The sequence below is a fragment of the Coregonus clupeaformis genome, chromosome 31 (assembly GCF_020615455.1).
Source record: "Coregonus clupeaformis isolate EN_2021a chromosome 31, ASM2061545v1, whole genome shotgun sequence".
In the NCBI taxonomy this organism is placed as follows: Eukaryota; Metazoa; Chordata; class Actinopteri; order Salmoniformes; family Salmonidae; genus Coregonus; species Coregonus clupeaformis.
The window spans coordinates 18404826-18549004 of NC_059222.1; the positions used below are offsets into that span (position 1 = coordinate 18404826).

The window sequence follows — 144179 nt, forward strand, 5'->3', positions numbered from 1 at the left end:
CAAATGCTCACCTTCGATGGCTACTGGCACGCTGGAGAAGTGTGCCTTCACGGATGAATCCCGGTTTCAACTGTTCCCGGGCAGATGGCAGACAGCGTGTATGGTGTCGTGTGGGAGAGCGGTTTGCTGATGTCAACGTTGTGAACAGAGTGACCCATGGTGGGGTTATGGTATGGGCAGGCAAACGCTACGGACAACGAACACAATTGCATTTTATCAATGGCAATTTGAATGCACAGAGATACCATGACGAGATCCTGAGGCCTGTTGTGCCGTTCATCCGCCGCCATCACCTCATGTTTCAGCATGATAATGCATGACCCCATGTCTTAAGGATCTGTACACAATTCCTGGAAGCTAAAAATAGCCCAGTTCTTCCATGGCCTGCATACTCACCAGACATGTCACCAATTGAGCATGTTTGGGATGCTCTGGATCAACGTGTATGACAGCGTGTTCCATTTCCCGCCAATATCCAGCAACTTCGCACAGCCATTGAAGAGGAGTGGGACAACATTCCACAGGCCACAATCAACAGCCTTATCAAGTCTATGTGAAGGAGATGTGTCGCGCTGCATGAGGCAAATAGTGGTCACACCAAATACTGACTGGTTTTGTGATACACACCCCTACCTTTGTCTTTAAGGTATCTGTGACCAACAGATGCATATCTGTATTCCCAGTCATGTGAAATCCATAGATTAAGGCCTAATGAATTTATTTCAATTGACTGATTTCCTTATATAAACTGTAACTCAGTAAAATATTTAAAATTGTTGCATGTTGCGTTTATATTTTTGTTCAGTAAATATAAATGTGTATATAAAAATGGACAATTGCAAAGCATGCTGAGTATTATTCTAATGAGCTCTGCCCAAAACAAGGTTTTGTCTAGAAGGGATACAGCTTTTGTCAAAATTGACTTTTCGTAACAGGTTTAGGAGAACTTACACAGAAGGTTAGGTGAATTAACGCAGCAGCTAGACATGACCCCGAAACAAGGCCAATAATAATACCCAGTGTGCTTTGCAGTTCATTTTGGTATGTTCAATTTCACATATACATGTACATTTTTGTCATTTAGCAAACACTCTTATCTAGAGTGACTTACAGTCAGTGCATTCAACTAAGGTAGATAAACACATATCACAGTCATAGCAAGTAAAACGTTTTGTAACTGTTACTGAGAATGTTGTTGCTGTTCGGCAGACTACTAGCAAATGTATTTTTATATTTAAACATTTTATTAAAGCTGCAAAATGTAACATTTTGGGAAACCCTACCAAATTCACATAGAAATGTGAGTTATATGTCTGTCATTATCATTGAAAGCAAGTCTATGAAGCAGTAGATCTGTTCTATGTGCACTATTTCTGTGCTTCCCGTGCTAACGTTTAGTTTTTGCATCTTTTACTTTCGGTTTTGTACACCAGCTTCAAACAGCTGAAAATACAATATTTATGGTTATTGGAAATATATTTCACAGAGGTTTAGATGGTACAATGATTCACTACATTGCTTGTTTTGTCACAAACTGAAATAAGGCAAACTATTAGAATGTTAGCAACCAGGAAATGGTGGAGTGATTTCTGCATATTGCACCTTTAAGTATTTAATTAAATACATTTCAAAATACAATAATTTTGTAGTTTATTTTGATACATTGATCTTTATGGTATTTTGTAATTGTATTTTGTGTAATTGAATTTTATAATTTTTGCCCATCCCTGACTACTGTATATTTATGCTGCTTTCTTTCCAGGGCTCACTTGTAAAATATATGTACATCTCAATGTGACCTCTGGTTAAATAAAGGATAAAGGATTATATGTAGTTACATGTTGTTATAGTTTCCCTTTACATCATCTTCGAACACTTTGCAGAAAGACCTGGAACTATACCAGCGCATGTTACACTTTTTGAACACAGTAAAAGTCCGAGCTTTTCGTTCAAACTCACCTGATTTGTATTCTAGGGACTCCAGTGAGAAGACTAGACCCTGGTTTTATGGACACACAATTGATAGTTTTTCCTGTACGGTGCTACAGTGGGGAGAACAAGTATTTGATACACTGCCGATTTTGCAGGTTTTCCTACTTACAAAACATGTAGAGGTCTGTAATTTTGATCATAGGTACACTTCAACTGTGAGAGACGGAATCTAAAACAAAAATCCAGAAAATCACATTGTATGATTTTTAAGTAATTAATTTGCATTTTATTGCATGACATAAGTATTTGATCACCTACCAACCAGTAAGAATTCCGGCTCTCACAGACCTGTTAGTTTTTCTTTAAGAAGCCCTCCTGTTCTCCACTCATTACCTGTATTAACTGCACCTGTTTGAACTCGTTACCTGTATAAAAGACACCTGTCCACACACTCAATCAAACAGACTCCAACCTCTCCACAATGGCCAAGACCAGAGAGCTGTGTAAGGACATCAGGGATAAAATTGTAGACCTGCACAAGGCTGGGATGGGCTACAGGACAATAGGCAAGCAGCTTGGTGAGAAGGCAACAACTGTTGGCGCAATTATTAGAAAATGGAAGAAGTTCAAGATGACGGTCAATCACCCTCGGTCTGGGGCTCCATGCAAGATCTCACCTCGTGGGGCATCAATGATCATGAGGAAGGTGAGGGATCAGCCCAGAACTACACGGCAGGACCTGGTCAATGACCTGAAGAGAGCTGGGACCACAGTCTCAAAGAAAACCATTAGTAACACACTACGCCGTCATGGATTAAAATCCTGCAGCGCACGCAAGGTCCCCCCTGCTCAAGCCAGCGCATGTCCAGGCCCCGTCTGAAGTTTGCCAATGACCATCTGGATGATCCAGAGGAGGAATGGGGAGAAGGTCATGTGGTCTGATGAGACAAAAATATAGCTTTTTGGTCTAAACTCCACTCGCCGTGTTTGGAGGAAGAAGAAGGATGAGTACAACCCCAAGAACACCATCCCAACCGTGAAGCATGGAGGTGGAAACATAATTATTTGGGGATGCTTTTCTGCAAAGGGGACAGGACGACTGCACTGTATTGAGGGGAGGATGGATGGGGCCATGTATCGCGAGATCTTGGCCAACAACCTCCTTCCCTCAGTAAGAGCATTGAAGATGGGTCGTGGCTGGGTCTTCCAGCATGACAACGACCCGAAACACACAGCCAGGGCAACTAAGGGGTGGCTCCGTAAGAAGCATCTCAAGGTCCTGGAGTGGCCTAGCCAGTTTCCAGACCTGAACCCAATAGAAAATCTTTGGAGGGAGCTGAAAGTCCGTATTGCCCAGCGACAGCTCCGAAACCTGAAGGATCTGGAGAAGGTCTGTATGGAGGAGTGGGCCAAAATCCCTGCTGCAGTGTGTGCAAACCTGGTCAAGACCTACAGGAAACGTATGATCTCTGTAATTGCAAACAAAGGTTTCTGTACCAAATATTAAGTTCTGCTTTTCTGATGTATCAAATACTTATGTCATGCAATAAAATGCAAATTAATTACTTAAAAATCATACAATGTGATTTTCTGGATTTTTGTTTTAGATTCCGTCTCTCACAGTTGAAGTGTACCTATGATACAAATTACAGACCTCTACATGCTTTGTAAGTAGGAAAACCTGCAAAATCGTCATTGTATCAAATACTTGTTCTCCCCACTGTATATGTGTATACTGTATACAGAAATGTGTTATTCTTTATTTGACCTAGAAACATGTTTTCAAAACCCCAATGTGATGCAAATATCACTTAAACAATAACAAATATGAGTCATTGTTAAGTTATACACAATTATTTTTCAGATCATGAAAAATACAGTTGATGGACACTTTTCTACTATTACGTGGAGGACTTTTATTTGGAAAATTCACTGACCCGGAAGAGCTTTTGCATTGCTGCTGATGAGACGTTAGCTTGCGAGATCGCTGAATAACATCCGGCTTTACCACTCAATCAAATAGATTAGCTAGCCTCCCTTTCTTACATGGCATGAGACAGTTTATCCGTCACATGCACCAACTGTCATTCAGATAAAGAAACGAAACGGCAAGCTAACTAGCTAGCTAGTCAGTGTACCTGCGCTACAGTAACTAGCCAGTTTATCTTCTCGCGTTAGCTAGCTATTCGTTTACATATTGGTTATCCAGCAAACTAGCTTTATTTTTTCCCAAAGCAATGGCTGCAGACCTGCAAGCGAAATACACCAAATTGGCCCAGGAGTATTCAAAGGTAAGCAGTTCTTTGTTGCTCTATCTTTAGCCACAATTCTTGGCTATTTAATCCGATTGCTGATTCATTCTAACTAGCTGCAATGGATTGCAAGGTACTCTACATGACCAAAAGTATGTGGACACCTGCTCGTCGACCATCTCATTCCAAAATCATGGGGATTAATATGGAGTTGGTCCCCCCCTTTGCTGCTATAACAGCCTCCACTCTTCTGGGAAGGCTTTCCACTAGATGTTGGAACATTGCTGCGGGGACTTGCTTCCATTCGGCCACAAGAGCATTAGTGTGGTCGGGCACTGATGTTGGGTGATTAGGCCTGCTTTGCAGTCAGCGTTCCAATTCATCCCAAAGGTGTTTGATGGGGTTGAGGTCAGGGCTCTGTGCAGGCCAGTCAAGTTCTTCCACACCAATCTCGAAAAAAAACTATTTATTTATGGACCTCGCTTTGTGCACAGGGGCATTGTCATGCTGAAACAAGAAAGGGCATTCCCCAAACTGTTGCCACAAAGTTGGAAGCACAGAATCGTCTAGAATGTCATTGTATGCAGTAGCGTTTAGATTTCCCTTCACTGCAACTAAGGGGCCTAGCCCGTACCATGAAAAACAGCCCCAGACCATTATTCCTCCTCCACCAAAGAACGGCAAACTTTACACCACTCCAGCCGACCCTTGGCATTGTGTGTGGTGATCTTAAGCTTGTCTGCGGCTGCTCAGCCATGGAAACCCATTTCATGAAGCTCCCGACGAACAGTTATTGTGCTGACGTTGCTTCCAGAGGCAGTTTGGAACTCGGTACTGAGTGTTGCAACATAGGACAGACCATTTTTACGCGCTGCGTGCTTCAGCATTCGGCGGTCCTGTTCTGTGATCTTATTTGGCCTACCACTAAGTGGCTGAGCCATTGTTGCGCCTAGATGTTTCCATTTCACTAAACATCACTTACAGTTGACCGGGACAGCTCTAGCAGGGCAGACATTTTACAAACTTGTTGAAAAGTCATTGAGCTCTTAAGTAAGGCCATTCTACTGCCAATGTTTGTCTATAGAGATAGCATGGCTGTGTGCTCGATTTTATACACCTGTCAACAACAGGTGTGGCTGAAATAACCGAATCCACTAATTTGAAGGGGTGTCCACAAACTTTTGTGTGTGTATATACACTACCGGTGAAACGTTTTAGAACACCTACTCATTCAAGGGTTTTTCTTTAATTTTACTATTTTCTACATTGTAGAATAATAGTGATGACATCAAAACTATGAAATAACACATATGGAATCATGTAGTAACCAAAAAAGTCTTAAACAAATCAAAATATATTTCAGATTTTAGATTCTTCAAATAGCCACCCTTTGCCTTGATGACAGCTTTGCACACTCTTGGCATTCTCTCAACCAGCTTCATGAGGTAGTCACCTGGAATGCATTTCAATTAACAGGTGTGCCGCCTTAAAAGTTAATTTGTAGAATTTCTTTCCTTAATGCGTTTGAGCCAATCAGTTGTTTTGTGACAAGGTAGGGTGGGTATACAGAAGATAGCCCTATTTGGTAAAAGGCCAAGTCCATATTATGGCAAGAACAGCTCAAATAAGCAAAGAGAAACGACAGTCCATCATAACTTTAAGACATGAAGGTCAGTCTATACGAAACATTTCAAGAACTTTGAAAGTTTCTTCAAGTGCAGTCTCAGAAACCATCAAGCGCTATGATGAAACTGGCTCAACATCAACTGTTCAGAGGAGACTGTGTGAATCAGGCCTTCATGGTCGAATTGCTGTAAAGAAACCACTACTAAAGGACACCAATAAGAAGAAGAGACTTGCTTGGGCCAAGAAACACGAGCAATGGACATTAGACCGGTGGAAATGTGTCCTTTGGTCTGGAGTCCAAATGGGAGATTTTTGGTTCCAACCGCCGTGTCTTTGTGAGATGCAGTGTGGGTGAACGGATGATCTCCGCATGTGTATTTCCCACCGTAAAGCATGGAGGGAGGGCGTGTTATGGTGTGGGGGTGCTTTGCTGTTGACACTGTGATTTATTTAGAATTCAAGGCACACTTAACCAGCATGGCTACCTCAGCATTCTGCAGCGATACGCCATCCCATCTGGTTTGGGCTTAGTGGGACTATCATTTGTTTTTCAACAGGACAATGACCCAATACACCTCCAGGCTGTGTAAAGGCTATTTTACCAAGAAGGAGAGTGATGGAGTGCTGCATCAGATGACCTGTCCTCCAATCCCTGACCTCAATCAAATTGAGATGGTTTGGGATGAGTCGGACGGCAGAGTGAAGGAAAAGCAGCCAACAAGTGCTCAGCATTCCAGGTGAAGCTGGTTGAGAGAATGCCAAGAGTGTGCAAAGCTGTCATCAAGGCAAAGGGTGGCTATTTGAAGAATCTCAAATATAAAATATATTTTGATTTATTGCATTTTTTGGTTACTACATGATTCCAAATGTGTTATTTCATAGTTTTGATGTCATCACTATTATTCTACAATGTAGAAAATAGTAAATTTTTAAAGAAAAACCCTTGAATGAGTAGGTGTTCTAAAACTTTTGACCGGTTGTGTATAGTGTATAACTAGCTAGGTAGCTAATGTTAGTTGACCTAAAAACTAAAAGGTACTAGTCAAAGTATCTAGTTACGTAGCTCAATCTGTTTCCAATCAAGTTCCTTTTCAGGGTGTCACTACTCACTAGTGTGTCAATCTCCTGGGTGTATTGTCAGGTATAGAGAGAGCATCCCATTAATAGGTTGATTGGTGTTTGTGATAATCAAAGACAATATTTGGTGATTTCTTTACTGCACTGTTTACTATGAACGTGAACTGTGTACAGCAAAGGATGTAGCAAACTGCTGTCAGTCAATCAAAGCAACCTCATAGCTAACGTTATTTTGGATGGTTTCTTCACTCTTTGATTTAGCCTAGGTCACTGCATGATATGTCAGCTGACACTCACAATGTGTGTCAGTCTTTTATGACAGAGGGAGGAGGGGAGGCCAGGACAGAAGCCACCCTTCTCTAAACAACACAATGTTACACAGCCGGAGTAAAACATGGGCAGCCATGTTCTTCAAACCCGCTGTCATGTGTTAGGTAGAAAATGGATTGGTAGCCATGTCAATAGTACCCATCCTAAAAGCCCTTTGTAGGCATTATTAAAATAAATGTCAGTTAAAGACAGACTAGCTTTGGTTAATATAAAAACCATCCTCCTGACCCACACTGTGTCAGTTGACAGGCAGCGAAGGGAATGCATGGTGTTTCCTGTCTGACTGTTGTAAAATCACAGCCCCCCACTGGCCAATATCCTATTCATTGTATTTTCCCATATAATATGTGGTGTGTAGTTGCCCAATAAGCAGCAAAATTCACCCAACCTTAAGAAATGTTAGTGCAGTCATGCATTGCAGTGGAGGTCTATTGTTAAATCATCAAATATGGATGTCTCACACAAAATAAATCCATAAAATAGCTATGTTGCTTTGCTTAGAAGCCAAATGCCTAGGCTATACTGTAAAATTGGCCAGTTTGGTCTTTAGAGCTAGTGTGTGTGTCTACAGCAGACCTACGTCTCAGTGTCTACTCCCATGTCTCCATAGCTCCGGGCCCAGAACCAGGTCTTGAAGAAAGGCGTGGTAGATGAGCAGGCCAGCTCCACCTCTCTAAAGGTACAGAACCATTCAGAGCCCTCTGGAATAGGGTTGCAAAATTCCAATTTCCAATCCTGGTTGGAAGAAATAAGCAGGAAGGGAGTCCTCCAACCAGGATTTCTGAAAAACCTAGGAATTTGGGGTAATTTACTTGAAAGTCACTGAGTGTCTTCTCCTCCACCCCGACATTACAGGATCAGGTGAAGCAGCGAGAACAGAGCCTGAGGAAGGTGGAGCAGGAGATGGATAGTCTCACCTTCAGGAACCAGCAGCTGGCTAAGAGAGTAGAGCTGCTGCAAGAGGAGCTGGCTGCTAGTGAGGCCAAGGGCAAGAAGAGCAAGGTAGAGACATACAGTGGTCCCGGCACCACCCAATGCGTAAAATGTGCGCACGCATGACTATAGCTTTGGATAAAGGCGACTGCTAAAATGGCATATATTAGACAGGGAAGAGGGGGCACCCCACAATCATACATAATGTCATTGTTCCAGACAGGCTTACCTTGCTCTCCTTCTACCTTTGATCATGTTTGAGGAGATACGTTTAAGTAGATTCACTAATCTCCAGTGGTGGAAAAAGTACCCAATTGTCATACTTGAGTAAAAGTAAAGATACGTTATTAGGAAATTACTGAAGTATAAGTCACACAGTAAAATACTACTTGAGTAAAAGTATTTGGATATATATATATATATATATACACACACACAGTGGGGAAAAAAAGTATTTAGTCAGCCACCAATTGTGCAAGTTCTCCCACTTAAAAAGATGAGAGGCCTGTAATTTTCATCATAGGTACACGTCAACTATGACAGACAAAATGAGAAAAAAAATTCCTGAAAATCACATTGTAGGATTTTTAATGAATTTATATGCAAATTATGGTGGAAAATAAGTATTTGGTCAATAACAAAAGTTTCTCAATACTTTGTTATATACCCTTTGTTGGCAATGACACAGGTAAAACGTTTTCTGTAAGTCTTCACAAGGTTTTCACACACTGTTGCTGGTATTTTGGCCCATTCCTCCATGCAGATCTCCTCTAGAGCAGTGATGTTTTGGGGCTGTCGCTGGGCAACAAGGACTTTCAACTCCCTCCAAAGATTTTCTATGGGGTTGAGATCTGGAGACTGGCTAGGCCACTCCAGGACCTTGAAATGCTTCTTACGAAGCCACTCCTTCTTTGCCCGGGCGGTGTGTTTGGGATCATTGTCATGCTGAAAGACCCAGCCACGTTTCATCTTCAATGCCCTTGCTGATGGAAGGAGGTTTTCACTCAAAATCTCACGATACATGGCCCCATTCATTCTTTCCTTTACACGGATCAGTCGTCCTGGTCCCTTTGCAGAAAAACAGCCCCAAAGGATGATGTTTCCACCCCCATACTTCACAGTAGGTATGGTGTTCTTTGGATGCAACTCAGCATTCTTTGTCATCCAAACACGACGAGTTGAGTTTTTACCAAACATTTCTATTTTGGTTTCATCTGACCATATGACATTCTCCCAATCCTCTTCTGGATCATCCAAATGCACTCTAGCAAACTTCAGACGGGCCTGGACATGTACTGGCTTAAGCAGGGGGACACGTCTGGCACTGCAGGATTTGAGTCCCTGGCGGCGTAGTGTGTTACTGATGGTAGGCTTTGTTACTTTGGTCCCAGCTCTCTGCAGGTCATTCACTAGGTCCACCCGTGTGGTTCTGGGATTTTTGCTCACCGTTCTTGTGATCATTTTGACCCCACGGGGTGAGATCTTGCGTGGAGCCCCAGATCGAGGGAGATTATCAGTGGTCTTGTATGTCTTCCATTTCCAAATAATTGCTCCGTCAGTTGATTTCTTCAAACCAAGCTGCTTACCTATTGCAGATTCAGTCTTCCCAGCCTGGTGCAGGTCTACAATTTTGTTTCTGGTGTCCTTTGACAGCTCTTTGGTCTTGGCCATAGTGGAGTTTGGAGTTTGACTGTTTGAGGTTGTGGACAGGTGTCTTTTTATACTGATAACAAGTTCAAACAGGTGCCATTAATACAGGTAACGAGTGGAGGACAGAGGAGCCTCTTAAAGAAGTTGTTACATGTCTGTGAGAGCCAGAAATCTTGCTTGTTTGTAGGTTACCAAATACTTATTTTCCACCATAATTTGCAAATAAATTCATTAAAAATCCTACAATGTGATTTTCTGGATTTTTTTTCTCTCATTTTGTCTGTCATAGTTGACGTGTACCTATGATGAAAATTACAGGCCTCTCATCTTTTTAAGTGGGAGAACTTGCACAATTGGTGGCTGACTAAATACTTTCCCCCCCCACTGTATATATATGTGTGTGTGTGTATATATATATATATATATATATAATATATATTGCTAAAATATACTTAAGTATAAAAAATGTCAAATTCCTTATATAAAGCAATCCAGACGCCATCATATGTTTTATTTACGGCTAGCCAGGGGCATGCTCCAACGCTGACATCATTTACAAACAAAGCATGTGTTTAGTGAGTCTGCCAGATCAGGGGCCGTAGGGATGACCAGGAATGTTCTCTTGATAAGTGTGTGAATTAGGCAATTTTCCTGTCCTGCTAAACATTCAAAATTTAACGAGTACTTTTGGGTGTAAGGGAAAACGTATGGAGTAAAAAGTACAAAATGTTCTTTAGGAATGTAGTGAAGTCAAAGTAAAAGTTGTCAAAAATATAAATAGTAAAGTACAGATACCCCAAAAAACTAGTAGTAAGTAGTACTTTCAAGTATTTTTACTTAAGTACTTTACACCACTGCTCATCTCATCACATAATGAGTAGTAATTTGGGATGCAAGGTGATTTGTCGATCAGAGATTCTGTGCAGTCCGACTGCAATGTAGTCGATCTCAGACACTTTCTCTTCACCAGAACAAAGGGGACTCCCCCTCACGGCAGGGTTCGCAGCAAACCCAGAGTGTGTTTGATGAGGACCTGCAGAAGAAGATCCAGGAGAACGAGAGGCTTCACATCCAGGTATGTCGGTCTCTGAGACATGGGAGTTATCTGTATGGGTGAGTGTGTACCAAGAGACTACTGGCTTGAATATGTGCACATCATCATGTATTTTACCAGTTATTTTTGTGTTCTGGAATGTGTGTCTGAGGATGATGATGTTTTTAGAATTCTTGTAAGGTGATGCCCAAAGAAATGTTGAATCCTTGGTTGGACAATGAAGTTATATTATTTTCTATGTTCTACTCTAAGTTCTATGAGGCTGATGAGCAGCACAGGCAGCAGGAGGCTCAGCTGAAGGGCCGGTTGGAGGAGCTGGAGATAGACCATGAACAACACCAGGCCAGAGTTGACGGACTTGCCTCCAAATACATGGACACTATCGAGAGACTGCAGAGTGACAAGGCCAGACTAGAGGTGAGAGAGGGGGATGACGGGAGGGAGGGAGGGAGGGAGGGAGGGGGAGGAGAGAGTAGTGGACGTCTCACCAACAAATACATGGACACCATTGAAAGACTGACAAGGTCCGAGTTGAGATTGAGGGAGGGAGGGAGGGAGGGGGAGGGAAGGAAGGAGGATGAGAGAGTAAGAAAGCGACTGAACAAAGGCAAAACTCATGCTTTTGTTATTGCTGATGATACAACAGTAATACATGATGCTATTTGTGAATACATGATGCTACAGGTGAAATCCCAGACTCTGGAGAGGGAAGCTAAAGACTGCAGAGTTTGGACAGAGGAATGGTAAGTAACTTGTTTTAATCTACACATGTACCGGTTAGATACACACATGCTATATACACTGAGTGTACAAAACATTAGGAACACCTTCCAAATATTGAGTTGCACCCCCTTCTGCCCTCAGAACAGCCTCAATTTGTCGGGCATGGACTCTACAAGGTGTCGAAAGCATTCCACATGGATGCTGGCCCATGTTGACCTCTTTGTGAGGCATTGGAAAACCTCCCTGGTCTTTGTGGTTGAAGCTGTGTTTGAAATTCACTGCCAGATTGAGGGACCTTACAGATAATTGTATGTGTGGGGTAAAGAGCGGTAGTCATTCAAAAATCATGTTAAACACTATTATTGCGCACAGAGTGAGACCATGCAAAGTATGTGACTTGTTAAGCACATTTTTACTCCTGAATGTATTTTAGGCTTGCCATAACAAAGGGGTTGAATACTTTTTGACTCAAGACATTTCAGCTTTTCATTTTTAATTAATTTGTGAACATTTCGACTTTGGAAATTCTAGTTTGACATTATGGGGTATTGTGTGTAGGCCAGTGACAAATCAAAATGTAATCCATTTTAAATTCAGGCTGTAACACAACAAAATGTGGAAAAAGTCATTGGTGTGAATACTTTCTGAAGGCACTGTAGATAATCTTTGATTAACATCAGCCTACTGTCGTCACCTAGTGAGTTACACTGAGTGTAAAAAAAATATTAGGAACACTTTCCTTATATTGAGTTGCACCCCCCTCCCCTTCCCTCCCCTTTTTTCCCTCAGAACAGCCTCAATTCGTCGGGGGATGGATTCTACAAGGTGTCGAAAGCATTCCACAGGGATGCTGGCCCATGTTGACTCCAACGCTTCCCACAGTTGTCAAGTTGGCTGGATGTCCTTTGGGTGGTGGACCATTCTTTATACACACGGGAAACTGTTGAGCGTGAAAAACCCAGCAGCATTGCAGTTCTTGACACACTCAAACCGGTGCGCCTGGCACCTACAACCATACCCCGTTCAAATGCACTTTAATATTTTATCCTCTAAATGGCACACATACACAATCCATGTCTCAATTGTCTCAAGGCTTAAAAATCCTTATTTAACCTGTCTTCACCCCTTCATCTACACTGATTTGAAGTGGATTTAACAGTTGACATCAATAAGGGATCATAGCTTTCACCTGGATGCACATGCTCAGTCTGTCATGGAAAGAGCAGGTGATCCTAATGTTTTGTACACTCAGTGTAGATGGAGAATGATTGTATGTATGTGGTAGATGGCTTGTGGTTAACATGAAGGAATAATGAGGGTTGTAATAATGCATATGTGGATAGGGAGGTATTTATTATGGTCACTGAGTGGTCATTTACTATCTCCTCACTCCTCTACCCTCTCTCTCCATCATCCCTCTCTCTCTCATCATCCCTCTCTCTCTCTCCATCATCCCTCTCTCTCCAGTCAGCAGCAGTTGAGGAAGTGTCAGTCAGAGCTCAACAGACAGGTGAAAAAGAGCAGTAGTGTCATCCAGGAGAAAGTGCCCTTCAACGACACCAGTGAGTACTAGTTCACTATGCAACATTTCACGGTTTCCGGACCGTGTTAATTAGGAAGAAAACAGACTGAAAGAGTGATGGACTACCTGGATTTGTCAAATAAGAACTGCTCAGACAAGACACCCACACATGTACACTACCAGTCAAAAGTTTTAGAACACCTACTCATTCAAGGGTTTTTCTTTATTTTTACTATTTTCTACATTGTAGAATAATAGTGAAGACATCAAAACAATGAACTAACACATATGGAATCATGTAGTAACCAAAACGGTACGTTAAACAAATCAAAATATATGTTATATTTGAGATTCTTCAAATAGCCACCCTTTGCCTTGATGACAGCTTTGCACACTCTTGGCATTCTCTCAACCAGCTTCATGAGGTAGTCACCTGGAATGCATTTCAATTAACAGGTGTGCCGCCTTAAAAGTTAATTTGTAGAATTTCTTTCCTTAATGCGTTTGAGCCAATCAGTTGTTTTGTGACAAGGTAGGGTGGGTATACAGAAGATAGCCCTATTTGGTAAAAGGCCAAGTCCATATTATGGCAAGAACAGCTCAAATAAGCAAAGAGAAATGACAGTCCATCATTACTTTAAGACATGAAGGTCAGTCTATACGAAACATTTCAAGAACTTTGAAAGTTTCTTCAAGTGCAGTCGCAAAAACCATCAAGCGCTATGATAACTGGCTTTCATGAGGACCGTCACAGAAATGAACGACCCAGAGTTACCTCTGCTGCAGAGGATAAGTTCATTAGAGTTACCAGCCTCAGAAATTGCAGCCCAAATATATGCTGCATAGAGTTCAAGTAACACACATCTCAACATCCTGTTCAGAGGAGACTCTGTGAATCAGCCCTTCATGGTCAAATTGCTGCATGGAAACCACTACTAAAGGACACCAATAAGAAGAAGAGACTTGCTTGGGCCAAGAAACACGAGCAATGGACATTAGACCAGTGGAAATGTGTCCTTTGGTCTGGAGTCCAAATTGGAGATTGTTGGTTCCAACCGCCGTGTCTTTGTGAGACGCGGTGTGGGTGAATGGATGATCTCCGCATGTGTATTTCCCACCGTAAAGAATGGAGGGAGGGCGTGTTATGGTGTAGGGGTGCTTTGCTGGTGACGCTGTGATTTATTTAGAATTCAAGGCACACTTAACCAGCATGGCTACCACAGCATTCTGCAGCGACGCGCCATCCCATCTGGTTTGGGCTTAGTGGGACTATCATTTGTTTTTCAACAGTACAATGACCCTACTCCAGGCTGTGTAAGGGCTATTTTACCAAGAAGGAAAGTGATGGAGTGCTGCATCAGATGACCTGGCCTCCACAATCCACCGACCTCAGCCAAATTGAGATGGTTTGGGATGAGTCGGACGGCAGAGTGAAGGAAAAGCAGCCAACAAGTGCTCAGCATATGTGTGGGAACTCAAGACTGTTGGAAAAGCATTTCAGGTGAAGCTGGTTGAGAGAATGCCAAGAGTGTGCAAAGCTGTCATCAAGGCAAAGGGTGGCACTGCGCCTCCCGAGTGGCGCAGTGGTCTAAGGCACTGCATCGCAGTGCTAGCTGTGCCACTAGAGATCCTGGTTCGAATCCAGGCTCTGTCGTAGCCGGCCGCGACCGGGAGACCCATGGGGCGGTGCACAATTGGCCCAGCGTCGTCCAGGGTAGGGGAGGGAATGGCTGGCAGGGATGTAGCTCAGTTGGTAGAGCATTGCGTTTGCAACGCCAGGGTTGTGGGTTCGATTCCCACATGGGGCCAGTATGAAAAAATAAAAAAAGAATGTATGCACTCTGGATAAGAGCGTCTGCTAAATGACAAAAAAAATAAAAATAAAATATATATATATATATTTGAAGAATCTCAAATATAAAATATATTTTGATTTGTTTAATACTTTTTTGGTTACTACATGATTCCATATGTGTTATTTCATAGTTTTGATGTCTTAACTATTATTCTGCAATGTAGAAAATTGTAAAAATAAAGAAAAACCCTTGAATGAGTAGGTGTGTCCAAACTTTGGACCGGTAGTGTATCTGTATGCACTACTAACTACTAATGATATTGAATTATGTATTTTTGCAAATAATGCTGTATAATACTAAACATATCTCGCTGATGCTGTAAGAGGCAAACTGAAGCACTGTGTAATGTGTCATGACACTAGAGCCCTGTTCTTCTCTCTGCTCACTTAGTACTCACAAAAGTGCCTTTCTTAGATGGTTTTCATGCTATATGAAGGACAGAGCTATGACATGCCATCATTCCGCGCATTAAAGAAATAGTGCGACATTTTGGCAATTAAGCACCCTTTTTTACTTACCCAGAGTAAGATGAACTCATGGATACCATTTGTATGTCTCTGCGTGCGTTTTGAAGTTGAAGGTAGTTTCGCGAGCCATTGCTCGCAACCTCTACTTTTAATTTCCCTCCCCTTTGCTCCAGAATTCAGTGACTACAACAGTCTCAACGTTCCACCACACAACAGAAGACACCAGGTGAGAGGAAACCCTATAGCAGGGATCATCAACTAGATTCAGCCGCTGACTATTTTGTTCTTGAGTGGATGGTCAGGGGGCCAGAACATAATTACAAATAATTTGCAAATTGACAGCAAGAAGCCGAAACTGATATAATGTAAAAAATAAATATAATAATAATCATTTCAAACCTTGCTTACTATTATTCTACAATGTAGAAAATAGTAAAAATAAAGAAAAACCCTTGAATGAGTAGGTGTCTCCAAACTTTTGACTGGTACTGTATATATATATATATATACACACTACCAGTCAAAAGTTTGGGGACACCTACTCATTCAAGGGTTTTTCTTTATTTTTACAATTTTTTACATTGTAGAATAATAGTGAAGACCTCAAAACAATGAAATAAAACATGGAATCATGTAGTAAACAAAGTGTTAAACAAATCAAGTATATTTGAGAATGTTCAAATAGCCACCCTTTGCCTTGATGACAGCTTTGCACACTCTTGGCATTCTCTCAACCAGCTTCACCTGGAATGCTTTTCCAACAGTCTTGAAGGAGTTCCCACATATGCTGAGCACTTGTTGGCTGCTTTTCCTTCACTCTGCGGTTCGACTCATCCCAAACCATCTCCATTGGGTTGAGGTTTGGGGATTGTGGAGGCCAGGTCATCTGATGCAGCACTCCATCACTCTCCTTCTTGGTAAAATAGCCCTTACACAGCCTGGAGGTGTGTTGGGTCATTGTCTTGTTGAAAAACAAATAGTAGTCCCACTAAACCCAAACCAGATGGGATGGTGTATTGCTGTAGAATGCTGTGGTAGCCATGCTGGTTAAGTGTGCCTTGAATTCTAAATAAACCACGGACAGTGTCACCAGCAAAGCACCATAACACCACCTCCTCCTCCATGCTTTACGGTGGGAAATACACATGCAGAGATCATCCGTTCACCCAGCCCGCGTCTCACAAAGACACGGAGGTTGGAACCAAAAATCTCAAATTTGGACTCCAGACCAAAGGACAAATTTCCACCGGTCAAATTCCATTGCTCGTGTTTCTTGGCCCAAGCAGGTCTCTTCTTATTGGTGTCCTTTAGTAGCGGTTTCTTTGCAGCAATTCGACCATGAAGTCCTGATTCACACAGTCCCCTCAGAACAGTTGATGTTGAGATGTCTGTTACTTCAACTCTGAAGCATTTATTTGGGCTGCAATTTCGGAGGCTGGTAACTTATCCTCTGCAGCAGAGTTAACTCTGGGTCTTCCATTCCTGTCGCGGTCCTCATGAGAGCCAGTTTCATCATAGCGCTTGATGATTTTTGCCACTGCACTTGAAGAAACTTTCAAAGTTCTTGAAATGTTCCGTATTTTCTGACCTTCCTGTCTTAAAGTAATGATGGACTGTCGTTTCTCTTTGCTTATTTGAGCTGTTCTTGCCATAATATGTTCTTGGTCTTTTACCAAATAGGGCTATCTTCTGTATACCCTCCCCTACCTTGTCACAACACAACTGATTGGCTCAAACGCATTAAGAAGGAAAGAAATTCCACAAATTAACTTTTAAGAAGGCACACCTGTTACATTTACATTTTAGTCATTTAGCAGACGCTCTTATCCAGAGCGACTTACAGTTAGTGAGTGCATACATTATTTTTACTGGCCCCACGTGGGAATCAAACCCACAACCAACTGAGCTACATCCCATTCCCTCCCCTACCCTGGACGACGCTGGGCCAATTGTGCGCCGCCCCATGGGTCTCCCGGTCACTGCCGAATTGTATTCCAGGTGACTACCTCATGAAGCTGGTTGAGAGAATGCCAAGTGTGCAAAGCTGTCATCAAGGCAAAGGGTGGCTATTTGAATAATCTATATTTTGATTTGTTTAACACTTTTCTGGTTACTACATGATTCCATGTGTTATTTCATAGTTTTGATGTCTTCACTATTATTCTACAATGTAGAAATTAGTAAAAATAAATAAAAACCCTTGAATGAGTAGGTGTGTCCAAACTTTTGACTGGTACTGTATATATTTTATTGTTTTGTAAAAAAATCAAATAATAATAATCTACCTGCCACAGTGGCTGGTGGACCAAAAAGTTAGTTTCAGTCTCTGACCACATATCTCTCTATTGTGTGTAGGAATACTTTGGAACATATTTCCCAAATTAAAATCAATTGGAGCTGATTTGCAGGTGTTTTTAGTATTTTATGTCCCAAAATGTTTTTGCTCAGAACTTGGGTGGCCAAATAAAATCACAGGCCACGAGTTGGGAAACCCTGCCCTATAGCATGATCCTGTATTTTATACAACAGTCAGGGCTCAATCCTCCGTTGTCAGGGTAGGTATGTGGTCCAGAGTTTTGGTACAAGTCTCCTCCCTCTCTCCCGCTCCTCTCCTCCAGTTGAAGGCCCGAGACGTGGCTGGTCAGGCCTTAGGCTTCGTCCAGGACCTAGTGGCTGCTCTGTTAAACTTCCACTCCTACACAGAGCAGAGGGTACACATCTACCCCCTGGATTCCTCTATCGAACCCATCTCACCACTCAACCAGAAGGTCAGGAAATACAGGGACACACAGTCTATGCCCTGCCATCCTGTTTTAGTCATTTAGCAGATGTTCTTATCCACACGTGTCAAACTCATTCCACGGAGGGCCGAGTGTCTGTAGGTTTTCGCTCCTCCCTTGTACTTGATTGATGAATTAAGGTCACTAATTAGTTCAATATACTAGGCGGTGTCAGAGAAAGGCAAAGAAATGTGTCAGTCTCCAGTCACCCAAGTCATAGACTGTTCTCTCTGCTACCGCATGGCAAGCGGTACCGGAGCGCCAAGTCTAGGTCCAAAAGACTCCTTAATAGCTTCTACCCCCAAGCCATAAGAGTGCTGAAATATTTAATCAAATGGCCACCTGGACTATTTACATTGACACCCCCCTCGCTGTTTATTATTTATGCAGTCACTTTACCCCTACCTACATGTACAAATTATCTCGACTAACCGGTACCCAAGCACATTGACTCGGTACCGGTACCCCCGGTATATAGCCTCGGTATTGTTATTTTATTGTGTTACTTTTTATTTTTTTTATTTTTTACTTTAGTTTATTTAAGAAAATATTTACTAACTCTATTTCTTGAACTGCATTGTTGGTTAAGGGCTTGTAAGTAAGCATTTCACGGTAAGGTAATACCTGTTGTATTCGGCGCATGTGACAAAGTTTGATTTTATAATTAGTAAGGAACTCGCCTCTGGTTGTCTAGGGCTTAATTGAAAGGAAAACCAAAAACCTGCAGACACTCGGCCCTCCGTGGAATGAGTTTGACACCCCTCCTCTTATCCATAGTGACTTACAATAAGTGCTTTTGGCTGAAGTAGGTAAGATGAACTCTCAACTGCCATCTTCTCCCCAGTTCTCCCAGTATCTACATGAGAATGCAGCCTATGTGCGCCCCCTGGAGGAAGGACTAGTGCAACTACACCAGAGCATCACAGAGGACACAGTAACAGTGCTAGAGACTGTGGGGAAACTCAAGAACTTTGCCGATCACTTCACCTCCTACACCCACTTTCTGCAGAAGATTCTACCATACCAGCTCAAAAGGTCAGTACTCATTACATTAGGTGTGTACTGTACACATGCGTTCCCCCGTATCCCCCTCTTCTTCTTCTCCTTCCCAACCTGGAGGAGGAGTGCGGCCGCTCTCTGTACCTCAGCCCTCACCTCTAAGAGCGTGTGTGTGTGTCTATGGCTGCGTTTACACAGGCAGCCCAATTCTGCTATTTTTTCCACTAATTGGTCTTTGACCTATCAGATAATTGGTCAAAAATTAGTGGAAAAAATATTAGAATTGGGCTGCCTGTGGAAACGCAGCCTATGTGTCTCACCCTCTCCTCCGCTCTTCTCTTCACCAGTCTGGAGGAAGAGTGCGGGACTCCGCTGTGTACCTCCTCTCTCACCTCTAAGAACCAGGAGCTGCAGAGTGACATGAAGAGAATCACCTCTGTGTTCGACAAACTACACAGCTACATCAGCCTACTGGCCTTACCTAGTGAGTTAACACAGAGAGCTGACTCCACGCCAGTCAGTCCGCTTGAGAATAAAGCGTGAAGCAGACCAAGTGGGGATTTTTTTTGTATGGAGGGTGTTAGGGTTGGGTTGTATCCAGATTTCCATACCTTCATACCATTCCTGTACCATACCAGGGTATACGGTATTAATGGCAGTGCATATAAGGGCTGCTATTTCTTTCCGAATGAAAAAATAAATAAATATATATATATATATATTACACACAGTGGGGAAAAAAAGTATTTAGTCAGCCACCAATTGTGCAAGTTCTCCCACTTAAAAAGATGAGAGGCCTGTAATTTTCATCATAGGTACACGTCAACTATGACAGACAAATTGAGGAAAAAAAATCCAGAAAATCACATTGTAGGATTTTTTATGAATTTATTTGCAAATTATGGTGGAAAATAAGTATTTGGTCACCTACAAACAAGCAAGATTTCTGGCTCTCACAGACCTGTAACTTCTTCTTTAAGAGGCTCCTCTGTCTTCCACTCGTTACCTGTATTAATGGCACCTGTTTGAACTTGTTATCAGTATAAAAGACACCTGTCCACAACCTCCGTCACACTCCAAACTCCACTATGGCCAAGACCAAAGAGCTGTCAAAGGACACCAGAAACAAAATTGTAGACCTTGCACCAGGCTGGGAAGACTGAATCTGCAATAGGTAAGCAGCTTGGTTTGAAGAAATCAACTGTGGGAGCAATTATTAGGAAATGGAAGACATACAAGACCACTGATAATCTCCCTCGATCTGGGGCTCCACGCAAGATCTCACCCCGTGGGGTCAAAATGATCACAAGAACGGTGAGCAAAAATCCCAGAACCACACGGGGGGACCTAGTGAATGACCTGCAGAGAGCTGGGACCAAAGTAACAAAGCCTACCATCAGTAACACAACACGCCGCCAGGGACTCAAATCCTGCAGTGCCAGACGTGTCCCCCTGCTTAAGCCAGTACATGTCCAGGCCCGTCTGAAGTTTGCTAGAGTGCATTTGGATGATCCAGAAGAGGATTGGGAGAATGTCATATGGTCAGATGAAACCAAAATAGAACTTTTTGGTAAAAACTAAACTCGTCGTGTTTGGAGGACAAAGAATGCTGAGTTGCATCCAAAGAACACCATACCTACTGTGAAGCATGGGGGTGGAAACATCATGCTTTGGGGCTGTTTTTCTGCAAAGGGACCAGGACGACTGATCCGTGTAAAGGAAAGAATGAATGGGGCCATGTATCGTGAGATTTTGAGTGAAAACCTCCTTCCATCAGCAAGGGCATTGAAGATGAAATGTGGCTTGGTCTTTCAGCATGACAATGATCCCAAACACACCGCCCGGGCAACGAAGGAGTGGCTTCGTAAGAAGCATTTCAAGGTCCTGGAGTGGCCTAGCCAGTCTCCAGATCTCAACCCCATAGAAAATCTTTGGAGGGAGTTGAAAGTCCGTGTTGCCCAGCGACAGCCCCAAAACATCACTGCTCTAGAGGAGATCTGCATGGAGGAATGGGCCAAAATACCAGCAACAGTGTGTGAAAACCTTGTGAAGACTTACAGAAAACATTTGACCTGTGTCATTGCCAACAAAGGGTATATAACAAAGTATTGAGAAACTTTTGTTATTGACCAAATACTTATTTTCCACCATAATTTGCAAATAAATTCATTAAAAATCGTACAATGTGATTTTCTGATTTATTTTTCTCATTTTGTCTGTCACAGTTGACGTGTTACAGGCCTCTCTCATCTTTTTAAGTGGGAGAACTTGCACAATTGGTGGCTGACTAAATACATTTTTTCCCCACTGTGTGTGTGTATATGTGTGTGTGTGTATATATATATATATATATATATATATATATATATATATATATATATATATATATATATATATATATATATATATATATATATATATATATATATATATATATATATATATAGTGAGGGAAAAAAGTATTTGATCCCTTGCTGATTTTGTACGTTTGCCCACTGACTAAGAAATGATCTAATTTTAATGGTATGTTTATTTGAACAGTGAGAGACAGAATAACAACAAAAAAATCCAGAAAAACGCATGTCAAAAATGATATAAATTGATTTGCATTTAATGAGGGAAATAAGTATTTGACCCCTCTGCAAAACATGACTTAGTACTTGGTGGAAAAACCCTATTTGGCAATCACAGAGGTCAGACGTTTCTTGTAGTTGGCCACCAGGTTTGAACACATCTCAGGAGGGATTTTGTCCCACTCCTCTTTGCAGATCTTCTCCAAGTCATTAAGGTTTCGAGGCTGACGTTTGGCAACTCGAACCTTCAGCTCCCTCCACAGATTTTCTATGGGATTAAGGTCTGGAGACTGGCTAGGCCACTCCAGGACCTTAATGTGCTTCTTCTTGAGCCACTCCTTTGTTGCCTTGGCCGTGTGTTTTGGGTCATTGTCATGCTGGAATACCCATCCACGAGTGGTTGAAAAACAAGTTTTAATGACTCCAACCTAAGTGTATGTAAACTTCCGACTTCAACTGTATATACCTACATACATATACACATGCATACACACATCCTTTAAAAAATATATATTTGCCTTTTACTTTCTAACCCTACCACACTCAAACCGGTGCGCCTGGCACCTACTACCATACCCCTTTCAAAGGCACTTAAATATTTTGTTTTGCCCATTCACACTCTAAATGGCACACATACACAATCCATGTCTCAAGCCTAAAAAATCCTTCTTTAACCGGTGTCCTCCCCATCTACACTTATTCGGAGTGGATTGAACAAGTGACATCAATAAGGGATCATAGCTTTCACCTGGATTCACCTGGTCAGTCTGTCATGGAAAGAGCAATGTTTTGCACACTCTGTGTATATCAGCCTACTGGCCTTACTAGTGAGTAGTGTGGGACTGGAGGAAAATCAAGTGTGCAATTGTTTTCCAGGTGTTCGACAGGACTCCATGCCCCAGAGCAGTTCCTCTGCTGTCTTCACCCAGCTGGCTGCCTGTCTACACAGCCTTCACGACGCGGTCAAAGGTGAAACCTTTTTTTACTAGAAAAGGTTATTTTGTCTGTTTTTGTAGACTAATGTTCAAGCCACTCTGTCCTTCCTCTGTGTTCTGTAGAGATGTCTAAGCTTAACTGTTATATAGCAATATACCTGCAGGCTTCAAGTAAAATGGAACCAATAACAGTGTAAGCCCCCTGTACCATCCTTTTAACTGTTGGTCTCCTTCCTGTCTCTGTGTGTGTGTGTGTGTGTGTGTGTAGAGATGTATTTTGTATGTATAAGCTAAGTCCCTCTCTATCTGTCTCTACAGAGATGTCTACGCATTACAGCCAGAAGGCCAGTCTGGAACAGGAGTTGTCTACAATCACTCAGAAGCTCCGCACTACTAACGAGTGTCTGCTGGCTTCCCTGGGCTCTCTCACCAGCAGCACCGGCAAGGTAGGACCATTTACCGCTATTTGAACACTGGGTATGTATTAGTGATGGGGGGAAAAAATAGATACAGTTACATATCACAATATTATTTTGGGATATTATATCGATTCTTTGAAGAAAAAAAAAGTAGCTTTAGCTAGCACTAGTCGGCTGTACCTGCGGCAAAAGTTTTTTTTCTCCAATCCTATAGCTTGTTCGCCATCTTCTTTTTAAATACTGAGCCAACATGTTTTCAGCACTTATTTCCATGACTGATCAAAACAAATGTTCTCATGCGTTCTCTTGTCTCGCTGCAGCAGACGTATAATGAGCAATATGTTTGGAACATCAAATCGCAGTATCCAATCGTAATACATATAGAATCGTGAGAATCGCAATACATATCATATCGGCACCTAAGTATGGTGATAATATCGTATCGTGAGGTCCCTGGCAGTTCCTGGCCACATCTATTACCACACCATCTGTGTCTAAATCAAGACAACTGGCCTCAGTAAACAAGCACACTGACAGTCGGTGTTGTTTTTGGTTGGCATTCTCACATTAGCACAGTTTAATTGGTTGGGTAACATGAAAAAATATTGATTGATTTTATTTGTCCGAATGTTGTTTTTTATTTTTAAGACATACAGTGGGGGAAAAAAGTATTTAGTCAGCCACCAATTGTGCAAGTTCTCCCACTTAAAAAGATGAGACAGGCCTGTAATTTTCATCATAGGTACACGTCAACTATGACAGACAAAATGAGAAAAAAAAATCCAGAAAATCACATTGTAGGATTTTAATTAATTTATTTGCAAATTATGGTGGAAAATAAGTATTTGGTCAATAACAAAAGTTTCTCAATACGTTGTTATATACCCTTTGTTGGCAATGACACAGGTCAAACGTTTTCTGTAAGTCTTCACAAGGTTTTCACACACTGTTGCTGGTATTTTGGCCCATTCCTCCATGCAGATCTCCTCTAGAGCAGTGATGTTTTGGGGCTGTCGCTGGGCAACACGGACTTTCAACTCCCTCCAAAGATTTTCTATGGGGTTGAGATCTGGAGACTGGCTAGGCCACTCCAGGACCTTGAAATGCTTCTTACGAAGCCACTCCTTCGTTGCCCGGGCGGTGTGTTTGGGATCATTGTCATGCTAAAAGACCCAGCCACGTTTCATCTTCAATGCCCTTGCTGATGGAAGGAGGTTTTCACTCAAAATCTCACGATACATGGCCCCATTCATTCTTTCCTTTACACGGATCAGTCGTCCTGGTCCCTTTGCAGAAAAACAGCCCCAAAGCATGATGTTTCCAACCCCATGCTTCAGAGTAGGTATGGTGTTCTTTGGATGCAACTCAGCATTCTTTGTCCTCCAAACACGACGAGTTGAGTTATCTGACCATATGACATTCTCCCAATCCTCTTCTGGATCATCCAAATGCACTCTAGCAAACTTCAGACGGGCCTGGACATGTACTGGCTTAAGCAGGGGAACACGTCTGGCACTGCAGGATTTGAGTCCCTGGCGGCGTAGTGTGTTACTGATGGTAGGCTTTGTTACTTTGGTCCCAGCTCTCTGCAGGTCATTCACTAGGTCCCCCCGTGTGGTTCTGGGATTTTTGCTCACCGTTCTCGTGATCATTTTGACCCCACGGGTGAGATCTTGCGTGGAGCCCCAGATCGAGGGAGATTATCAGTGGTCTTGTATGTCTTCCATTTCCTAATAATTGCTCCCACAGTTGATTTCTTCAAACCAAGCTGCTTACCTATTGCAGATTCAGTCTTCCCAGCCTGGTGCAGGTCTACAATTTTGTTTCTGGTGTCCTTTGACAGCTCTTTGGTCTTGGCCATAGTGGAGTTTGGAGTGTGACTGTTTGAGGTTGTGGACAGGTGTCTTTTATACTGATAACCAGTTCAAACAGGTGCCATTAATACAGGTAACGAGTGGAGGACAGAGGAGCCTCTTAAAGAAGAAGTTACAGGTCTGTGAGAGCCAGAAATCTTGCTTGTTTGTAGGTGACCAAATACTTATTTTCCACCATAATTTGCAAATAAATTCATTAAAAATCCTACAATGTGATTTTCTGGAATTTCTTTAGTGTACCTATGATGAAAATGACAGGCCTCTCTCATCTTTAAGTGGGAGAACTTGCACAATTGGTGGCTGACTAAATACTTTTTTTCCCCCCACTGTACAGTACCAGTCAAAGGTTTGGACACACCTACTCATTCAAGGGTTTTTCTTTATTTTTACTATTTTCTACATTGTAGAATAATAGTGAAGACATCAAAACTATTATATAACACATATGGAATCATGTAGTAACCAAAAAGTGTTAAACAAATCAAAATATATTTTATCTTTTGAGATTCTTCAAAGTAGCCACCCTTTGCCTTGATGACAGCTTTGCACACTCTTGGCATTCTCTCAACCAGCTTCATGAGGTAGTCACCTGGAATGCATTTCAATTAACAGGTGTGCCGCCTTAAAAGTTAATTTGTGTAATTTCTTTCCTTCTTTATGCGTTTATGCCAGTTAGTTGTGTTGTGACAAGGTGGGTGGGGGGTGGGGGGGGGCGTATACAGAAGATAGCCCTATTTGGTAAAAGACCAAGTCCATATTATGGCAAGAACAGCTCAGATACGCAAAGAGAAACAACAGTCCATCATTACTTTAAGACATGAAGGTCAGTCAATGCAGAACATTTCAAGAACTTTGAATGTTTCTTCAAGTGCAGTTGCAAAAACCATCAACTGCTATGATGAAACTGGCTCGCATGAGGACCGCCACAGGAATGGAAGACCCAGAGTTACCTCTGCTGCAGAGGATAAGTTCATTAGAGTTACCAGCCTCATAAATTGCAGCCCAAATAAATGCTTCACAGAGTTCAAGTCACAGACACATCTCAACATCAACTGTTCTGAGGAGACTGCGTGAATCAGGCCTTCATGGTCGAATTGCTGCAAAGAAACAACTACTAAAGGACACCAATAAGAAGAAGAGACTTGCTTGGGCCAAGAAACACGAGCAATGGACATTAGACTGGTGGACATTTGTCTTTTGGTCTGAAGTCCAAATTTGACAGTTTTGGTTCCAACCGCCGTGGCTTTGTGAGACGTGGTGTGGGTGAACGGATGATCTCCGCATGTGTATTTCCCACCGTAAAGCATGGAGGAGGAGGTGTTATGGTGTGGGGGTGCTTTGCTGGTGACACTGTCTGTGATTTATTTAGAATTCAAGGCACACTTAACCAGCATGGCTACCACAGCATTCTGCAGCAATATGCCATACCATCTGGTTTGGGCTTAGTGGGACTATCATTTGTTTTTCAACAGGACAATGACCCAACACACCTCCAGGCTGTGTAAGGGCTTTTTTACCAAGAAGAAGAGTGATGGAGTGCTGCATCAGATGACCTGGCCTCCACAATCCCACGACCTCAACCCAATTGAGATGGTTTGGGATGAGTCGGACGGCAGAGTGAAGGAAAAGCAGCCAACAAGTGCTCAGCATATGTGGGAACTCCTTCAAGACAGTTGGAAAAGCATTCCAGGTGAAGCTGGTTGAGAGAATGCCAAGAGTGTGCAAAGCTGTCATCAAGGCAAAGGGTGGCTATTTGAAGAATCTCAAATATAAAATAGATTTTGATTTGTTTAACACTTTTTTGTTTACTACATGATTCCATATGTGTTATTTCATAGTTTTGATGTCTTCACTATTATTCTACAAGGTAGAAAATAGTAAAAATAAAGAAAAAGCCTTGAATGAGTATGTGTTCTAAAACTTTTGACCGGTAGTGTACATAAAAATCCAAAAACCGTGACCGGGAATGCACAATGACAGACTTATTTCCATTGTGGTCCCTATTTTTTTAATTTTTTGTTGCTGTTTTGTTTACATATGATGACTTTAAGCAGCAGTAGCAACTGCCTTGGTATGTGGCTCATCGACCGTGCAGATTGGTCATTTACAATACATGACCACTAATAAGAAGGGAGGGTTTAGTTGGGGCAGAAGGGCTATTTTCACAGATCCGCACCATATCATAGCATCTACAGCTGTGTACCCCAGATAAAAGGGGTGGGGGGGATGGGGGGGCTTTGAAACAGAGTACAGTGAGTGCATACGTTTGTACTATACGGATGAGAACCCTGCGGGAATTGAAGCCACGACCTTACCAACTGATGGTATGTAGAGGAGGTAGAGAAATTTTACTGTTATTACTGTAATAACGATACTGTTATTTTTTGGTATTATAGTTATATAGTCTCTACTATTGCCTGGCTGATGAATGCACCAGACACAGACCGACTGTGTTTGTTTGAGGTATGAGAGATGGGACTGCTGTTTTGTGTTGTTGTGGAGGAACAGGGATGGAATGCTCTGGGCTGGCTGGTTGCAGAGTTCCACGTCTGTGTTCCAGAGTTCTGTAAGAAGGATGTTTACTATGAGGTGATCTGAGACCGGGGCTCAATTCGTCTTTCTCAATGTCCCTCCCCATGGTCCTTCTTCTCCAATGTATTTTGTAAAGGAGGCAAGGAGATAGGATGGGGGGGAGACGATGAAAGAATGGGCGAGTTGTTTTGAATGGCCCGGTGCCCCAGGTGGGGGGAGATTTCACTTCAGGAACAATGGATAGGTCTAAAATGTGCGAACTTCACCCATCCAGGGCACCTGGCCATGTAAAACTAACTCTCCCATTAATTGAGAAATAAACTGGGTTGACAGTAATGGGAGTGTAAAAAAACTAAACAAGGAGGACCAAGGCACTCTTCATATAATTAAAAGTAGTAGTGGGAGTGTGTATTAGAAATCTGTGTCTGTATTCTGTCAACTCATCCTTGACTTCACCCACTGACCTCCTTAAAGGAACAGTGACATAGTTCTGTAGGATAAGCGTGTTTAGGAAAGTTTGACTTGGTGTTATGGGGTTGTTGAAGTGTGTAGTATAGTGAAGTTATCATGACTCAAATTATTTTATAAACTCCTTTCACATTAGTTTTTGTATTTAAGTGCACCTGTTTCACCCTCATATTTAAGCGTATACAACATTGATAGATTGAAAACGTATATTCTATGACATTGTTGTACAGTGATATTCAAATGGCGGTCTGGACTACAACATACAGTGCATTCGGAAGGTATTCAGACCCCTTTACTTTTTCCACTTTTTGTTACGTTACAGCCTTATTCTGAAATTGATTAAATAGTTTTTTTTCCCTCGTCAATCTACACACAATACCCCATAATGACAAAGCAAAAACAGGTTTTTAGAAATGTTTGCACATTTATTAAATAAACTGACAGCACATTTACCTAAGTATTCAGACTCTTTACTCTGTACTTTGTTGAAGCACCTTTGGCAGCGATTACAGCATCAAGTCTTCTTTGGTATGATGCTACAAGCTTGGCACACATGTATTTCGGGAGTTTCTCCCATTCTTATTTGCAGATCCTCTAAAACTCTGTCAGGTTGGATGGGGAGCGTCGCTGCACAGCTATTTTCAGGTCTCTCCAAAGATGTTTGATCGGGTTCAAGTCTGGGCTCTGGCTGGGCCACTCAAGGACATTCAGAGACTTGTCCAGAAGCCACTCCTGCGTTGTCTTGGCTGTGTGCTTAGGGTTGTTGTTCTGTTGGAAGGTGAACCTTCGCCCAGGTATGAGGTCCTGAGCGCTCAGGAGCAGGTTTTCATCAAGGATTTCTCTGTATTTTGCTCCGTTCATTGTTCCCTCAATCCTGACTAGTCCCCCAGTACCTGCCACTGAAAAACATCCCACAGCATGACACTGCCACCACCATGCTTCACCGTAGGGTTGGTGCCAGGCTTCTTCCAGACGTGACGCTAAGAGTTCAATCTTGGTTTCATTAGACCAGAGAATCTTGTTTCTCATGGTCTGAGAGTCCTTTAGGTGCCTTTTGGCAAACTTCAAGTGGGCTGTCATGTCCCTTTTACTGAGGAGTGACTGCCGTCTGGCCACTCTACCATAAAGGTCTGATTAGTGGAGTGCTGCAGAGATGGTTGTCCTTCTGGAAGTTTCTCCCATCTCCACAGAGGAACTCTGGAGCTGTCAGTGACCATTGGGTTTTTGGTCACCTCCCTGACCAAGGCCCTTCTCCCCCGATTGCTCAGTTTGGCCGGGTGGCCAGCTCTAGAAAGAGTCTTGGTGGTTCCAAACTTCTTCCATTTAAGAATGATGGAGACCACTGTGTTCTTGGACCTTCAATGCTGCAGAAATGTTTTGGAACCCTTCCCCAGATCTGTGCCTTGAGACGAACCTGTCTCGGAGGTCTACAGACAATTCCTTCGACCTCATGGCTTGGTTTTTGCTCTGACATGCACTGTCAACTGTGGGACCTTAAATAGACAGGTGTGTGCCTTTCCAAATCATGTCCAATCAATTGAATTTACCACAGGTGGACTCCAATAAAGTTGTAGAAACATCAAGGATGATCAATGGAAACAGGATGCACCTCAGCTCAATTTCGAGTCTCATAGCAAAGGGTCTGAATACTTATGTAAATAAGGTATTTCAGTTTTTTATTTGTAAGACATTTGCAACATTTTCTACATCTGTTTTTGCTTTGTCATTATGGGGTATTGTGTGTAGATTGATGAGGGGAATAAAATGTTTGTGTGTAATGTGACAATGTGGAAAAAGGGAAGAGGTCTGAATACTTTCCGAATGCACTGTATAGGCCTAGAAGACCATGTATATGGCTCACCAATACTGTTTATAAGAAGACATTATAAAGGCTTAAACATGCTTACAACAAATTATAAAGAATTAGTGCCTATACCTGGATGATGTAAAGTCTTACCATAATATTGATTCTGTACATTTTTCAACAGATTGCGACGTTCTTCAGCAACAACCTGGATTTCTTCACGTCTTCGACAGGCTACAGTCCGAGAGGGGGGGCCGGGGCCCTCAACCCCCTGCAGGCAGAGAGCATGCTGGGTAACAAGAAGAAGGCCTCCGACTACATGCATGCCATCAGAAAGGTCAGTAGCTTTCCCTCGCTTCGCTGGTCATGTCACCTTCACAGACCTGGATTCAAATACTATTTGAATGTCATTCAGCTGTGTTCGATTAAGCTTGCCTAGCAAAATGGAACCAATAGAATAGTCCCAAAAGTGTAAATCCCGCCCCATCTGGCACTCCAATCCAAGCAGCCTAAAGCAAACAGTGGAACATCACCTTAACAACGATGTTGTGGTTCAGTATAACAGTGTGTATTTGACTGTCCTGTCCTGTCTGTTGTTTATCCAGCCCAGACCAGAGTCCGTTCCATACAGAGAGGCCCTGTTGAATCGCCGTGTTCTAACTAGCTCTACAGAGAGCAGAGAGGGACTCACACAACAGGTATTGATTGTACTTCCATGCTCCTCTCAGGACACAGGCCCTATGCTTCTGTGAAACTCTTCATTATGCTCAAGGTAACTCATTTGGTTACTGACTAGATAAGTGTTATATAGAAGTCCTCTTACCAACTCTCCTCGCCCCTCGGTCTCTCTCCTCTCCGCCTCTTCTTTCCTCACGTGTCCTCTCCTCCACCTCTCCATTTCCCTCTGTGTCTGTTCCTCTATCACCCCAGGTGGTTGCGAGCCAGGAGAAGATTGCTCGTCTGGAGCAGGAGAAAGAGCACTGGTTGCTGGAGGCCCAGCTGGGCAGGGTGAGGCTGGAGAAGGAGAGCCAGCGCATCCAGGACCTGGAGAGACAGCTCTCCTCTGCCCTGGGAGGAGGAGGCTGCCCAGCCCTCACCAGCCTGGAGGACGGAGAGGTGGAGGAGAGAGGAGCAGGGAAGGAGGCTATGCTAAGCACCAGTCTGGTAGATGCATCTTCACTCTTTTGTTTTTCTTTACGGTTGCAAGAATCCTCCAAAATTGATTTCAGTAAAACTGGTAACTTTGGGAAACTTTCCGGAAGTTTGCGACCTTATTTTTCTTCAATAGTGATTTGAATTGGTCTTCATCCTCATGCTTAAAAAGACTACTTTGCAGTTGTCTGCTGAGACTGGCATGATATGAGATGAAAATCTAGGGACATCATTCCTCCCTTTGCAACCCTCCCCTTTCCCACGAAATGAGTCAGACACGTCCTAGTGGGAGAAGCCATAACATGCATTTTAGTGTATGGCTTCAGTGAAGGGGTTGTGTTATCAGTGTCTGGCTAAGTTCCGATTATCTCTCCTTTGGCCCTTTCACTTGGTCATTTCCCTTCACTGATTTGAAAATAAATGATGGGTATAAGGAATATGGTGGAAACTCCCTCTAGCCCATGCCTCCACCAATTCAATGCGTTTAGATTTGTGGGAAGTAGTGAACGAGTGTACACTTCAGGAGAAAATAGATATTATTGGGACGCACCCTCTCTTTGCACCAGCTTCCTTGTTTCATACTGCCTGTATTTTAAAAGCATACTCATTAGAAGGTCTAGGATACACCCACTTAACCTTTTCCCAGATCTATTTGTTTTGTCCTGCCCAGACCCAGGGTACACCCACTTAACCTGGTCCCAGATATATTTGTGTTGTCCTATGGTGGTTGTCAAGACCGCACAAACAGATCTGGGACCAGGCTAACCCCCTGCTAGTCACTAACTCGACACTGTTGTCATGTAATGAACAACCAGCTAAACGCTTCATTCACAGGCTTCTATAGATTTAATTCCTTGCAGGTCCAGTTTTGACAGATACCATTAGGGGCCTGTAGTGTTTTATAGGATTTCAGTGGGAGAGGAGTGGGTTTTATTAGCCTGGGCCCAGATCTATTTGTGCTATATAGCCAACAATGACCATAGCAGTTGGCAAGACGACAAAAACAGATCTGGGACCAGGCTTGGTTAAATTTTTATAGCTTTCTCAATTCTCATAGGGAGTGAGTAACTGTGTTACTGTGTTACTGTGTTTCTGTGTTTTCCATCTCTCTCATCAGGTTGGCATGTTAACCACAACTCCTACCAACGAGGAAGTAAGTTTGTCTCGTTCTTCTTGACCCAACTATTCTTTAAAGTTTGTTCCTTTTCCCATCTTTCACAGGGCTAGTCTCTTTTTTTTCCTGAAAAGATGGACTAATGAACTCCAGATTATCACACTGTGGACAATTACACTGAATAGAATGAGTGCTACGTAATAACATGTTAATACAATCTAGTTATACTAGTGTAATTACAACACCGGTATAAGAGCAATTTCATGTAAAGTTGTTGTCGTCCTCTCTGTGTGTATACAGGTGGGAGACGAGGAGTCCAGAGAACAGCTGATCAAGACTCACTACATGGCCAGAGTAGGAGAGCTCACCACACAGCTACAGGTCTCTGACAGCAAGGCTGTTAACTTCCACGCTGAGGTGAGAGAGAAATTATGTACTGGATCTATTTCCCATTCATAAACATAGCAACCCATCCAGAACTATTATTTCCTATTGAATGTAAAAGGATGTGTAGCTCTTATTTTGTTGGTGGATACATGGGAGATATGGGGAACAAAGTCACACACGTGTGCGCTCAATTTAGACGCTGCTATACAGAAGACCAACTAACTAGTTGTACAGTCACTCAACCTTTTCCCCGCACGTCTTCCTTCCTCTAGTACATACAGTGGGGAAAAAAGTATTTAGTCAGCCACCAATTGTGCAAGTTCTCCCACTTAAAAAGATGAGAGAGGCCTGTAATTTTCATCATAGGTACACGTCAAATATGATAGACAAAATGAGATTTTTTTTTCCAGAAAATCACATTGTAGGATTTTTAATGAATTTATTTGCAAATTATGGTGGAAATAACTATTTGGTCAATAACAAAAGTTTCTCAATACTTTGTTATATACCCTTTGTTGGCAATGACACAGGTCAAACGTTTTCTGTAAGTCTTCACAAGGTTTTCACACACTGTTGCTGGTATTTTGGCCCATTCCTCCATGCAGATCTCCTCTAGAGCAGTGATGTTTTGGGGCTGTCGCTGGGCAACACGGACTTTCAACTCCCTCCAAAGATTTTCTATGGGGTTGAGATCTGGAGACTGGCTAGGCCACTCCAGGACCTTGAAATGCTTCTTACGAAGCCACTCCTTCGTTGCCCGGGCGGTGTGTTTGGGATCATTGTCATGCTGAAAGACCCAGCCACATTTCATCTTCAATGCCCTTGCTGATGGAATGAGGTTTTCACTCAAAATCTCACGATACATGGCCCCATTCATTCTTTCCTTTACACGGATTAGTCGTCCTGGTCCCTTTGCAGAAAAACAGCCCCAAAGCATGATGTTTCCACCCCCATGCTTCACAGTAGGTATGGTGTTCTTTGGATGCAACTCAGCATTCTTTGTCCTCCAAACACGACGAGTTGAGTTTTTACCAAAAAGTTATATTTTGGTTTCATCTGACCATATGACATTCTCCCAATCCTCTTCTGGATCATCCAAATGCACTCTAGCAAACTTCAGATGGGCCTGGACATGTACTGGCTTAAGCAGTGGGACACGTCTGGCACTGCAGGATTTGAGTCCCTGGCGGTGTAGTGTGTTACTGATGGTAGGCTTTGTTACTTTGGTCCCAGCTCTCTGCAGGTCATTCACTAGGACCCCCCGTGTGGTTCTGGGATTTTTGCTCACCGTTCTTGTGATCATTTTGACCCCACAGGGTGAGATCTTGCGTGGAGCCCCAGATCGAGGGAGATTATCAGTGGTCTTGTATGTCTTCCATTTCCTAATAATTGCTCCCACAGTTGATTTCTTCAAACCAAGCTGCTTACCTATTGCAGATTCAGTCTTCCCAGCCTGGTGCAGGTCTACAATTTTGTTTCTGGTGTCCTTTGACAGCTCTTTGGTCTTGGCCATAGTGGCGTTTGGAGTGTGACTGTTTGAGGTTGTGGACAGGTGTCTTTTATACTGATAACAAGTTCAAACAGGTGCCATTAATACAGGTAACGAGTGGAGGACAGAGGAGCCTCTTAAAGAAGAAGTTACAGGTCTGTGAGAGCCAGAAATCTTGCTTCTTTGTAGGTGACCAAATACTTATTTTCCACCATAATTTGCAAATAAATTCATAAAAAATCCTACAATGTGATTTTCTGGATTTCTTTCCCTCAATTTGTCTGTCATAGTTGACGTGTACCTATGATGAAAATTACAGGCCTCTCTCATCTTTTTAAGTGGGAGAACTTGCACAATTGGTGGCTGACTAAATACTTTTTTTCCCCACTGTACATGTACAGTGAGGGGGAAAAAGTATTTGATCCCCTGCTGATTTTGTACATTTGCCCACTGACAAAGAAATGATCAGTCTATAATTTTAATGGTAGGTTTATTTGAACAGTGAGAGACAGAATAACAAACAAAAAAATCCAGAAAAACGCATGTCAAAAATGTTATAAATTGATTTGCATTTTAATGAGGGAAATAAGTATTTGACCCCCTCTCAATCAGAAAGATTTCTGGCTCCCAGGTGTCTTTTATACAGGTAACGAGCTGAGATTAGAGCACACTCTTAAAGGGAGTGCTCCTAATATCAGCTTGTTACCTGTATAAAAGACACCTGTCCACAGAAGCAATCAATCAATCAGATTCCAAACTCTCCGCCAAGACCAAAGAGCTCTCCAAGGATGTCAGGGACAAGGCTGGAATGGGCTACAAGACCATCGCCAAGCAGCTTGGTGAGAAGGTGACAACAGGTGGTGCGATTATTTGCAAATGGAAGAAACACAAAAGAACTGTCAATCTCCCTCGGCCTGGGGCTCCATGCAAGATCTCACCTCGTGGAGTTGCAATGATCATGAGAACGGTGAGGAATCAGCCCAGAACTACACGGGAGGATCTTGTCAATGATCTCAAGGCAGCTGGGACCATAGTCACCAAGAAAACAATTGGTAACACACTACGCCGTGACGGACTGAAATCCTGCAGCGCCCGCAAGGTCCCCCTGCTCAAGAAAGCACATATACAGGGCCGTCTGAAGTTTGCCAATGAACATCTGAATGATTCAGAGGAGAACTGGGTGAAAGTGTTGTGGTCAAATGAGAGACAAATCGAGCTCTTTGGCATCAACTCAACTCGCCGTGTTTGGAGGAGGAGGAATGCTGCCTATGACCCCAAGAACACCATCCCCACCGTCAAACATGGAGGTGGAAACATTATGCTTTGGGGGTGTTTTTCTGCTAAGGGGACAGGACAACTTCACCGCATCAAAGGGACAATAGACGGGGCCATGTACCGTCAAATCTTGGGTAAGATTTGCCCTCAGCCAGGGCATTGAAAATGGGTCGTGTATGGGTATTCCAGCATGACAATGACCCAAAACACATGGCCAAGGCTACAAAGGAGTGGCTCAAGAAGAAGCACATTAAGGTCCTGGAGTGGCCTAGCCAGTCTCCAGACCTTAATCCCATAGAAAATCTGTGGAGGGAGCTGAAGGTTCGAGTTGCCAAACGTCAGCCTCAAAACCTTAATGACTTGGAGAAGATCTGCAAAGAGGAGTGGAACAAAATCCCTCCTGAGATGTGTGCAAACCTGGTGGCCAACTACAAGAAACGTCTGACCTCTGTGATTGCCAACAAGGGTTTTGCCACCAAGTACTAAGTCATGTTTTGCAGAGGGGTCAAATACTTATTTCCCTCATTAAAATGCAAATCAATTTCTTAACATTTTTTACATGTGTTTTTCTGGATTTTTTTGTTGTTATTCTGTCTCACTGTTCAAATAAACCTACCATTAAAATTATAGACTGATCATGTCTTTGTCAGTGGACAAACGTACAAAATCAGCAGGGGATCAAATACTTTTTTCCCTCACTGTATATGTTCCTGCTACTATTTTGGTAACTTACTTCAGTCCTATAAGTCTTGTTCCAAGGGAAATGGAAATGGCAACAGTTGACTATACTGTAGTCCTACCTTGTTTCCCTGAGGAGACAATTTCTACTTTTTCTCTTCCTCTTTCGGTTCTCTCTATCCACTCTTTCTATTCTATCCTTTATTTCCAGCTGGACTGACACGGGTGTGCTCACAGGGAAATCATTCAACTTTTGCACTGTTGTTCACAGTCCCAGAACTACACTTGGATATATATTTTTTTACATCTAGAATTTTTTAATTTTTTTTTTTTTTTTACCTTGTTACATTCATCTACATTGGCATGAAATAAGTTGTGATGCTATAGTTAGCCAAGTCTAAATATATCAATGGGGCATTAGTAAGTATGTAGTAGTGACCGACTGCCACATGTCAACCCTCAGTGCTATGCATCACGGCAGTATGATTCCTCCTGATTTTGACTCTGTGTCTGACAGATGGGAAACTGGAAGTAGTGATTAGATGCTGGCTTAGATGCTCCCTAACAAAGTCACACTTTCTTTACTGTAGCAGAGTCAGTTAAGTTCAAACCCAAACATCATGTAGGCCTATATTTACATAGTTTTAGTGACGAGCATCCCATTTTGTGACTTCCAATTAGTTGAAGTGATCATCTGTGGATATGTTATGTTATATTTTGCATGTTTGTTTATTCTCTGTATCTCCTGTGTTGTAACTTCCCACCCCTAGTGTCGAGCCCTTGCCAAGCGTCTGGCTATCGCAGAGAAGTCACGGGAGACTCTGACGGAGGACGTCAAACTGGCTAATCAGAACATCACATGTCTGCAGGTAAACAACAACATCTGTTGTCTGACTGCCAGACTGAAAGAAACCAGCATATCCCAGATCCATTCTCTCACACACAGTATACATTCAGCTCCAGAGATGTTAGATCGGGTCCAAGTCCAGGCTCTGGCTGGGCCACTCAAGGACATTCAGAGACTTGTCCCGAAGCCACTCCTGCGTTGTCTTGGATGTGTGCTTGGGGTCATTGTCCTGTTGGAAAGTGAACCATTGCCCCAGTCTGAGGTCCTGAATGCTCTGGAGCAGGTTTTCATCAAGGATCTCTCTGTACTTTGCGCCGTTCATCTTTCCCTCGATCCTGACTAGTCTCCCAGTCCCTGCTGCTGAAAAACATCCCCACAGCATGATGCTGCCACCACCATGCTTCACCGTAGTGATGGTGCCAGGTTTCCTCCAGACGTGACGTTTGGCATTCAGGCCAAAGAGTTCAATCTTGGTTCCATCAGACCAGATAATCTTGTTTCTCATGGTCTGAGAGTCTTTAGGTGCCTTTTGGCAAACTTCAAGCGGGCTGTCATGTGCCTTTTACTGAGGAGTGGCTTCCGTCTGGCCACTCTACCATAAAGGCCTGATTGGTGGAGTGCTGCAGAGATGGTTGTCCTTCTGGAAGGTTCTCCCATCTCCACAGAGGAGCTCTGGAGCTCCTCAGAGGAACATCTCCTCTGATTGCTCAGTTTGGCCGGGTGGCCAGCTCTAGGAAGAGTGTTGGTGGTCCCAAACTTCTTCCATTTAAGAATGATGGAGGCCACTGTGTTCTTGGGGACCTTCAATGCAGCAGACATTTTTTGGTACCGTTCCCCAGATCTGTGCCTCCACACAATCCTGTCTCTGAGCTCTACGAACAATTCCTTTGACCTCATGGCTTGGTTTTTGCTCGACATGCACTGTCAACTGTGGGACATTATATAGACAGGTGTGTTCCTTTCCAAATCATGTCCAATCAATTGATTTTACCACAGGTGGACTCCAATGAAGTTGTAGAAACATCTCAAGGATGATAAATGGAAACAGGATGCACCTGAGCTCAATTTCGAGTCTCATAGCAAAGGGTCTTAATATTTATGTAAATAAGGTATATCTGTTTTTAATTTTTAATAAATGTGCAAACATTTCTAAAAACCTGTTTTCGCTTTGTCATTATGGGTATTGTGTGTAGATTGAGTATTTCTTTTTTTTCCTTCATCAATTTTAGAATAAGGCTGTATCATAACAATGTGGAAAAAGTCAAGGGGTCTGAATACTTTTCGAATGCACTGTATGTGAAAATTGCGCATTTCTATGTTTCCAATGACATCGGTGTGCATCGTGTGATTTTAACCAATTATGAGTAGTTGATGTCATTTTCCTCCTATTTTTTACTACAAAACATAGAAACGTGACATTTTCACATATGTTGATGTTTGGGTGGTACTGGCTCTACCTAGCCACAACATGTTCCTTTTCTTACAGGATGAGCTAGCCACGACCAAGAGGAGTTACAAGGAACAGCTCAGTATGATGAGCGACCACTTGTGCAGCATGAACGAGACCCTCAGCAAACAGAGAGAGGAGATCGACACACTCAAACTGGGCAGCAAGGTATAGAGTCCCCTCACACCCCACTCACTTCCTACAAACTGTATGTTGACTGCTACTATATTGATGAGGTCTTTCTTGCAAAACAGATTTGATCTCTTTGAGACTAACCTTGATAAGTTAAGGTTCAATAAAAAATGTCACTCACTGGCCCACACAGCAAGAGAAGCAGTACTAGGTCAGGTTATGCTGACATGCTGTGTAGACATATCCCAGTAACAAACTACTGTCCATTGTGAGGGGAGCCGGGATGTGCCAGTGGGGGATGGGGGGCCAGTGGGGGATGGGGGGGACAGCAGGGTCTGATAGGAAAAGCACCTGCTGGAGTCTGAGGCTGACATCTGAACAATTCATTACTGTTTGGCTGGGCTGCTAAAGTAGATGAAGAGGCCTTCTGTTAAAACTCACTTCTCTTAAAACACTTCTGAAATGAGAGTGCATGTGGGGCAGTTTCAGGACAGAAGGCGTGTATAAGTTCTGAGGGTATGGATTTCACCAAACCTAGCTATTGTGTGTGAATGTCAGCACTTGACTGCCACCACAAGCCAATTCAACCTGAATACAATCCAAGTGTAAAGAAATAAAACGACGACATGATTAGCTGTGAGTGAAACTCTAGAATGGAACGAACAATGTTTCAAAACCAAGACACATTCATGGGGTTTCTTTCATGAGTGATCACTGGTCACGTACTAACACCACAATCTTATTCAAAGAAGGGCTACCCCAAATGAAGTTACTGCATGTCCAAATGCCATTACTATCTCCAGATTACAGTACCAGAGCAGAAGTGTTGAGACTTGGACTAGCTCTCCTGCTTTTGCTTTATCGTTTTAATGTTAATTAAAAAGTGTATTGTGAGTCTTAGTTTACCATGCATGATATATAACTTCACCTCATTCTGCCTTTTCCAGGGAAACTCCAAACTCCTGAAGAAGGGTCGGTAGGAAGGTCTATTGGGAAACTGGCACCATTTTGGATCGGCAGAGCACCCTGGACTGAGGGAAGAGCTGTACTATGGGACCACCCACCCACTACAGTCCTGTCAGCTCCACACCACCCCAAGATGGAGGACCCTGTTAACTTCTCCTCTATCAGAGGGTGGGCTATTGGGGAGTGTCTCTGATACCACTCTGCTTAACTAAAATAAGCTGTTTTTATCTAATGTGTATTTCTAATTGACACAGATAATAACTTGTGTAAAGTGCTTCCCAACCTGTGACGGAAGCAGCTGCTTGACCCTTTGACCTTTGGTTTGAGGGAGGTAAAGGAAAAATTTAAGAAGGAAATAAAATATTTTTTCCCCACCAACTAGTGAGGTCATGGATGCTCACTAAAGTCAGGGAATGAAGACCACCAGGGCCTGTGTGTGTCTTCTCTCTCTCTCTTCTGTCTCTGTGTGCTAAGCGTGGGAATGACGGAAATATGCATTACTCAAATTGCTATTAAGTGGGAAGAGGAGATCATACAAGCGAGTGAATGTGTTAACGTTTGTGTATGTGCGTGCCTGACTGACTGTGGGTTTTCATTATGCAAGAAAATGTATTCATCTAATACTGTGAATCTTGACTTTCGTGCCAGGCTTTGAGTGGGACTGAAACTAATGTAATCTTTCCATGTATTATGTTTAGTTTTTTTTTCTTTCAATGAGAATATTTGTGCAAATGTTGTGACTTGAGGGACTATGTTTGTTATGTTTACCACAGTCTTCTGTTTGAAGAAGGGCTGCCCCTGATTAAATCAAGGAATGAGTAACAAATTACACACACTAGCCTCTGATGCCCAGGCTTTGCTAGACACAAACACACACATTCCCTTAACCAGATATGCCATCTGTCCTCTAGAACGGATGGAAGAATCCATACACTCAAGTAGCATTGATGACCTTACTAGCCAGAGGGTGGGGATAGATAGACAAGGGCTACCTCCCAAATGGCATTCTAATTCCATATTTACTGCACTGGCTTTGGTAAAAAGTAGTGCACTATATATATATATATATATGTGTATGGAATAGGGTGCCGTTTTGGAAGTAGTTCAGGGGTGTATTCCGTGAGGTGAAATGTTCAGAGTGTGATGTTGCAGACAGAAATGCAGTGACATAGAACTGATTGGGGAATCGTGACAGATCTATTCTAACATGACAGAACTGTTCTACATGATACATTTCTATCTGAACTAAATGTTCTGTAACGTTGCACTGTTCTGAACTAGGCACAAGGTAGAGTTCATAAAATGGTGACCATTTGTCTGTGATGTTTCTGTAGTGTGTACAGTCAGGGAAAAAAGTATTTGATCCCCTGCTGATTTTGTACGTCTGCCCACTGACAAAGAAATGATCAGTCTATAATTTTAATGGTAGGTTTATTTGAACAGTGAGAGACAGAATAACAACAACAAAATCCAGAAAAACGCATGTCAAAAATGTTATAAATTGATTTGCATTTTAATGAGGGAAATAAGTATTTGACCCCCTCTCAATCAGAAAGATTTCTGGCACCCAGGTGTCTTTTATACAGGTAACGAGCTGAGATTAGGAGCACACTCTTAAAGGGAGTGCTCCTAATCTCAGTTTGTTACCTGTATAAAAGACACCTGTCCACAGAAGCAATCAATCAATCAGATTCCAAACTCTCCACCAAGGCCAAGACCAAAGAGCTCTCCAAGGATGTCAGGGACAAGATTGTAGACCTACACAAGGCTGGAATGGGCTACAAGACCATCGCCAAGCAGCTTGGTGAGAAGGTGACAACAGGTGGTGCGATTATTTGCAAATGGAAGAAACACAAAATAACTGTCAATCTCCCTCTGCCTGGGGCTCCATGCAAGATCTCACCTCGTAGAGTTGCAATGATCATGAGAACGGTGAGGAATCAGCCCAGAACTACACGGGAGGATCTTGTCAATGATCTCAAGGCAGCTGGGACCATAGTCACCAAGAAAACAATTGGTAACACACTACGCCGTGAAGGACTGAAATCCTGCAGCGCCCGCAAGGTCTCCCTGCTCAAGAAAGCACATATACAGGGCCGTCTGAAGTTTGCCAATGAACATCTGAATGATTCAGAGGAGAACTGGGTGAAAGTGTTGTGGTCAGATGAGACCAAAATCGAGCTCTTTGGCATTAACTCTACTCGCCGTGTTTGGAGGAGGAGGAATGCTGCCTATGACCCCAAGAACATCATCCCCACCGTCAAACATGGAGGTGGAAACATGCTTTGGGGGTGTTTTTCTGCTAAGGGGACAGGACAACTTCACCGCATCAAAGGGACGATGGACGGGGCCATGTATCGTCAAATCTTGGGTGAGAACCTCCTTCCCTCAGCCAGGGCTTTGAAAATGGGTCGTGGATGGGTATTCCAGCATGACAATGACCCAAAACACACGGCCAAGGCAACAAAGGAGTGGCTCAAGAAGAAGCACATTAAGGTCCTGGAGTGGCCTAGCCAGTCTCCAGACTTTAATCCCATAGAAAATCTGTGGCGGGAGCTGAAGGTTCGAGTTGACAAACGTCAGCCTCAAAACCTTAATGACTTAGAGAAGATCTGCAAAGAGGAGTGGAACAAAATCCCTCCTGAGATGTGTGCCAACCTGGTGGCCAACTCCAAGAAACGTCTGACCTCTGTGATTGCCAACAAGGGTTTTGCCACCAAGTACTAAGTCATGTTTTGCAGAGGGTTCAAATACTTATTTCCCTCATTAAAATGCAAATCAATTTCATAACATTTTTGACATGCGTTTTTCTGGATTTTTTTGTTGTTATTCTGTCTCTCACTGTTCAAATAAACCTACCATTAAAATTATAGACTGATCATGTCTTTGTCAGTGGGCAAATGTACAAAATCAGCAGGGGATCAAATACCTTTTTCCCTCACTGTATGTATGGATGTGCACTGAGGAGAACTATGGGTGTGTCCCAAATGGCACCCTATTTCCAAATAGTGCATTACTTTTGACCAGAGCCCTATGGACCCTGGTCAAAAGTAATGCACTATATAGGGAATAATGTGGTGTCATTTGAGACATAGAATGTGTAGCATCACAGTCTCCAAACCCATGTTTTATGTATGGATGAAAAAGGGTTGTGAATATAATACTCCTTTTGAATCATGTTCAATGTACATTATTCTATTGTGTACTTTTTAAAAGTAATATACTAGAAAACAAAGGCATTCATTCTACGTTCCAGAGATATTTGGAAATATGTCTATTGAAAGGTAATACACACGCAGAAAGGTCCACTCTCTTGGAATTCCAGTGAGACTGTATCACTGTTTGTGGACGGCACATTACAATTGTATTATCGGCATGTTGGCAAGCTAGTCTACCCCTTGTCTGGTAATGTGTAGCGACGTCTCTAACAAACAGTTTACAGTTAACAGCAGGGTCGTGTTCATTGGGGTATACCGTAGCAAAACTTTTAGCAACGGAAAAGGAAAGTCCAGATAGTACATTGCTGTTTCACCCAGTTTTGGAACATTTTCTTCCATTTTGTATCTACTTAACACACTCCTGGACTCTTCTTGCTTGTGTGTTCTAGTGAGGCTTTGACCGATTTGAATAGGTTTTGACCAGTTTGGACGCTTCTAACAGGTTTTGACCGGTTCTAACGTGTTCAGTTCAGCCACCAGGTTTACCAATAACGAGATCTCTACTATACCTGCCGGTGGATCTTTATATGATGAGAATTCAAGAGGTTTGCCAACATGCCCTATACTACTGAAACTTGTAAAACAATGTAATCTGACTGACCAACAGATTGCACATATGAATGCATATGTGAAATAAATAAAGAGCTCAATATTATTTGTTTTGTGTTAGTATTACTAGTACTTAGTAATGACGCACCACAAAGTTGAAAACTTCAGAATTATTCAGGATATCATTTTGACAGGCCACTGTAGATTTATGAAGTTAACTTCCAATGTTATATGGCAAACAAACTTGTTAACTATATGCGTTAACTATGTCCACAATGTTCCCAATCCCAAAGAATTCAGGCAACACTAGCAGCCAGAACCAAACACACTTTCACTTACACACCAGCACCCATTTACTCTCACATTATAATAGTTGGCATGGCCAGGATGATGGCCCTTACAGGCTTCTGTTGCCAGCTGCACTGTTACTTCTTCAGCAAAGAACAGGATCAACTGTAACCCTGATCACATTCCATATTGTCAGTCTGCCCTTGGCCCACTGTGACTGGATGTTCTCATCCAAATACTCCTCTCTCTCTCTCTCTGTGACTGAATGTTCTCATCCAACTACTTTCTCTCTCTGTTTGCATTGTGTTCATTTTGGGTCTGTTCCCAAGGGGCTAAATGACCTTTTATTGTGTTAGGCTATGGGTTGGCCATAACCCCATAGCCATCCTCCTCCCCTCTGTGAAAAGTGCTATGTTGTCCCCTGTTTATCCACCCTCCTCCACTCATCTTTTATGGGACAGAACAGGGGCAAACCACTTCAGTTGTGAGTTTATTGGTTTAATTTAGTGTGTGTGCGCGCGAGTGCCCTTTTGCATGCGTGTTTGTGTATGTGTGCACTTTTGCATGCTTGTGTGTGTGTGAGAGAGAGTGTTTATTGTCTGGACCAGCTCCAGATGACAGTGCACTTCAATGACAATTCTCTCCCATCCTACCGCTGACCCCTCCCTTGGTGAGTAGTCTCTATAGTCATCTACTCCTTACTGTCCCACCCTAGCATCAGACCTCTGTCACTGTGTGAACCACTACCCTTTTCTTCTCATGGAGTCATATGAACATGTCTGCCAGAATTCAGCTCAAATGCTCTCCCACTCACACACACAGCTCAAATCTCTTTCCTTCTCTTTCTCTCTTCAGATTTTCATCTTTGGTCATAATTTATAGGCTAGACTCTCCAGTCTCCATAGCTTGTAACTAGGCCTACCCTTCTGATGTAACTAGGCCTATCCCACTGTGCTGTAAACAAGTTGACAGGGCTGGGGAAGAGGTTAATTGACAGACAACCCTGTACTTGTCCTAATCCAAATTCTCGTGAGTCAGAATGTGCTTTACTACTTATTTCATTACCGTTTTATTTAGTTGGAGGAAGTCAACAAAAAATATTATATTCATAAAGCTTCGAACTAGGCTATCCAGCTGATTGCAGTGGCGACAATGTAACGCGTTGAGGTGATATCATTCGCTACTTGCAAAGTAACGTTGAAGTAGGCTAATGGCTGGCTGCGCTTTCAACATTGCAGCCTAATGTTTTATCCTTTGTGTTATTGTAGCCAAACCATAAGCTTTGTCTACTTCACGGGCGACGCATAACATCGGCAAAAACAAACTCCCTGTCACGCCAAAAGCATCGTCATCATTCGGTTAGATGTGGGAGGAGAATATGGGCATCCTCTGTTCATTCCTTCACTCGCTCCACTTCATTTCTCTAGCAGGGACGTCCCGTTAACGGGAGGGCTGAAAGTGGATAGCAAATCGGCAGCATTCTCGCTCGCTCCCTCTGCCATTTTGAGAGAAACCAGTCGGCCTCGCATATAGGGATTTATGCTGTTTTAACGGAAAATAAGAATCATGACCTGATTGTTGTTATTTCGGGATTTGTGGAGAACGTGAGTATTTTTTTCTCTCTTTACAAGTTTCCTCCAGAAAGTCAATTGACAACTTCCGTCTCATTGCTCCGTCAAAGCAACCTACTGTAGAAGAAGCAAGCAAGGCTACAACAATAGCCAACTTCTGTTTTGGGATCAACTTGTTACCATAAAGTTGTCTATTCTATTCCATTTTTATTATATTCTTAGGAACAAATCGAATCTTGACGATTATGAACATTTACCTTTCTTGAACGAGTGGAATTTGCTTTTATAACGGTAGCATATAATTAACCATTTAAATCTCAAGTCATATTCTTTGCTGACAAACTACAACGAAAGTCATAGGTCGAATGACAAAACGACAAATGCACAGGTAGGATAGCCTAATTCTCCTTTCGTGACATTGCATTGCAAAACAGGATCGTTCCTGTCCCGATGTTGAGACCACAGTTCCTCCGGCGGTAATGAGTCATGGACGATCACAGCACGGTTGAATTGTTACAGAGACCAATGCACAGTCTGCGTTGTAGCAAAACATGGAAAAACAACGATTGTCGCTATGCAGTGTTTCACAGAAGGATGCGGTAGGCCTACAGGCAGCGTCAATCTTCAAACCACTAGGTCAGCTGTCACTCAAATAAACATTATTGTACACTGGACAGATAGACTTGGCTTATCTCACTCAAAAGCTATACATCAGCTGTAGCAGAGACACTTTTAAACAGGATGGTGCCCACACATAGTGCCTGCTAAACATTTATTGGTTGATAAGCATAATAGTAGTTGTAACCTACAAATGTAAATATTTAACTTGTAACGTATATTATTTGAGGTTTAAAAAGGCTTCTGAAGTTTAATTTCCAATTTCCAATTTCAGACATTCCCTTCCGAAAAAAGTATCAACCCCTACAAAAATGTCCATTAATTATAATCCACATAATATTTCACATGACCTGTTGTTGCAGGATTATTTTCCTGTTGTAGCAAACTGGCTCAAATTAAGATACTATATCTGTACAGTTATTTGACATTGGCATGAAAGGAAAATATTCCACTCTAAATTAAAAGGGGCAATCTGCATTTGCTACATACATTTTTAGACTTTTAAAGTATTGATACCCATTGATTCTGGAAGACTATAATTTATAGATGCCTCATTAGCTTAGTTCAACTGTTGTACACCATCAGAACCCAAAATATGAGCTTGTTTTACTCCTTTGTAAACAATGTAAATGTAAACAAACAATGTATAGAAATAAATCATCTCACACACACACACACACAAGATTGATATAAAATATTTGCTACAGAAATAATGCTTATAATATGGGGCATTGAAAAATTAGCCTTGTGCAGACTCTGCCACAAGGAAACAGAATCAATAGAACATATTTTCTGGTACTGTCCATCGGTGGTCTATCAGTCAGGTCCAGGAATGGTTACCTCATAATATCAAAATATAGAGAAAATAAACATAAATAAATAAGGGGGATTAGAAATTATGCAAATTAAATTGATAGAATCTACACTGAAGAAAAATAAATGCAAAATACAACAATTTCAAAGATTTGACTGAGTTACAGTTCATATAAGGAAATCAGTCAATTGAAATAAATTCATTAGGCCCTAATCTATGGATTTCACATGACTAGGAATACAGATATGCATCTGTTGGTCACAGATACCTTTAAAAAAAAAAGTAGGGCGTGGATCAGAAAACCAATCAGTATGTGGTGTGACCACCATTTGCCTCATGCAGCGCGACACATCTCCTTCGCATAGAGTTGATCAGGGTGTTGATTGTGGCCTGTGGAATGTTGTCCCACTCCTCTTCAATGGCTGTGTGAAGTTGCTGGATATTGTCAGGAACTGGAACACGCTGTCGTACACGTCGATCCAGAGCATCCCAAACATGCTCAATGGGTGACATGTCTGGTGAGTATGCAGGCCATTTTCAACTTCCAGGAATTGTGTACAGGTCCTTGTGACATGGGGCTGTGCATTATAATGCTGAAACATGAGGTGATGGCGGCAGATGAATGGCATGACAATGGGCCTCAGGATCTCATCACAGCTTTGCTTTATCTTGGCCAGGTCGCAGTTGTAAATGAGAACTTGTTCTCAACTGGCTTACCTGGTTAAATAAAGGTGAAATAAAAAAAATAAAAATAAAAACAGTATCTCTGTGGATTCAAATTGCCATCGATAAAATGCAATTGTGTTTGTTGTCCGTAGCTTATGCCTGTCCATACCATAACCCCACCGCCACCATGAGGCAATCTGTCATAACGTCTGCCATCTCCCCGGTACAGTTGAAACTGGGATACATCTGTGAAGAGCACACTTCTCCAGCATGCCAGTGGCCATCGAAGGTGAGCATTTCCCACTGAAGTCGGTTACGACGCTGAACTGCAGTCAGGAAAAGAGCCTGTTGAGGACGAAGAGCACGCAGATGAGCTTCCCTGAGACAGATGGTTTCTGACAGTTTGTGCAAAAATTATTTGGTTGTGCAAACCCAGTTCATCAGTTGTCAGGGTGGCTGGTCTCAGACGATCCTGCAGGTGAAGAAACCGGATGTGGAGGTCCTGGGCTGGCGTGGTTACACGTGGTCTGCAGTTGTGAGGCCGGTTGGACATACTGCCAAATTCTCTAAAACGAGGTTGGAGGAGGCTTATGGTAGAGAAATGAACATTCTGTTATCTGGAAACAGCTCTGGTGGTCATTCCTGCAGTCAGCATGCCAATTGCACGGTCCCTCAACACTTGAGACTTCTGTGGCATTGTGTATTGTGACAAAACTGCACATTTTAGAGTGGCCTTTTATTGTCCCCAGCACAAGGTGCACCTGGGTAATGACCATGCTGTTTAATCAGCTTCTTGATATGCCACACCTGTCAGGTGGCAAAGGAGAAATGCTCACTAACAGGGATGTAAACAAATTTGTGTACAACATTTGAGAGAAATAATATTTTTGTGCGTATAGAACATTTCTGGGATCTTTTATTTCAGCTCATGAAACACGGAACCAACACTTTACATGTTACGTTTATATTTTTGTTCAGTGTATCTGCAATATTAAAGCTGATTTGCCTGGGGGACGTCTAGAGGACACGGCGTCAGCACAGGGTCAACACTGACGGCTATAGAGGCATTATCAAGATCTACAGATCATAGAGTGTTTATCTTATGTTTACATCAACACTGTTTACATTTGGTCATAATCAAGATGGGAAAGAGAGATCATAAGAATACCCACAACTTCACACAACACAACACACACACACACACACACGACACTGTTTTTGGAAAGGTAGGGACTCTATATTTTATTCCCTGTTCAAATGCGTTAATTCAGCACAGTAGCATGGGTCATAGCAGGGCAAAGCAGCACTCGCAGGGGGCATGAATCTCTTCTTTAGTCACAGCAGGGAGTATTTGATTCCAGATTACATGGGATATTCTGCTATTAAGAATTCTCTCAAAGTTCGGAAGCAAATACGATACTATCAAACACTCAAGAAGACAGTAGTCTAATAAGCATTCATCTACAATTCTTTTGGCTGAACACGTTAAATAAGGTCACGATGACATCCTTTTAAAGGGGCAATCTGGGATTCAACCCGCCACTTGTTTTGATAAACAGCTGAGTGATGGGGCTGGAGAAATGTTACCACTCTCAAATAATTCATAGACAAAGCTATGGATTTAAGTATGAATAGCTATGGATCAAGTAAGAAAATAAATCGGTCCGTGACTCACTCAACTCACTTCTGCAGGAAGCGTCTGACATAGTTTTAAAGACTAGACAACCAGACGGTTCTTTATTTAACAAGGGAAGTCACATTGGGATTGACATCTCTTTTCTAAATGTGGCTTTTTTTGTCAATCACTCATCAAGTCATTGTCTTGTGACTGTTTGAAAAGAGTCTCTGCCAGAAAATACATAACCTAGAGTTAAAACGTTCCATAGCTATCTTGTAGGCACTTTGGACTTGGAATTGCAGGAAATTAGCTTTAACGGTCGACTTTGGGCAGGAAAAACGGCCGAACTCCATCTCTTTCTCAATTTTCAAACAGAAATTGGGAGTGACATTGGTGGTTCATCAATGTGTCATTCTGGTCATTCTGGTCACGCAACCGACGTAGCTAGTTTGTTAGCTAAGCTAGCCACTTGTAGCTAGACAGTAACTCCTCCAGTATGTGTTGATGTTATTTCACAGGATTTGTTTTTGGGTGGAAGCTGTAGAAATTTGGTAAGAAATTACACTTCTGTAGCCAAATATCTTATTCATAACTTATTTTTTGTTTTTAAGCATTAAATGACCTGGTATGATGGTGCATTGATCAGTTATACAGGTTAAAGCCGTTATCTTTGCGTTTTTGCCCAAAGTCGACCTTTAAAGTAACGGTCCAGTGTTTCCAGATTTCTATGAAATATGACATATTATTAACTACAATATGAGTAAAATAGTTTTCTTTCCAACATTTTTTAATTAAGTATGTTCAAAAGCAGCTGTTCTGTGTAGGAATGGTGTGGGCGAACCCCAACAACAGAATGGTGTGGGCGTATATAGTGGTCATAAAAAATATGAATGTGAGTAGACCGCTGATTGGCCAGCTCATCCTTCTCAGGAGGATGACATCAACCTCTGAGGAAATAGCAAGCATTTTTTAAACGGTCTGTTTGAGATACAAGTTTGAGGTGGGTTTTTTAAGTTTTTTTTTTCTCCAATTTATGCTTCGGCCACAAACACGAGTATAAGATGAGTCAACAACATTATTTGGGTATGAGTTAAGAGAATATTAACTTTTAAAAAAGTGAGATTTTCACTGGACAGTTACTTTAAAACTGCAACATTGTCTCTCAGTCTCATGGCAAAATGTGTAGAGTAGAAGGAAATTAACTTTAAAACAACAAAATGTTGTCTAATCCTCATGACAAAATGTGGTGAATAGCATAAAACAGCAAAAACGATTCTTCGCCCCATGGCAAAATGTGTAGAATTGCAGAAAATTAGCTTTAAAACTGCAAAATGGTATCTCTGCCCCATGGCAAAATGCGTTGAAATGCAGAAAGTTAGCTGTTTTCCTTCCACTTATACTGTTTTTTCAAAATACCCCTCCATATACCCCTCATTAATTATAAATGTAAAAAAAAAAAAAACATTACTCTGAGATGCTCCCTTCGGCTCCTACAGCCCCTGAGCTCCATCCATATAGTTATTTATAGCATGAAGGGAACCTTGCCCTATTACATTTAACCCATTGGATGTGGTAAATGTAATGTAAGTTAGGCCTCTATCTCTGTGGTGAGGTCGGTGGCTGTGACAGATACAGAATGTAACCAGTTGATCTGCCTCTGTCTGGATGTTACTACTATCATTGCTGCTGCTGCTGTTGGCAAGAGCAGTGTTGCCAGTGTGTCACAGCCAAGGCACAATTGGCTGCTGAGGTTGACTGGGAATCAATTGCTAGATGGTATGTTGATTACAGCGTGTCTGACTCCATTCTGCTAGGGTGGAGGTAGTCTCGCATTGCAAGACATCACACCATATTCTCTAACATGGAAATCTTTAACAGCTGGGGTCGAGGCTAGGGTGGAGAACATGAATGACATCAGAGCTCAGGATAATGTACTAGCCTATATTTCCAATAGCCTGGTCCCAGATCTGTTAGTGATGTCTTGCAAATCAGATCTGGGACCAGGCTATATTTCCACAGCTCTTAAGAAACTGCTACCACATAATAGGCTATGCAGTAACCATTGTATTAGATTTGTCCACCAGCCGGCTCTTTCTCTAGCAATTAGTCTGGGAATGAGGTTTACAGTACACTATATATACAAAGGTATGTGGACACCCCTTCAAATTAGTGGATTCTGCTATTTCAGCAACACCTGTTGCTGACAGGTGTATAAAATCGAGCACACAGTCATGCAATCTCCATAGACAAACATTGGCAGTAGAAAGGCCTTACTGAAGAGCTCAGTGACTTTCAACATGGCACCGTCATAGGATGCCACCTTTCCAAAAAGTCAGTTCGTCAAATTTCTGCCCTGCTAGAGCTGCCCCGGTCAGCTGTAAGTGCTGTTATTTTGAAGTGGAAACGTCTAGGAGCAACAACGGCTCAGCCACGAAGTGGTAGGCCACACAATCTCACAGAATGGGAACGCTGAGTGCTGGAGCGCGTAAAAATCGCCTGTCCTCAGTTGCAACACTCACTACCGAGTTCCAAACAGCTTCTGGAAGCAACGTCAGCACAATAACTGTTCGTCGGGAGCTTCATGAAATGGGTTTCCATGGCCGAGCAGCCGCACACAAGCCTAAGATCACCATGCGCAATGCCAAGCGTCAGCTGGAGTGGTGTAAAGCTCTCCGCCATTGGACTCTGGAGCAGTGGAAACGCATTCTCTGGAGTGATGAATCACACTTCACCATCTGGCAGTCCGACGGACAAATCTGGGTAGTCCGACGGACAAACCAAGGGAACACAATCTGCCCGAATGCATAGTGCCAACTGTAAAGTTTGGTGTAGGAGGAACAATGGTCTGGGGCTGTTTTTCATGGTTCGGGCTAGGCCCCTTAGTTCTAGTGAAGGGAAATCTTAATGCTACAGCATACATTGACATTCTAGACCAGGGGTACTCAACTCTTACCCTACGAGGTCCAGAGCCTGCTGGTTTTCTGTTCTACCTGATAATTAATTGCACACACCTGGTGTCCCAGGTCTAAATCAGTCCCTGATTAGAGGGGAACAATGAAGAAATGCAGTGGAACTGGTTTCGAGGTCCAGAGTTGAGTTTGAGGGTTCTAGACGATTCTGTGCTTTTAACATTGTGGCAACAATCTGGGGAAGGCCCTTTCCTGTTTCAGCATGACGATGCCTCTGTGCACAAAGCGAGGTCCATACAGAAATGATTTGTCGAGATTGGTGTGGAAGAACTGGACTGGCCTGTACAGAGCCCTGACCTCAACCCCATCGAACACCTTTGGGATGAATTGGAACACCGACTGCGATCCAGGCCTAATCACCCAAAATCAGCGCCCAACCTCACTAATGCTCTTGTGGCTGAATGGAAGCAATTCCCTGCAGCAATGTTCCAACGTCTAGTGGAAAGCCTTCCTAGAAGAGTGGAGGCTGTTATAGAAGCAAAGGCGGGACCAACTCTATATTAATGCCCATGATTTTGGAATGAGATGTTCAACAAGCAGGTGTCCACATACTTTTGGTCATGTAGAGTATATATGAGGTGTAACTCATTAAGTCCTATGAGGACATTCATTATGCTTGGATTTAATTTTCAAATTACCATTACACCACAGCACAGTAGTGTCTGTGCCTCATATCTCACCAGCTGTTAAATAATCCAGAACCCTCACACCAGCTGTTGCAGTGTTCCACAGCGTAGTTATCACAGATGGCTTCATACTGATGGCGAATAAAGAGGGGTGATTGGTTCTCTGCTTGAGTGCCAGTGACACGTTTCCTGAATCCTACCCAGGCTTTGGGTTCCCCTCCACCCAATCCCTCCAATTCAGTTCCATTCCATCTTCCACATTTCCTACCAGAGCATGGTATTTTCATCCATCACAATTTTTCTACAATTTCCAAAATCCTACATTTTATTCCACATTTCACCACCTTTGAATAGGAGGGCGCTGACGCCTGAAGTTCAACCCAAATTGAAATCGACCCCAATTCCTCTGGTACTGGCTGACAGAGCAGAGCAGAGCTGCACCTCTCTGCCTTTTCATTCAACAAGGCTGCAGCTGTAGCGTTTAGCCAAATGTTACTCAGCAGTGTCCACTAGCATATTCAGTATTTCTATATTTATCCTACTCAATTCCAGTGAGAGAACACATGGAGTGTGTGTGTAGTTGACAAGACACTTAGACACGGCAAAGAGCAATATATTTTTCCTCCCCACTTATGTATTTGACTTGTATTTATTCCTAGCACAAAGTACAGTATTGTAAATAGTACCACTATTTGCTGAATTGCCACAAATAAAAAGGAAAAAAGGAATGTGACAACATACACACCAGCTATTAAATCATTAAACCAACAGTCATGTGGGAAATGTAATGTCGCCGATTGGCTGAGAGGGGACATCATCCAACTGCACTGTGTTGCCAGATTGTTATGACACTTTGCAGGTTAATCGGAGCCAAAATCCCCCTAAAATCTACTAACAGTAGCCCAAATGTAGATTTTGAAAACGACCCTATCTGGCAAGACTAACTGTAGGAGATGTCTCTTAGGCCAGAATGCTCACTAGGGGACACTGTAGGGTAATTTCTCAGTGTAAACAAAAGATGCCTGATGCACCAATATATAATAACTGTAGATTCTACAGAAAAATATTATATGCTGATACTCTGAGTGTGTTCTAATCTATGACTATGTTCTGTTTAGTGTTTCAGCAGGGAAGACCTCTGTGGCGGAGCCTGAGGATATCGTCAACAACAGAAGCAGGAAGTGCTGACTTCAACCTGGACACCAAAACAACCACAGCCATGTGCTCCATGAACAATCCAAACTGGGTGACCTTTGAGGATGAGGGGAGTACGTCTACGTCCCCTTCTTTTGCCTCAACCCCCTTGAAGATCCCAGAGAGTGGGACAAAGTTGGCCTCAACACCCCTGAAGTCACCAGGGGCAAAGATAGGGTCACCCCCTTCCTTTGCCTCTACACCCCTGAAGATACCCCCAGGTAGTGTGACAACGACAGGGTTAAAGACAATCCCCCGTCCCAATGGCCTAAAGCTGGTCCTCCCCCCAGTGGGAGATCCATCCTGGATCTTCAGCAGTTCCCCTCCAATGCACTTTAACCTCAACGGAAGTTCCTGTGTGCCCTGCAACACTCCTCTTTGCACTCCGGTGAGGGAGGTTCCTCCTACCGGCGCGTTACCTTTCCATTGCAGGCCCTGGGATCAGCACGATTTCTTCCGTAGTTTTTCCAGTTCATCCTCTGCCTCTGTGCCTTATTCTTCTTCTCCCCCTGGCCCAGACCAGGCCACCACTACCGGCACCACCACACATCCCCAGGGTGACGTCTCCGATGGCCCCAGTACCTTCCCCTCCTTCCAGGGGGACCCGGGACATTTCAACCCATTCTGGGAGGGGGCTGGTGGGCATAGCGTGGACTCTGGGAGCTCATCTTCTGACTCTGAGTCTGGAGGTTCTAGTCTGCCTCGCTTCTTCATCCGGACGAAAGACGGCAACGAGCCTCGTCGACCAGACCACCTCCAGAGCTCCTTCTCCTACATCTGCCACAAGCTGGAGGGCCTGCGGGCCGAGGAAGACAACGATGCAGAGGAAGGAGTAGTGATGGATAGAGGGGAGAGGAGAGGAGGAAGAGACAGGGAGGCAGTCAGGGAGGGACCATCGCCAGCCTTCGTCTCTCACGGTCTGTTCCGTAGCGAGAAGAGAGACGGTTGGTCTTTAATGCTGAGGATCCCAGAGAAGAAAAACCGAATGTCGTCCCGACAGTGGGGCCCCATCTACCTGCGTCTGCTGTCTGGAGGGGTGCTCCAGATGTACTATGAGAAAGGACTGGAGAAGCCCTTCAAAGAGTTCCAGCTGCAGCCTCACTGCAGGTTGTCAGATCTCAAGCTGGAGAGCAATGGAGAGCCTCGCAAGATCCAGACAGTGAAGGTGGAGCACGTGTCTTACACAGAGAAGAAGCGCTACCACCCCAAGGTAATAGGGGGGAGACACAATTGAGGTTTTTAAATCACGTTTAAAAACACACCTTTTTAGCTTGGCGTTTAATCAATGATATTATTGTTATAGATTTAATCATATTGTTTTACTGTGTGTTGAGATTTTAAATGCATAAAGTTTGATTTGAAGCTGGAGGTGTCCCACGAGGCAGAGGTGGAGCAGTTGCTGAAGTTTGGAACCACAGAACATGGCGACATGGAGGACCTCTTCGAAACTATGGAGGAGGAGCTTCTCAGGCTGGCCCCGCCCCCGTTGCAGAAACGACACTACGATGAACAGGAGATGACATTGCAGATCACAGACCACCTCTGGGTGCAGCTGGACAAGGTGCATTTACTTCTTCTTCCACTACCATACAACTACTGTAAGACAGCTGACGCAAGCACACACATTTTGTTCAGGAAATGTAACTTTGCTAGTGTAGTTCATTGGTATTTCAGCATTATTACAAGTTCTTAAAAGCAGTCGTTATTAAAAACAAATGTATTAATTGCTTAGTTACTTATTATATAAAACATTGATAGCCTAAATAATAAGGTTATACATTTCTATGAATGTCTTTTCCTAAATTCTTTCACATAGAAATGATTCCCTACCTATTTTGTATATATTGCATGCCCCTTGGGGATCCTTTTTTGCCACTCGACCTCTCATTTGCTAAAATCAGAAGATACATTTTTCAAGGACGGTGTGGTGATGGACCGGGCGGCCATGACGAGGATCCACTGCCTGGCGTTCCTCAACGGCCCAGGGGAGTGCTTCCTGGCTCTCAACGACTTGGGGCTTCTACGCTTCGATGCCAGCTACGGCTCTGGCTCCGAGGAGGTTTAGTATTAGTTTCTTAACATGCATATCAACACACAAACATAACATTTTAACACACATATACAGTGAGGGAAAAAAGTATTTGATCCCCTGCTGATTTTATACGTTTGCCCACTGACAATGACATGATCAGTCTATAATTTTAATGGTAGGTTTATTTGAACAGTGAGAGACAGAATAACAACAAACAAATCCAGAAAAACACATGTCAAAAATGTTAGAAATTGATTTGCATTTTAATGAGGGAAATAAGTATTTGACCCCTCTGCAAAACATGACTTAGTACTTGGTGGCAAAACCCTTGTTAGCAATCACAGAGGTCAGACGTTTCTTGTAGTTGGCCACCAGGTTTGCACACATCTCAGGAGGGATTTTCTCCCACTCCTCTTTGCAGATCTTCTCCAAGTCATTAAGGTTTCGAACCTTCAGCTCCCTCCACAGATTTTTTTATGGGATTAAGGTCTGGAGACTGGCTAGGCCACTCCAGGACCTTAATGTGCTTCTTCTTGAGCCACTCCTTTGTTGCCTTGGCCATGTGTTTTGGGTCATTGTCATGCTGGAACACTCATCCACGACCCATTTTCAATGCCCTGGCTGAGGGAAGGAGGTTCTCACCCAAGATTTGACGGTACATGGCCCCGTTCATCATCTCTTTGATGCAGTGAAGTTGTCCTGTCCCCTTAGCAGAAAGATGGTGTTCTTGGGGTCATAGGCAGCATTCTTCCTCCTCCAAACACGTCGAATTGAGTTGATGCCAAAGAGCTCGATTTTGGTCTCATCTGACCACAACACTTTCACCCAGCTCTCCTTTGAATCATTCAGATGTTCATTGGCAAACTTCAGACGGCCCTGTATATGTGCTTTCTTGAGCAGGGGGACCTTGCGGGCGCTGCAGGATTTCAGTCCTTCACAGCGTAGTGTGTTACCAATTGTTTTCTTGGTGACTATGGTCCCAGCTGCCTTGAGATCATTGACAAGATCCTCCCGTGTAGTTCTGGGCTGATTCCTCACCGTTCTCATGATCATTGCAACTCCACAAGGTGAGAACTTGCATGGAGCCCCAGGCCGAGGGAGATTGACAGTTATTTTGTGTTTCTTCCATTTGCGAATAATCGCACCAGCTGTTGTCACCTTCTCACCAAGCTGCTTGGCGATGGTCTTGTAGCCCATTCCAGCCTTGTGTAGGTCTACAATCTTGTCCCTGACATCCTTGGAGAGCTCTTTGGTCTTGGCCATGGTGGAGAGTTTGGAATCTGATTGATTGATTGATTGCTTCTGTGGACAGGTGTCTTTTATACAGTTAACAAGATGAGATTAGGAGCACTCCCTTTAATAATAATCTCAGCTCGTTACCTGTATAAAAGACACCTGGGAGCCAGAAATCTTTCTGATTGAGATGGGGGTCAAATACTTATTTCCCTCATTAAAATGCAAATCAATTTATAACATTTTTGACATGCATTTTTCTGGATTTTTTTGTTGTTATTCTGTCTCTCACTGTTCAAATAAACCTACCATTAAAATTATAGACTGATCATGTCTTTGTCAGTGGGCAAACGTACAAAATCAGCAGGGGATCAAATACTTTTTTCCCTCACTGTAAATGCCTAGCCATACAATTTTAAGCCACATATCAAAGCACCATTTTATCACAAATATTAACACGAAAACATACAATTTAATTTTCATATCAAAAGACAACACGATAAGTAAAATCATCCAGGATGACCCAAAAACTCAAGACAGGCCTCTTTCCATTGTGGTCTTCTAATTTCCATTGTGGTCTTTCAGGATGACCTCCTGGAGGGTTGGATGGAGATCAGCGACTGCCACTTCCACAAGTGCATCAACGACTTGGAGTTCCACAGGTCCCGGCTGCTCAAGTTCTCTCCTCCGGATGCCTGTAGAGTAGAGCTGATGCGCTACAAGACATTAGCCCTGGGATGTACCGAGCTACCCTTCTCCGTCAAAGCCGTGGTGACTGTCCAAGGGGCCTACGTGGAACTCCAAGCCTTTCTCAACATGTCAGCCGCCTTCCCGTCATTTACCGGAGTGCCGGAGACTCAGCCGCTCTGTGAAAATGTCCTGATCCGTGTGCCGGTACCGGGGGACTGGGTGAAGTTGTCGCGTACAGTGACGTTGCTACGACGTAAGTCACTGACGGCCAGGATGAACCGGAACGCGTGTCTGGGGTCAGTCAGCGCTTCAGAGTCACAGCCAGTCATGCAGGTTACCGTGGGGACGGTCAAGTATGAGAATGTGTACTCAGCCATCGTGTGGAGGATCGACAGACTGCCTGCTAAGAACATGGGTAAGGACTAAAAGGAAGAGCCTGGCTGTCTATTGATGATCGATTGATGATGGGGGTCTATTGATATTCATCTATTGATCTCTTTTCATATGGAATGCTGGCTCTATATGACAATATTGGCTTTATTTTACATGTTACATTTACAACTTACCGAAATGTTTCAAAATAGGCTATGTAAAATGTAACTTATGTTCCCTAATCAGTTTAGCTACAATACATAGTATTTATAGTATTATGGTTTGTTATACTATTGCTTGGTTAAATACTCAATTCCAATTGACTGATGTTACAGTGATTTGTTTGCATTGTGCCAGAGAGGATGGAAACATGCATCTTTCAGATTCTGATCATAGTGCTCCCCCAAGTGGTAGAGATTGCTAACTACACATTCTCCCTTTTATCTCACAGCAGTGGACCATCCCCATACCTTCTCCTGTAAGTTAGAGCTTGGTTCAGACCAGGAGATCCCCACTGACTGGTACCCGTTTGTCACAATGGAGTGTGACATGGTGGGGGCCGTGGTCACACAGACCAGAGTGAAGTCACTGGGCACAGAGAGTGACATTCAGCCTCAGAAACATGTTACCAGTAGGACTCACTATCATTGTCAGGTAAGGCCTGAGATATTATTATTATTATTAGTTAACAAGTTTAATATCTATAATGTTTAGTATTTAAATGCTGTTTAATATCTATAATGCTGTTGTAGACCTAATTTTGTTTGTTTCTATTCCAATCTATTTCCCAAGCAGAATCATGCTTTGTGATTAATAAGGGTACAGGGTATATTTTATACTGTAGTTATTACTGTGACACCAGCTGACCATGCCTAGGCTGGTCCTGTAGTGTAGTAAAATCTTCTATTGTTGTCATTCCATAGTGATTATTCCATACCTATTGAAACTGAACCGTATCGGTCTGTCCTTTTACAGGTAGAAATTGAGAAGAAGTGGATTGAGACAGAAGCACAGGGGCAATCAGGCTGCACAACACAGTAATGATTATGATGAAGGAAGTCTTAAAGGATCAAGTCTCACATTACCATACTCCCAAGTCTCGTTCGTCGTGAGGAAGCCTGGAATTTAGGCTATACGCAGAATGCCCATTTCCTTTTGCCAACCAAACTCATCCTCCCTGTTTCAATACAAGGACAAATGTTTAAAAGGGACATCATCTTTTATATTGTGTGTTCGTTGTGTATGTTTTATCACCTATAAGTCTGACATAATATTGTTTGGCCCTGTTGTACTCCTGTATGTATGGATATTAACACGTTGTATAGCCTGGGTGCCAGACATGACAATTTTGTAAGGGGTTGGCAAGAGAGCAGAAACAGACTGGCAGCCAGGCTAGTTCTAACCTGCATGGTAGAATAGAAGTAGGCTACAACAAACAAAAATATTATCATTGGAAGAACGAACAACCGAACACACAGCCCTACCATCACAATGCACTTTACATTTCTCTCAGAAGATTATTCATTGTGAAATGACAGGAGGTTGAAGAAGCTCTCTTTATAAAAGAGGAAATACCATGTATAATCTTGTAGACTTGCATTTAACACACTCACAGGACTGGTTTTCCCGACACAGATTAGGCACAGGAGGTTGCTGAGGGGAGATCGGCTCATAATAATGGGCGGAACGGAGCAAATGGAATGGCATTAAACATCTGGAAACCATGTGTTTGATGTATTTGATACCATTCCACCTATTCTGCTACAGCCATTACCACAAGCCCGTCCTCCCCAATTAAGGTGCCACCAACCTCCTGTGAGATTAGGCTAAATCTAGTCCTCTTTAGCTCAGTTGGCAGTTGCAATGCCAGGATAGTGGGTTTGATTCCCGGGACCACCCATACGTAAAATGTACTGTACGCATGCATGACTAAGTCGCTTTGGATAAAATCATCTGCTAAATGGCATATATTATTATTATTGTTATTATAATAATATAAAAAGCACTTTCAATGGAGATTCTCAATTGAGCTTGCTTTTCAGTCCACGACAAGGCTCAATTTGTGTTTGGGAAACCACCCAATGTTTACGCCTATTTCCAATAACTATCTGGAATGTATTTCCAATGAAGAAAATTAGGCTAATAGGCTAATAAAAAATAAATTAAAAAAAGGCTAATTATAAAAATGTCCTGTAATTTGTTGTCTAGCTAGCTGACCATGGCCCTTTTGCACAGCTAAGCATGTGCACTCATCTATTATCCTATAAGTCAATATCATTGACTTATGGTTATATGAAGTAGCCTACATACATTATGGTCCTGTGTATCTCCGATGGTAGAGCATTGCACTTGCAACGCCAGAGTTGTGGGTTTGGGGGGGGGGGACCAGCACGAAAATGTATGCACTCACTACTGTAAGTCATTCTGGATACGAGTGTCTGCTAAATGACTAAAATATATTACTAATTACAATATTTCAGAGGGGGCCCTAGAGACGCAGCAATGGTCTGCACTCACTAAAGAATCTATATAACTACATTTATTAAATGTGTTGTATGTGTATATGACTTCAGTGGTAGTTATAAACAAAACTTTATAAAGATATTTGCATTTTATGCCTGTGTTTGTGAAAGGGTAGAGGGGTAGATCAAAAGTTGCAACCTGGTTTCAGAGCATTTTGTATTATTCTGTAAGTAAATCCGTGACACACCATTTATCAAATGTGCCGAATACAACAGGTGTAGGCCTTACGGTGAAATGCTTACTTACAAGCCCTTAACCAACAATGCAGTTAAAGAAATAGAGTGAAAGAAAATATTTGCTAAATAAACTAAAGTATAAAATAAAAAGTAACACAATAAAATAACAACAACGATAACAAGGCTATATACCGGGGGTACCGGTACCTAGTCAATGTGCGGGGGTAAAGGTTACTCCAGGTCACTTGGCAAGAACAGCTCAAATAAGCAAAGAGAAACGACAGTCCATCATTACGTTAAGACATCAAGGTCAGTCAATACGGAACATTTCAAGAACTTTGAACGTTTCTTCAAGTGCAGTCGCAAAAACCATCAAGCGCTATGATGAAACGGCAGGTAGCTTAGTGGGTAAGAGCGTTGTGCCAGTAACCGAAAAGTCGCTGGTTCTAATCCCCAAGCCGACTACGTGAAAAATCTGTCGATGTGCCCTTAAGCAAGGCACTTAACCCTAATTGCTTGTGTAAGTCGCTCTGGATAAGAGCGTCTGCTAAATGACTAAAATGTAAATGTAAAAATGATAAGTTCATTAGTTACCAGCCTCAGAAATTGCAGCCCAAATAAATGCTTCACAGAGTTCAATTTTTTTTATTTTTTTTATTTATTTCACCTTTATTTAACCAGGTAAGCCAGTTGAGAACAAGTTCTCATTTACAACTGCGACCTGGCCAAGATAAAGCAAAGCAGTGCGATAAAAACAACACAGAGTTACATATGGGGTAAAAAAACATAAAGTCAAAAATACAACAGAAAATATATATACAGTGTGTGCAAATGTAGCAAGTTATGGCGGTAAGGCAATAAATAGGCTATAGTGCAAAATAATTACAATAGTATTAACACTGGAATGCTAGATGTGCAAGAAATTATGTGCAAATAGAGATACTGGGGTGCAAAAGAGCAAAATAAATAACAATATAGGGATGAGGTAGTTGAGTGGGCTAATTTCAGATGGGCTGTGTACAGGTGCAGTGATCGGTAAGGTGCTCTGACAACTGATGCTTAAAGTTAGTGAGGGAGATAAGAGTCTCCAGCTTCAGAGATTTTTGCAATTCGTTCCAGTCATTGGCAGCAGAGAACTGGAAGGAATGGCGGCCAAAGGAGGTGTTGGCTTTGGGAATGACCAGTGAGATATACCTGCTGGAGCGCAGACTACGGGTGGGTGCTGCTATGGTGACCAATGAGCTAAGATAAGGCGGGGATTTGCCTAGCAGTGATTTATAGATGGCCTGGAGCCAGTGGGTTTGACGACGAACATGTAGTGAGGACCAGCCAACAAGAGCGTACAGGTCACAGTGGTGGGTAGTGTATGGGGCTTTGGATACAAAACGGATGGCACTGTGATAGACTACATCCAATTTGCTGAGTAGAGTGTTGGAGGCTATTTTGTAAATGACATCGCCGAAGTCAAGGATCGGTAGGATAGTCAGTTTTACGAGGGCATGTTTGGCAGCATGAGTGAAGGAGGCTTTGTTGCGAAATAGGAAGCCGATTCTAGATTTAACTTTGGATTGGAGATTCTTTATGTGAGTCTGGAAGGAGAGTTTACAGTCTAACCAGACACCTAGGTATTTGTAGTTGTCCACATACTCTAGGTCAGACCCGTCGAGAGTGGTGATTCTAGTCGGGTGGGCGGGTGCCAGCAGCGTTCGATTGAAAAGCATGCATTTAGTTTTACTAGTGTTTAAGAGCAGTTGGAGGCTACTGAAGGAGTGTTGTATGGCATTGAAGCTCGTTTGGAGGTTTGTTAACACAGTATCCAATGAAGGGCCAGATGTATACAAAATGGTGTCGTCTGCGTAGAGGTGGATCTGAGAGTCACCAGCAGCAAGAGTGACATCATTGATATACACGGAGAAAAGTGTCGGCCCAAGAATTGAACCCTGTGGCACCCCCATAGAGACTGCCATAGGTCCAGACAACAGGCCCTCCGATTTGACACACTGAACTCTATCTGAGAAGTAGTTGGTGAACCAGGCGAGGCAGTCATTTGAGAAACCAAGGCTATTTAGTCTGCCAATAAGAATGCGGTGGTTGACAGAGTCGAAAGCCTTGGCCAGGTCGATGAAGACGGCTGCACAGTACTGTCTATTATCAATCGCGGTTATAATATCGTTTAGGACCTTGAGCGTGGCTGAAGTGCACCCATGACCAGCTCGGAAACCGGATTGCATAGCGGAGAAGGTACGGTGGTATTCGAAATGGTCGGTGATCTGTTTGTTAACTTGGCTTTCAAATACTTTCGAAAGGCAGGGCAGGATGGATATAGGTCTGTAGCAGTTTGGATCTAGAGTGTCACCCCCTTTGAAGAGGGGGGATGACCGCGGCATCTTTCCAATCTCTGGGGATCTCAGACGTTATGAAAGAGAGGTTGAACAGACTAGTAATAGGGGTTGCGACAATTTCGCGGCTAGTTTTAGAAAGAAAGGGTCCAGATTGTCTAGCCCAGCTGATTTGTAGGGGTCCAGATTTTGCAGCTCTTTCAGAACATCAGCTGTCTGAATTTGTGTGAAGGAGAAGCGGGGGGGGGCATGGGCAAGTTGCAGCGGAGGGTACAGAGTTGGTGGCCGGGGTAGTGGTAGCCAGATGGAAAGCATGGCCAGCCGTAGCAAAATGCTTGTTGAAATTCTCGATTATTGTAGATTTATCGGTGGTGATAGTGTTTCCTAGCCTCAGTGCAGTGGGCAACTGGGAGGAAGTGCTCTTATTCTCCATGGACTTTACAGTGTCCCAAAACTTTTTGGAGTTAGTGCTACAGGATGCAAATTTCTGTTTGAAAAAAGTTAGCCTTTGCTTTCCTGACTGCTTGTGTATATTGGTTCCTAACTTCCCTGAAAAGTTGCATATCGCGGGGGCTATTTGATGCTAATGCAGTACGCCACAGGATGTTTTTGTGCTGGTCAAGGGCAGTCAAGTCTGAGGAGAACCAGGGGCTATATCGGTTCTTAGTTCTGTATTTTTGAATGGGGCATGTTTATTTAAGATTGAGAGGAAATTACTTTTAAGGAACAACCAGGCATCCTCTACTGACGGAATGAGATCTATATCCATCCAGGATACCTGGGCCAGGTCAATTAGGAAGGCCTGCTCGCTAAAGTGTTTTAAGGAGCATTTGACAGTGATGAGGGGTGGTCGTTTGACCGCGGACCCGTTACGGACGCAGGCAATAAGGCAGTGATCGCTGAGATCCTGGTTGAAGACAGCTGAGGTGTATTTAGAGGGTATGTTAGTCAGGATGATATCTATGAGGGTACCCATGTTTACGGATTTAGGGTTGTACCTGGTAGGTTCGTTGATAATTTGCGTGAGATTGAGGGCATCTAGTTTGGATTGTAGGATGGCCGGGTATTAAGCATATCCCAATTTAGGTCACCAAGCAGTACGAACTCTGAGGATAAATGGGGGGCAATCAATTCACATATGGTGTCCAGGGCACAGCTGGGGGCTGAGGGGGGTCTGTAGCAAGCGGCAACAGTGAGAGACTTATTTCTGGAAAGGTGGATTTTTAGAAGTAGAAGCTCAAACTGTTTGGGCACAGACCTGGATAGTATGATAGAGCTCTGCAGGCTATCTCTACAGTAGATTGCAACTCCACCCCCTTTGGCAGTTCTATCTAGACGGAAAATGTTATAGTTGGGGATGGAAATTTCAGAATTTTTGGTGGCCAGACACATCTCAACATCAACTGTTCAGAGCGGACTGTGTGAATCAGGCCTTTATGGTCGAATTGCTGCAAAGAAACCACTACTAAAGGACACCAATAATAAGAAGAGACCTGCTTGGACCAAAAAAAACGAGCAATGGACATTAGACCGGTGGAAATGTGTCCTTTGGTCTGGAGTCCAAATGGGAGATTTTTGGTTCCAACCACCGTGTCTTTGTGAGACGCGGTGTGGGTGACGGACGGATGATCTCCGCATGTGTAGTTCCCACCGTAAAGCAAGGAGGAGGTGTTATGGTGTGGGGGTGCTTTGCTGGTGACACTGTCAGTGATTTATTTAGAATTCAAGGCACACTTAACCAGCATGGCTACCACAGCATTCTGTAGCGATATGCCATCCCATCTGGTTTGCGCTTAGTGGGACTATCATTTGATTTTCAACAGGACAATGACCCAACACACCTCCAGCCTGTGTAAGGGCTATTTTACCAAGAAGGAGAGTGATGGAGTGCTGCATCAGATGACCTGGCCTCCACAATCAACCCAATGGAGATGGTTTGGGATGAGTCGGACGGCAGAGTGAAGGAAAAGCAGCTAACAAGTGCTCATCATACATTTTACATTTTAGTCATTTAGCAGACGCTCTTATCCAGAGTGACTTACAGTTAGTGAGTGCATACATTTTCATACTGTCCCCCCGTGGGAAACGAACCCACAACCCTGGCGTTGCAAGCGCCATGCTCTACCAACTGAGCTACAGGGGAATCATGTGGGAACTTCTTCAAGACTGTTGGAAAAGCATTCCAGGTGAAGCTGGTTGAGAGAATGCCAAGAGTGTGCAAAGCTGTCATCAAGACAAAGGGTGGCTATTTGAAGAATCTCACTATTATTCTACAATGAAAAAATAAAGAAAAACCCTTGAATGAGTAGGTGTGTCCAAACTTTTGACTGGTACTGTACGTACGGTCACTGTGCGGACAATGTCGTCGATGCACTTATTGATTTAGCCGGTGACTGAGGTGGTATACTCCTCAATGCCATTGGATGAATCCCGGAACATATTCCAGTCTGTGCTAGCAAAACATTCCTATAGCGTAGCATCCACGTCATCTAACCACTTCCGTATTGAGCGAGTCACTGGTAATTCCTGCTTTAGTTTTTGCTTGTAAGCAGGAATCAGGAGGATAGAATTCTGGTCAGATTTTCCAAATGGAGGGTGAGGGAGAGCTTTGTATGCGTCTCTGTGTGTGGAGTAAAGGTGGTCAAGAGTTTTTTCCCCCTCTGGTTGCACATGTGACATGCTGGTAGAAATGAGGTAAAACGGATTTAAGTTTCCCTGCAATAATGTCCCCGGCCACTAGGAGCGCCACTTCTGGATTAGCATTTTCTTGTTTGCTTATGGCCTTATACAGCTCGTTGAGTGCGGTCTTAGTGCCAGCATCGGTTTGTGGTGGTAAATAGACGGCTACAAACAATATTAAGAACTCTCTTGGTAGATAGTGTGGTCTACAGCTTATCATGAGGTACTCTACCTCAGGCGAGCAATACCTCGAGACTTCTTTAATATTAGACATCACGCACCAGCTGATATTGACAAATAGACACACACCCCCGCCCCTCGTCTTACCATACGTAGCTGCTCTGTCCTGCCAATGCACGGAAAACCCAGCCACGACTCGGTGAAACTTAAGATATTACAGTTTTTAATGGAACGTTGGTAGGATAGTCTTAATCATAGATCATCGAGTTTATTTTCCAATGATTGCACGTTGGCCAATAGTACTGATGGTAGTGGTGGTTTACACACTCGCCTCCAAATTCTCACAAGGCACCCGGACTGCCGCCCCACGTTTTCTCTGTCTTTCCTTCACGCGAATGACGGGGATTTGGGCCTGGTCTCGAGAAAGCAGTATATCCTTTGCGTCAGACTCATTAAAGAAAAAATCTTTGTCCAGTTCGAGGTGAGTAATCGCTGTTCTGATGTCCAGAAGCTCTTTTCGGTCATAAGAGACAGTAGCAGCAACATTATGTACAAAATAAGTTACAAGCAATGCGAAAAAACAAACAAAATAGCACGGTTGGTTAGGAGCCCTTAAAATGGCAGCCATTCCCTCCGGCGCCATTCTTTATAATGATACGTGACGTTTCATGTGGTATGCATTAATTTGTGGATGTCCATCATCCATTTCGTATAACAGGGTTCGTACAGACAGTAGCAAGTCAAGTACTTTTTCAAGCACTAATATTTATTTTCAAGGACCATCAATTTGTAATTGTTCCTATTATGCAGTTGTTCTCTAATCACTACCTTACAAGTTATACTCAATAATACGTGTTTCACTACTTATTTACTACATACAGGAGTGATACGTCAGTATTGATGATGTTGACAGTGCACAAGATAATAATATTAAGTTGTCTTTATACTTAAATTGTCTATATATTTCACTAAATGTTAGGTCCCACAGGCTGTCCCAACACATGACATGAAAGCACATTCTAACAGTGTAAAAGGCCCTTAGTTGACTCTAAAATGTTGCATTCTATACCCATTTGAAGAGAAACAAGTTACTAATGTGTTTGATAAGATTAAAGATTCTCTCATGAGACCCTATTAAAATTTTAGGGGACCCATACGTTTGGGAACCACTGTACTACTAACCTCTCTCCCTGCTTGCTTCAATGCTTCCTCTCTCTGTGCATCTCCTTTGCAGCCTGACTCACCACTGTCTGTCTCACTACTCTCGGTAAAGAAAAGGTATTTTGTTATGAGAACTTATAGTAGCCCATCTTTTGATTATAGCTAGCTTAATTTCAGTTAACTGCTCCTGCTGCGGTCAGGCTCTGTTCATCGTTAGCTTCTAACTTCATCCTTCTAGCCAGCTAGCTATAGCTAGCTACCTGGCTAACAGCCAGAGCCATGGAGCTACCTAGCTAGCTAGACATCTGACTGAAATATCAGCAACTATTTACCAGTTGTACACTCATTCTCAGAGAGTCAGCTTTTATTCATTTATTTGGGGAATGTCTGTTGACACGGCAGGAAAATAAATCCCACTCTCAGCGGCTTCTCTCTGCCACTTACCACTGTAGATCTGGGCTGAGGAAGTTTGTTTCACCTCTCGGCCTATGTCATGGGCAGAGTTTTCCGTTGGACAGAGTGGTGAATAAATGCGCTTCTAACAAGGCAAATCCGAGGGAGCTGGTGAACATAACGAACATAGATGAATCATTCATGATTCCACTCGTTCGCAGAGGTAGGGGCGATTAGAACTCAGATCAAGAAGCCTTCTGAGCATTTCCAACGCTAGGAACACAATAATAAGTGGGTAAAAGATAATTAACTAAATAAAAAGGTGAGTGAAAACTGTATAAAAAGGTGTGTAAACTGCATTTACCCTCCACTACATCCCTGGTTGGGTCTGGCAAAACCCATTCATAAACATCAATATCCTGACAGGCAGGTTTGAATCTACATTTGCCCAGCATTTTAGCTATCAATGTGATGTTTGGCTGCGCCTAATCAGTCAGTTCTGCCCCTGTCTGGCTGAGTGGCAGTGTGGGTGGAATGTGCGAGCTCGCCTGGCAACAAGAGCGCAAAAATGTATTTGCATGACCAATACATTTCTAATATATATATTTTTTAATTCAACGTTAGCTAGGCTAGAGGTTAGGAGTTTGGTTAAGGGTTATTAAGGCTAGGGGAAGGGTTAGCTAAAAGGGTTCAGGTTTGGGTTAGGTTTAGCTAACATGCTAAGTAGTTGCAAAGTAGCTAAAAAGTAGTAAGTAGTTGCAAAGTTGCTAATTAGCTAAAATGTTAAAGTAGTCCGTGATGAGATTTGAAACGCAGCCTTTGGGTTGCTAGACATTTACGTTACACGCCCACCCTTCTTTCGTTTTTGCCTTAAGTAACCTTCTGTCTTACTTAACTATACCACCCGTAACATATCATACTAATTTGGGGTTCCGGATTTACATTTACTATGTTACTTCTGGTCTATGAGACCAGGCTGCAACCAGATGTCAAGAATAAAATGTCACACTCACCTGTGTTGGAATGAGCTGCCCCTTCAGCCTAGCCTACTATTTCAGCTGTTTCTAGCTAATGAAACCAAGGTATAAACTGCTGTATCAATGTCCACCTAGGAAAGAAAGACTAAGACAAACCTGCGCGAGCTAATTATTTAGCTGCCCAGCTAAGCTAGCCAGACCAGGTCAAACAGGTGTGTCTGTGTTAGTCAGATTATCCAGTGTCCACAGCAACACTATTAATTATTCTCTACTCCCAGTGCATGTGGTGTACTATGGTCTTAGTCATGCCCTCACTAACCCAAATATTCTCCCCTTCCGGAGGGCTTGAGGTGTGACTGAGCCCTGGCCCAAACTCACATGGCCCCACTCTACTTTAAAGTTCATAATTAACATATACAGCTCTGGATCCATTGCCTTACTTACTACTGCAACAACTTGTGTCAATTATTTGCCCTTTTATAGAATATATTTATCTTTTTACTAATGACTCAAAGGTGTGTGAACATTAACATTGGCTGCATATCCATTGACCTTCTTCCAAAGTGTGGACTTTACATTTTAGTCATTTAGCAGACACTCTTATCCAGAGCAATTAGGGTTAAGTGCCTTGCTCAAGAGCACATTCGACAGATTTGTCACCTAGGGGATTCAAACCAGTTACCTTTCGGTTATTGGCCCAACGCTCTTAACCGCTAGGCTACCTGCCATCCCATTGCAGGGATATAACAATGATGTAAAGTAGCTTACACCTATCCAGTGCTTGGACATCCATGAGGAGAGGGATGGACATTTGGTATGGAGCCATTGGTTTTAGGTGGCTTCATCAACAGATGGAATGCGTCTGTGTCCCAAATGACACCCTATTCCGTATACATTTGGCATTTTAGCAATTTAGCAGAAGCTCTTATCCAGAGTGCATACATTTTCGTACTGGTCCACCGTGGGAATCAAACCTACAACCCTGCCGTTGAAAGCGCCATGCTCTACCAACTGAGCTACACAATAAATAGTGCATTAATTATGACCAGGGCCCATACGGCTTTGGGACGTATACCACCTGTTGAGCCACACCCTGCCTATTGTAAACAATTTCTCCATCCCATTCCCCCAGTTAATCAAATGAAGGGGAGAGGCTCTGAGTATAATGAATGTAGTACATTACTTTTCCTGTTAATGACTTTATTTGATAAACTTCCTTTATTGTGTGTGTACCTTTTAAATAAAACCTTCATCCAGACAAGAAATCCATCTTTGAATATTCCATCAATGAAATGTACCAATGAGATGAATGAGTTGTATTGCAGTTGTGCGTGGTGTTGTTGCCATTCAGCCTCATCTAGCCTTGGAATGGAATAACTGATAACTGACTAAATCAAATCACATTTGATTTGTCACATACACGTGTTTAGCAGATGTTATAGTGGGTGTAGAGAAATGCTTGTGCTTCTAGCTCCGACAGTGCAGTAATATCTAACAATTTCACAACATATACCCAATACACACAAAAACGTAAGGAATGGGATTTAAGAATAAATACATAAATGGACAAGCAAATACCTCATCCTTAGCAAATCTTTGGGGAAAGAAGTCCCACTTCCAGTTTGCACAAATCGTTATTTGACTTGCTGTAATACAGAAATACAGACCGTATAAAAGCATATATTCAAGACCCTATGGTCAGGCGTCATAAAGAAACCATAGTAAGTAATGGAATCCAGGTTTCTGGGTATGTGGGGAGTGGGGTCCGTGACTTGAGGGAGAGAAAGTACCAGTGGAGGCAGCAACAGGCAGGTAGCAGGTAGAGTGGAGCCAGGTGGGATTGGGCCAGGCACGTCCAGGTGTCAGGCCAGGGTGTACTCAGTCGCGGTCCAAGAGCTTCAGGCCCCACGGAAGGGGAGACAGAGACAACATGAGGGTTTCGAGCATGCACTGGGGGTAGAGACGAGTCAATAGTGTTGCTGTGGACACTCGATAATCTAACACACACACACCTGTTAGACCTCGCTGTGATACTGTAGGCCTACTTACAGTGGGGAGAACAAGTATTTGATACACTGCCGATTTTGCAGGTTTTCCTATTTACAAAGCATGTAGAGGTCTATAATTGTATGATTTTAAAGTAATTAATTTGCATTTTATTGCATGACATAAGTATTTGATACATCAGAAAAGCAGAACTTAATATTTGGTACAGAAACCTTTGTTTGCAATTACAGAGATCATACGTTTCCTGTAGGTCTTGACCAGGTTTGCACACACTGCAGCAGGGATTTTGGCCCACTCCTCCATACAGACCTTCTCCAGATCCTTCAGGTTTCGGGGCTGTCGCTGGGCAATACGGACTTTCAGCTCCCTCCAAATATTTTCTATTGGGTTCAGGTCTGGAGACTGGCTAGGCCACTCCAGGACCTTGAGATGCTTCTTACGGAACCACTCCTTAGTTGCCCTGGCTGTGTGTTTCGGGTCGTTGTCATGCTGGAAGACCCAGCCACGACCCATCTTCAATGCTCTTACTGAGGGAAGGAGGTTGTTGGCAAGATCTCGCGATACATGGCCCCATCCATCCTCCCCTCAATACGGTGCAGTCGTCCTGTCCCCTTTGCAGAAAAGCATCCCCAAAGAATGATGTTTACAACTCCATGCTTCACGGTTGGGATGGTGTTCTTGGGTTGTACTCATCCTTCTTCTTCCTCCAAACACGGCGAGTGGAGTTTAGACCAAAAAGCTCTATTTTTGTCTCATCAGACCACATGACCTTCTCCCATTCCTCCTCTGGATCATCCAGATGGTCATTGGCAAACTTCAGACGGGCCTGGACATGCGCTGGCTTGAGCAGGGGGACCTTGCGTGCGCTGCAGGATTTTAATCCATGACGGCGTAGTGTGTTACTAATGGTTTTCTTTGAGACTGTGGTCCCAGCTCTCTTCAGGTCATTGACCAGGTCCTGCCGTGTAGTTCTGGGCTGATCCCTCACCTTCCTCATGATCATTGATGCCCCACGAGGTGAGATCTTGCATGGAGCCCCAGACCGAGGGTGATTGACCGTCATCTTGAACTTCTTCCATTTTCTAATAATTGCGCCAACAGTTGTTGCCTTCTCACCAAGCTGCTTGCCTATTGTCCTGTAGCCCATCCCAGCCTTGTGCAGGTCTACAATTTTATCCCTGATGTCCTTACACAGCTCTCTGGTCTTGGCCATTGTGGAGAGGTTGGAGTCTGTTTGATTGAGTGTGTGGACAGGTGTCTTTTCTACAGGTAACCTGTTCAAACAAGTGCAGTTAATACAGGTAATGAGTGGAGAACAGGAGGGCTTCTTAAAGAAAAACTAACAGGTCTGTGAGAGCCGGAATTCTTACTGGTTGGTAGGTGATCAAATACTTATGTCATACAATAAAATGCAAATTAATTACTTAAAAATCATACAATGTGATGACACTTCTCTCACAGTTGAAGTGTACCTATGATAAAAATTACAGACCTCTACATGCTTTGTAAGTAGGAAAACCTGCAAAATCGGCAGTGTATCAAATACTTGTTCTCCCCACTGTATGTTACTTTTCTGAGTCAATTCAGGTAGCATTCAATGTCCTGCGTTTATGTTAACCATGGCAGCCAGCATTGTAAATAAAGAGATGTGCAGAAAGATAATCAGCCTCTGGTGTCTGTGGATCCTTTCCCATTAATGCATTTTTCATGTCAGCCAAGCCCATCTTTTCAAAGAAACACCACTTAATTCAATCTCTAGTTGAGTAAAATGAGGAGTCTATTGCTTCAGTATTGTTTTCACTTCTTGTTACCTGGTAAATAGCCAACAACCATGGATAACCACAAGGAGAATAAGGTGAGGAAACAGTCCATGTCAGCCAGGACCATCTTTTTAAAGAAACCCATTCATTTTTATCTCTAGTTGAGGAAAATAAGTAGTTTTGTTCTTAGAAATACTATAACAGTAAATTAACAGATGACATTCACTGAAATAAACCTGTCTCCAATATAATTGCATAGTTTACACAGACCCACCGCGGACCTTTGACACATAAATCTCAGTGTGAAAAGACGTCCCATGGTCTGTTTTGTCAACGAACTCAATGTATTCCAAACACTGGTGGTAACCAGATGATCCCAATAATTTAGGTAGCCTAGTAAACGATGCCCCTCTCTGGTCAGCCTCTGGCATGTTCTATCGCGAGTTGTCTGGGACTAGTTTTCCCTGTTTACTTCTCAAATATATTTTACTTATTAAGTCAAATAGGAAATTAACTGCAGTAAACTGGTCTCAAATATATTAGCATAACTAGGCTACACAGAACCATGGCGGATACGTTGTATAATTAGAGTTTTTTTTTATTGTATTAAAACGTGTCTTAGTCCAACGTGCCTAGCTAGCTCTGCCCACTGGGGCGTGGCTTACGGAGCGCTCTTTGAAATAAATGCTCTTATCGGCTTATTCCAACGGATGGAGTTATCTCACCTCACCAGTGAGCACGATCTTCTCCCTTTTCTTGTAGCTAATGTTAGTCCTCCCTGACCAATGGACTGTTGACTTCGCTTTGTCACGCACAGTGGACTTGACTACTTATTTTATGTCAAAAAGGGAGTTAATAAATATTGCAGAATATCTCACATTGAAGTGTGGTGTTTTGAAGACCTAGCTACAGTGGGGGAAAAAAGTATTTAGTCAGCCACCAATTGTGCAAGTTCTCCCACTTAAAAAGATGAGAGAAGCCTGTAATTTTCATCATAGGTACACGTCAACTATGACAGACAAATTGAGAAAAGAAAATCCAGAAAATCACATTGTAGGATTTTTAATGAATTTATTTGCAAATTATGGTGGAAAATAAGTATTTGGTCACCTACAAACAAGCAAGATTTCTGGCTCTCACAGACCTGTAACTTCTTCTTTAAGAGGCTCCTCTGTCCTCCACTCATTACCTGTATTAATGGCACCTGTTTGAACTTGTTATCAGTATAAAGACACCTGTCCACAACCTCAAACAGTCACACTCCAAACTCCACTATGGCCAAGACCAAAGAGCTGTCAAAGGACACCAGAAACAAAATTGTAGACCTGCACCAGGCTGGGAAGACTGAATCTGCAATAGGTAAGCAGCTTGGTTTGAAGAAATCAACTGTGGGAGCAATTATTAGGAAATGGAAGACATTCAAGACCACTGATAATCTCCCTCGATCTGGGGCAAGATCTCACCCCGTGAGGTCAAAATGATCACAAGAACGGTGAGCAAAAATCCCAGAACCACACGGGGGGACCTAGTGAATGACCTGCAGAGAGCTGGGACCAAAGTAACAAAGCCTACCATCAGTAACACACTACGCCGCCAGGGACTCAAATCCTGCAGTGCCAGACGTGTCCCCCTGCTTAAGCCAGTACATGTCCAGGCCCGTCTGAAGTTTGCTAGAGTGCATTTGGATGATCCAGAAGAGGATTGGGAGAATGTCATATGGTCAGATGAAACCAAAATATAACTTTTTGGTAAAAACTCAACTCGTCGTGTTTGGAGGACAAAGAATGCTGAGTTGCATCCAAAGAACACCATACCTACTGTGACGCATGGGGGTGGAAACATCATGCTTTGGGGCTGTTTTTCTGCAAAGGGACCAGGACGACTGATCCGTGTAAAGGAAATAATGAATGGGGCCATGTATCGTGAGATTTTGAGTGAAAACCTCCTTCCATCAGCAAGGGCATTGAAGATGAAACGTGGCTTGGTCTTTCAGCATGACAATGATCCCAAACACACCGCCCGGGCAACGAAGGAGTGGCTTCGTAAGAAGCATTTCAAGGTCCTGGAGTGGCCTAGCCAGTCTCCAGATCTCAACCCCATAGAAAATCTTTGGAGGGAGTTGAAAGTCCGTGTTGCCCAGCGACAGCCCCAAAACATCACTGCTCTAGAGGAGATCTGCATGGAGGAATGGGCCAAAATACCAGCAACAGTGTGTGAAAACCTTGTGTAGACTTACAGAAAACATTTGACCTGTGTCATTGCCAAAAAGGGTATATAACAAAGTATTGAGAAACTTTTGTTATTGACCAAATACTTATTTTCCACCATAATTTGCAAATAAATTCATTAAAAATCCTAAAATGTGAATTTCTGGATTTTTTTTTCTAATTTTGTCTGTCATAGTTGACGTGTACATATGATGAAAATTACAGGCCTCTCTCATCTTTTTAAGTGGGAGAACTTGCACAATTGGTGGCTGACTAAATACTTTTTCCCCCACTGTACATGTTGAAATCAAGAAATGAGCAGAGACCATACGGCAGTGCTGTGTAACTAGAACTTTAATCATATTTGACACAGCTTATGTTATGTCAAATCAACTAACTGACTAGCAAACCAAATTTGTTTTCTTTAATCTGTAGCTCTGGGAGTCAAAGATTCTGCACTCCAAAGCAGTGGATGGCTTGGCCCTCATGAAGAACACCAACTCATACAACTTTGTGCTGCAGCTCCCTCCAAACTATGAACAGACTTTTACAAAACCTACATTCAGTAGAGAGGTTTTACAGTCCAAGGGTACTTCCCAATTATCTCGCCTTCCTCCAAAAGTGTGCACTTGTTCACTTCCCTTCATGAAGTGAAGCCATGAAGTGCTTTGAAAGGCTGGTCATGGCTCACATCAACAGCATTATAATAATATAATAATAATATGCCAGTTAGCAGACGCTTTTATCCAAAGCGACTTACAGTCATGTGTGCATACATTTTTACGTATGGGTGGTCCCGGGGATCGAACCCACTACCCTGGCATTACAAGCGCCATGCTCTACCAATTGAGCTACAGTGGACCACAATTATCCCAGAAACCCTAGACCCACTCCAATTTGCATACCGCCCCAACAGATCCACAGATGATGCAATCTCTATTGCACTCCACACTGCCCTTTCCCACCTGGACAAGAGGAACACCTACGTGAGAATGCTATTCATTGACTACAGCTCAGCATTCAACACCATAGTGCCCTCTAAGCTCATCACTAAGCTAAGGATCCTGGGACTAAACACCTCCCTCTGCAACTGGATCCTGGACTTCCTGACGGGCCGCCCCAGGTGGTAAGGGTAGGTAACAACACATCTGCCACACTGATCCTCAACACGGGGGCCCCTCAGGGGTGCGTGCTCAGTCCCCTCCTGTACTCTCTGTTCACCCATGACTGCATGGCCAGGCACGACTCCAACACCATCATTAAGTTTGCCGACGACACAACAGTGGTAGGCCTGATCACCGACAACGATGAGACAGCCTATAGGGAGGAGGTCAGAGACCTGGCCGTGTGGTGCCAGGACAACAACCTCTCCCTCAACGTGACCAAGACAAAAGAGATGATTGTGGACTACAGGAAAAAAAAAGAGGACTGAGCACGCCCCCATTCTCATCGACGGGGCTGTAGTGGAACAGGTTGAGAGCTTCAAGTTCCTTGGTGTCCACATCACCAAAGAACTATCATGGTCCAAACACACCAAGACAGTCGTGAAGAGGGCACGACAAAGCCTATTCCCCCTCAGGAGACTGAAAAGATTTGGCATGGGTCCTTAGATCCTCAAAAAATTATACAGCTGCACCATCGAGAGCATCCTGACTGGTTGCATCACCGCCTGGTATGGCAACTGCTTGGCCTCCGACCGCAAGGCACTACAGAGGGTAGTGCGTACGGCCCAGTACATCACTGGGGCCAAGCTTCCTGCCATCCAGGACCTCTATACCAGGCGGTGTCAGAGGAAGGCCCTCAAAATTGTCAAAGACTCCAGCCACCCTAGTCATAGACTGTTCTCTCTGCTACCGCACGGCAAGCGGTACCGGAGTGCCAAGTCTAGGTCCAAAAGACTTCTCAACAGCTTCTACCCCCAAGCCATAAGACTCCTGAACAGCTAATCATGGCTACCCAGACTATTTTCACTGCCCCCCCCACCCCATCCCTTTTACGCTGCTGCTACTCTGTTAATTATTTATGCATAGTCACTTTAACTCTACCCACATGTACATATTACCTCAACTACCTCAACTAGCCGGTGCCCCCGCACATTGACTCTGCAACGGTACCCCCCTGTATATATAGCCTCCCTACTGTTACTTTATTTTACTTCTGCTCTTTTTTTTCTCAACACTTTTTTTGTTGTTGTTTTATTTTTACTTTTTTTGTTAAAAATAAATGCACTGTTGGTTAAGGGCTGTAAGTAAGCATTTCACTGTAATGTCTGCACCTGTTGTATTCGGCGCATGTGACCAATAAAATTTGATTTGATTTGAAATGACTGGTAAAGGAAATATGGTGGAAACTCCCTCCCATGCCTCCACCAATCTAATGCTTTTAGATTTGTGGGAAGTAGTGAACAAGTGTAAACTTCAGGATAAATTATTGGGACGCACCCAAAGACTCTTCACCGCACCCATTGCTATCTATGTCACAAATCAATGAGTTGATCCACCATATAGGGTCGCTCAATGGTTGCATATTCTACAGTGCGAGTTAATCAGGCCAATTGATTATTGAATACAGATCGCTACACTACTTATTTAATAATTCCTTTCCTCTTCTTTCTTCCAACCCCAGCCTCTATTGTGTTCCCTACAGGCCAACACGTCCCGAGTTTCACAGCTAAGGCAAGTTACACAAAACTGTCATACATTTGAATGACAACTTTTGTTGTACAGTGCATAATGTCTGCAAACCGCTGTTTGGAAAAGGAGCTTACTGATAGCCTGTAGACCGTTGATTAAATAATTAGGTTGAAAGGTGTAGATTTACATTACAGTTGAGTCATTTAGCAGACACTTTTATCCAGAACGACTTATAGTTAGTTAATTCAACTCAAGGTAGCAAGGTACGACAACCACATGTCATAGTAAGTAAAACTTCCTTCAAAATATGTTTAATGTTGGAGCCACACCCTGATTGACATGCCAAGTTGTCAATAAGGTGTTCAGCAGCTTGATCAGAGCCACGGCAGCAGCAATGATCAGAGCCGGGCCAGCACCAATGATCAGAGCAGGCTAACAGCACTGTATGGTTAGGGTCAGCACGATGGTGTGAAAAAGGTAACAGAGAGAGACCTCACCACCTTGTTGTTTTGTGGCAACCTATTACACCTCACTGGAATTGTGTCTCAATAATCTCTCCTTTCTCACAAAGTATGTACTTGTTCACTTCCCTTCGTGAATTTAAAAGGAAATCACTGATATATGGAAACTTCCTCTAGCACAGTGTTTTCCAACTCCAGTCCTCCAGTACCCCCAACAGCACACATTTCTGTTGTAATCCCGGACAAACTCGCCCGATTCAACTTGTCAACTAATCATCATGCCCTGGAAGAGTAGAATCAGGTGAGTTTGTCTGGGGCTACAACAAAAATGTATGCTGTTGGGGGTACTGGAGGACTGGAGTTGGGAAACACTGCTCTAGCACATGCCTACATCAATCCAACGCTTTTAAAAGTGAACGAGTGCACACTTTGGGAAGAAGGAGAGATTATTTGGACGCACCCTGAGAGTGACCGGGGGAAAGCAGCAGTAGCCCGTTAAACCACACTTTCTTATGTGATTCTGTACACACCAGGGTTGGTAACACATTTGTCTGGGAAAGGGCCGTTTGTTGTGTCTGGTAACAGGAGGACATGTCAGGATGACATATTAACCATACAAAGGATGGGAATGGTGGGGCACATTTTAATTTAGGCCTAGATGTAGGCAGAGCAAAGAAAGGTAGAAAGGAAATCAGTCTTTAGAGCATTCTGTTTGTGGGCAGCCATGGCTTTCTTCATTCCCCTCTCCCTCAATTTAATGTTAAAGGCCCAGTGCAGTCAATATTCTGTTTTTCCTGTGTTTTATATCATATTGTACAATAGCTGATGAAACGAACACTGTAAAAGTGTGAACAAATGTGATCAGTGTTATTTCCTGATAGTTGCTGGTTAAAAATACAATCTACACAGGACCTTCTAATGAGCAGGTTTGCATGGGCGGGATTTTCGGCTTTCCATGATGACATCACCATGCAGTAAATTGGTTAACTGACCAATAACAAAGAGAGTTCCAAACCTCTCTGCCAATAACAGCAATTTGTGCACATTTGTTATGGAAATCTATTACAGTAAGGTACTTAATTGTTATCCAGAAATGATTTGATATTTATATAAAAATGGCTGCATTGGGCCTTTTGCACATTTGAGTACCACAGAACAGTCCCAGTTGTTTGATTATACTGTAGCGGCATGAGTCATGATGTCAACAGTCCTCCTGTACTGTAGGAGTCATGTCAAGCTGAACAGGATAATCTCTTTTCTAAACGAAAACTGTATGATGACCTACTATGGTAACTCCCTTTTTATAAATTACAGACAGTGATGTAGGCTAATTGTTAGAGTTTTTAAGTTGATGTTTTTAGAATGGCATATCTATATCTCTGCATACCTGATGAGGTTAAAATATAGAATGTTTTCTTATGAGTATTAGACAGCCTCTAGTTTCCCAGGAGCCTGAACCCTGGACTCACTAGAAAACAGTGGTAAGTGTAACTGACAAGTCAACTCAGCAGCCCCATTATTTGTGTGAGAGCAGAGGTCAAGAAGACTTGTAGCCTACTATCTGTTGTATTTATTTGATGTATTTTATGTGTGATCTTGCTGCACAAGCAATTTCCCTGTCTCTATGACAAATACAGTTGAAAGTTCTATCTTTCATTGAGTGGAGTAAATATGTGTAAACTGTCTCATTGTGTTGCAGAACAACTGTGGGACTCTGGCCAACGTCTCTCTTCCTCCAGGGGTGACCTACCCAGTCCAGATCCCTGCAGGGGTCACACTGCAGACAGCCTCTGGTAAGAAGGGGGAAAACATGCATTAGCCCTCCATACACTTCATCGATTAACTTAATTTAAAGGTCCAATGATATTTCATAGAAACATTTACCAAAATCTCTATTGATGCATGTTCATGATACATGAAATGTCATGATATAGAGAAAATAAATAGCTTAATCAGTCTATTTTTTCAACATTTACAATGGGTATGGGGGGGATTTTTGAATCTATTTCTCCCCTCTCTACCTCCCTAAGGCCAGCTTTACAAGGTCAACGTCCCAGTGATGTTGAGCCAGGCTCCAGCCGGCCACTGTCCTCTCCCCTCAGCCCCAGCCCTAGAAGGGGGTACCTGTAGTGGAGCGGAGAGATCCCAGCTCAGCTTCCCAGCAGTCAGCCATGGTGGTCTCTTCTACTGTCCTGAAGACCATGACCCCTCCGAAGACAGAACCGTTCTCCCCACCGCCTGTGGCCCCTCCCAGAGCTGTACCTCAGACACCAGAGCAGAAGACCCTGATACCTCCGGTCCAGGTTTTTGTAGCACTTTGGCTTTTTGAAATGCATTTTACAAATAAAATGTATTATTATTATTATTATTATTCCCCAGCCACCTGATGAGAAGCCCGTGTTACCCAAACCCGCAGTGCAGCCCCCAGTTCAGGAGAACCATCTCCTTCAGCAGCCACAGGTTCCTTCAGCTCAGGCACGCTTTTCTGTGCAGACTCCAGTGTCCTTTCAGTTCCTGTCCCAACCGCCATCTCACCCCCCCAGCGAGCCCCTTCCGACAGTGGTGATTTCAATCTGGATGGGATTGACTTCGACAGTCCATAGCCACAGGAGCTAGACATGAGCCTGTCCTCATCCCTCTCCTCTGGCTCTGCCCAGATGCCAAGCCTTTAGGCAAAGTCTTATAATTGTAATTTTTTTTATTTCAACGACTTGTTGGCAACTCAGTCAAACCTTCATCAAATAGCCAACAATCTCATGTAATTTAATTACAAAGGCAAGGCAGGGTACTGCTATAATTCATAAGACATAGGCTTCCTCCCAAATGGCACCCTTTTCCCTATATAGTACACATTCTGACCAGGGCCCATAGGGCTCTAGTCAAAAGTAGTGCACTTTATAGCGAATAGGGTGCCATTGGACAACAAGAGACCTGAGCCAAGGTTCAACATACAGCTTACATAATCATGTCTATTTTACCCAGGTCAAGATGGAGATGACCTGTCTGAAGGGTCAGAGTTTGGGGGTGGGGTCGGATTTCGGGGCCAGTGAGGTTGGGGTGGAGGAGATGGTGAACAGGAGGATCATGGAGGAGCAGTGGCTGATATGACAACACACCTGGGCGGTCTACCTGTGGATGCTACCTAGGTAAGATGTGGCATATGTGTTGCAGGACTTTTATTCTGATAACCATCCACCTGTACTCTAATTGGCCTCTGTACTTTAGCAAGCCACCGTTTGCCTTGATGACAGCTTTGCACACTCTTGGCATTCTCTCAACCAGTTTCATGAGGTAGTCACCTGGAATGCATTTCAATGAACAGGTGTTCCTTCTTAAAAGTTAATTTGTGGAATTTCTCAATGCGTTTGTGCCAATCAGTTGTGTTGTGACAAGGTACAGTGCCTTGCAAAAGTATTCATCCCCCTTGGCGTTTTTCCTATTTCGTTGCATTACAACCTGTAATGTAAATTGTTTTTTATTTGGATTTCATGTAATGGACATACACAAAATAGTCCAAATTGGTGAAGTGAAATGAAAAACATAACTTGTTTCAAAAATGCTAAAAAATAAATAACGGAAAAGTGGTGCGTGCATATGTATTCACCCCCTTTGCTATGAAGCCCCTAAATAAGATCTGGTGCAACCAATTACCTTCAGAAGTCACATAATTAGTTAAATAAAGTCCACCTGTGTGCAATCTAAGTGTCACATGATCTCAGTATATATACACCTGTTCTGAAAGGCCCCAGAGTCTGCAACACCGCTAAGCAAAGGGAACCACCAAGCAAGCAGCACCATGAAGACCAAGGAGATCTCCAAACAGGTCAGGGACAAAGTTGTGGAGAAGTACAGATCAGGGTTGGGTTATAAAAAAATATCTGAAACTTTGAACATCCCACAGAGCACCATTAAATCCATTATAAAAAAATGGAAAGAATATGGCACCACAACAAACCTGCCAAGAGAGGGCCGCCCACCAAAACTCACAGACCAGGCAAGGAGGGCATTAATCAGAGAGGCAACAAAGAGACCAAAGATAACCCTGAAGGAGCTGCAATGCTCCACAGCGGAGATTGGAGTATCTGTCCATAGGACCACTTTAAGCCGTACACTCCACAGAGCTGGGCTTTACGGAAGAGTGGCCAGAAAAAAAGCCATTGCTTAAAGAAAAAAATAAGCAAACACGTTTAGTGTTCGCCAAAAGGCATGTGGGAGACTCCCCAAACATATGGAAGAAGGTACTCTGGTCAGATGAGACTAAAATTGAGCTTTTTGGCCATCAAGGAAAACGCTATGTCTGGCGCAAACCCAACACCCCTCATCACCCCGAGAACACCATCCCCACAGTGAAGCATGTTGGTGGCAGCATCATGCTGTGGGTATGTTTTTCATCGGCAGGGACTGGGAAACTGGTCAGAATTGAAGGAATGATGGATGGCGCTAAATACAGGGAAGTTCTTGAGGCAAACCTGTTTCAGTCTTCCAGAGATTTGAGACTGGGACGGAGGTTCACCTTCCAGCAGGACAATGACCCTAAGCATACTACTAAAGCAACACTTGAGTGGTTTAAGGGGAAACATTTAAATGTTTTGGAATGGCCTAGTCAAAGCCCAGACCTCAATCCAATTGAGAATCTGTGGTATGATTTAAAGATTGCTGTACACCAGCGGAACCCATCCAACTTGAAGAATGGGCAAAAATCCCAGTGGCTAGATGTGCCAAGCTTATAGAGACATACCCCAAGAGACTTGCAGCTGTAATTGCTGCAAAAGGTGGGGGCGGGGGGTGAATAGTTATGCATGCTCAAGTTTTTTTAAAATGCATGTCTTATTTCTTGTTTGTTTAAAAATGAAAAATATTTAGCATCTTCAAAGTGGTAGGCATGTTGTGTAAATCAAATGAAAAGGGGTGGGGGTATACAGAAGATAGCCCTATTTGGTAAAAGACTAAGTCCATATTATGTCAAGAACAGCTCAAATGAACAAAGAGAAACGACAGTCCATCATTACTTTTAAGACATGAAGGTCAGTCAATACAGAACATTTCAAGAACTTTGAATGTTTCTTCAAGTGCAGTTGCAAAAACCATCAACTGCTATGATGAAACTGGCTCTCATGAGGACCGCCACAGGAATGGAAGACCCAGAGTTACCTCTGCTGCAGAGGATAAGTTCATTAGAGTTACCAGCCTCAGAAATTGCAGCCCAAATAAATGCTTCACAGAGTTCAAGTAACAGACACATCTCAACATCAACTGTTCAGAGGAGACTGTGTCAATCAGGCCTTCATGGTCGAATTACTGCAAAGAAACCACTACTAAAGGACACTAATAATAAGAAGAGACCTGCTTGGGCCAAGAGCAATGAACATTATACCAGTGGAACTTTGACCTTTGGTCTGGAGTCCAAATATGAGATTTTTAGTTCAAAATGCTGTGTCCTTTTGAGACGCGGCGTGGGTGAACGGATGATCTCTGCATGTGTAGTTCCCACCATAAAGCATGGAGGAGAAGGTGTTATTGTGTGGGGGTGCTTTGCTAGTTACACTGTGATATATTTAGAATTCAAGGCACACTTAACCAGCATGGCTACCACAGCATTCTGCAGCGATACCCCATCCCATCTGTTTTGGGCTTAGTGGGACTATCGTTTGTTTTTCAACAGGACAATGACCCAAAACATCTCCAGGTTGTGTAAGGGCTATTTTACCAAGAAGGAGAGTGATGGAGTGCTGCATCAGATGACCTGGCCTCCACAATCCCCTGACCTCAACCCAATTGAGATGGTTTGGGATGAGTCGGACGGCAGAGTGAAGGAAAAACAGCCAACAAGTGCTCAGCATATGTGGGAACTCCTTCAAGACTGTTGGAAAAGCATTCAAAGTGAAGCTGGTTGAGAGAATGCCAAGAGTGTGCAAAGCTGTCAAGGCAAAGGGTGGCTATTTGAAGAATCTCAAATATATTTTGAATTGTTTCACACTTCTTTGGTTACTACTTGATTCCATATGTGTTATTTCATAGTTTGTCTTCACTATTATTCTACAATATAAAAAATGGTAAAAATAAAGAAAAACCCTTGAATGAGTAGGTGTGTCCAAACTTTTGACGTACTGTACATCCTGTGATTTTCTGTTTGAGGAATGTTACAAAACAATGTATGCAGTATGCCCCAAAATGTTGTTTTATCTGCCATGGTGGTCTTTTTTGAATCCTTGGCAGTGACTGAAATGTGAATTCAAATACCTCTTTTCACTGCCAATGAAATACAAGCGTTAATATGAACCCTGCTATTATTTTGTCTTTGAAGGTAAATTGTCATAAATTAAGAACGTACAGTGGATATAAAAAGTCTACACACCCCTGTTAAAATGCCAGGTTTTTGTGATGTAAAAGAATGAGACAAAGATAAATCATGTCAGAACATTTTCCACCTTTAATGTGACCTATAATGTGAACAATTCAATTGAAAAACAAACTGAAATCTTTGAGGGGGAAAAATAAAAAAACTCACAATAACCTGGTTGCATAAGTGTGCACACCCTTAATCTAATACTTTGTTGAAGCACCTTTTGATTTTATTACATCACTGTCTTTTTGGGTAGGAGTCTATTAGCATGGCACATCTTGACGTGGCAATATTTGCCCACTCTTCTTTGCAAAAGCGCTCCAAATCTGTCAGATTGCGAGGACATCTCCTGTGCACAGCCCTCTTCAGATCACCCCAGAGATGTTCAATTGGATTCAGGTCTGGCCTCTGGCTGGGCCATTCCAAAATGTTAATCTTCTTCTGGTGAAGCTATGCTTTTGTGGATTTGGATGTGTGCTTTGGGTTGTTGTCGTGCTGAAAGGTGAACTTCCTCTTCATCTTCAGCTTTCTAACGGATGCCTGAAGGTTTTGTGCAAAAATTGCCTGGTATTTGGAACTGTTCATAATTCCCGTCACCCTGACTAAGGCCCCGGTTCCAGCTGAAGAAAAACAGCCCCAAAGCATGATGCTGCCACCACCATGCTTCACTGTGGGGATGGTGTTCTTTGGGTGATGTGCAGTGTTGTTTTTGCGCCAATCATACCTTTTGGAATCATGGCCAAGAAGTTCAACCTTGGTTTCATCAGACCATAACACATTTTCCCCAAGTGCTTTTGGGGGACTTGATGTTTGATTTTGCAAACTTCAGCTGGGCTTGGATGTTTTTTTTTGTAAGAAAAGGCTTACCACCCTACCCCATTCATATGAAGAATATGGGAGATTGTTGTCACATGTAGCACACAGCCAGTACTTGCCAGAAATTCCTGCAGTTCCTTGGAAGCCTCCCTGACCAGTTCTCGTCTTTTCATAAATTTTGGAGGGACGTCCAGTTCTTTGGTATTGTCTCTGTTGTGCCATATTTTTCCCACTGGTATATGTAATGCTTTGGAAATTATTTTGTACCCTTCTCCTGACTGATATCTTTCAACAGTGGCGAGTGGCGCAGTGGTCTAAGGCACTGCATCGCAGTGCTAGCTGTGCCACTAGAGATCCTGGTTCGAACCCAGGCTCTGTCGTAGCCGGCCGCGACCGGGAGACCCATGGGGCGGCACACAATTGGCCCAGCGTCGTCCAGGGTAGGGGAGGGAATGGCCGGCAGGGATGTAGCTCAGTTGGTAGAGCATGGCGTTTGCAACGCCAGGGTTGTGGGTTCGATTCCCACGGGGGGCCAGTGTGAAAAAAATAAAATAACTAATGTATGCACTCACTAACTGTAAGTCGCTCTGGATAAGAGCGTCTGCTAAATGACGTAAATGTGAGATCCCTCTGATGCCTTGGAAGCTCTCTGCGGACCATGGCTTTTGCTCTGAGATGCAACTAAGAAAATGTCAGGAAAATCCTACTAGAACAGCTGAACTTTATTTGTGATTAATCAGAGTCACTTTAAATGATGGCAGGTGTGTAATGACTTCTATTTAACATGAGTTTGAATGTGATTGGTTAATTCTGGACACAGCCACATCCCCAGTTATAAGAGGGTGTGCACACTTATGCAAACAGGTTATTGTAAGGTTTTTATTTTTCATTTTTCCCCCTCAAAGATTTCAGTTTGTTTTTCAATTGAATTGTTCACATTATAGGTCACATTAACAGTGGAACAAGTTCTGACATGATTTATCTTTGTCTCATTCCTTTAGATCACAAAAACCTGGCATTTTAACAGGGGTGTGTAGACTTTTTATATCCACTGTACATACAGAACACAATCTAAAGGGAAAATGACATGTTATTTAGTTAGGGCAAATGGATGCTTTACACCAGGGTTTCCCAACCCTCTCATAAGGCCCCCCCAGAAGTTTCACATTTTTGTGTTAACCCTAAACTGGCACACAGGATTTAATTAGTCTACTAATCATCAAGCCTTTGACTAATTGAATCCGGTGTGCCTGTTTAGGGTTAAAACAAAAATGTGAAATGTCTGTGGGGGCCCAAGGAGAGGGTTGGGAAACCCTGCTATACATGACCATGGCTGTCTCCCAAATGGCACCCTATATAGTGCACTACTTTTACCAGAGCCCTATATGGAATAGTTTGCCATTTGGGATGTAACCCATGTCTTTGCAAACAGGTTCATGTGATCGAAAAATGCATTAGTTTGAATGTGTGCTCAAACAGTCAGAAAATGTAGGTAATAGCGGGAAGTCAATTTCCATTCTGTACAGCAGGGTTCTTCAATTCCGGTCCTGGAGGGCCGAAACACCTCTGTTTTTCATCCTCTCCTTCTAATCAGGGGCTAATTCAGACCTGGGACACCAGGTGAGTGCAATTAACTACCAGGTAGAAATAAAAAACAGAAGTGTTTCGGCCCTCCAGGACCGGAATTGAAGAACCCTGCTGTACAGTATTGTACGACTCCCAATAAAATAAATAATTGAAATTAAGTAAATTCTGGTTAAATACTGTATGTAACAGACTATTGGGATAAGGCAGAGTCAATGGAGACTTCAACTGGGTACAAAGCTGGAATTACAAAACTATAGTTTATTACTAGTTTCAATGAAACAAAAGGGATAAGAATGAAAGGTATTGTTTAATGAAACAGTTAAGTTACACACCAGATAACGTCACAACGTTTTTTAAATAGAATATCATACCAAATGTTGAAATTAGAGGTATAAATCACAGCACTCATGTGATAGTGCAGCACAGCAAACATCACACTTGAGGAAGCCACACAAGCTACTAGCTACCAATGAATCAGGCTAAAGGCCATTACAAAATGGTGTTCCCCTTTAAAATGTAGACAAGGAAAAATACAATACAAACAATGCACTTTACATCTTACTTTAATCAACTCACCAATACACTCAACAACACTACTTTAAAACACTTACGCAAAAACCAGCGCGGCAGCAGCTACCTCTCCCTGATCTGGCTTGCGTGCCAAGATAACTCCATGTGCTTCTCTTTTAAAGGGAGGGGCACAGGCGCTCAATCACCTTGTTACAGCTGAGATTAAGGGTATGGCCACAGAGGCTCATAAAGCCTGTCGCATGCTTCCCAGTCAAAACAGTTTGCACATATGTTATGACAATTTATGACGTTTTTGTTCGTTTCGGTGTTCCGCAGGGTTCATTAGTCAATGTTTACGCCCCTCTATCTGTGATTGGTCAACAGTACTACTCCTAGTAGGAGTGGATGGGATCCTTCAATGAAGTGTTTGTTGTCAACGAGAGAAGACTAGTTTTCATGCAAATTTTTTCACTTGAGAAATGCTACACCAAACATCTTATTTAGAAGTAAAATTGCACGACTAAGACCTCTGCAAAAAACGTAAAAATGTATTACAGATTTCTTGATTTATCTTATATTTTGGGGAAGTGTATAATGGCTGTTGCTACGGGACAAACCGTAATATTGCTGCTGTTTTCAAATGTTTCAAGGGAGCAGCTACGTGAAGCACAGACATTCACTTTGCCTAGCCGAGTTCTGCTAGGAGCAAACCGAACCTAGTAGGGATGTTACGATTCACCGATAGGCAAATGTGAGTGCATCGGTCCGCAGGAGCCCAAACCGATCCAAATGAAGCACGCATCATACGTTACGAATCGCCGGTTCACTAAAGTTTTTTACTCAGCATTTTTTCTGCCTTATTAGGGAAATACTTCTAATCTGTTGAGTGAATTGATGCGTCCTCTCCTTCAGCCTTTCATGTATGTAACTGCGTATGACATTGAGCTACAAGTCAGATAACAACTGTGTGCACAGTGTGGGAGATGCAGCTGCTCGAGCCAACGAGAGGTAGGCCTACCCTATCTCTGGTCTAATATTTGTAGACTACATCTGCGCGGCACCTTCACCATTTAGATGTTTGTAAAATGGCTTTCGCAATATTAAATCATAGGCTTTATTAATTGAGAGACAACCAAAGCTGAGAGCTGTGTAGGCTACCGGAGTGGACACAACCCACATCTTGCTGATTGCACATGCACATCTAACTGCAGATTGGAGCTCTTTGATTGCCAGGTTGGTCTGAACAGGAGAAGAGCAGCTCTCCTCCGTAAAGTTCCAAACAGTCAAAACCATTCGCTTTTGGAGGGTGAAATCCAAAGCTACAGTATGTTATATGAATTGGCTATGTAGTATCAGTGGGTGATGAAGATTTCAGATAAAAAAAGTGGGGGGACAAAAACATAAAATGCCCCCCCCCTAATCTGATAGTGGTAGATGCTCAGTCTGTCCTATGGCTACACACACACACACACACACACACACACACACACACACACACACACACACACACACACACACACACACACACACACACACACAGGGCCACTCAGCTCAAAGAAATCAGCTCAGACAGATCCAGCTAAGCTTCTGAGCTCCATCAATGTCAGATATTAATTTAGAATGAAAAATGAATGTGTTTATGCAACACCATTTTTTGTGCATCAAATAATTTCAAACTAAAAGTATCATTCCTGTTTCGTATCGGAGTCCATGCATCTAGAGGCGTATTGAATCGAGCTTGTAGGAACAGCTCATAGGAGCTGGAGCCTATCTCCTGTATCTGTAGCGTGAGGCAGCTTGATGTACAAGTACAACCCTGGACAGGATGCTAGTCTATCACAGGGCCTGAACAAGGAGACACATAAACAAGGATGAAATTGTATAAGACGTACGTCATTGACCGTTTTTGACTGTCAAAAGTTTAACTCACTCTACTTCTTTTCAGATTAGTTGAATACTTACAAAGGCGTACTTACATCACTCTTTCAGGTTCTACACCTACCACATCAAGATGGGATGCTTTCTCTGCAAGGGAGGCGGAGCCACATGACTAGTCTCAGCAAGTCAGAACTGAGGGTAAAACCACATTTCGATTTTGTGTCCAAAAATTCCAGATTGAGCCAATGGTTGAATGACAACAGAAACGATTGTCTGTAAAAAAAATTCATATATATATATATATATATATGTGGTTTTACCCTCAGTTCTGACTTGCTGAGACTAGTCATGTGGCTCCGCCTCCCTTGCAGAGAAAGCATCCCTGCATCTTGTGGTCCTCTGTAGCTCAACTGGTAGAGCACGGCGCTTGTAACGCCAAGGTAGTGGGTTCGATCCCCGGGACCACCCATACACGAAAATGTATGCACGCATGACTGTAAGTCGCTTTGGATAAAAGCGTCTGCTAAATGGCATATTATTATTATTATTATTGATGTGGTAGGTGTAGAACCTGAGAGTGATGGTTTCTGGGGGACGTAGTCCTATCCTTAGGTGGTATAGTGTGTGCTTCCAGGTTCTGTGCCCTGTAGAACTCCGCTCTGGCATGGCAACAACTACAGCGACTCAACAACAAACGCATATCCTTCCGAAACGATCGAGTAAAGATGGTGTAGAGGAACGGGTTACAGAGGGAATTGATTGGGTAGAAGAGGACGAGGAGGATCTTGGAGTGGGAGACGGTGATGAGGGGCATGCGGAGAGCCGCCGAGATGCCAAAGAATGAGATGGGTGCCATGCAGAGGAAGTCGGTGAAGATTAGGACGGCCATGCGCTTGGCGATCTTGGAGTCACGGTGGCGGGTTGCTAAGTCGGGGTTGTGGATGGACAGGTAGATGCGTACGTAGCAGTAGCAGACGATGAAAAAGGCGGTGATGTTGAGGAGGAGGAGGGCTACAACATACACCTGGGAGGCTAGGGACTCGATGTCCATGGGCAGGCAGATCGACACCTGGAGGATAAAATATCAAAGAAAGTCAATCAATCAAATAAATGTATAAAGCCCTTTTTACATCAGCAATTGTCATTCAGTTATTTTCAGCAGAAATAAAAAGGCTGTGAATGTTCATCTACTACACTATAGAACACAAATCATGCCTGTTGTGTGTGTAAAGTGAATGTTTGTAAACCTGGGCCCGTATTCAAAAAGCATCACAGAGTAGGATAAGATCCATGCCTTGTCCTGGACTAAAAAGCATGTTCAATGGAGATTGAAAGTGCTTTATAGTCCAGGACTAGGCTTAATCTGTGTCCGGGAAACCGGCCCTTTGTGAATACAGGCCCTAAATGTAAAAATAAATAAATACAAAATATACTGAACAAAAATATAAATGCATCTTGCAACAATTTCAAAGATTTTACTGAGTTACAGTTCATATAAGGAAATCAGTCAGTTGAAATAAATTCATTACTCCCTAATCTATGGATTCCACATGACTGGGAATACAAATATCCATCTGTTGGTCACAGATACCTTAAAAAAAAGGTAGGGGTGTGGATCAGCAAACCAGTCAGTATCTGGTGTGACCACCATTTGCCTCATGCAGCGCGACACATCTCCTTCACATAGAGTTGATCAGGCTGTTGATTGTGGCTTGTGGAATGTTGTCCAACTCCTCTTCAATGGCTGTGCAAAGTTGCTGGATATTGGCGGAACTGGAACACGCTGTCATACATGTCGATCCAGAGCATCCTAAACATGCTCAATGGGTGATGGGTCTGGTGAGTATGCAGGCCATGGAAGAACTAGGACATTTTCAGTTTCCAAGAATTATGTACAGATCCTTGCGACATGGGGCCATGCATTATCATGCTGAAACATGAGGTAATGGCAGGACAATGGGCCTCAGGATCTCGTCACGGTATCTCTGTGCATTCAAATTGCCATTGATAAAACATAATTGTGTTTGTTGTCTGTAGCTTATGCCTGCCTATACCATAACCCCACCGCCACCATGGGGCACTCTGTTAACAACGTTGACATCAGCAAACCGCTTGCCCACCCAACGCCATACGCATGGTCTGTGGTTGTGAGCCCGGTTGGACGTACTGCCAAATTCTCTAAAACGACGTAGGAGGTGGCTTATGGTAGAGAAATTAACATTAAATTCTCTGGCAGCAGCTCTGGTGGACATTCCTGCAGTCAGCATGCCAATTGCATGCTCCCTCAAAACTTGAGACATCTGTGGCATTGTGTTGTATGACAAAACTGCACATTTTAGAGTGGCCTTTTTTTGTCCCCAGCACAAGGTGTGTAATGATCATACTGTTTAATCAGCTTCTTGATATGCCACACATGTCAGGTGGATGGATTATCTTGGCAAAGGAGAAATGCTCACTAACAGGGATGTAAACAGATTTGTGCACACATTTTGAGAGAAATAAGCTTCTTGTGCATATTAGAAATGTATGGGATCTTTTATTTAAGCTCATGAAACATGGGACCAACACATTACATGTTGCGTTTATATTTTTTTTCAGTGTATATTTTCAAATTCTGCTGACCTTAGTGTAGCTGCTGACCCCGAGGACAGGAAGCAGAGCGGCCAATAGAGAGAAGCCCCACCCCCCAGCCATGAAGGCCATCACATGCCTCAGCCGCAGCCTCTTGTTCTTGTGCATGGCGTTGGTGATGGTGTGGCACCGCTCTAACGTTATCATGGTCAGTGTGTAGACCGACAGCTCGCTGGCGAACACCGTCAGGAACCCCGCCACGCCACAACCCGTGCCCATCTGCCAGTCCGTGGAGTAGTTGTAGTACTCCTACAATACAAATACAACTTTATTACAGAAATATAAACATTGGAAAGCAAGCATCACAGGGTCAGCCGCAGTGCAGCCCCCCTGGAGCAGTTTAGGGGTTAAGTCATGCCTTGCTCAAGGGCACAATGGTAGGTGGTTGGTAGTAATGTACTAAACTGAAAAGAGCAGCCCTACAGAAGCCAGTTCAGTCCCCAACTTTTCATCGCCCAGCTTGAGACTTGAACCAGTGACCTTCTAGTCACTGATACACCTCTCTAAGCCTCTGGGCTACGTACATTGCGTGAGTGGTAGTCCATGGCTGCAATGAGGAGGAGGTATACCCCCATGCAGAGGTCTGCGAAGGCCAGGTTACACATCAGGAACCGAGAGACACTGAGCTTCTGGTGGCTAGTGAGGAGAATGATAAAAAATGTTAAAAACAAAATCAGCAATTACTTGGATATATGTTGCAATTAAAGCATTCTTTCCCATATAATTAAATCGATTACTATCCATTCATCCCAATTAAATTGGTTTGGAATCTATCCCTGACAAAGATGGCTGCCATTATCAGCACACTTGTCTAGAGACATACAGGTCTATGACATTGACCACTCTTGTTTATCATAAATCTCTATGTTCTCTCCCTTTACCTGATGATTAGTACGACCAGCACGGCCATGTTCCCGGGCACAGCAAACACAGTCATGAGCCAGGTGACTGAGCGGAGGAAGGAATACCCCAGCAGGTCCTCACAGGGGTTGAAGGCATCGGGCTCTGGGGTACACTGGAAGGGTCCAGGACACAGGCTCAGCTGCAGGTCTGGGTATTGGAGGTTGATGTCGTACAGGTCTGTCACATTGTCCCTGGAGAAAAGGGGAAGAAAACATGGATTTGAGAAACGTTAGGTGGAGAGGTTGAGACCTGTAAAGTCAAGGGAAAAACATTCCGCAAGCCTGACAACAGAACTTTCCCCTGATACATAGTGGAAAAACTGTCTTACTTGATTTCGTCATCATCATCGCACAGCCTTCTGAGGTTCGGAGAGAGTGCAAGGACAACTTTTTCCCTTTGGATGGATAAGGAGAAAAACACATGTTAGAGTAGACCCTTGAGTGTCAACCTGTGATGAGCACCTATGTGTGATGTGTATTTGTATTTATTAAGGATCCCCATTAGCTGCTGCATCTACTCTTCCTGGGGTCCAGCAACATTAAGGCAGTTACAGTGGGGGAAAGTATTTAGTCAGCCACCAATTGTGCAAGTTCTCCCACTTAAAAAGATGAGAGAGGCCTGTAATTTTCATCATAGGTACACGTCAACTATGACAGACAAATTGAGAAAAGAAAATCCAGAAAATCACATTGTAGGATTTTTAATGAATTTATTTGCAAATTATGGTGGAAAATAAGTATTTGGTCACCTACAAACAAGCAAGATTTCTGGCTCTCACAGACCTGTAACTTCTTCTTTAAGAGGCTCCTCTGTCCTCCACTCGTTACCTGTATTAATGGCACCTGTTTGAACTTGTTATCAGTATAAAAGACACCTGTCCACAACCTCAAACAGTCACACTCCAAACTCCACTATGGCTAAGACCAAAGAGCTGTCAAAGGAGAACCAGAAACAAAATTGTAGACCTGCACCAGGCTGGGAAGACTGAATCTGCAATAGGTAAGCAGCTTGGTTTGAAGAAATCAACTGTGGGAGCAATTATTAGGAAATGGAAGACATACAAGACCACTGATAATCTCCCTCGATCTGGGGCTCCACGCAAGATCTCACCCCGTGGGGTCAAAATGATCACAAGAACGGTGAGCAAAAATCCCAGAACCACACGGGGGGACCTAGTGAATGACCTGGAGAGAGCTGGGACCAAAGTAACAAAGCCTACCATCAGTAACACACTACGCCGCCAGGGACTCAAATCCTGCAGTGCCAGACGTGTCCCCCTGCTTAAGCCAGTACATGTCCAGGCCCGTCTGAAATTTGCTAGAGTGCATTTGGATGATCCAGAAGAGGATTGGGAGAATGTCATATGGTCAGATGAAACCAAAATAGAACTTTTTGGTAAAAACTCAACTCGTCGTGTTTGGAGGACAAAGTATGCTGAGTTGCATCCAAAGAACACCATACCTACTGTGAAGCATGGGGGTGGAAACATCATGCTTTGGGGCTGTTTTTCTGCAAAGGGACCAGGACGACTGATCCGTGTAAAGGAAAGAATGAATGGGGCCATGTATCGTGAGATTTTGAGTGAAAACCTCCTTCCATCAGCAAGGGCATTGAAGATGAAACGTGGCTGGGTCTTTCAGCATGACAATGACCCCAAACACACCGCCCGGGCAACGAAGGAGTGGCTTCGTATGAAGCATTTCAAGGTCCTGGAGTGGCCTAGCCAGTCTCCAGATCTCAACCCCATAGAAAATCTTTGGAGGGAGTTGAAATTCCGTGTTGCCCAGCGACAGCCCCAAAACATCACTGCTCTAGAGGAGATCTGCATGGAGGAATGGGCCAAAATACCAGCAACAGTGTGTGAAAACCTTGTGAAGACTTACAGAAAACATTTGACCTGTGTCATTGCCAACAAAAGGTATATAACAAAGTATTGAGAAACTTTTGTTATTGACCAAATACTTATTTTTCAACATAATTTGCAAATAAATTCATTAAAAATCCTACAATGTGATTTTCTTTTCTCATTTTGTCTGTCATAGTTGATGTGTACCTATGATGAAAATTACAGGCCTCTCTCATCTTTTTAAGTGGGAGAACTTGCACAATTGGTGGCTGACTAAATACTTTTTCCCCCCACTGTATATACAATTGTAAATATTACATGATATTACATTTCATAACACTTTACTCAATACATTTAGTGTGTTCCCTCAGGCCACTACTCCACTATCACATATTTACAATACAACATCCATGTGCACGTGTGTGTAGAGTGCGTGTCTTATCATGTGTATGTGTGTCTGTGCCTGTTTGAGCGTCTCTTCACATTCCCTGCTGTTCCATAAGGTGTATTTTTATCTGTTTTTTAAATCTGATTCTACTGATTGCAACAGTTACCTGATGTGGAATAGAGTTCCATGTAACCATGGCTCTATGGAGTACTGTGCGCCTCCCATAGTCTGTTCTTGAGTTGGGGATTGTGAAAAGACCTTTGGTGGCATGTCTTGTGGGGTATGCATGGGTGTCCGAGCTGTGTGCTAGTAGTTTAAACAGAGACCTCAGTGCATTCAGCATGTCAACACTTCTTACAAAAACAAGTAGTGATGAAGTCAATCTCTCCTCCACTTTGAGCCATGAGTTCCTTGGTGTCCACATCACCAACAAACTATCATGGTCCAAACACACCAAGACAGTCGTGAAGAGGGCACGACAAAGCCTATTCCCCCTCAGGAGACTGAAAAGATTTGGCATGGGTCCTCAGATCCTCAAAACGTTATACAGCTTCACCATCGAGAGCATCCTAACTGGTTGCATCACTGCCTGGTATGGCAACTGCTTGGCCTCCGGCCGCAAGGCACTACAGAGGGTAGTGTGTCCGGCCCAGTACATCACTGGGGCCAAGCTTCCTGCCATCCAGGACCTCTATACCAAGCGGTGTCAGAGGAAGGCCCTAAAAATTGTCAAAGACTCCAGCCACCCTAGTCATAGACTGTTCTCTCTGCTACCAAACGGCAAGCGGTACCGGAGCCCCAAGTCTAGGTCCAAAAGGCTTCTTAACAGCTTCTACTCCCAAGCCATACGACTCATGAACAGCTAATCATGGCTACCTGGACTATTTGCAGACTTCTCCCCATCTTAGCTACTGTTGTATCAACATGTTTTGACCATGACAGTTTACAGTCCAGGGTTACTCCAAGCAGTTTAGTCACCCCAACTTGCTCAATTTTCACATTATTTATTACAAGATGTAGTTGAGGTTAGGGTTTAGTGAATGATTTGTCCCAAATACAATGCTTTTAGTTTTTGAAATATTTAAGGATGTGTACCTACCTGTTGCGTCGCCAGGTGTGGAAGGCACAGCAGTGGCTGGGGTAAGTGACCTCTGCCACCTCCAGCTCTAGGAGGCTTTCCAGAGGGGGTAGAGTCTTCAGGTAGGGGGTAGAACGGGCGATCAGGACCTTCAAATGTCCCAAGCCTCGACGGGGAAGTGTGTGGAGAGCTGTGGAGGAGACGTCACTGGACAACACAAGATACAGTAAACACCTAAGTCAAAAGTTGACACATTTGTGCCTACCTGTTACAATATAACTTTATTGTCCATAGTTACAGCGAACAATAGACATTTGTCTTCTGCTCTCTTCATTTCCCCTCCCACACATCAAACAGACACAAAGTTGAGAGTAGCACAGGGTCAAGCTGCAGTGCAGCACCCCTGGATGGAGAGCATGTTGTGGGGTTAAGGGCCTTGCTCAAGATCCCAATGGTAGGGGATTATTATTAGGATATGAACCCAGCAGCTCTCCAGTTGTCAGATCAATTTCCCCCTTTTTTTTCCAGCGCATGGCCCGGGATTCCAAAAGGCGACCTTTCGGCTACAGGTCCAACTCCTTAGCCGCTGGGCTACCTACCCCGCCAGACCTAACCCTAACCTTTCACCTTAACAAACGTGAACACTTTTGTTTTTAACAATGTCAAGCAGGATGCAAACAAACAATACAACTAGACTAGACAACATACTACTACAATCTCACAAATACAGAAGGAGACCTGGCCGCCAAATTGTATATTCACTGAAAAAAAATATAAACGCAACATGCAACGATTTTACTGAGTTACAGTTCATATAAGGAAATCAGTCAATTTAAATAAATTCATTAGGCCCTAACCTATGACTGGGAATACAGATATATATCTGTTGGTCACAGATACCTTAAAAAAAGACCACACTTCTCCAGGGTGCCAGTGGCCATTGAAGGTGAGCATTTGCCCACTGAAGTCGGTTACGACGCCGAACTGCAGTCAGGTCAAGACCCTGGTGAGGACGTTGAGCATGCAGATGAGCTTCCCTGAGACAGTTTCTGACAGTTTTTGCAGAAATTCTTCGGTTCTGCAAACCCACAGTTTCATCAGCTATCCGGGTGGCTGGTCTCAGACGATCCTGGGGCCAAGAAACATGCTGGGGGCAAGAAACATGAGCAATGGACATTATACCGGTGGAAATCTGTCCTTTGGTCTGGAGTCCAAATTGGAGATCTTTGGTTCCAACCGCTGTGTCTTTGTGAGATGTGTATTTCCCAACATAAAGCATGGAGGAGGAGGTGTTATGGTGCGGGGGTGCTTTGCTGGTGACACTGTCTGTGATTTATTTAGAATTCAAGGCACACTTAACCAGCATGGCTACCACAGCATTCTGCAGCGATACGCCATCCCATCTGATTTGGGCTTAGTGGGACTATCATTAGTTTTTCAACAGGACAATGACCTACACACCTCCAGGCTGTGTAAGGGCTATTCTACCAAGAAGGAGAGTGATGGAGTGCTGCATCAGATGACCTGGCCTCCAGAATACCCCAACCTCAACCCAATTGAGATGGTTGGGGATGAGTCGAACCGCAGAGTGAAGGAAAAGCAGCCAACAAGTGCTCAGCATAATTCCTTCAAGACTGTTGGAAAAGCATTCCAGGTGAAGCTGGTGGAGAGAATGCCAAGAGTGTGCAAAGCTGTCATCAAGGCAAAGGGTGGCTATTTGAAGAATCTCAAATATAAAATATATTTTGATTTGTTTTACACTTTTGGTTACTACATGATTCCATATGTGTTAGTTCATAGTTTTGAATTCTTCACTATTATTCTACAATGTAGAAAATAGTAAAAATAAAGAAAGATCCTGGAATGAGTAGGTGTGTCCAATCTTTTGACTGGTACTTTACATATAACTACGAAAAAAGTGACAGATAATAAACAGTAGCAGCAGCGTATGTGATGAGTAAAAAAAAGGTTTGTGCAAAAAGGGTCAATGAAGATTGTCCAGGTAGGTTATTTGGCAGTCTTATGGCTTGAGGATAGAAGCTGTTCAGGGTCCTGTTGGTTCCAGTCTAGGTGCATCGGTACCGCTTGCTTTGCGGTAGCAGAGAGAACAGTCTATGACGTGGATGGCTGGAGTCTTTGACAATTTTAGGGCCTTCCTCTGACACCTCCTGGTATAGAGGTCCTGGATGGCAGGGAGCTCGGCCCCAGTGATGTACTGGGCCGCACGCATTACCCTCTGTAGCGCCTTGCGGTTGGATGCCAAGCAGTTGCCATACCAAGCGGTGATGCAGCCAGTCAAGATACTCTCAATGGTGCAGCTTCAAAACTATTTGTGGATCTGAGGACCCATGCCAAATATTTTCAGGATCCTGAAGGGGAAGAGGCATTGTCATGCCCTCTTCACAACTGTGTTGGTGTGTTTGGACCATGATAGATCCTTAATGATGTGGACACTGAGGTACTTGAAGCTCCCGACCCGCTCCACTACAGCCCCGTTGATGTGAATGGGGCCGTGCTCGGCCCTCCGTTTCCTGTAGTCCATGATCAGCTCCTGGTTGAATCATGTTGTTTCCACATTATTTCAATTAAATTACGTGGAACCAACGTGGAATAGACGTTGAATTGACATCTGTGACCAGTGGGATGATTATATTATAGGAATGGAGTGTATTAAAGGTGAATGTTACATAATACTTTTCTAAGGAAGTATTCACTTACAGCACAGTTGGCCCTGACGCTCCCTCAAAGGCATCTTCATGGATGTTTCTCAGATACCTGTTGTCTTTCAGAATCCTACACGAGAAATCAATCACATGATACACATAGTATTACATCCTGTTTGTCTTGAGCACAAATGAGCACAAGCAATGGAAGTTATATCCTTGCAATAAATGAGTGAAATATGGGTGACACAAAACAGGAACACATGGACAAGGAAACAAGTGACAAGATCGAACAAGACAAACAGTTCCCATACCATATGAATAAATGTACAAGGAGCCCCCTGAGGGCACAGTGAGCAATTTGGGGATTGTCTAGCTTCATCTTGAATAGTTAGCATGGTGTGCAGTAAGTTCTATGGGCAAAATTGTAATGTATCATTTGGTGGTTGGGGTTTCTTGATAAAAATGATATGTTAGATCAAACTCTTGTCCAATTAGTCACAGTACTACACACAGAGAGGTCTTTCTTCCATGATGCATGGGAACGGATTGATTTTAAGAGTAATTTTAAGTAGCAGAGAATGTAATTTAGAGACCCGTCCCTGTGTTACTATGAATAAATAATTTGTGGATAGGATGGATAGACCATTCTTGCCCCCGTGGGACTCCATATACACGCAAAGCAGAATGAAGTTGTAAGTAAAAGAAAAAGGAAGTGCCAGGTAAATTAAATTGCTTCTGGAGGTTTTGAAATGCACAAAGATAATAGCCTTCAGTAATACAGTTGAAGTCGGAAGTTTACATACACTTAGGTTGGAGTCATTAAAACTCGTTTTTTTCAACCACTCCACAAATGTCTTGTTAACAAACTATAGTTTTGGCAAGTCGGTTAGGACATCTACTTTGTGCATGACACAAGTAATTGTTCTAACAATTGTTTACAGACAGATTATTTCACTTATAATTCACTGTATCACAATTCTAGTGGGTCAGAAGTTTAAGTTGATTTTAAGTTGATTGTGCCATTAAACAGCTTAGAAAAATCCAGAAAATGATGTCATGGCTTTAGAAGCTTCTGATAGGCTAACTGACATCATTTGAGTCAATTGGAGGTGTACCTGTGGATGTTTTTCAAGGCCTACCTTCAAACTCAGTGCCTCTTTGCTTGACCTCATGTGAAAATCAAAATAAATCAGCCAAGACCTCAGAAAAACAATTATAGACCTCCACAAGTCTGGTTCATCCTTGGGAGCCATTTCCAAAAACCTGAAGGTACCACGTTCATCTGTACAAATAATAGTATGCAAGTATAAACACCATGGGACCACGCAGCCGTCATAACGCTCAGGAAGGAGACTCGTTCTGTCTCCTAGAGATTAACGTACTTTGGTGCGAAAAGTGCAAATCAATCCCAGAACAACAGCAAAGGACCTTGTGAAAAAGCTGGAGGAAACAGGTACAAAAGTATCTATATCCACAGTAAAACGAGTCCTATATCGACATAACCTGAAAGGCCGCTCAGCAAGGAAGAAGCCACTGCTCCAAAACCACCATAAAAAAGCCAGAGTACGGTCTGCAACTGCACATGGGGACAAAGATCACACTTTTTGGGGAAATGTCCTCTGGTCTGATGAAACAAAAATAGAACTGTTTGGCCATCATGACCATCGTTATGTTTGGAGGAAAATGGTGGTATCGTGCAAGCCGAAGAACACCATCCCAACCGTGAAGCACGGGGGTGGCAGCATCATGCTGTGGGGGTGCTTTGCTGCAGGAGGGATTGGTGCACTTCACAAAATAGATGGCATCATGAGGAAGGTAAATTAGGTGGATATATTGAAGCAACATCTCAAGACATTAGTCAGGAAGTTAAAGCTTGGTCGCAAATGGGTCTTCCAAATGGACAATGACCCCAAGCATACTTCCAAAGTTGTGGCAAAATGGCTTAAGGACAACAAAGTAAAGGTATTGGAGTGGCCATCACAAAGCCCTGACCTCAATCCTATAGACAATTTGTGGGCAGAACTGAAAAAGCATGTTCGAGCAAGGAGGCCGACAAACCTGACTCAGTTACACCAGCTCTGTCAGGAGGAGTGGGCCAAAATTCACCCTACTTATTGTGGGAAGCTTGTGGAAGTCTAACCTGAAACGTTTGACCCAAGTTAAACAATTTAAAGGCAATGCTACCAAATACTAATTGAGTGTATGTAAACTTCTGACCCACTGGGTATGTGATGAAATAAATAAAAGCTGAAATAAATCATTCCCTCTACTATTATTCTGACATTTCACATTCTAACTGACCTAAGACATGGAGTTTTTAACAGGATTAAATGTCAGGAATTGTGAAATACTGAGTTTAAATGTATTTGGCTAAGGTGTATGTAAACTTCTGGCTTCAACTGTATCTGAGATTTTACCGAACAAAGATATAAACGCAACATGTAAAGTGTTGGTCCCATGTTTCATGAGCTGAAATAAAAGATCCCATATGCACAAAAAGGTTATTTCTCTCAAATTGTGTGTACAAAATTGCTTACATCCCTGTTAGTGAGCATTTCTCCTTTGCCAAAATAATCCATCCACCTGACAGGTGTGGTATATGAGGAAACTGATTAAACAGCATGATCATAACAGTTTTATGGAGCATGCAATTGGCATGCTGCCCAGTACCTGTACATCCGGCTTCTTCACCTGCGGGATCGTCTGATGGGGGGGCTGGCTCCCCAGTGTGTGGACCTGACTCCCAAGTGGGTGGGCCGATGCCCGAAATCCATAGATTAGGGCCTAATGAATTTATTTAAATTGACTGATTTCCTTCTATGAACTGTAGCTCAGTAAAATCTTTGAAATTGTTGCATGTTGCGTTTATATTTTTGTTCAGTAATAGTATGAATGTTTAGACTCATTGAAAGTGATTCTGCTTTGATCAAGATGTTGAGCAAAGTAAACAACATGGCGCCCACTCAATATTGTGTCTTACAAGACGTTCTTTTACTGGTACATCGAGTTTCTTTGATTAACCCAAGCCTTTGACACAACTCTGAAATAACAGCAACAAAGGCTTAGCAAAAATCACAAGAGCAGGTCCTGTTGAGAGTGTGTGTGCGTGCGTGCACGTGTGTGTGTGTGTGTGTGTGTGTGTTTCAGGCACTTTGTTGTAAGAACTGAAACTAAGCAGGAAGCGGAGGAAAGGGTTGATTGTTTAAGGGGAATACGTACAGTCTATCCAGCTTTGTTCCGTTGAAAGCGTGCGACTTGATTTCCTTGAATCCATTTTTTTTAATATTCCTGTAAGAAACACATTTCCACACATTTAATTTAAATTGGTTGTTAATGTCAGCTTGACCGATTTACAATTGCTTACATACAACAGAAATTGATTTAAAAACATAATTTACAAGTGCTGTCCTAAACCCTGGATTCGATGAAAATGATCATGGTTACCGCAATCAATTAGATGAGATTTAATGAAATCAGCAGTGAAACAATTCTTACATTAAACACCCAGATGAGAGAATTCTCAAATCAATGATCTAAACACGTGCTGAGGCAAATTGAAATCGTACAAAACTTGTAAATTGCTGAAGAACATTGGAGATCCTCTAGTATGGCTGTTTGGAGTATTGCTCCAAATAAGTAATAGTATTGTACTCATACTCACATGTACACACTCTCCTCTGTGATCCCTTGAAAGGCATTGGCAGGTATACTGTGGAGCTGCATGTTGTCTCCCAGCTCACTGCACACATAAGAGAGGAGAAGAGGAGAGCAGAGGATAGGAGAGAAGAGGAGAGGAGAGGAGAGGAGAGGAGAGGAGAGGAGAGGAGAGGAGAGGAGAGGAGAGGAGATGTGACACTCTGGCTCCATGGACTTTGATATTTGAGCCAGGGTTGTTCATTGTCATTGGTTTGGGTGTATTTCATTTGGTGGTGTTGGGGATGGGTGAGTTTCATTTGTTTGTGTTTTGGTGATTGGTTAATGACTCCCAATCGGAGGTAACGAGTGTCAGCTGTCGGCTCGTTATCTCTGATTGGGAGCCATATATATTCTGTGTGTTTTCTACTTTGTTTTGTGGGTTATTGTTCCAAGTTCAGTCGTGTCACTGAGGACTTCATTTATCGTCATTTGTTGTTTTTTCGTGGTTGCTTTATAAATAAAGTCATCATGTTCACTCCACGCGCTGCGTATTGGTCCGCTCCTTTAGACGATCGTGACAGAATAACCCACCATCAAAGGACCAAGCAGCGTGTCCAGGAGCAAAGAGACTGGACATGGGTGGAGGCGCCGGGAAAGGAGATCGAGAGGCTGGCGATGGCCCAGGTGGGCAAATCGTGGTCCTGGGAGGACATGCTCGGGGGCAAGGGACCTTGGGGGAAGATCAAGGCCCTGGCGAGAGAGGAGCATCGGCGGCAGCAGGTTTTTCGTCGGAAGGACGAGAGGCAACCCCAAGAAATTTTTTGGGGGGGGCACATGGCCTGGGCGGCTGGGCAGCAGGAGGCTGCCACAGGGAGAAAAGGAGAGAAGGCTAACGGAGTACGGGAGCCATTGGCGAGTAGAGGAAGGGAAGTGTTTGTGGCACGGCGTGAAAGACTGATGTGTGTTGCCAGTCCGGTCCGGCCCGTTCCTGATCCTCGGTTGAGGCCAGTGGTGTGTGTTCCCGGTACGGACCGGCCTGTTCCTACTCCAAGCACCAGGTCCACGGTGTGCTACGCCAGCCCGGCCCGGCCTGTTCCGGCCACTCGCACCAGGGATACGGTGCGCGTCGCCAGCCCAGCCCGGCCTGTTCCTGCTCCCCGCACCATGGATACGGTGCGCTTCGCCAGCCCAGCCCGGCCTGTTCCTGCTCCCCGCACCATGGATACGGTGCGCTTCGCCAGCCCAGCCCGGCCTGTTCCTGCTCCACGCACCAAGGAGACGGTGTGCGTCGACAGTCCTGCCCGGCCTGTTCCTGCTCCACGCACCAAGGATACGGTGTGCGTCGCCAGCCCAGCCCGGCCTGTTCCTGCTCCACGCACCAAGGATACGGTGTGCGTCGCCAGCCCAGCCCGGCCTGTTCCTGCTCCACGCACCAGGGATATGGTGCGCTTCGCCAGCCCGGCCCGGCCTGTTCCGGCCACTCGCACCAGGGATACGGTGCGCGTCGCCAGCCCGGCCCGGCCTGTTCCTGCTCCACGCACCAGGGATATGGTGCGCTTCGCCAGCCCAGCCCGGCCTGTTCCTGCTCCCCGCACTAGCCCTGAGAAGCGTGTCCTCAGCCTGGTACCTCCAGTTCCGGCACCACGCATCAGGCCTACGGTGCGTCCCCAGGGCCCAGCATGCCCTGTGGCTTCTCCCCGCACTAGCCCTGAGATGCGTGTCCTCAGCCCGGTACCTCCAGTTCCGGCACCACGCGCCAGGCCTAAGGTGCGCCTCAGACGGCCAGAGTCTGCCGTCTGCCCAACGGCGCCTGAACTGCCCGTCTGCCCAACGGCGCCTGAACTGCCCGTCTGCCCAACGGCGCCTGAACTGCCCGTCTGCCCAACGGCGCTTGAACTACCCGTCTGCCCAACGGCGCTAAAGCCGCCCGTCTGTACTGAGCCTGCAAAGCCGCCCGTCTGCAAAGAGCCTTCAGAGCCTTCCGCCAGACAGGAGCCGCTAGAGCCTTCCGCCAGACAGGAGCCGCTAGAGCCTTCCGCCAGACAGGAGCCGCTAGAGCCTTCCGCCAGACAGGAGCCAGAGCCGTCCGCCAGACAGGATCAGCCAGAGCCTTCCGCCAGACAGGATCAGCCAGATCCGTCAGCCAGCCATGAGCAGCCAGATCCGTCAGCCTGCCATGAGCAGCCAGATCCGTCAGCCAGCCATGAGCAGCCAGATCCGTCAGCCAGCCATGAGCAGCCAAATCCGCCAGCCAGCCAGGATCCGCCAGTGCCAGCCAGCCAGGATCCGCCAGCCAGCCAGGATCCGCCAGAGCCAGCCAGCAAGGATCCGCCATTTAGTCAGGTGCTGCCCCTTAGCTCGGTGTTGCTCCTTATCCTGGTGCTGTCCCTTATCCTGGTGCTGTCCCTTAGCCTGGTACTGCCCCTTAGTCCGGTACTGCCCCGTAGTCCGGTGCTGCCCCTTAGTCCGGTGCTGCCCCTTAGTCCGGTGCTGCCCCTTAGGCCGATGTTGCCCCTTAGTCCGGTGTTGCCCCTTAGTCCAGGTGGGGTTAGTTGGAGGGTGGTCATTGGGAGGAGGCTACCGAAGCAGGTTGTGACTGTGGTGGGGTGGGGATCACGACCGGGGCCAGAGCCGCCACCGTGGACAGACGCCCACCCAGACCCTCCCCTAGTCCTGATGTTGGTGCGCCCGGAGTTCGCACCTTTAGGGGGGGGTACTGTGACACTCTGGCTCCATGGACTTTGATATTTGAGCCAGGGTTGTTCATTGTCATTGGTTTGGGTGTATTTCATTTGGTGGTGTTGGGGATGGGTGAGTTTCATTTGTTTGTGTTTTGGTGATTGGTTAATGACTCCCAATCGGAGGTAACGAGTGTCAGCTGTCGGCTCGTTATCTCTGATTGGGAGCCATATATATTCTGTGTGTTTTCTACTTTGTTTTGTGGGTTATTGTTCCAAGTTCAGTCGTGTCACTGAGGACTTCATTTATCGTCATTTGTTGTTTTTTCGTGGTTGCTTTATAAATAAAGTCATCATGTTCACTCCACGCGCTGCGTATTGGTCCGCTCCTTTAGACGATCGTGACAGGAGAGGAGAGGAGAGGAGGTTTAAGGTTTCATTTATTTGCACCAAAGAAAATAAGTGATAAACAACAATACAGATAAAAACAAATAATACAAAATACAATGGTGTGCACGTGTGGTTGGAAGCCCAAGGGCTTACATAAAAACCACACCACAAACAAACAATATACAATCCATAAGTACAAAAATAAGAAAGGTTTGTTAAAACAGATAACAAAACCTACTAATCATAAATGTACAAATGAACCAGTCAGCAATCACAAAAAAAATTTACAGTATATGTTTTATTTATACGTGTGTGTGCATGTGTGGATGTGAGTGTGTGAGAGTTGGGCTATATGGAGGAGATTACTGAATAGTTTGGTTCATCAGGCTGACCCCCAGTCGTCGCTTGAAATTATTGAGGGATGATGAGGTTTTGGCGAAGATAAGAATTCAATATATATATATATATCTGATAGAGAATTGACTATGTGAGATGCGGCAGTGGGGAGGGTGAAGGTTATCGCAGTGGCTTGTGTTATATAGATGGATTTCAGAATTAACCTGGAAGAATCCATTGAAGGGTTTATGTAAACTGTCTGGGAGGTATGAGTATTTGTAGATGAAAATGCATAATTGCCGTACATTAATGTCAAAAATAGACAAGATATTGAGTTTCTTAAACAAAGGTACAGATGGAGCCAGGTAATTAGAGGAGGTGGCTAGTCTTGCACATTTCTTTTGTATGATGAGTAATTTGTGTAGGTAGGAGGCATATGTACTGGCCCAGACAATATTACAGTAAATTAAATATGGGTAAATTAAGCTATAGTAAAGAGTTAGGAAGCAAGCCTGATGAACCAAACCACTAATCTTTCTGATGATACCAACATATTTCATCACTTTGCTGAAGACAAATTGAATATGATCTTTCCATGATAACTTTTCATCAATTAGAACTCAGAGGAATCTAGTGGATGTGACTTGTTCCATTTCATTCCCACCAATTGAGATTCTGGCTCTTTTTTTAAACATTTACATTTTACAATATTTCTTATTCTTACCAGTGAATACAATAAAGTTGTACCATTCAGAAAATTTGGCCATGCCTGAGTTGGCTTCATTAATTAGTGAATCAAAATTATTGTGTGATAAAATCAAATTGTTATCATCAGCAAAGAGAATGGGAAGTACGGTAGAAGACACAGCAGCAAGGTCATTGATATAGATCAGGGATAACAAAGGTCAATTATCGAACCCTGTGGGACGCCACAGGATATCTTGGCCCTGGTAGATGTACAGCCGTTTGCATAAACAAATTGTTCTCTATCATAAACACACTATGTAACCAATTATACGGTATAATCATGAAAATCGTAATAATGAAATTTAGAAAGTAATATTTCATGATCAACCGTGTCAAATGCTTTGGATAAATCTAAAAAGATATCAAGAGCGTAGTCATTGTTGTTAAGGGCTGTAAATATTTTATCCACATGTTGCAAAGGAGACATATCTGTGGAGTAGTTTTTACGAAAACCATATTGGTGCTCATATAGAATACAGTATTGAAACCATATTGGTGCTCATATAGAATACAGTGTTGAAACCATATTGGTGCTCATATAGAATACAGTGTTGAAACCATATTGGTGCTCATATAGAATACAGTGTTGAAACCATATTGGTGCTCATATAGAATACAGTGTTGAAACCATATTGGTGCTCATATAGAATACAGTGTTGAAACCATATTGGTGCTCATATAGAATACAGTGTTGGAACCATATTGGTGCTCATATAGAATACAGTGTTAAAACCATATTGGTGCTCATATAGAATACAGTGTTGGAACCATATTGGTGCTCATATAGAATACAGTGTTGGAACCATATTGGTGCTCATATAGAATACAGTGTTGAAACCATATTGGTGCTCATATAGAATACAGTGTTAAAACCATATTGGTGCTCATATAGAATACAGTGTTGGAACCATATTGGTGCTCATATAGAATACAGTGTTGAAACCATATTGGTGCTCATATAGAATACAGTGTTGGAACCATATTGGTGCTCATATAGAATACAGTGTTGAAACCATATTGGTGCTCATATAGAATACAGTGTTGGAACCATATTGGTGCTCATATAGAATACAGTGTTGATTTAAATGTTTCAACATTCTCTTATACACCCATTTAGGATTTTAGAAAAACAAGGTAGTACAGATATAAAACATGGTAGTACAGATATAAAACATGGTAGTACAGATAATGGACGATCATTTGTAAAAGATCTTGGATCCCCAGATTTATAAAGGGGGATAACCTTGGCAATTTTCTAATCTTTAGGAACAATACCAGTTAGCATTGATTTGGTGAAGATATACGTTAGAGGCTCAGTGATCAAGGAAGACACTGATTTCACCAAAGAGGCACCAATCTCATCATGACCTGCTGCTGACATCTTTAAATTACTAATTACCTCCATCACCTCCATTACATCAGGAGGATCAAACTGAAGCAGAGAAGGGAAATGTCCCTTAATGTAATTTTGTAATGTAGTTTTCAGAATTTTCTTTGACAGAGAGGAACCCACATTCACAAAAAGTTGTTAAATTCACATGAAATAACATCAGGATCACTATAGGTCTTATTTCCAACAATAAATTGAGATGGGATAGTTGTAGATGCCTTTTTCTTATTTAACAGTTGATTGATGATTTTCCAAGTTGACTTTATTTTATTTGAGGATTTGGGGAATATGTTAGTAACATTTATTTTGGGGGATATCCGAAGTAGGTGAGTACATTTGTTCTTATACATTTTGTAATTTGCAGAATTCAGGGGAGAGGGATTTGTGAGAAATGTTTTATTCAACTAGTTTTTTTAAACTGAGGATTTTTTGAGACCGGTTGTAAACCAAGGTTTCCAGAACCCTTCCGCTGCTCTCTTACGTGGTTTAACTAAGGGAAAGTCAGTTCCTTTTCAGTGAGGAGAATTAGAATAGTAGGGTCACATACAGCTGGGGTTGGGTTTAGGTTATCTTGAAATGGCTGTAGCTACAGTATATTATCATTGTATATTATCATGTAATCCAGTTTTAGGTTGGTCAAGTTCTGGATACATACAGGAAGAAGTACTCCAGTATCACCAGGGAGGAGATGGTGGAGAAGTCAGGAAAGTGTATTATTCCTGTGTTACAGATACTCCTGGGAGAGAGAAAAGAGCAGAAGAGGGGGAAAGAGGTGAAGAAAGAGACAGAGGAGGTAAAAAAAAAAAGTGGGTGAAAATGTGTGTTACTAAGCTGTGACAGCATTTCATCAAGTAAATAAAATACCAAAATTGAATATTGACAAACTGAGGTGTTGTACCTGGAATTACAGTAGTATGGCTAACAATAATATTGGAATAAAAGCTTACAGGTATCTCAGCCTGGGAAGATCAGTGAAGGCCCCCTTCTCTATACTGATCAGATTTCTGATGTTCTGTATCTGTCTATGGAATAACAGAAAGCATCACAATATAAACATTTATTTAAAAAACTATAACATTCATTTCCAATATCCCAATCAAGTAACATATTTTTTACTCATGATGAGTGACCTTGTGAATCATACTTTTGGTTACAGTAATATTCTGTCCAGGAATGAAGAGGATTAAGTAAATAAGTAATATTCTGCATGCATTGTTGTGTTCAATGGATCACATAAACCACAGTCTATTACAGTAACTTATCAGGGTAGAAGGAGACACATAATAAGAAAATATAAAAACAGTCAAATCCATGGCCTCCAATGGAACAACACGTTATCTCACCAACTAAAACCTTTAGAACTGGGAGATTAAAGTTCTGTAATATGGTGTGTGTGTGTGTGTGTGTCTCGTGTGTGTGTGTGTGACACGTACATCTCAGCTAGGCTGTGGAGAGAGAGGAATGCATGACTTCTTATGTTCCTGGTGCAGTCACTCTGAGAGATCTCACTGTGGCAGAAAAAAAGACAGCATAACGTAAATTCACATTCCAAAGGAATATTCATTTATCTCCTTAATCATAAAATAGAGACTGAATATGCAGAGAGTAAGCTGCAAATGGATCGCAAAGTGAAGGCCAAGGGGAAAAGGATCAGAGGAAGAAAAGTGTTATTTTAAAAACAAACAAATGCAGTGAGGAAGGCTCTAGTAACATGCCCTTGACTGTTTCTTGTCTTCCTGATGATGTCCTTGCTACCCTCCAACCCCATCCCCCATCCCAAATCAACCTTCCACACCCTCTCAGCCCCCTTCTTCTATTGTTATACTTTTTATAGACCTCCATACGTTTTACCCTTCCAGTCCACCGTACCACCCACTGATCTGTAATTAACCAACACTTTTCTTTAGATAGCCATTTAGATTCCATCTTAAACCAGATAATTAAGCCTGGCGACGCACTCTGCTTATATTTTCCCTCAGCCCTGTGTGAGTGTGTGTGTGTGTGTGTGTGTGTGTTTGTACCTCTCTTCTTAAGTTGTTGCATAACATCTTAATTACTGTTACTTTTGTGAAACGATTAAAAAGCCATTTAATTTCAGAGCATCATCACACATGTAGGAGAAGCTGAGCCATGATTTCCAGCCAATTTGAGTCATCCATGACAAGACAAGACCATCTGAACTCCAGCACAGCAAATTGGTTAGTGTGACCTAGGACTGGATTTAATCAGATTGACATTGGCAAATTGGTTGTTTTGGCGGTGTCGGATGTGGAACTGCGTTAGAGCTGTCAAATCGTTTTGAACTTCTAACGCAGTAGGGATAAGAAGGAAGGGAGTGGTTTGTGACACAAGAGCAGCAGCTCATATCACTGTTACACCTCCAACACCGCCAAAACATCTGCTATGCGTATGTTGGCCAACGCTGGTTAACGCTGGTTAACACTCGATCTGATTGAATCTAGGCCCTAGTGTTAATTTTTCAGTGTAACATTTCTAGAGTTGCAAAGTCTTGATTCAGGAGTTAATTTAACACTGCATCAGATAACATTGTCCCACTCGAGTATAACATTTACTTTAATGTTATATGTGCATAATGTGGTCCTCTGTAGCTCAACTGGTAGAGCACGGCGCTTGTAACGCCAAGGTAGTGGGTTCGATCCCCGGGACCACCCATACACATAAATGTATGCACGCATGACTGTAAGTCGCTTTGGATAAAAGCGTCTGCTAAATGGCATATTATTATATTACTGCAACATGAATGTGGTCAGGACCGAAACATTTACTGGGTCACCACAAACTTGAAGACATTAGTTAAAATTAACACAATTCTGCGAGTACAGGGGTCATGTAGGCTATTTGTTAACAGTGTCAGTGTCACTGACACTTGAGCATAGGATATTGAAGTGACAGAGACATCACATCAATGTGGAAACATAAAAACAAAGCCTCTTGCACTCCATCGATGCGCTACCGCTTGGATTAATAAAATAATCATAACATGATGAGAGCCATACCTGGCCCACTTCTGGACCGCAATTCCAAGTGGTGACTGGGCTACATAGTAAGTTGTAACCTTGCAGATGTGGTGGATACATGTGGTGTCTGGTCTGTCCTTAACTTTGTGACCTCATAAGCTTGGGGTGAACCTCTCTTGGAGAGTGTTTAGTAAAGCATTACAGGTAGTCCTGCCCTGTTCCTCAACAATCAGTCTATTATGATAGACTATTAGCTAGCTATAACACACACAAGATTTGGTTCAAGGTTACTCAATGCTTAACTGATTTATGGTGTTAAGAATTAACAAAAATTCAGGAGAGAGGACCAGACTTGAATGTAACACTTAACTAGTTGCCAAGTTAACAAACACCAGCTCCTAACCATTGCCAATCAGCCTCCACTACCGTTGGCAACACTTAAATAGTTGCCTTGACCGTAGCTCCTCAAACATGCTCCAGCTGCTACTAATTGCTAATCAGTCTCCACCTGTTTTCACTCTCCTTAATCACCAATACCACCCTATTTAAACCTGACCAAAGTAATTCCTCCTCTTCGTTTTGCGTTGCATGCTCTCTGTGCTGCATTTCAAGACACTGTGAGTTACCAGCTGCCAAATCATCCCATCTCCACCTTCTATCTCGCATTACTTAGATTCGTTCAAGGATCTCCTTGGGGGATTGCCATCCCTACAGCAGCCCAACTACCACGGTCTGAGGGTGATGTCTACCTGAAACTCCAAGCCAAACCCTACGGAGTCAACCCCTATGGATCCTTCATCTGCAGTCCTTGGCTTCATCTGGTCTATTCTCATTACCCTCCTGAATCCTCATTCTAACATCCATTCCATTTCTTCAGTAAATATTCTAAACCCATTTTAATATGTGGTCGTTAAACTCATGAAACTCACATAAAGACATAATGATAACTAAGGAGGCTGCAATATACCTCAAGACTTCAATCAGTCACTAATTGAGTTATCAGTAAGTGGACAGCTGCATCTTGATCAGATCAGGGGAAGCTTGGTCCCCTGGCCATAGGAGTTGGCAAGTCAGCACAAACAGATTTGGAACCAGGCTACAGTAAGCCACCCCCCCTGATGGAATACCATAATAGGAGTCTTGCTAATTGGCTTGTGAGCGTCTAGGGGTCCTTGACTCAAAAGCCAAGTTGGGGGGAAACTGTCAGCCCAGATAAGGGAATCACACAGCTATTCATGCAATGCATTGGTTGGATGGGATCTGGATGTACACTCATAATATATATATATATATATATATATATATATATATATATATATATATATATATAAAAGGTTATTGAGGGGTTCTTTGTCAGGGGTGAGGGTGATGTGTAACCATCATTTGTATTGTGTATCAGGAAGGGTTCTTTACTCCTGTGATGGTTGTGTAGAACCATCATGTTCTTTCCCTCACCACCATGTTTTCCTTTATGCCGTGAAATGCTACACTGTTAAAAGTTCCTGTAATTTTACGGTACAGTACAGGCTACTGGTTGCAGTGAAAGTACGGTAAACAACAAGTTACAGAATTGTGTGTATTTGTGCCATCCGCCAGTGCAAGTGTTGTACCAGTTTAAGTGGTTGATGGTTATGTTGTCAAAGGTGGAGCACCTCTTTTAACACTTTCAGTTCTGAAATCTTTGTAAAAGCATGTGACAATAAAGAGCTGCACTGTTAAGAGGTTACTTTGTATTTCACAGTAAATTAATGGCAATTAGTTGCCTGGAAGTTGCTGTGAATTTTGCGTTACCTAACTGGCAATCAGCTGTCAGTAAGTTATTGTAAAATTCAAAGTAACGTAACAGCCAGTAACAGCTAGTAACTTACTTGCAACTAGCTGCCAGTAACTTACTGTACTTTCACTGAACTTTTCTGATTATAAGATATCTTAACATTAGTTGACAACTACTAAGCATTCTTTGGTGTGAGGACACTATGGACTCAGCCTCACCTGGCCTCAAACCCTTGGGTGACAGGAAACTGACCTTCCTGCCACACCATCAGGTCAGTGAGCGTGACAGAGATCAGCCAAAGTAAGTTACTGTGTATTTTACAATAACTACTTGCAGCAAAGCTGACTGTAAATTATATTTAAAAAAAAAATCTTTGCAGATCTTCTCCAAGTCATTAAGATTTCGAGGCTGACGTTTGGCAACTCAAACCTTCAGCTCCCTCCACAGATTTTCTATGGGATTAAGGTCTGGAGACTGGATAGGCCACTCCAGGACCTTAATGTGCTTCTTCTTGAGCCTCTCCTTTGTTGCCTTGGCCGTGTGTTTTGGGTCATTGTCATGCTGGAATACCCATCCACGACCCATTTTCAATGCCCTGGCTGAGGGAAGGAGGATCTCACCCAAGATTTGACGGTACATGGCCCCGTCCATCGTCCCTTTGATGCAGTAAAGTTGTCCTGTCCCCTTAGCAGAAAAACACCCCCAAAGCATAATGTTTCCACCTCCATGTTTGACGGTGGGGATGGTGTCCTTGGGGTCCTAGGCAGCATTCCTCCTCTTCCAAACACGGCGAGTTGATTTGATGCCAAAGAGCTCCATTTTGGTCTCATCTGACCACAAAACTTTCACCCAGTTCTCCTCTGAATCATTCAGATGTTCATTGGCAAACTTCAGACGGGCCTGTATATGTGCTTTCTTGAGCAGGGGGACCTTGTGGGCGCTGCAGGATTTCAGTCATTCACGGCGTAGTGTGTTACCAATTGTTTTCTTGGTGACTATGGTCCCAGCTGCCTTGAGATCATTGACAAGATCCTCAGTGTATTTCTGGGCTGATTCCTCACCGTTCTCATGATCATTGCAACTCCACGAGGTGAGATCTTGCATGGAGCCCCAGGCCGAGGGAGATTGACAGTTATTTTGTGTTTCTTCCATTTGCGAATAATCGCACCAACTGTTGTCACCTTCTCACCAAGCTGCTTGGTGATGGTCTTGTAGCCCATTCCAGCCTTGTGTAGGTCTACAATCATGTCCCTGACATCCTTGGAGAGCTCTTTGGTCTTGGCCATGGTGGAGAGTTTGGAATCTGATTGATTGATTGCTTCTGTGGACAGGTGTCTTTTATACAGGTAACAAGCTGAGATTAGGAGCAGTCCCTTTAAGAGTGTGCCAAAATCACTGCTGCAGTGTGTGCAAACCTGGTCAAGACCTACAGGAAACGTATGATCTCTGTAATTGCAAACAAAGGTTTCTGTACCAAATATTAAGTTCTGCTTTCTGATGTATCAAATACTTATGTCATGCAATATAATGCAAATTAATTACTTAAAAATCATACAATGTGATTTTCTGTTTTTTTTGTTTTAGATTCTGTCTCTCACAGTTGAAGTGTACCTATGATAAAAATTACAGACCTCTACATGCTTTGTAAGTAGGAAAACCTGCAAAATCGGCAGTGTATCAAATACTTGTTCTCCCCACTGTATAAAATCAGCAGGGGATCAAATACTTTTTTCCCTCACTGTACGTGATTTCAATGGGTCTTTCTACATTCTGATTGTTTCATACTGTTCAATCCAACTTCAACCCCAGAAAATGTTCAGCATTTTCATACATTTCTGCATTTCCTGCACTCATGTTATCATTTCCACACTGTGCCACGTAGGGCTGCATGATATGGGCCAAACATCTAGGCCTAATTAATTGGTGAACTGTTGGAATCATGGAAATAGAATGATTATTCAAATTCTATAGTTGGATAGCAGGCAGCACTTTAAATACATAGTTTTTTCGGGAACTCAGTCAGGGTCTCAACTTTTGCGAGGTAGAATTATAGAATACACAAGGTGCAATATCGAAATTTGTTTGTACACCAACAGTTTCTCTTGTTATGTCAGTTACTAATAGTCACTCAATTATCCCATGTCAGCCAAATTGTTTCAGATTGGTAAGTTAGTCTAGCAGCCGGCTATCTAAACTTGTAGTAATCAAGGTAAAATTATTGACCTACTAAACCATCAGTTCCCTACTAAACCATCAACTCCCTTCTACATCATCAACTCCCTACTAAACCATCAACTCCCTACTAAACCATCAACTCCCTACTAAACCATCAACTCCCTTCTAAACCATTAACTCCCTACTAAACCATCAACTCCCTACTACGTCATCAACTTCCTACTACAGCATCAACTCCCTACTAAACCATAAATTCCCTACTAAACCATCAGCACCCACTTTTCCCATCTGGTTCCACAAACCTTGTGTAAGAAAGGTGGCTTACTAAACCACGTTTGCAGCTTTTGTTCAGTGTGCTAACAGTCTTGTGTCCCACAAGAAACCAGGGTTTGATACCCAATCAGTCACACTGAGACTTTATTATGTGTCTATGAGATTCAAAAACAAAAGTGATGAATGAAATTCATAATGAAAACTTTTATTTCTAAATGGTGTGATGCTATTTCTATCCACACAATGCCTCATATTCAGACCAAAACCTCCATGCTGTTCACTGTGTGTGTTCATATGCACAAATAGTAACTTTGGGCTGCATTGTGTGCGTCCCAAGTGGCGCTCTATTCCCTACCTATGGCCGATGAAGTCTACTTTATCTAACTACACTGAACAAAAATATAAATGCAACATGCAACAATTTCAAAGATTTTACTGAGTTACAGTTCATATAAGGAAACCAGTCAATTGAAATAAACGAATTAGGCCCTAATCTATGAATTTCACATGACTGGGAATACAGAAATGCATTTGTTGGTCACAGATACCTTAAAAAAAGGTAGGGGCGGGGATCAGAAAACCAGTCAGGGCCTCAAGATCTCGTCACGGTATCTCTGTGCATTCAAATGGCCTTTTAGAAAATGCAATTGTGTTCGTTGTCCGTAGCTTATTCCTGCGCATTACGGAGGTAAGGAAGCCGGATGTGGAGGTCCTGGGCTGGCGTGGTTACACATGGTCTGCAGTTGTGAGGCCGGTTGGACGTACTGCCATATTCTCTAAAACAACGTTGGAGGCGGCTTATGGTAGAGAAATTAACATTACATTCTCTGGCAACAGCTCTGGTGGACATTCCTGCAGTCAGCATGCCAATTGCACTCTCTCTCAAAACTTGAGACATCTGTTTAATTGTGTTATGTGACAAAACTGTACATTTTAGAGTGGGCTTTTATTGTCCCCAGCACAAGGTACAGCTGTGTAATGATCATGCTGTTTAATCAGCTTCTTAAAATGCCACACCTATCATGAAACATGGGACCAACACTTTACATGTTGCGTTTATATTTTTGTTCAGTATAGATAAAGCAGACACATTTTATATGGATATAGTGTGGCGCCTTATCTTTGTAAATTTATGCAGTATCAGATTATTTTAAACAGCACCTCCCACTATCTACAGTTGTTTGAGCGCAAACTTTTTTTGTCTTCAGAAATAGACTGTGGGAAAACATCAGCCAAAAAGTAGGCCTAAGAACAGCCTTGCACTAGCCTTAGCTTGTGTGAGCCGGAGCGGCTCATAGGAGCAGTTTCAAGTTTTATTAGTCATATGAAGGGATACACATGGTATACACCGTGCAACAAAATGCTTACTTGCAGGTTCCTTCTCAACAATGCAACAACAATAAGAAATAATACAAGAAAAGAATAGTCATAGAAGCAGGATCTCCTGTTTCTGTAGCATGAGGCAGCTTGATGTACAAGTAATCCCCCTGGACAGGATGCTAGTCTATCACAGCGCCTTACCCCCACTCTATCTCCTAAATGCTGAGTGTCAAGCAGAGAAGCATCGGGTCCCATTTTCAGTCTTTGGTATGACTCGGCCGGCGATCAAACTCCTAACCTTCCAGCGGACACTCTAACCACAAGGACAGTGAGTTGGTTCATCAACCATGCTTATCATTATTTCCCAAATAGTAACCAACAATTTGTTCATATGAATTTACATGCTTTTGATCTCCTAAATAGTGGGTGAAAGGTAATACGTCATAAATAAATGTAGGCCAAACTACTTCCTCTTAAAGGATGTGTGTATGTAGGCAACTCATCCAAAGCTACCCATCCAAAGTGGACATCTCCTTTCCGCTTCTTAAAACCCCCATGCTACATACACATATCACTGTATGTCTAATAAATCACTGTGTGTGTTTATTTCATGAAAATAACTCGAAGTCATTGGTCAGAATAATCAGGTCCTATTGTGATGTCATGCTTTGGGCCAAAAACTCCATCCCACCTGAACAGGCTGAAATTCCAGGCCAAAACAATAAATAAAAAAGCTCTTAAAAAGGCCATTATCAGTGTGTTACTTAGACCTCATAGCGTGGAAATATTATAAAAATGTTGACTGCACTGCCCCTTTAACATGCATTTAGATAAATGTTTCATACAATATAACATTAGATTATCACACCTTTCATAAAAGCTACCAGCAGTATGTCTTCCACAACACAAATATGTTTAGAACTGTGCACAAGTCAAGTTTTAAACAGCCTCATGAAGCTTTGTAGATCTATAACATTGAAAAGGCAAACCCAGAGTTAAACAGAAAATGTTTAATAGAGCTAAAGGAATACTGACAATGCTATATGTCACAGGTGAAGGGGGCTTAATAAATACATTTAATTGATTGATTGAAACTCACATTCTGGACACGTTGATCAGTCCTCTGAAGGCATTGCTTGGAACTTCAGTCAACGGCAGATGAGTTAGTCTTCTAAAAAATATGCACAAGGAAAAAACTTGTTAAAAAACATGTAACATATGAAACATGTAAGGTATTGCTGGCTGCTGCCAACCTGATCACAGAGCATTTCTTGTTATTCTGTAAGTAAATCCCTGACATCCATTTAGTATGATATGTTATGTTTCATATGGTGTGTATTCATTTGTGTATGTCCATCACCCATTTTGTATGATATGTTTCGATTTACAATTCGTATTATATGTTACGAATTTGCAAAGCGTACAATATGTTACGAATCTGCAAAACATATGATATGTTATGAATTCTAGCTAGGTGGCTAACATTAGCTAGCTGGCTAATGTTAGCTAGAGTAGGGGTTAGGGTTAAGTTTAGGAGTTACGTTTAAAGTTTAAGGTTAGAGTTAGGGTTAGAGTTAGGGGAAGGGTTAGCTAAAAGGGTTAGGGTTATGGGGAGTCTTAGCTAACATGCTAAGTAGCTGCAGAGTAGCTAAGAAAGTAGTAAGTAGTTCAAAAGTTGCTAATTAGCTAAAATACTAAAGTTGTCCGTAATGAGATTTGAACTCGCAACCTTTGGGTTGCTAGACATTCGCGTTAGACATTCGTTTTTGCCTTAAGTAACCACCTGTCTTATGTAACCATACCAAACATAACATATCACACAATTTGATTGAATTTACATTTACTATGTTACGTCTAGTCTATGAGACCAGGCTGAGTATTAGGCTACTATGGTGGCCTGTATTTTAATAGAGTGCAAAGCACAGTCAGTAGCTAGGTACCATACTTCACACAGTTCTGTACTGATAAAAGGCCATCATTGTATCTACTGTAAATTAGAATGTGTTTCTTAATTGACTGGTTGAATTTAAAGGTTAAATAAATAAATAAATAAATAATCAAATAATCAAATAATAAATAATCAGCTCGACAAAAGTGTCAGGCAATTTAAAAACAATGGATAGATATTGACGCTATAATTTTATATATGCACAATTCCTCCCCAAAAACGTAATGAAATTTTAGGCTACTTACAAGTTTCGAATGAATGATGGAGTGGCTTGGGACTTCAGTTGTGTTTCCCTCGTGCAACTGAGTTTCTCTCTGGTGTATGTGTAACATGTATCGCTCTTCATTGAACATTCACAAATCGACGGACAAGTGAAAGTCCAGCAGGAGCTCACATTCAGAACACCGGACAGCGCGAGAACAACCCACCACGTTCGCTTTGCCGATGCCATCGTGTAGGCTACCTAGGCACTTCGTTAACTGCTCCCCCTTTCCACCCAACTGTCACGTTATCAAGAGAAATCAAATAAAACCGTCCTCAGATAGACTAATCTAGGTAGCCTACTTGACAAAGCAAATTGAAGCAGAGGAGAAGAGAGGACCATTATCATTTCCACCTGCCCTGCGCTAATACAAGGTACTGCATCTTCCTGGTGTGCGCCACTCAGTAACTCAGCATTCAACAAGGTTCAGTTAGAGCCCAGCCCTGACAGGGTCACAACATAACCACTCTACTCTCTCCACATTAGAAAGCTACATTTTACACAGAAAATGCTGGGCAATTTTGGTAAATGTTGTGTTATGCTGACCTATCCGGTTGGGTCACAAACAGATGCACAGGGCCAGATATACAGTACCAGTCAAAAGTTTGGACACACCTACTCATTCAAGGGTTTTTCTTAATTTTTACTACAGTGAGGGAAATAAGTATTTGATCCCCTGCTGATTTTGTACATTTGCCCACTGACAAAGACGTGATCAGTCTATAATTTTAATGGTAGGTTTATTTGAACAGTGAGATACAGAATAACAACAAAAAAATCCAGAAAAACGCATGTCAACATTTTTATAAATTGATTTGCATTTTAATGAGGGAAATAAGTATTTGACCCCTCTGCAAAAAATGACTTAGTACTTGGTGGCGAAACCCTTGTTGGCAATCACAGAGGTCAGACATTTCTTGTAGTTGGCCACCAGGTTTGCACACATTTCAGGAGGGATTTTGTCCCACTCCTCTTTGCAGATCTTCTCCAAGTCATTAAGGTTTCGAGGCTGACGTTTGGCAACTCGAACCTTCAGCTCCCACTCCAGGACCTTAATGTGCTTCTTCTTGAACCACTCCTTTGTTGCCTTGGCCGTGTGTTTTGGGTCATTGTCATGCTGGAATACCCATCCACGACCCATTTTCAATGCCCTGGCTGAGGGAAGGAGGTTCTCACCCAAGATTTGACGGTACATGGCCCCGGCCATCGTCCCTTTGATGCGGTGAAGTTGTCCTGTCCCCTTAGCAGAAAAACACCCCCAAAGCATAATATTTCCACCTCCATGTTTGACGGTGGGGATGGTGTTCTCAGGGTCATAGGCAGCATTCCTCCTCCTCCAAACACGGCGAGTTGAGTTGATGCCAAAGAGCTACATTTTGGTCTCATCTGACCACAACACTTTAACCCAGTTCTCCTCTGAATCATTCAGATGTTCATTGGCAAACTTCAGAAGGGCCTGTATATGTGCTTTCTTGAGCAGGGGGACCTTGCGGGCGCTGCAGGATTTCAGTCCTTCACGGCGTAGTGTGTTACCAATTGTTTTCTTGGTGACTATGGTCCCAGCTGCCTTGAGATCATTGACAAGATCCTCCCGTGTAGTTCTGGGCTGATTCCTCACCGTTCTCATGATCATTGCAACTCCACGAGGTGAGATCTTGCATGGAGCCCCAGGCCGAGGGAGATTGACAGTTATTTTGTGTTTCTTCCATTTGCAAATAATCGCACCAACTGTTGTCACCTTCTCACCAAGCTGCTTGGCGATGGTCTTGTAGCCCATTCCAGCCTTGTGTAGAGCTACAATCTTGTCCCTGGCATCCTTGGAGAGCTCTTTGGTCTTGGCCATGGTGGAGTTTGGAATCTGATTGATTGATTGCTTCTGTGGACAGTTGTCTTTTATACAGGTAACAAGCTAAGATTAGGAGCACTCCCTTTAAGAGTGTGCTCCTAATCTCAGCTCGTTAGCTGTATAAAAGACACCTGGGAGCCAGAAATCTTTCTGATTGAGAGGGGGTCAAATACTTATTTCCCTCATTAAAATGCAAATCAATTTATAACATTTTTGACATGCGTTTTTCTGGATTTTTTTGTTGTTATTCTGTCTCTCACTGTTCAAATAAACCTACCATTAAAATTATAGACTGATCATTTCTTTGTCAGTGGGCAAACGTACAAAATCAGCAGGGGATCAAATATTTTTTTCCCTCACTGTAAGTGTGTGCCCTATAGCCCATACTCCACTACCACATATCTACAACACAAAATCCATGTGTACGTGTGTGTATAGTGCGTATGTTATCATGTGTGTGTGTGGATGTGTCTGTGCCTATGTTTGTGTTGCTTCACAGTCCCCACTGTTCCATAAGGTGTATTTGTATCTGTTTTTTAAAATCAGAATTTACTGCTTGCATCAGTTACCTGATGTGGAATAGAGTTCCATGTAGTCACGGCTCTATGTAGTTCTGTGCGCCTCCCATAGTCTGTTCTGGACTTGGGGACTGTGAAGAGACCTCTGGTGGCATGTCTTGTGGGGTATGCATGGTGTCTGAGCTGTGTGCTAGTCGATACCTCTCACAAATACAAATAGTGATGAAGTCAATCTCTCCTCTACTTTGAGCCAGGAGAAATTGACATCCAAGGGCCAGCCGTGTTGCCCTGTTCTGAGCCAATTGCAAATTTTCCTAAGTCCCTCTTTGTGGCACCTGACCACACGACTGAACAGTAGTCCAGGTGCGACAAAACTAGGACCTGTAGGACCTGCCTTGTTGATAGTGCTGTTAAGAAGGTAGAGCAGCGCTTTATTATGGACTTCTCCCCATCTTAGCTACTGTTGCATCAATATGTTTTGACCATGACAGTTTACAATCCAGGGTTACTCCAAGCAGTTTAGTCACCTCAACTTGCTCAATTTCCACATTATTTATTACAATATTTAGTTGAGGTATTTAGTTGATGACAGCTTTGCACACTTTCTTTTTTTTGGATTTGTGTGTATTGTTTTGTATTGTTAGGTATTACTGCACTGTTGGAGCTAGAAACGTAAGCATTTTGTGTGAATGCAAGCAATAAAATGTGATTTGATAATTTTTTCTTGTTGATATATTTTAAATTATTTCAAGTAGAAATTGAACCCATGTCTGCTCTCTCATGCCACTTAAGGTTGCTTTTTAAGGAGCTTTCTGGCACCTCTCGCCGGATGGCTGTTGACATGTCAGTATCCTGCTGTTTGATAATCAGGGGACACCAGGGGTGTTACACGAGGTGGTTTGTGTGTGTGTGTGTATGTGTGTGTTTGGAAGATTGAGATGTGCTCACGTGAAGAGCAGGGAGACCATTTTTTGTGCTTGTCCAATTCTGTGGTCCTGTGTGGCTCAGTTGTTAAGAGCGTGGCATAAGCAACGCCAAGGTTGTGGGTTCAGTTCTTGGAGGGTGATGGAGGCTGGAGAGGTCTGTTCATGTGGTGAGACTGCAATCCACTTGTAACTTGCTTATAATGCTTACTCAGTATCAGGGACAGGTAGATGCAAACACGTACAGACTGTGACGGAGAGAGGGGTAAGTTGAGCCATATTTTACATTCAGCATTACTACGTCAAGGGAAATATAGTATTCTTTCTAAAAAAGATATCTACATATATTTCAGGAAGTTGTGTATCACTGGAAATAATCCCAATTAATGTAAACATAACAGTTTTGAAAACATAGCTTGTCTCTTGGCACAACTTATGGGGTAAGTTGTATATAGTGACAGGGTCCGTTGAGCAGCCTTGTGGTAAGTGGGTGATGGTGTCCTGTGACAGTGGGTGATGGTGCTTGTAAGCAGTGTTGGGGAAGCTGCTTTGAAAATATAGTTTACCAAGCTACCAATTACTTCACACTGAAATAAGTTAAGTTACACTAAAGCTACCCCCACTAAAAATATAGTTTACTTAACTAAAGTTATTTTGAAAAAGCAGTTCACTACAGACAAACTACTTGGTGAAAAATGATCATATGTAAATCTGAAATGTCGTAGACTATAAATTGCAAGAACAGTTACAGTATTTGTTAACAGGATGTACAGTATTTCACAAAAGTGAGTACACCCCTCACATTTTTGTAAATATTTGAGTATATCTTTTCATGTGACAACACTGAAGAAATGACACTTTGCTACAATGTAAAGTAGTGAGTGTACAGCTTGTATAACTGTGTAAATTTGCTTTCCCCTCAAAATAACACAACACATTAATGTCTAAACCGCTGGCAACAAAAGTGAGTACACCCCTAAGTGAAAATGTCCAAATTGGGCCCAAAGTGTCAATATTTTGTGTGGCCACCATCATTTTCCAGCACTGCCTTAACCCTCTTGGGCATGGAGTTCACCAGAGCTTCACAGGTTGCCACTGGAGTCCTCTTCCACTCTTCCATGACGACATCACGGAGCTGGTGGATGTTAGAGACCTTGCACTCCTCCACCTTCCGTTTGAGGATGCCCCACATTTGCTCAATAGGGTTTAGGTCTGGAGACATGCTTGGTCAGTCCATCACCTTTACCCTCAGCTTCTTTAGCAAGGCAGTGGTCGGCTTGGAGGTGTGTTCGGGGTCGTTATCATGTTGGAATACTGCCCTGCGGCCCAGTCTCCGAAGGGAGGGGATCATGCTCTGCTTCAGTATGTCACAGTACATGTTGGCATTCATGGTTCCCTCAATGAACTGTAGCTCAGTGCAGCCCCAGACCATGACACTCCCACCACCATGCTTGACTGTAGGCAAGACACACTTGTCTTTGTACTCCTCACCTGGTTGGCGCCACACACGCTTGACACCATCTGAACCAAATAAGTTTATCTTGGTCTCATCAGACCACAGGACATGGTTCCAATAATAAATGTTCTTAGTCTGCTTGTCTTCAGCAAACTGTTTGCGGGCTTTCTTATGCATCATCTTTAGAATAGGCTTCCTTCTGGGACGACAGCCATGCAGACCAATTTTATGCAGTGTGCGGCGTATGGTCTGAGCACTGACAGGCTGACCCCCCACCCCTTCAACCTCTGCAGCAATGCTGGCAGCACTCATACGTCTATTTCCCAAAGACAACCTCTGGATATGACATTTACATTTACATTTACATCATTTAGCAGACGCTCTTATCCAGAGCGACTTACAAATTGGTGCATTGAACTTATGATAGCAAGTGGGACAACCACTTTTTTTTCTTCTTTTTTTAAATGTATTTGTTTATGGGGGGGGGGGGGTATAAGGATTACTTTATACTATTCCAGGTATTCCTTAAAGAGGTCAGCACGTGCACTCAACTTCTTTGGTCGACCATGGCGAGGCCTGTTCTGAGTGGAATCTGTCCTGTTAAACCGCTGTATGGTCTTGGCCACCGTGCTGCAGCTCAGTTTCAGGGTCTTGGCAATCTTCTTATAGCCCAGGCCATCTTTATGTAGAGCAACAATTCTTTTTTTCAGATCTTCAGAGAGTTCTTTGCCATGAGGTGCCATGTTGAACTTCCAGTGACCAGTATGAGGGAGTGTGAGAGCGATGACACCAAATTTATCACACCTGAGACCTTGTAACACTAACGAGTCACATGACACCGGGGAGGGAAAATGGCTAATTGTCCCAATTTGGACATTTTCACTTAGGGGTGTACTCACTTTTGTTGCCAGCGGTTTATACATTAATGGCTGTGTGTTGAGTTATTTTGAGGGGACAGCAAATTTACACTGTTATACAAGCTGTACACTCACTACTTTACATTGTAGCAAAGTGTCATTTCTTCAGTGTTGTCACATGAAAAGATATACACAAATATTTACAAAAATGTGAGGGGTGTACTCACTTTTGTGAGATACTGTATATTTTTAGCCTATTATTCACAAAAACAATGTTTCGAGTGAGAATTAGGTATATCTGATGCTGAAAAATTAAGAAAATGATTGCCTACTTCACCCATATTTTATTTATTATTTGCAAAAAATTTAGCTAGTGTGTAGTTCCAATAGTTAGCTACATCACTACATGGCAAAATGTAATTCACTACTGAAAACACTGCCTAGATTTGAATTTAGTTCCACTTCCACCAAGCTACTGCAAAATGTAGTTAAATTACTAGTTGAACGACATGTAGTTCACTATTCCCCAACACTGTTGGTAGGTTAAAGTTTAATTCATGAAATGGGGGAGTGGTATATTATTTATTTTAAATGTATTCCTGCATTTAGATATAGATCTCTCTATTCAATATCACTTACCCTTCCATTTTTTGACCAGTAGGCAAGTTCTCTGTATTTGAAGCTACTAAGCCCATGAAACTGGTCCGGCAGATTCTTGATATGTTTAGCAAGCTCAGGCACCATCTCATCAGATACGACCTTGTGTGCCTCTGCTACTCTATTGTGTCCTCTCTTTCGTGTTAGTTTCCTTTGTGTCAATGTACCTCTTCAGTGTCATTCAGTAAATGTGTTCATCCCTGAATGGACTTCTTCCCTCCTCTCAGTTCCTTGGCTGCTCTCTCAATAACCTCAAGGGGGGCTAGACCCCTGCTTGTTTTACGTTTGTGTACACAGGGCATGATGATGTCTGCACTGTAACAATGAAATGCACTTGAGTTCATATGCATGACACATTGCAAAAATACTATGCATATTATGCATAAAATTGACAAAATGTAATCATCATTTGTATGTGGTATGGTGGCCATTGGTTCAACTTACACCATGGCCATTGGCTCAACTCACCCCAAGGCAAACATTTGGACTATATTAGCCCACGCAGGTACAAGGATCCACTTTCATGCTAGGTTTAGGACCTCATATTGTAGCTTATAGAGACCCCAACTGATGTATTAAACAATCTTAAAACGATCTACTTTGGCTTAGATACAAGCATCATGAAACCTATAACACCATGAATTCATTTGACTTAACTTGCTTACCACTTTTTCCATGTGGTTTCTTCCTTCACATAATCTATGAAATGATGACCTCTTCCTAAATATTTAGTCACTGTCACATGATTGATTTTGTGTATGTTTTCCTAGAAACAAGGGGTGGGTCAACTGATGCAGATGTAACAGAGTGTATTCTGTTTTACCCTGAGCAGGGATTGAGCTAGCAACTTTGACCAAGCTCATAATCAATCCCATATGCCCTGTAATCAATCAATATTTCTCTCTCTCTCTCTCTCTCTCTCTCTCTCTCTCTCTCTCTCTCTCTCTCTCTCTCTCTCTCTCTCTCTCTCTCTCTCTCTCTCTCTCTCTCTCTCTCTCTCTCTCTCTCTCTCTCGCTCTCTCTCTCTCTCTCTCTCTCTCTCAGAGCAACAGGGAGGGCCTCCATTCTCCCAGTTGGGTTTTCGGACCACCATATTGCCATGGCTCAGTTCTCTGTTTCACCATGGCCCCGGCAGGCGTCCAATTGGAAATTCAATGTAAAGCTCTTACAAAATGCCACTTTTTGCTCAAGCTTCCAAAGCTTTTGGGAGAGGTGGGGACAGCGGAAAGGGAAGTTTGAGTCACTCAGTCAGTGGTGGGACGTAGGGAAAGCCCAGATTCTGGTTTTCTGTCAGCAGTATATAGCTTTTTCGGTAACACTTTACTTGACACTCAGCGTTATAACACGTTATGACACAGTCAAAACATGTCATAACATGTTATAACAGCTGACATAACTTGTCATAACCTGTTGTGACATATGTTACGACGCCAGGACAGCGGAGTCACTCACCACCTTCCGGAGACACTTGAAACCCCACCTCTTTAAGGAATACCTGGAATAGTATAAAGTAATCCTTCTACCCCCCCTTACCCCACCCCCAAAATATATATATATATATATTGTTAAGTGGTTATCCCACTGGCTATAAGGTGAATGCACCAATTTGTAAGTCGCTCTGGATAAGAGCGTCTGCTAAATGACGTAAATGTAAATGTAAAGATGTTGCCTTATTTTATATGTGGTTATGATACCTACATAAAAGTGTCAAAACCCACATTTATTCAAATGTGTTTTTTCCCTGCCAAAAAGTTTCATTTCATTTGAAAGTTTGTTTCTTAACTCCGTTGTTGTAATGAAGTATTTACGTATTTATGTTTTTTTTCATCACATTTTAAATAACTTGCAGAAAATACACTTTATGACACTGTCATGAAGCATTATGACCATCCTGTGTCACTTTACTTGGACAAAGAAAATTAATTTTATGACACTGTCAAGAAGCATTATGACCATCATAATTATATAAGCCAGATAGACCTATGACGTACATGCCCTTATGTCAGTCATCAGTCAAAAAGAGGGTTGGGTTAAGATCTGGTGACTGAGACAAACACATATGCACACATACACATGCGCACACACACACACACACACACACGTACACAATTGCCAAAGACTCCAGCCAACCAAGCAATAGACTATTCACTCTGCTACTGTCCGGCAAATGGTACCATAACATTGGCTCTCAGACCAACAGGCAGATTGTACCCCAAGCCATAAGACTGCTAAATAGCCATAAGACTGCTAAATAGTTAAATAAATGGTTAACTGGACTATCTGCACTGGCCCTATCTTGCACTGACTCTATGTACAGTCATAAGACTATATATACACACTACAGAATACACTCAGTTTGTTAGGTACACCCATCTAGAACCGGCTCGGACCCCCCTTTGCCTCCAGAACAGCCTGAATTCTTCGGAACATGGGAACCTTGCTTGATTGTTATCAAGGGACCTAACGTGTGCCAGGAAAACATTACCCACACCCTTACGCCACCACCACCAGCTTGTACTGTTGACACCAGGAGGATGGGGCCATGGACTCATGCTGCTTACGCCAAATCCTGACTCAGCCATCAGCATGACACAACAGGAACCGGGATTCGTTGGACCAGGCGATGTTTTTCCACTCCTCAATTGTCCAGTGTTGGTGATTGCGTGCCCACTGGAGCTGCTTCTTCTTGTTTTTAGCTCACAGGAGTGGAACCTGGTGTGGTCGTCTACTGCAATAGCCCATCCGTGACAACGACCGACACGTTGTTGCTTTCCGAGATGCCGTTCTGCACACCACTGTTGTACTGCGCTGTTATTTGCCAGTTTGTGGCCCGCCTGTTAGCTTCCACAATTCTTGCCATGCTCCTTGGACCTCTCATCAACGAGCCGTTTTTGCCCACAGGACTGCCGCTGACTGGATGTTTTTTGTTTGTCGCACCATTCTCTGTAAACCCTAGACACCGTCGTGCGTGAAAAGCCCAGGAGGCCGGCCGTTTCTGAGATACTGGAACTGGCGCACTTGGAACTGACGATCATACCACGCTCAAAGTCGCTTAGGTCACTCGTTTTGCCCATTCTAACGTTCAATCGAACAGTAACTGAATGCCTCGATGCCTGCTTTATATACAGTACAGTGAGGGAAAAGAGTATTTGATCCCCTGCTGAAGTACGTTTGCCCACTGACAAAGAAATGATCAGGCACGTAGACAAGATGGCGTATTGAATAGAAAGCGGTACAAACCACCTCAAGATAAAAACATAATATTCGAAATCAGTAAGTTAGACTAAATATTAGCATTTCATATATTCGCAGTAAATAAAATTAAATCTGGATAAAAACACAAAACAAATCATAAGGCTAGAGAAATATATCGACAAATATTACAACAACACGCAACACCCAAACATGGCGGAAGATAAACGAGGAGAACCAATCCCGAAGAGAAAACGCGACTCGTCAACTGATACAGATGATATATGCTTTTCATCACTGGGTCTGGTAAGTGTGGAAAGCGACCTGTTGAAGTCGATAAATTACAAATTGGGCTTACTAGAATTGGTCAGTAAGGATGTAAAAGAGTTGAAAGCGAGTCTTGAAATGAGTGACGAAAAAGTATCAATAATGGAAACAGAAACCAAAAAATTAAAAGTGACAGTAACTAAGATGGAAACGGACGTTAGGGAACTTAAAAAGGAGAACAACCTTCTGAGAAAAGCCTTACTAGACATCCAAACTAGATCGATGAGAGAAATTCTAGTACTTACGGGTATTCAGGAAAAAGAGGGAGAAATAACTGAGAATATTATGAAGGATTTCCTGCATACAGCGCTTCAAATACCACTTGAGGCTGTCGATAAAATCCAACTCGAACATGTACACCGTTTCGGACAAAGAGGACAGAAATATGATCGCCCAATCGTTACCAAATGTGCATTTTTTATGGATAAAGCTATGGTTAAAAGCCTAGGAAAAAGACTTGCTGGCACGAAAATAGGCATGAATGATCAGTTCCCGAGGGAGATTGCAGAAAGGCGCAAAGTTCTGTATCCAATCTTCAAGGAAAATAGATTAAAAGGGAAACGTGTGGCACTTGTGGTCGATAAACTATATATTGACAACCAAATGTTCAGAGACACAAAGACTACTCCATGGCTATTCTAAAAGTTGCAATAGAGGAGTTGAATAATGGAACACCCAATACTAGCAATGATAGGGATTGGAATATTAAATAACATTTATAGTAAGTATAGTATTTAAAAAAGGATTAAACGATATAACAAGAAAAGATAACAAGCAGAATAATACATCTTCAAATACAACTAATTAAAACATGGCTTTTTTGGCGGGCAATTGTTGTTTTGGCGGACGGTTGTTGGGGTTGGTCCTGTGTTCTCCCTGGCGTCCTTTCCCCCTTGCGGCAGGTGTGGGAAGTGGGTGCATTTGCACGCTCGGCCCATTTCTTCCGCAGTCAACCATGTGGTGTGCATTTTTGTGTTTGGAAAGGTGCGATGTTAATTGAGTGAGAGGGGAAATGGTTGCATATCCTAGAGCCGACGGGTGTCTATGAGCAGGGGTAGTGAGAGAGAGCTTTCAATTTTGTGTAGATGAGGGATATACATTTTTAAATATAGTATACATCTAATTTAATTTTTTATTGTCCTATCATGATGGAAAGATCCCCAACCCTATATCCTGGACACCCACCTGAGTGACCCATACACCAAAGAGAAGTTCCCATCTCTTTTATGGACCTGCTGTGAGTATGCAGCCTAAACAGAGAAATAAATGCGGTCAGAGACCTACTTGAGCAGCACCGCCCCCTCAAGATTCTGAGCCTGCCTGGCAGGGTTGGTCCTACAAAGCCAGAGCCCCCTGGTGGGAGAGCATTATATACAAGGAAATTCTCAAAGCTGCTAATGAGAACCTTGATGACCTTTTACCTAGCCGGTGGGGATTCCGGTGGGGTACCCCCACCCAGGTAGTGGCAGTGCTGGCAACACTGGCTGCAGTAACCCATGGGGAGGGGGTCACACTCGGACAATCAGAGAGGGGATTTATCATTGTGGCCCAGGTGGCACAAAATAATCAAAGGTCTGACTGCACAGAGATGTTTGGGAAAAATGGTTACAACAGGGTACCAGAGTGTTTGTGTCTCAGGTGAAGAGGGTGGATCTGATCTCCATCACCTAGGACTTGACATAGATTAAGTAGATTAATCAAATCTGACATTGTTGTCAATTTCTGCTCAATCTTGCATGCTTTCTCAATCAGCTGTAACTGTATGTGCACTCGTAAATCAGGTCCTTTCTTGAGTTGGGCTCTGGGATATAACAACAGTTGAGTATCTGATTTTATGGTGGATTGTGGAGGAGGGGGGATGAGTGTGTTGGAGTATGTGAGTATGTGCGTATGTGTTTGTCCGGTATCTGTTGTGGGGGGGTGGGGATGTTGGGGGGGGGGGGCCACGGTAATTATTTGCTAGGATAATAATTGCTTGTCAATGAATTAAATGTAATACAATGGCAATCCGGGTTATATTTTAAAATCCTACGTATGAACTGCTGATATTATTACGCATATCAATTGATAATGACGGAAAATAAGATATGCAAGATATTTGAATAGATATACAGTGGGGAGAACAAGTATTTGATACACTGCCGATTTTGCAGGTTTTCCTACTTACAAAGCATGTAGAGGTCTGTAATTTTTATCATAGGTACACTTCAACTGTGAGAGATGGAATCTAAAACAAAAATCCAGAAAATCACATTGTATGATTTTTAAGTAATTAATTTGCATTTTATTGCATGACATAAGTATTTGATCACCTACCAACCAGTAAGAATTCCGGCTCTCACAGATCTGTTAGTTTTTCTTCAAGAAGCCCTCCTGTTCTCCACTCATTATCTGTATTAACTGCACCTGTTTGAACTCGTTACCTGTATAAAAGACACCTGTCCACACACTCAATCAAACAGACTCCAACCTCTCCACAATGGCCAAGACCAGAGAGCTGTGTAAGGACATCAGGGATAAAATTGTAGACCTGCACAAGGCTGAGATGGGCTACAGGACAATAGGCAAGCAGCTTGGTGAGAAGGCAACAACTGTTGGCGCAATTATTAGAAAATGGAAGAAGTTCAAGATGACGGTCAATCACCCTCGGTCTGGGGCTCCATGCAAGATCTCACCTCGTGGGGCATCAATGATCATGAGGAAGGTGAGGGATCAGCCCAGAACTACACGGCAGGACCTGGTCAATGACCTGAAGAGAGCTGGGACCACAGTCTCAAAGAAAACCATTAGTAACACACTACGTCGTCATGGATTAAAATCCTGCAGCGCACACAAGGTCCCCCTGCTCAAGCCAGCACATGTCCAGGCCCATCTGAAGTTTGCCAATGACCATCTGGATGATCCAGAGGAGGAATGGGAGAAGGTCATGTGGTCTGATGAGACAAAAATAGAGCTTTTTGGTCTAAACTCCACTCGCCGTGTTTGGAGGAAGAAGAAGGATGAGTACAACCCCAAGAACACCATCCCAACCGTGAAGCATGGAGGTGGAAACATCATTCTTTGGGGATGCTTTTCTGCAAAGGGGACAGGACAACTGCACCGTATTGAGGGGAGGATGGATGGGGCCATGTATCGCGAGATCTTGGCCAACAACCTCCTTCCCTCAGTAAGAGCATTGAAGATGGGTCGTGGCTGGGTCTTCCAGCATGACAACGACCCGAAACACACAGCCAGGGCAACTAAGGAGTGGCTCTGTAAGAAGCATCTCAAGGTCCTGGAGTGGCCTAGCCAGTCTCCAGACCTGAACCCAATAGAAAATCTTTGGAGGGAGCTGAAAGTCCGTATTACCCAGTGACAGCCCGAAACCTGAAGGATCTGGAGAAGGTCTGTATGGAGGAGTGGGCCAAAATCTCTGCTGCAGTGTGTGCAAACCTGGTCAAGACCTACAGGAAACGTATGATCTCTGTAATTGCAAACAAAGGTTTCTGTACCAAATATTAAGTTCTGCTTTTCTGTTGTATCAAATACTTATGTCATGCAATAAAATGAAAATTAATTACTTAAAAATCATACAATGTGATTTTCTGGATTTTTGTTTTAGATTCCATCTCTCACAGTTGAAGTGTACCTATGATAAAAATTACAGATCTCTACATGCTTTGTAAGTAGGAAAACCTGCAAAATCGGCAGTGTATCAAATACTTGTTCTCCCCACTGTATATTTTTAAATAGTTATATATAGAGGTGACAGCATTGGAAATGCTTTTGGCGGTTAATCTGCTTCTGTTTTGTGCGTGGCACTGTGTGCTGTTTTCGATGGATGGGTCCTGGCCTCTCGGGGCCCTAGGGATCCGGAGGGATGTGGGTGGGATGCCGATCACTGGGATGACGGCTCAATTTGGGATGGGGAGGGGCTTTAGCGGGGGAATTAGTGGAGACCAATTGAAGGGATACTTAGTAGCAATGCAAATATCATGGTACAGCTACAGTGGGGGAAAAAAGTATTTAGTCAGCCACCAATTGTGCAAGTTCTCCCACTTAAAAATATTAGAGAGGCCTGTAATTTTCATCATAGGTACACGTCAACTATGACAGACAAAATGAGATTTTTTTTCCCAGAAGATCACATTGTAGGATTTTTTATGAATTTATTTGCAAATTATGGTGTAAAATTAGTATTTGGTCACCTACAAATAAGCAAGATTTCTGGCTCTTACAGACCTGCAACTTCTTCTTTAAGAGGCTCCTCTGTCCTCCACTCGTTACCTGTATTAATGGCACCTGTTTGAACTTGTTATCAGTATAAAAGACACCTGTCCACAACCTCAAACAGTCACACTCCAAACTCCACTATGGCCAAGACCAAAGAGCTGTCAAAGGACACCAGAAACAAAATTGTAGACCTGCACCAGAATGGGAAGACTGCATCTGCAATAGGTAAGCAGCTTAGTTTGAAGAAATCAACTGTGGGAGCAATTATTAGGAAATGGAAGACATACAAGACCACTGATAATCTCCCTCGATCTGGGGCTCCACGCAAGATCTCACCCCGTGGGGTCAAAATGATCACAAGAACGGTGAGCAAAAATCCCAGAACCACACGGGGGGACCTAGTGAATGACCTGCAGAGAGCTGGGACCAAAGTAACAAAGCCTACCATCAGTAACACACTACGCCGCCAGGGACTCAAATCCTGCAGTGCCAGACGTGTCCCCCTGCTTAAGCCAGTACATGTCCAGGCCCGTCTGAAGTTTGCTAGAGTGCATTTGGATGATCAAGATGAGGATTGGGAGAATGTCATATGGTCAGATGAAACCAAAATATAACTTTTTGGTAAAAACTCAACTCGTCGTGTTTGGAGGACAAAGAATGCTGAGTTGCATCCAAAGAACACTATACCTACTGTGAAGCATGGGGGTGGAAACATCATGCTTTGGGGCTGTTTTTCTGCAAAGGGACCAGGACGACTGATCCGTGTAAAGGAAAGAATGAATGGGGCCATGTATCGTGAGATTTTGAGTGAAAACCTCCTTCCATCAGCAAGGGCATTGAAGATGAAACGTGGCTGGGTCTTTCAGCATGACAATGATCCCAAACACATCGCCCGGGCAACGAAGGAGTGGCTTCGTAAGAAGCATTTCAAGGTCCTGGAGTGGCCTAGCCAGTCTCCAGATCTCAACCCCATAGAAAATATTTGGAGGGAGTTGAAAGTCCGTGTTGCCCAGCGACAGCCCCAAAACATCACTGCTCTAGAGGAGATCTGCATGGAGGAATGGGCCAAAATACCAGCAACAGTGTGTGAAAACTTTGTGAAGACTTGCAGAAAACGTTTGACCTGTGTCATTGCCAACAAAGGGTATATAACAAAGTATTGAGAAACTTTTGTTATTGACCAACTACTTATTTTCCACCATAATTTGCAAATAAATTCATTAAAAATCCTACAATGTGATTTTCTGGATTTTTTTTTCTCATTTTGTCTGTCATAGTTGACGTGTACCTATGATGAAAATTACAGGCCTCTCTCATCTTTTTAAGTGGGAGAACTTGCACAATTGGTGGCTGACTAAATACTTTTTTTCCCCCACTGTATGTATATATATATATATATATATATATATATATATATATATATATATATATATATATATATATATATATATATGTGTGTGTGTATATATATATATATATATATATATATATATATATATATACAGTGAGGGAAAAAAGTATTTGATCCCCTGCTGATTTTGTACATTTGCCCACTGACAAAGAAATGATCAGTCTATAATTTTAATGGTAGGTTTATTTGAACAGTGAGAGACAGAATAACAACAAAAAAATCCAGAAAAACGCATAATTGTTATAAATTGCTTTACATTTTAATGAGGGAAATAAGTATTTGACCCCCTCTCAATCAGAAAGATTTCTGGCTCCCAGGTGTCTTTTATGCAGAAAACAAGCTGAGATTAGGAGCACACTCTTAAAGGGAGTGCTCCTAATCTCAGCTTGTTACCTGTATAAAAGACACCTGTCCACAGAAGCAATCAATCAATCAGATTCCAAACTCTCCACCATGGCCAAGACCAAAGAGCTTTCCAAGGATGTCAGATTGTAGACCTACACAAGGCTGGAATGGGCTACAAGACCATCGCCAAGCAGCTTGGTGAGAAGGTGACAACAGTTGGTGCGATTATTCGCAAATGGAAGAAACACAAAATAATTGTCAATCTTCCTCGGCCTGGGGCTCCATGCAATATCTCACATCGTGGAGTTGCAATGATCATGAGAACGGTGAGGAATCAGCCCAGAACTACACGGGAGGATCTTGTCAATGATCTCAAGGCAGCTGGGACCATAGTCACCAAGAAAACAATTGGTAACACACTACGCCGTGAAGGACTGAAATCCTGCAGCACCCGCAAGGTCCCCCTGCTCAAGAAAACACATATACAGGCCTGTCTGAAGTTTGCCAATGAACATCTGTATGATTCAGAGGAGAACTGGGTGAAAGTGTTGTGGTCAGATGAGACCAAAATCGAGCTCTTTGGCATCAACTCAACTCGCCGTGTTTGGAGGAGGAGGAATGCTGCCTATGACCCCAAGAACACCATCCCCACCGTCAAACATGGAAGTGGAAACATTATGCTTTGGGGGGGGTTTTCTGCTAAGGGGACAGGACAACTTCACCGCATCAAAAGGGACGATGGACAGGGCCATGTACCATCAAATCTTGGGTGAGAACCTCCTTCCCTCAGCCAGGGCATTGAAAATGGGTCGTGGATGGGTATTCCAGCATGACAATGACCCAAAACACACGGCCAAGGCAACAAAGGCGTGGCTCAAGAAGAAGCACATTAAGGTCCTGGAGTGGCCTAGCCAGTCTCCAGACCTTAATCCCATAGAAAATATGTGGAGGGAGCTGAAGGTTAGAGTTGCCAAACGTCAGCCTCGAAACCTTAATGACTTGGAGAAGATCTGCAAAGAGGAGTGGGACAAAATCCCTCCTGAGATGTGTGCAAACATGTTGGCCAACTACAAGAAATATCTGACCTCTGTGATTGCCAACAAGGGTTTTGCCACCAAGTACTAAGTCATGTTTTGCAGAGGGGTCAAATACTTATTTCCCTCATTCAAATGCAAATTTGGTCGCCCTGCTCAAGCCAGCGCATGTCCAGGCCCGTCTGAAGTTTGCCAATGACCATCTGGATGATCCAGATGAGGAATGGGAGAAGGTCATGTGGTCTGATGAGACAAAAATAGATCTTTTTGGTCTAATCTCCACTCGCCATGTTTGGAGGAAGAAGAAGGATGAGTACAACCCCAAGAACACCATCCCAACCGTGAAGCATGGAGGTGGAAACATCATTCTTTGGGGATGCTTTTCTGCAAAGGGGACAGGACGACTGCACCGTATTGAGGGGAGGATGGATGGGGCCATGTATCGCAAGATCTTGGCCAACAACCTCCTTCCCTCAGTAAGAGCATTGAAGATGGGTCGTGGCTGGGTCTTCCAGCATGACAACGACCCGAAACACACAGCCAGGGCAACTAAGGGGGGGCTCCGTAAGAAGCATCTCAAGGTCCTGGAGTGGCCTAGCCAGTCTCCAGACCTGAACCCAATAGAAAATCTTTGGAGGGAGCTGAAAGTCTGTATTGCCCAGCGACAGCCCCGAAACCTGAAGGATCTGGATAAGGTCTGTATGGAGAAGTGGGCCAAAATCCCTGCTGCAGAGTGTGCAAACCTGGTCAAGACCTACAGGAAACGTATGATCTCTGTAATTGCAAACAAAGGTTTCTGTACCAAATATTAAGTTCTGCTTTTCTGTTGTATCAAATACTTATGTCATGCAATAAAATGCAAATTCATTACTTAAAAATCATACAATGTGATTTTCTGGATTTTTGTTTTAGATTCCGTCTCTCACAGTTGAAGTGTACCTATGAAAAAATGACAGATCTCTACATGCTTTGTAAGTAGGAAAACCTGCAAAATCAGCAGTGTATCAAATACTTGTTGTCACGATCGTCGGATACAGAGGACCAAGGCGCAGCATGGAAGGTGAACATATTTATTAATTAGAATGATAACACGAACAAAACAACAAACGATAACGTGACGTCCAAAGGTGCAAAACACAAACCTATACAGGAACAAGATCCCACAAACACTGTGGGAAAACTGGCTGCTTAAGTATGGTCCCAATCAGAAATACTAAACTAGAACGAAAACAAACGAAAACTCACACCCTGGCTCAACATACTAGAGTCCCCAGAGCCAGGGCGTGACAGTATCCCCCCCCAAAGGCGCGGACTCCGACCGCGCCAACCAAACACCACAGGGGAGGGACCGGGTGGGCACTCCGCCTTGGCGGCGGATCCGGCTCCGGGCTTGATCCCCACTCCCTCTCTAACCCCCCAAAGTACCCCTGGTCCGGTCTGGCCCTGCTGACCTCTGACTTGGTGCGGGGAGCAGGAGCGGGCCGAACCGGGCTGACGATGCGCACCATAGGCTTGGTGCGTGGAGCAGGAACAGGCCGGGCCGGGCTGACGACGCGCACCACAGGCTCGATGCGAGGAACAGGAACAGGCCGGACCGTACTGGGGACACACACCACTGGCCCTACGCAGGGATCAGGAACGGGCCGGACCGGACTGGTAACACACCCCAGTACCTCTCGCCGTGCCTCTACACTTTCCCTCTCCTCTGTGACCAGTGGCCCCCTTAACCTGGCGGCCTCCTCTGCAAACCCGCTGGACCGCTCTATCGCGGCCTCCTGTTGCCCCGTCGTCCACGGCGTGAGCCCCCCCCTAAAAGTAGGGCTTTGAGATAACGCTGCAATGAAAAGCGCTATACAAATTAAATGTATTATAATTTGTTTTATTATATACACACTCACTCACACACAATACACTGACACTCTCACTCAAAACACACACACATTCACATACACTACATTCGCACACACACAACACACATGCATACTGACACAGCACATACACATACACACGCACACACACATGCACACACACACACACACACACACACACACACACACACACACACACACACACACACACACACACACACACACACACACACACTCTTTTACACTCACCATTTGCTGCTGCTACTCTGTTCTTTATTTTACTATAATGATCTATCCTAATGCCTAGTCACTTTACCTTGCCTTCATGTACATCTTTTCAAATACCTCGTACCTCTGCACATTGATATGGTGCTGGTACTCTCTGTATACGGCTCCATTCTTGTGTATTTTATTCCTCTTGTGTTACTATTTTTCTTTTTATAATATTTGTTTTACTCTGCATCGTTGGGAAGGGCTTGTAAGCAAGCATTTCACGTTAAAGTCTACACCCGTGGTATTCGACCCGTGACAAATCACAAATCAAATCACACACACACACACACACGCACACACACACACACACACACACACACACACACACACACACACACACACACACACACACACACACACACACACACACACACACACACACACACACACACACACACACACACACACACACACATACCCTTTGAACCCATTATGCTCTTTTAAGACCCCTTTCTCAAAGTCATGAAGATCTCTTCCTCTAACCATGGTAGCCAAAATAATCGGCAACTGGGCATTTATTATACATGACCCTAAACATGATGGGATGTTTTAATTGCTTAATTAACTCAGGAACCACACCTGTGTGGAAGCACCTGCTTTCAATATACTTTGTATCCCTCATTTACTCAATAGTTTCCTTTATTTTGTCAGTTACCTGTATGTTAAACACTCATACACTTGCACATTGGTTGTGTGTACATAAAGAAGGGGACTGAGCATGGTAGACTAGCCTATATCATTTCTGAAGAGAAATGTGATGTAGCTCTGCTGGTGTTGCTATTCTGTCTGTCATGGGCTCAGGAAGAGAGTGGAGGGGTCAGTGAATGACATCACTCAATAGAGTGACAGTGAAGAGGTAGAGAGCAGGGTGAGAGATTCAGATCAACAGCCAAAGGCCTGAGGCTACGACACACAAACTGAAGGGAGAAATAAAACCTGGTAATCGAGCAAACTAAGGGGTGATTTAAAAGTCACGTATAGTCAAGGGCGAATGCCAAGGTTGTGGTTACAATTCCCACAGGGACTATATACGCATTTACTTAAAATGTATCCAGTTACTGTATTGTATCTAAATGGCATGGTTAGTGCCTGGAGTGTTTCCGCACCTCACTCCCCACACCATTGAGATATGCACCACACCTCCCTTTTGCTCCTGTGTTGTAGTTTATCCATCTGAACAGTAGGTGTCAGTATACACCATGTAATGTGGCAATTAGTCATGAGTTTCTGTTATGGTGTTGCAATCGTTACACCTCTCAGAGTTAAACCTGCTGCAGGTAGCCTAGCGGTTTCAATTATAGCCTAGCGGTTTCATAATTGAGCCAGTAACCGGAAGGTTGCTTGTTCAACTACCTCAGCTGACGTGGTGAAAGATCTGTTGATGTGCCCTTGAGCAAGGCAACCCTAATTTGCACCAGGGGCGCTGTACTATGTCTGACCCTGTAAAAACAACACATTTCACTGCACCTATCCGGTGTACGTGACAATACAACATATATTTTTTAAGCATCTCAGAGTAAGACTGCTGATCTAGGATCAGGTCCTTCCTGTCCATTTAATGTTATTCATTATGATCTAAAGACAATACTGATCCTAGATAAGCACTTTGAGACACTTTATGAATACAGGCCCTGGAGTTGGATTCCCATAAAGAACAGCCTAACAGATGCTCTTTCTTTGATTCATTATTCATTCTGATGAATCCAGAGCTATGAGAATAATAAATGCTATGAAAATGGCACATGAACTTGTTTACCGCTCCCTGTCTGAGGACACTATCTAGCTAATTACAAAATGATGTGTGGAGATTCACATTTCCCCCACAGCTCCGACTAATTAAGACAGGAGTTTTTGTTGTTAAACGTAGCTATGTCTGAATGTAGTTTTCTGGCTTTTTACACAAAAATGTGTTTATATGCTAAATATATCAGTTTTTCCCCCGAAGTCCGCGATTTAAAGAGCACACTCTATAGTGCGCCATTATATGGTTTGGTTTTGTCTTAGGGGACATGGTAGCCACAGACAACTAAGTGTTTTTATGATCATTCATATTGAACATTGAACATTGAGTTGTGTATTTGGCACAGCAGTTGACATGGTACTGATAGTCTACAATGTGGTGAGCATCTATGGATGGACTATCCAAGTGCATGTTTTTGGCAGTTCATGTCTTTGCATGTGTCACCGATGTCCGCGTGAGAAAGGTGACATAGTGTCATGTGGTGTCTGGACTGAGGACGAGGAAATGTACGAAAAAAAACTAGGAATGGGGTGTCATTTCAGATTTGAGGGTGACTCTGAGTGGATGAGAGACCCGGCGGTATGTATTGAAAGAGTAATCAACAGGACTTAAATCAATCAATCACTGATCTGAGATAGTGTTCTGTGTTTGTGTGGACATGTTTAACTATACTTGTGGGGACCAGACCAACTGGGCAATTTCTTTCCTTCTTAATGCATTTAAGCCTATCAGTTGTGTTGTGACAAGGTAGGGGGGGGGTATACAGAAGATATCCCTATTTGGTAAAATACCAAGTCCATATTATGGCAAGAACAGCTCAAATAAGCAAAGAGAAATGACAGTCCATCATTACTTTAAGACATGAAGGTCAGTCAATACGGAACATTTCAAAACTTTGAAAGTTTCTTCAAGTGCTGTCGCAAAAACCATCAAGCGCTATGATGAAACTGGCTCTCATGAGGACCACCACAGGAATGGAAGACCCAGAGTTACCTCTGCTGGAGAGGATAAGTTCATTAGAGTTACCAGCCTCAGAAATTGCAGCCCAAAGAAATGCTTCACAGAGTTCAAGTCACAGACACATCTCAACATCATCTGTTCAGAGGGGACTGTGTGAATCAGGCCTTCATGGTCGAATTGCTGCAAAGAAACCACTACTAAAGGACACCAATAAGAAGAAGAGACCTGCTTGGGCCAAGAAACATGAGCAATCGACATTAGACCGGTGGAAATGTGTCCTTTGGTCTTGTCCAAATTGGAGATTTTTGGTTCCAACTGCCGTGTCTTTGTGAGACGCGGTGTGGGTGAACGGATGATCTCCGCATGTGTATTTCCCACCGTAAAGCATGGAGGAGGAGGTGCTATGGTGTGGGGGTGCTTTGCTGGTGACAATGTCTGTGATTTATTTAGAATTCAAGACACATTTAACCAGCATGGCTACCACAGCATTCTGCAGCGATACGTCATCCCATCTGGTTTGGGCTTAGTGGGACTATCATTTGTTTTTCAACAGGACAATGACCCAACACACCTCCAGGCTGTGTAAGGGCTATTTTACCAAGAAGGAGAGTGATGGAGTGCTGCATCAGATGACCTGGCCTCCACAATCCCCCGACCTCAACCCAATTGAGATGGTTTGGGATGAGTTGGATGGCAGAGTGAAGGAAAAGCAGGCAAAAAGTGCTCAGCATATGGGGGAAAAGCATTCCAGGTGAAGCTGGTTGAGAGAATGCCAAGAGTGTGCAAAGCTGTCATAATGGTAAAGGGTGGCTATTTGAAGAACCTCAAATATATACACTTTCTTGATTACTACATGATTCCATATGTGTTATTTCATAGTTTTGAATTCTTCACTATCATTCTACAATGTAGAAAATAGCAAAGAAAAACCCTTGAATGAGTAGGTGTGTCCAAACTTTTGACTGGTACTGTATGTGTGTGTGTATATGTGTGTGCGTGAGTGTGAGTGCGAGTCTCGAGAGGTTGTCTCGGGAGGTGGTTGTTCAAAAGAAAGGAGTACATGTTTTTGCGGTGTGGGTGAGTGGGAGAATCCAAATATGTGACTTTAAAAGCCCAATGTCACTCTCTTCTGTCTCCTCTGTCTCTCTGTCTGCATCCTGCATCCTTCTGACACAAATGGCCCACAGGGCTCTGGTCTACAGTAATGCTCTATGTAGGGAATATGGTGACATTTGGGACTCAACCAGGCTCTTTCAATGAATTGTGTGTGTGTGTGTGTGTGTGTGTGTGTGTGTGTGTGTGTGTGTGTGTGTGTGTGTGTGTGTGTGTGTGTGTGTGTGTGTGTGTCAAAGTGGATTTACCCTGAGTGGGTATTCAGGCAGACTGACCACCTCTTATCCTACAATCAATAGCATCATCATGGGACTCCATCACTATCACAGGACTGTGTGTTTTGTCCTGCATCAGGCCCAGCTAGCACATTTGGTTCCAGAATGTTGTAGGAAGGTTGTATGCAAAATAACTACAGGGCAACCACACTCTAGCCATGCTTCAAGAAACATATGGTTCTTTAAAAAGTCTAAGCCATGAATGGCAAAAGGAAAGTAAAAAAATCAATCATAAGGAATAAGGTTTTGAAGTGTCTGTCCTATAAGAAAGCTCAGGAAATATATATATATTTTTTTGGACATATTAAAAAACTACCTCCTTACTACCATTCATTTGTATGGGTTACCTTCAGATGAGTCTCGTGACACTTGTGGGGGTCGTAGCAAAAATGTGAGCATCTCCCCTTTCCACAGAGTGGTCATATTAGTTTGTAGGCCATGACAAAAAACATATCTCTAGCTTAAATGGACAGATTTTGATAGGGTGCGTCAATAGACTCTTAAGGATTAAACAACGGGTTACCAATTAAATAAAAAAAATGTTATTTTTATGTATTCATAGACTACTATTTCATTCCTCCACAAGAATATAAAATCTAGGGTTGCCAGCCTAGCCGGCTGGTCGTTCATTCGATTGGCCCTGTTACCAGCCAAACCCACTGGTCGTCGGTCTGATTGGCAGGTTGGTTGTTATGCAGGGCATGCACTGCTGGTGCTGACAATGATAGCGCTGTCTGTGGTAGGCTACACTTGTAGTGGACTGCCGGACAGTGTCGGGGAGTAGTGAACTACATGTAGTTCAACTAGTAATTTAATTACATTTAGCATTAGCTTGATGGTAGTTGAACTAAAACAAATATCTAGGTAGTGTTTTCAGTAAGTAATTACTTTCTTTTGCCATTTAGTGGTGTAGCTAACTACTAGAACTACACACTACTTGTTTTGAATTTTTTTTAAATAAATATGGGTGAAATAAGAAATAATTTCCTTTCTTTTTCAGCATCAGACCTGCCTAATTCTCACTTGAAACATCATTTTGGTGTTTAATAGGCTAAATTATACATTCTGTCGACATATGATCCCAAAGTGATCTGTTCTTGAAATTTATAGTCTGGCATTTCAGATTTATATATGGTAATTTTTCACGAAGTATTTTGGATGTACTGAACTACTTTTTCAAAGTAACTTTAGTTAAGTAAACTATATTTCAATAGGGGTCACTTTAGTGTAGCTAGTTTCGTTTTACACACACACACACACACACACAACAGAGAGGGAATAGAATGGCACCGAGAAAATAATGATAATAGAAGTTTGAAAGAGAGACCTATCACAATTCCCTGGCCTGCCTTGATACATATGTTCAGGGGTTTTAATGAATCCCAGGTGAGGCAAGACTTATATTAGAGTGAATGGCATTTCTTAGTCCTACTCTCTATGGGACAAATCACAGGTGTATCATCTGTCTGTTGGGGTCAGTATTTGTTTTCTTACAACTCCTTAAGCTGCTCTTGATTGAGCTTGCATAGTGCAATGGAGCTGATGTATAAGTCCCAAATGTGCAAACCCCGATGATCCAGCATCCCAGGCAAATATCTGAAAGGAAATAACTGCTAATTGAAACCAGGTCTGGTTAGAGACACACACAAAAATGAGGGTTCCTCAAGGGTTCTTTGGGAAGAGTGATGGTTCTATATGGAACCATAATTATCCAAATAACCATTTGACCCCTTTAATAATGGTTATTTTCAGTTCAAAAAAGGTTTCTTTACTCTTTTAGTGATAATTAAATGTAGGGGTGACGGCTCATTAGAATATTTTGGGTGGTGATTTGCTCAAATCAATCAGATTAAATTAAATTATATTTGTCACATGCTTCATAAACAACAAGTGTAGACTAAGGGCTCTATTTCCGGCTAGCGTTAAGGAGGCGCTAGTGTAAAACGCACGTTAGTTTGCCATTTCATCATGTTAAAACTGGCGCACTGCTGTTTTCCAGCCCTAACGCTGGGGTCGGAAATGTACCTGTTTTATATCAGCTCGCTTGCGCTCAGATGGGAGGAATGATCCAAAGTGCCAATTTCAGGCAGCGCTGATAGGGATATTTAAGACCAGCCAAAAGCTGTTTTTAGAGGAAAGCAGTTGGTTATGGGATGAATTTTGAAAGCAGAAATGCAGCCTATCCAGCCGTGACGCACCCTGCCCATACGCGCATGGAACAAGAGTAGCCTAATGTGCTTTTGGTACCTGTATACTTCTATTTAGGAACATAAAAAACTAAAGTTTTTCCCATTTCATTTTATTTGGTTGAAAACTAAGCATAGCATCCTCTCTCAATTAAGGCTTTTTTTGTCCTGCCCAATGCATTCGCGAAGTAGTCAAGACTGTCAATAAAGGGTTTGGCTGCTGAGACCGCTTGGAAATAAATCTTAATCACCAAAGCTTTATTAAAATATAAAGTTTGAGAGGAGTAAACATTCCCTTTTTATCTATGCATTGTAGGCAGGCCCACATTATTTTAGCCATGCAGGTCCCGTTTTGTACGTGCGTAAAACCCCCTGCATGATGTAGGCTACAATGACTCCCGAGTGGCGCAGTGGTCTAAGGCATCCTGGTGATCCTGGTTCGAGTCCAGGCTCTGTCGCAGCCGGCCGCAACCAGGAGATCCATGGGCGGCGCACAATTGGTCCAGGGTCGTCCAAGGTAGGGGAGGGTTTGGCCGGCAGGGATATGGGTTCGTTTCCCACCCCGGGCCAGTATGAAAGAAAAAAAAACAAACGTATTTCACTAACTGTAAGTCGCTTTGGATAAGAGCGTCTGCTAAATGACTAAAATGTAAATGTCCATGCCCATCATGAAATTAGAGATAAGAACCTCGGTGAACCTCGTATTTAGAAGTTATCTGTCATCTGTAACAATTGCTTATCCGTTTCTTAAATTCAAAACCCAAGCCCTCCCATAGGACTACTATAACGAAGGCTATGGGACAGCAATGCATGTATTTTTTATCCTGGCGATTTTATGATATCATTACATTTTACATTTATTTATTGTCGTTGTTGTTTAAAAAAAAAACTGATTGCTTGTTCTTCCGTAGATTTTACTACAATCAATCTTATTAGAATTCACCTTCTGGTGTTATGGTTAAAATGTCCGTCGCGCGCATGCAATGCAACTTCTGGAGATGTGTCAATGCGATCTGATCTGTAAGATGGTTTCGATTATGTTCATAAACATAGGCCTTTTCATAGGCCCTTTCTCTTTATGTTGGATCTTTGTCCAGCTACTGTGAAAAGTTTGGATGTGCGTAAAACCCCCCATAGTCTGCATTGTTTTAATATTATATGCCCACAGGGAGAAATGATGGTCCC

General features: G+C 43.0%; 3 protein-coding genes across 3 annotated transcripts; 2 read left to right on the forward strand and 1 right to left on the reverse strand.

Moving 5' to 3' along the window:
* Positions 1–3907: 3907 nt before the first annotated feature.
* Positions 3908–40122, forward strand: LOC121547679 (protein phosphatase 1 regulatory subunit 21-like). Its single transcript, XM_041859061.1, has 21 exons — positions 3908–4223; positions 7828–7896; positions 8073–8219; positions 10771–10875; positions 11107–11271; positions 11539–11597; positions 13045–13139; positions 15596–15648; positions 18041–18190; positions 19047–19237; positions 19549–19685; positions 22651–22743; positions 23028–23155; positions 29991–30143; positions 30412–30504; positions 30737–30970; positions 32076–32111; positions 32373–32489; positions 36672–36770; positions 38235–38363; positions 39275–40122. Exons 1-21 carry the CDS (start codon positions 4170–4172, stop codon positions 39305–39307), a joined length of 2340 nt encoding a protein of 779 aa, XP_041714995.1. The 5' UTR covers positions 3908–4169; the 3' UTR covers positions 39308–40122.
* Positions 40123–53335: 13213 nt separating this feature from the next.
* LOC121547861 (stonin-1) lies at positions 53336–59471 on the forward strand. The gene is made up of 6 exons (XM_041859291.2): positions 53336–54634; positions 54788–54985; positions 55343–55483; positions 57275–57794; positions 58203–58405; positions 58727–59471. Exons 1-6 carry the CDS (start codon positions 53336–53338, stop codon positions 58790–58792), a joined length of 2427 nt encoding a protein of 808 aa, XP_041715225.1. The 3' UTR covers positions 58793–59471.
* A 29256-nt stretch (positions 59472–88727) lies between these two features.
* LOC121547862 (lutropin-choriogonadotropic hormone receptor-like) lies at positions 88728–117989 on the reverse strand. The gene is given in 16 exon segments (XM_045209925.1): positions 88728–88775; positions 88937–88960; positions 88962–89450; positions 91004–91261; positions 91537–91648; positions 91894–92106; positions 92244–92309; positions 95249–95434; positions 97946–98020; positions 101113–101181; positions 101555–101632; positions 107726–107806; positions 108018–108092; positions 108504–108578; positions 116690–116761; positions 117784–117989. Coding segments are annotated over 16 exon segments (2127 nt in total).
* Between the last annotated feature and the right edge of the window lie 26190 nt (positions 117990–144179).

Coding starts and splice junctions, on each gene's coding strand:
- LOC121547679 (XM_041859061.1), top strand. CDS start 4,170: ATGGCTGCAGACCTGCAAGCGAAATACACCAAATTGGCCCAGGAGTAT. Junction 15,649..18,040: donor CACACAACAGAAGACACCAG/GTGAGAGGAAAC, acceptor CCTCTCCTCCAG/TTGAAGGCCCGAGACGTGGC. Junction 38,364..39,274: donor CACTCAAACTGGGCAGCAAG/GTATAGAGTCCC, acceptor TGCCTTTTCCAG/GGAAACTCCAAACTCCTGAA.
- LOC121547861 (XM_041859291.2), top strand. CDS start 53,336: ATGTTCTGTTTAGTGTTTCAGCAGGGAAGACCTCTGTGGCGGAGCCTG. Junction 54,986..55,342: donor TCTGGGTGCAGCTGGACAAG/GTGCATTTACTT, acceptor ACATTTTTCAAG/GACGGTGTGGTGATGGACCG. Junction 58,406..58,726: donor GGACTCACTATCATTGTCAG/GTAAGGCCTGAG, acceptor GTCCTTTTACAG/GTAGAAATTGAGAAGAAGTG.